We start from the raw sequence: 144,179 nt of genomic DNA on the forward strand, positions 1-144,179 counted from the left end.
AAAGCACTTAGATTGCACAGAGCTATATATTTTGTGAGTCAGGCGTGTGGTGTATTCAAAATGTACAATGTATTATTGCTTAAATATTCTGCTGTAGTTTGAGGGCTCAGTTGGACACGTCGCTTTTTTAAACGAATATAATGAATATACAGTATTGACAGGAATGTTTTGTGTATTGTGATTTGTTATATACACACCAAAATAAAAGAGAGAATATAAAGTACTTAGTGACTTACTCCCACTGTACCTTGCACCATCACTACCTGCAAAAGAAGCTGAATTTGTGACTCTATAATGGGATACATGGGCGGGGTTATTACACATATGAGGGAAAAAGTTAAAGCTCCACCCAATCATGGCAGAGTGCAGAGACAATGTAATAGAAAGGACAGTGAAGGCTTTCCTAACTATCCCCTGTAAAAACCAAACAATGACTTTGGAAGGTGACCATTGCCCTTACAGAAGGTGACATCCCACCCTAGTACAGGTCCCAATAGTTACAGAAATGACAAAAACACATTTTAATTGATTTTCTTTTAGAAACTTTATTGATGTCACACTGCAATGTTATATCTCTTTGTGAGCAGTGTCAGTGATTGCTAATAGCAAGACTCCCCCCTATTGTTACATTCTATAGATTAAACGCACATTTAGCAACGTCACTATAAAAATCAAAAATCAGTATAAATTGTTAAGAACCAAATTTGCATCTCATTAAAATTGAAAACCCACAAAATCAGAATTATTTACAATCTCGTTCACAGGATAGTTGTACAAATATAACAATTTGCCAAGTAAATAAATAAGTTTTATCGCTTGGGGGGGGTTAGAAATACAGAAGAGAGAAGGCCGTACAGAGCTCTCCATTCAGTTGACTTAGCTGCGGAAGTTTAATGGAATATATAACAGCTTGCTCTGCTCTTATTTTATTACTTCAGGTTTGAGGTTAATTTAAAAAACACCCTAAATAGTTTTTTAAATTAGTTAAAAAAAAAGTTTTTCGTCTTATTGCAGTATTATTACTTGCCCATCCATATATTTTATTCCAATTAACAATGTTTCACTATCATCCATTTTTATAAAGCCAGCTCCAGAGAGGGCGATATTAATCTTCACAAATTGTCAGTATAAGAACATTTTGTCTTTCTGCACCTTTAATTTTTTTAGTATTAAAATGATTTCTACCAGTATATTTAGCACATTTATCAGGGTTAAACTCTTATCAATCATTTCATGCCTACATTTTTGCTATTATATTACTTTTTTTTATCAATGCTAATGTTTAGTGCTTCTTTGTTTAAAGGTGAACTAGAAACACTCCACAGTTTAGGATCATTAACTTAATCCAGAGGTGCAAGTGCTAGAGCTCTAGGGGCACCCCTTATTGCTCATCTAGGAAGCACTTGCACCCCCAGGTCTCTTGCTCTCTGCACATATACATTGTCAATAGGCGCAGCAGCCTTTAAGGCAGACAGTAAGGACATGGTGTCCAATTAAAGAGGTGTGCTATACTGTAGGTCTCTGGAGTTCCAAAAAGGAGCACAGAGATCTGCAGCCAGTTACACAATGCAGGACACAGTTTAAAAGGAAAATAGCTGATTGCTGCCTATTTTTGCACAGGGTGTCCTGCATTGTAAATGAACCCTTATGTGTATAGCATCTTTTATAGCCCAAGGTGACCCGGATTCAGCCGACCCCCCGAAACCTCGGGGGGGGGGGGGGTGAGAGGAAAACTGTTTTTTACTTCCTTGTTTTGTGATGAAAAGTCACATGACTTTATGGATTCGGCCGAATACAAATCCTGCTGAAAAGGGCCAAATCCTGGCCGAATACCAAACTGAATCCTGGATTCAATGCCTACTCCAAAATGCCCCAGTACCTCCTCATCTTCTTTTATGCAGATTCACTGCACATGCTCTGTGCTGCCGTCAGATATTGAGCTTAGGGACCATAAAAATATACTGTGTTTATAGAATATAAAAGTCATAACAAGACAAACTCCTGTGCACAACTGTGAGGGGCCAAATCATTGCTGTTATAGGGCTGTGGAACGTATCGGCCGAGATAGGAAGTTCAGTTTATACTAAGGATGCTCTGAATCCACTATTTTGGATTCTGCCGAACCCCCGAATCCTTCGCAAAAGATTTGTCTGAATACCGAATCCTAATTTGCATATGGAAATTAGGGTAGGATGCTGAAAACATTTTTTACTTCCTTGTTTTGTGACAAAAAGTCATGCAATTTCCCTCCCGTCCCTAATTTGCATATGCAAATTAGGATTCGGTTCTGCCGGGCAGAAGCATTAGGCCATATCCTAATCCTGTTGAAAAAGGCCGAATCCCGAACCAAATCCTGGATTAAGTGCATCCCTATTATATACAATACAGCACTTCTAGCCATTCCCATTCTTTAAATATCCTATATGATTTGCCTTTTTCAGCCTATGTAATCTTTGGAACATTTTAGCATAACTACAATTGTAACAGATTGTATGTCATGTATGGAGGGCATAATACCTGTATAGATATGTTTGGCAATACACAACATGAATCCGTTTCATTGTGGAGCTGAATTTGATGCAGGGATGCATTACTGGGTATATACAGCAGCCCTAGGACATTGTTATATGACATCAGGCAGTCAGTTCTGGTATTAAATGTTTTGTGTGTAAAATTGACGGACAGAATTTGTTGTTTCCATGAGGAAGAAGGATGTGCAATCATCACCACTTTCAAGCAGAAACCAAATTAAAAATTCAATCCTGAAAAAATAAGGATCTATCTATAAAACCAGGGTTAGCAAAAATTGGAACAATCCTAAAATTTCATTAGAAAAATAAGTGTTTTTAAAGAAGCACGTGTGTAATGTGAAATCCAGTTATGCATTGGACTTGTTATTTTGTCTAATTAACATTGTTGTATTTGATAAAAGGTCCATGAAAGGTCTGTGAATTAGTCGCCTATCTCACGGCCCCACAGGAGCAGCACAGGAGCCAGAGCAGTGTGCAGGGGCTGCTAGGATTCCCATGCTGCTTTGGAAGCAAACGATGTTGAGATCCAGGGCTGGTTTTCATGTTTCATGTGCTCCATCTTTACTGACACATTTGTGCACTCATCTCTTTCTGTAAAAAACAAAATATAAATCAGGTTAAACATTTCAATATACCCTTAAGTTGGTCCTATACTAACAGCTTATTCAGCCACTACATGAGCATGAGCACTACAGGCAGCAAAAATGCCCCTAAGGGCTCATTCTCAAAGCATTTACACTAGGGATGTTTGGGATTTGGCTGAATCCTTCACAAAAGATTTGGCTGGATACCGAATCCAAATATGCATATGCAATTAGGGTCAAGTGGAAAAAACATTTTTACTTCCTTGTTTTGTGTTTTCCCTTTCTGCCCCTTATTTGCATATGCAAATTAGGATTCGATTTCAGTTCCCCAGGCACATGGATTTGGCTGAATCCTGCAGAAAAGGGCTGAATCCTGTATTGATGCATCCTAGTGATGTGCGGGTTGGGATTTCCCTGACTTTTGGTTTCGTTTTATAGACCCGCGCCACCTCGCCCATGACATCGCAAAAGGGGCGGGGTGAGCAGGCACATCGTATATAAAAGAAGTCGGAAGCCGGCATTTGACCGTGAAGAGTGTGAGGTTGGCCCGAACCCGCCCGACCTGCAGGTAAACCCGCTGGTATTGGGCTGGCCCGCACATCACTAGTGCATCCCTAATTTACACCCATTATTTCAATGTTGTACCCTTCCCTGTCAATGAGCCCTAATGTTTGTCTCCGCTTTAGCACTGCATTCTACGTTGTGACCACATGGTGGCAGCAAAAGACTTTAAAAAACAGATTACAAACGCTAAATGTAAACTTTTTATGACGTACAATAGGGAAATTTAATAAAAATAAAATTAATGAAAATAAAATGAAAAATCTTCATTAAGGCATTACAGTGGGAATTCTAATCACACATTGATAGGGTATCCTTTAAAAATAGTGATTTTTATTTCAAATGTAAATACATCTGCAGATTTAATGTATAAAGTAGTATTTTTTAGATATTAAAATGCTGTGGCATGTGTTTTTTTCAATGAACTTTTATTACATTTCTCCATCAGGGAACAATGTACTCCCTGTGTTAAAACATCCTGGAAGGATATTAAAGGTCACTAAATATTGCCATGGTTATATAACGGGGCAAATAATGGATTATTTTACCTTATAGTAAGGTGTACATCATTTCTATTCGTTAAAAGTCCTGGAGAGAACCATCAATGTAATTTAACCCAAGAAATAAACCCAAACAAGCTTATTATATGGGCAGGATGGCACTCGGATCGCTTTGTTTATCTCTCGAGGCAACTTCGGGCAACTTTGGAAATCAAATCGCACTGAGTGCCATCCCGCCATCGATTTAGATTCTAGCCGGCGGGAAGGCAGTTCAGGGAGATTAGTCGCCCGATGAAGAGGCAGTTTGTCACCGGGCGACTTAATCTCCCTAAATGTTCACGTGTGTCTCTGCCCTAAGGGTGAAGAAACACAGAGCGACTAGTAGCAGCTACTTGTCACCGCTACAAATAGACAATACTGAGAATTGCCTCTGTTAAAACACACGTAGGGGGTTATTTATCAAAGTCCGAATTTATCTCAATATTTTCTGCTACAAACGCAGATCAAATCCACTCTGGTTTTTTGTGCTTATTTATTATTAAATTTTCCCTAAAATTTGCTTTGCGGGAAAAAAATCATATTTTCACAATTTTTTCCGATTTTTCATCCGGTTTTCACGATTTTTTCTGGTTTTTTCACCCAAAAATTTGGGGTATTGCATGAAAATCAAAATATCATTGGGACTTCTCCCTTTGACTTATTTGCAACCTCGATAGGTCTGAGATGCCGGATTTTCTGATTCTGACTTTTCCATCCTCGGATTTAATAAATTCCGAAAAAATTTTGATTTTTTAAAAGTCCGATTTTATATAAAAAATAAATCAAGAATTTTTCGTGATTTTTGCATTTGGAGTTTAGTAAATAACCCCTGTAGTGTCTTAGCAAAGCCAATTATCACTATTGTCTATTTTGTAGCCGTGACATGTAGCTGCTATTAGTAGTTCTGTGTGTCTTCACCCTAAGTGACATCTTTATTGTGCTGTGTGAAAAACAGTGGGATAATACATCACACATCTCCAGGCTTTGCCATGTAAAAAATGGTATAAAAAATGGAGTAAAATCTGTACGTGTTTTTTTTCTTAGTGACTTCCTTCAGAAGCAATGTAAAATATTGGCGGCAAATCTGGCGTAAATTTACACACGCTTTGATAAATCCTCCACTTATTTTACACAGTTTTTTTTCCGGCAAATTTAGTTTTACACAGCATAATAAACAGGCCCCTAAGTGTTTAGCTTCCAGGTTATTCATGGCTTGTTTGAATGTATTTCTTGCATTTCTTGATGGTTCCCTCCAGGACTGTATAATGAATACTGCTCTCAGAAAACAGTTGTTTATTTGTAGCTTCCAGATCAACAGATACAAACTTTAAATGTAAAAAAAAATAAAAATAAAGTATTTTCATGCCGTTTTTGCCTTTACTGGTCCCTTAAGGTTTCCATGTGAAACAGGCGCCAGACAGAGAGTGGGGAGCGGGGGGAGTTGTTATGGCAGGTGGTGCTATTGTTAAGATCCTACTCCCACTCTGAAGCCTCCCAAGAGCTTTCTGGCACCCCATGGTTCAAAGCTGTTGTTTAGCAAATGTAAGCAACTCAGGTGGTTCTGCAGTCACAGAGCTGTTTTTATACAGAGCCTTCTTCCCAAAGTCATTATTTATTTTAATTATTGCCTTCATATTTTCGTTATTATTTCTCTCATACAGTGCAGCCTGGGAAGCCATCTGGCATGGAGTCTCACTGGATTCTGATAAGTGTAACCGAACATGCTGGCACTGGATGCTGGACTCACCATTTCTCCAACTATTGGAGGGGCTTTTAAGCTATAGCAAGTTTAGGAAAGAGGATCCAGTGTGTTCCGCTTCCATGTTTAGGATTTGTTAGAAAAGGGGTGCAGTGCATTCCAGTGAGATGGGCCAAGAGTTGTAGATTAGAAAATGAGATTAGGGAGTGAGTAGAACTGCAGGGGCCAGTTACTCTCTAATGTCAGCACACGACAGACGACGGGAGGTTCAGTATCATCCTGGGATATTACAAACCAAAGTATTTTATCATTGATAGTAACATAATGCAACTTGATATCAAATAACTTGATATGTAAATACTGTTTGCTCCACTAAACCATATCCACATGTGCAAGACTACAAATTGCAGCGTGCACCAACAATCGTTGAAGTGCGTGGGAGCTGTAGTTCAATAACATCAGGACTGGCCTAAGATTAAGGATCTACAGGTCGAAAACACATCAGTTGATGTCAATCCTGACCTTTGTTTGCTCCGATCCCATGTTTTTAAATGGGAACTCTGGCTTCAAAACCAAAATTTGATGAAGAGGCCCACATAACACAGGAACCCCTAATATACTCATCACATCTATTACCTGTTTCTTCAAAAAGTATGAATAAATGCCATTTTCTACGCTGAAATCCAGCTGGTTAACAGTTCTTCTCTTTCTGCATCATTTGAAATCCTGGCAGGGAAGGAGGGACTAAATACTGATGTTACAAATTGTAACAACTACTCCACAGCTTACAGACAGCATGCAGGAACTACATAACCCACAATGCATTGCACTGTGATGTTCCTTTCCTTATTGAAATCACATGTGCAGGGAATTGTGGGGTTTGGAGGATGCAGGCTAAGGACAGCTGGCTGTTGATACAAAGTAACAGTAGTCAGCGAGCTCAGCAAAGTAGTCAGACAGATCAGCAGGAGAGCAGGGGGTTAGGCTTAGGGAACTGTTAGAAACCATTAAAAATCATGAAAAGTCTGCATATTTTTTAATTGATGTACATAGCAAAGTTGCATGAAATTATATTTACTTTTCAAAAAGCTTAAGTTATGTTTCTGTGGAGTTCCCCTTTAATAGCCTGAATTCAAGATTGCTAATTTTTAGATGTGTGGCTTGCATTCTACATTACATAACATTAGGATTGTACGCTTAAAGGGTAAGCAAACTTTTAGGATAAGTGAATGTAAAATTGATGAGAGCTTTTCTAAGCACTTTTGCCATTTACATTCATTATTTCTTTAAAGATTCCAAGATATTAAGGGAAATATGCAGGATCGGACTGGGCCATCAGAAAACTGGGGAAAAAATCTGGTGGCCCCCACTGACCCAGACTTGCTGCCTGCCTGCCTCCTGACCTCCCACCCTTTGCCCTAATCGCAACCGCTAGGAGATAAGGTATCAATGTTCTCGGGGGTGCCATACAGTGGCTGTGGCTGGAGGGCCCTGATGCAGAAGCCCAGTGGGCCCCAGACCCCATTATTCCGACGCTGTAAATATATACTGTGAATATGAATGAATTTTGTTACAACAGTGCCACCTACTGGCTTTTTTGCCAATTATGATCCTGTCGAGCAACTTGTCAAAACAAATATGGCAGGTCTGACATTCTTCTGTTTAGGAAAGATGTTAAAACAGTTATCTGAAGTTTCTTATTCCTAACCAGATGATTATCAGACCAGCCCACATTCTTCTGACAAGTTCCTTAACTGGATCATGGTCCGAAACTGACCAGCAGGTGGCGCTGCTGTAACAAAACTCATTCGTATTTTCATATTAAAAATTAATTCCACATTAATATCTTGGAATCTTAAAAAAAGAATGATGAATGTAAATAGCAAGCGTGCTTAGCATCACTCTCTCGTCATTTTTACATTCAATTATTTAAAAGGTTTACTTATCTTTTAAAGCAATATCACACATGAAACTTTCCCCAACTTTCCAGAGCCTGCAGCCTCATTAAAATGCGAAAGAATTGACGATTTAACCATTTTTCCTTAACCAAACAACTAAACAGAACTATAGCCTTTTTCCTGATGTTCCATTATAATATCATTAAAAAAATAACACCATAATCTCCATATGGAAGAGAAGCGCAAGATGAGTGACTATGCAGGTACACAGCATTTTATTTAGTGAATTGTCATACAGCTGCTCTAATTCTCCTGAAAGGGTTTCTTTAACCAAAAGTTACTTTTATGACTTGAAAACAAATTGCTGAGGAAATATCACAGGCAGATGTTCCATTCACAAATCAATTTCATCTTCATAAATGATGTGGCAGAAACTATCCTTTGATCTTAGAAATGTGTGGAATGAAGAACAGGCCAATCATTCTCAAGCAATGCTGTTTATTTGCCAGGCGTGCACAGAAGAAAGACACCAATGTGCTGACCATCCCGTGAGTAAAGCTGGGAAGCCGAGCAAATGAATGGGACAGGCCGTACTACACATGCTATGGGGCCACACCAGCCAAATCTGTGCACAACATGAAACACAGGGATGGAGAGAAAATGGGATCTGGGAAAGATATTGTCTCCAACATTGCACTATAGGGGACCCATAACAGAACAGTAAAGGGGAGCTATAGCCTATAGTCTAATTTGTTATTCAGTAAAGTGAATGGGTCATGTACAGTGGCGTTACTATAGAGGAAACAGATCCAGCAGTCGCAGGGGGGCCCGGACTACAGGAGCTCTTTCCTCTATAGCTAACCCCCCCCCCTTCCCCATCAGATCTCTTACCTGCGGCTGGCGTATTGGAATGCAAGTCGGCACAGACCGGAGAAGTGGGCGGTAAGTGGGTGGGGTCAGGGCGGTGAGTGGGTGGGGTCAGTATTGAGTGGGCGGAGACAGGAAGTGGCAAAGAATGGGGATCAGAGTGTGCTGGGCCCCTCTGAAGATTGTTTTGCAGGGGGGCCTGGTGCACTCTAGTTACGCCACTGGTCTTGTATTGGTAAAGAAAGTAAGGGATGGAAGCCATGAAATTGCAATTGGCACTGGCATTACTGCAGATCTGTAGTGGTATCAAAGCCTCTACAAAAGCAAATCCTGTATTTGTGGTGTTACCCAGTGCTGAGCAGTTGTCCATAAGGCAGGGCCATTACTCTGTGGCTTAAGTGCTACTCTGAGCTGAGCTGAGCGGCTCAATATCACTCAGAGGATACGCAAGCAAATACTGTGCATTCCACAACAGGGTACATACCTCCTGCTTAAACACAAAAGGCCCTTTATTTATTGGAAAATGTACATTGTTCTGCACCTGTGCTAATGTCTGATCCTTCTCTGTTCTTTCATATCTACCAGTGGTTCTGGGAATATTCACATGGCCACAACAGGGATACTCTAACAGGGCTACCTTAAATATAAAGACATTAGAAATGTTTCGGGAGGTATTTGCATGAACAATTTATAGAAGTATTATTCTGAGTGCCAGACAACCATATAGGGCGATCATGAAAAAACTTAATTTTATTCTGTTTATTATATTACATTATATATATATATATATATATATATATATATATATATATATATATATATATACACACACACACACACACACACACACACACACAAACTACTGGTGCACTCAGAAAACAATGGAAATGCCTAGGTGCTGGAACATATATCAAAATCAATAGAGCAAAGAAATCCGTACTCATAGGTCTATTGTGAAGAAAAAAATGGGTTTTTCATATATTACATATGATATAAAGGAACAGCACATCTCTACCCTGTAGTGGTAGAATCCAGCTCTACTTCAGTACACCAAGATAGGACAACCACTGGTGCACAACTTTTATAGCAATCCTTAGGCAAATCATGACCATTCTTTAAGTTTCCCCTTGCAGTTGTGTATTTTGGCACATCGGACTGTGCCTAAAAGACACTGAAAATTTCTAGCTCAGTTGTGAAGTGTGCACACTGCTGAGCATGTTATGACACAATGACCACAAAGTCATTATGTGTATGACCACCTCACACCCTCAATTACACTGGAATTGTTTGAAAAACACTGCACTGTGGGTAAAAAAAAAAAAGCATGGTGACTTGGTCCTATCAGCAAGTGAACTGTGTGTAACATGCATGTGGCATGTAGAATAGAAATTATATAGTGAATAAAGTACCCCCTCTTGTAAAATATAAGGATATTATAAGTTACTGAGGAGTTTCATGACTATATAAAAACACGAGGCCGAAGGCCGAGTGTTTTTATACAGGTCATGAAACTCCGAGAGTAACTTCTAATATCCTCATATTTTACAACTGGGGGTACTTTATTTATTATAATACACACATTTCAGCAAGCCATGTGACAGAAATGACATCAGAACTCACCGTTTATAACTGATGACATCAGAACTCACCGTTTATAAGGATATAATTTACAGGATATTCATGGCTTTTGTGTATTATAAGCAATTATTAACAATTGCTTCTGCTAAATGAAATGACTGTAATGTAGTAAAAAGGAGCTAGGCCAAATATATTAGCATGTATTTCATTGTATGTTCCCTTGATATCTATTGTTGTAAATATTAAATGGAGGACAGTTACTTGGCACTATTGTTTGGCACAGACAGTGCTCCCATTCATGCGACTTGTCTCTGTATTAGTGTTACCTAAATACAAATTTACCCACTGTATGTAGTGCACCACAATGTGCATATGACACAGACCTTATTGTTTCTGGCTGCTTTCCCACCTCAGTAGTTGTAACTTGTACTTGTAACGGGTGCATTTACTGCATATGGGCCCAGGAGGCATTTCTAAGTGATTCTTTGCACTTACTTCCACATCAAAGCACACCAACAGTCATTCTGCATTTCCTATGATCCTGTTCCAGCAGGAGCCAATACACCAAGGGATTATCAGCAGACCAGACAACTCCAGTGCCTCAGGAACTACTTGCCGAACTGCCTCCAGGATCATCTATTGGTAGCAGGTAGATACTGATACAAACTGCCTAGATATTCTGATGTGGGTTTACAGGAATACATGGAGGAATTCATGGAAATACACTATGCAGAGATGGAATGATCCTTGCACATGTCATGTGGGTATATCTTATGATATTGTCAGGTGGAAGTAAAAAGAAAATAAACAGGATAAAAAGAAAATATTTTGCCTTTAAAATATCACAACTCCCTGAAAGCCAATCCCTTTATGCAACTCCACAAGCCTAATACAACCTGTGTCTCTTTTTCATTTGCATCTGTCCATGTTTGAAATGGGCAAATATACAGATTGTGCTTGAAAACTGCATACAGTAAACTATATTTACAAACATTCTGCCAAAACAGCCTTAGAGAACCTCAACCTGCAACTGTACTTTACTCAAACAAATCCAGCGTATAGGAAATCACATAACAGTGCTGAATGAACACAAGGCTGAAGCTCAAACGTGATGAGTCTGGCCATGCAAACACCTTTTGCACAAATGTCTTTAATGCTGTCTTTAACTGCTGTGTATGTTAGTGTGTCTAAAAGCAGCTGTTCATGACACCCTACCTCAGCTATTTACTAGTTCTACTTCAAACAGAAACAAATCATATTTTAAAGGGGATCAAACCATAGTTTAAAGCACAAGTCTCCCTAAACAGGAACAACTGCTATGCCTGTATTTACAGTGAGAGCTTGTCTGTGTTGTGCTATGCTGATTAATACAAGAATATATATATGGTACAGTTAGCTCCATAAATATTTGGACAGAGACAACTTTTTTCAAATTCTGGTTCTGTACATTAACACAATGAATTTTAAATGAAACAACTCAGATGCAGTTGAACTGCAGACTTTCATCTTTAATTCAGTAGGTTGAACAAAATGATTGCATAAAAATGTGAGGAACTAAAGCCTTTTTTTAACACAATCACTTCAGGGGCTCAAAACTAATTGGGCAATTGACTCAAAGGCTATTTCATGGGCAGGTGTGGGCAATTCCTTTGTTATGTCATTATCAATTAAGCAGGTAAAAGCCCTGGAGTTGATTTGAGGGGGGGGGGTTGCTTGTATGTGGAAGATTTTCCTGTGAACAGACAACATGTGGTCAAAGGAGCTCTCCATGCAATCTGCCACTGCTTCCTGTGCTGGGGAATTTGAGCAGCATTCAGGTACTGAAGAGAAACTGTTACAAGTTTGTGAGAGGGAGGGGGAGTGTGGGCTGTGTGCTGCAGAGACTTCAACTGTGCAGATGGGGGGATCAAGATGCTTGGGACCAGGAGTTTTCTGGATAATGGATCTTTCCATAATTTGGATCTTCATACCTTAAGTCTACTAGAAAATCATGTAAACATTAAATAAACCCAATAGGCTGGTTTTGCTTCCAATAAGGATTAATTATATCTTAGTTGGGATCAAGTACAAGCAGGCCCGGACTGGCAATCTGTGGGTTCTAGCAAGTGCCAGAGGGGCTGCTATAAGGTGCCATAGAAAGTCAGTATTTAGTGGGCTGGTGGGGACTGTTTGGGCCTCTGTGTGGGCTGATTGGGCCTCTGTGTACCTGAAATGCCAGGGCCTATCTTAATTCTCAGTCCGGACCTGAGTACAAGGTACAGGTATGGCATCTGTTATACAGAATGCTTGCGACCTGGGGTCTTCCGGATAGCAGATCTTTCTGTAATTTGGATCTTGGTACTAGAAAATGGTGTAAACACTAAATAAAGCCAATAGGCTGGTTTTGCTTCCAATAAGGATTAATTATATCTTAGTTGGGATCAAGTACAAGCTACTGTTTTATTATTACACAGAAAAAAGAAATCATTTTAAAAAATTTGAATTATTGGATTATAATGGCTACTATGGCACTTGTACTTTCCAGAAATATATATTTATTTTTTTTTGGGGGGGGGTCCATGTATTATTTTGTGTATTTACCTCATAAAAAAGGTAAAATATTTTTCTGGTATAGATCCCTATATCATGAAAAATATAACTTTTTAATTTTTTGGTATTTAGAGCTCTAAATCTTGTTCCAGAAGTGGAACACTTAAAAAAGGTATCGTTTTCCTAGGTAAATTACCGCCCCCCCCCCCCGGGAGAGCGCACAAAATGTTCAAAAAACCTACCTGCCCTCATCACTGCTCTGCCTGTCACTTAGGGCTGCCACCTCACCCCTTTAAAACCAAACACATATGAAATCCACAGCCTGCATGGCTAATTAGCAATTCATTTAGATGCATGATACATGGCTGCACAGAAATCAGTTCAGTCTGCAGCATCTAAATGAGTTGATAATTAGCCATGCAGCCTGTGGATTTCATATGTGTTTGGTTTTAAAAGGGTGAGGTGGAAACCCTACTGTCCCTGCTAGATGTGTAAGTTACATACGTTTCTAAGCAAGTCAGTGCTGGTTTTGTTGCAATTTTGTAAATAACTGACATTATGCTTAATGCCAAAGGTTGCCAAACAATGTTGCTCCTTCCTTTTCTGCAGTATTTGTCTGCATGGCTGTGTGATTGTTTGTTGCAAGGCAGGTTTGTTTATATGCTGCGTCTGTTAACTTCTGCCATTACAATTGAGTAATCAACCAATGACCATTCAAATTATGTGACTGGTTACAGTTCACAAGCACCCAATAAATTACTAGGAGGAGGGCAGTATCAACATCCAATAGGAAACAAGTAAGGGCAAAGCCTGGGCATGATGATGTCATCATATAGGAAGTTCTTGGTGTGTCTGGTTCAAAATAGGCCACTCCCATCACTTCAGAAAACTGGTCAGAGAGACAGGAGAAGGACTGAGTTAATAGGTATAAAAATTAGCTTTTACAATGGCATTTTTACTTTTTGTTATGGAAAATGGTTTTTCTAACACATTGAGAGCATTGTTAGTGGTTTCATAAGATTTGTACATTGAAGGTGAACAACCCCTTTAAAGCAAAGAAGTGGAATATTCTTGAAAGGCCAAGTCAGTCACCTGATCTGAACCCAATTGAGCATGCATTTCACTTGTTGAAGCAGTAAAGAATGACTGACGTTAATCAGAGCACAAGTCACATGACTGAGGGCACCTGGGAAACTAATAACATGTCTAGCCCAGTGATTTCAAAATTGAATATAAACAAAATCTATTTGCTCTTGAAAAACAGATATAAATGCAGGATTCTGCACTATTAACTGATGCATTTTGTAAAAAAAACAACAAAAAAAAATGCATCCCTTTAAGAAAACCTGCACTATAATTATTCCAGTATTTAGTTGCACCTTTGCACCAGGGTTTGCACCTTGCTTCTTTGCACCATCGGCACATACTTTCATTGTCTAACTCGAGTAATCAGCGCTACTTGCTTGTTTATTAATCAGTACCAATGACACTAAACAGCTTATGCAAATTATTTCTGCGCTATAAGGCAAGAGTATGGCACAAAGCCATGCAGTGCTTCCATTGTGTTGTATATATTATATGTGTGTGTGAGAATTTGCACATTTACAGCTGCATCAATGATACAACACAGAGTAAGTCTGATTCCCTGCACAGCTCAGCAACTGAATTTATCCTTATCCACGGTCTGTAAATCATCCACATTAACTTAAGCAAACAAGCTGCTACATATACCACTTGAAAGACTCCTTCACAATAATGATCTGAATCTGCAAGAAGGACAGAAGCCAGTTAGGGAAAATATTCCCCACTACAGCATATCACATTAATTTGATATATCAATGATCCATTATATATAGTGGCCTATTACACCTCTGTGAATACTGCAAGACCCTTGTTATGTTGTCTTATGAACTTAAGCCTCTCATATTCTGTTGCTGAGCTTGTTTACTTTCGCTCCAAGTTGCAATCAGAGGGAAGCTCTGGGAAAATCTCCAGTTAGCCTTCAATTCATCACAAGCCTATCCTCTGCTTCACACGGAGAGCCACATGAGATTGTGCTAATGAAGTGCTTGTGCGCAGGCAGAATCCTAAGCCCAGTCAACTGGTTAAAGATAAGAATTCAGCTGGACACTGCACACTACTAAGAAAATGCAGAAACCCAGCCTTTCTTAGCTAAATAATCCTCTCATTTGGAATAACCATTATAAAAAGATCCAATCAAATGCTTTTTCTTGTTACACGAACTGCATTAGACCAGTAAAACTAAACATTGATTCTTTGCTTTGGGAAAAGGGACAAACTCTGCCCAAACAATAAAAAGCTATTCTGGACTTTGGAATGTTAAATAGATTCCGTATGCTAAATGTCACACAGTGCTGTATGCTGGGAACTCCTCTGGTTGGGCTCTTCTCTGATGATATGAGAAGACATTTTGTGACATGTACAACCATCTGCCCCTTCTGCATTGCTGGTTCTGATACAATGGCCCTACATATGGGCTAATAAGCTGCCGACTCTATCTGTCGGCAGCTTATTAGCCCGTGTGTAGGGCCATCCTGTGGGCGTCCCTGATCGATATCTGGCTGAAAGTCGGGCAGATGCTGATCGGGCAGCGTAAAAAAATCCTGTCACATCGCAGCCGCATCTGTTCGTTGATGCGGTCCCGTGATCCGACCGCCCGTATCGCCTCCATTCTGATCAAATCGTTGGGCCCTAGGGACCTCAATGTGGGCATATTGGGGAGAGATCCACTCGTTTGGCAATCTCACTGTGTATGGCCACCTTTAAAAGAATGTAGCAGAAGCCAGCTGATAATCAGTCCTTGAAAAGAACAGAATTCTGTTACACTGTTTCAGGAGTCAGAACTGCTTTCAAATGGAATTTTGTTTTACAAATAACTTTAAAGGGGTGCCTTCACGTTAACTTTTATATAGAATGGCTATATCTATATATACAGTATATAAAAGCAACTGTTCAATTCTCCTTTTTTAAATAGTTTTTGAACTATTTGCTGTCTTCTGACTTCTTTTTCCAGCTTTCAAGTAATCTAAAAAACAAATGCTCTGTAAGGCTACAAATGTCTTGTTATTGCTATTTTTTGTTATTACTTATCTTTCTATTCAGGCCCTCTCCCATTCATATTCCAGTCTATCATTCAAATGAATGCATGGTTGCTAGGGCAATTTGTACCCTAGCAACCAAATTGCTGAAATTGCAAACTGGGGAGCTGTTGAATAAAAAGTCACATAAAAATCACAAATAATAAAAACCTAATGCAAAATGTCTCAGAATATCACTCTCTACATCATACTAAAAGTTAATTTAAGGGTGAACAACCCCTTTAAATCCACTGAACATTTTTAAATAATGTCTATTAAATTTTCTTTCATTATGCAGTTGTCGTGTGAAAAACCACTTTAACTCATATCTGTTACTGGCTGCAGAGATATCTCTCTAGCACAGACAGGTACATCACATTGCTGCAAATCTATTTCTATTGTCAGCTGGTACACTGGTAACATTATGCTTTCTGATTTGGAACACATTACACAGCCTTAATAACTGCTCCTTAAACACAAGCAAAGTAATACCTCTCGTGACACATATCTAAAGAAACTTCCATGCACCCTGACATCTGTTCAATAATGAAACTACTATCCTGGAGGGATCTCTCCTGGGTTGTGCACATGTCATTTGTTTGCTTGGGTTTGCTTCAGCGCAGCAAATTACTGGCCTATTAAATTGCCAAAACAGTTCACAGCACAGTTACTCCAAAGTCCAATCATGTGTAGTGTCTATTACTGCAATTCAGTGACTCTGCGAGGAAAGCAGCTGTAGGGAGAGTAAATAGCCTGCCACGCCTGCAAGAATCATACAGCTGGGTTCTCCAGATGTTATACATGAACTGAAGTGTCCCGCTGGCTAGCCAACACTTAATTATGGGTTTCAGGTCATAGGCTAGAAGTGCAGTCTAAGAAATGTCAAAATAAGAGGGTTTATTTACCACGCAGTTGCCTTGCGTCGCTTCGTGACCTTTCATATTCCAGATATTTGTGCTTAAAGTGATGCTGACACTAACAAAATATTATTCAAACTATTAATGTACATCGAAAATTCCCTATAGCTTATGTTGATCATCTTTCACTGATAGGGCTGCTTTTGTAAGTTATTGTTACTTGAAGTTCCTAAACCTGACTGTTTTGCCAACCTGACTGTCCCTTCTGTCAGTTTCTAATGCAAACAGACTACTGAAGCTCAAATATGACAGCCACTTCATAGTGGAACACGGGGAATCAGATAGGTAATGTAAAAGTGTCTGCAGATAATTTTATGGCAAAATTATAGATAGCATGCAAAGACAATATTATGATAGATATAAAAAAAAATAATTCTGATGTCAGCTGCTATTTGCACTTCAGCATAGCTGCACTGAGCACCCATGGTGTCTATATATGCAGGGGAAGCAAAACAAGCTTGTGATAGTTTCAGGGTTCCCATAGTGGCCTGAGGCAGTGCTGTCCAACTAGTGGCCCGTAAACCATGCCCCCTTTGTGTGGCCTTCTCCACACGAAAGTCTGACTGCTGTGACTGTTTACCTTGTGTAAACTTCAAAGGTATCAGTACTGAGATTAACTGAGATCCTGCATTGTTCACACATGTAACCCTATGCATTTCTCACACCTGTAACACCTCTATTGTTCATACCCCTAAAGCCTTGTACTGTTCTCAGACCCAGACTGAAACTGCCCATATTGTTCACACCTCATACAAACTGCTGGAGGGGCACCAGTGATCCTGTCTCCTGCTGTTGTCTGCCCGCCCTATGTGTGCCATATTCTGCCCACCCTGTGTGTGCCATACTCTGCCTGCCCTAAGATCCTTGTGTGTCATACTCTGCCATCCCTATGCGCCCTGTGTGTGCCATACTCTGTCTGCCCTACACTATCTGTGGGACGTTAGCCTGGTAGGGTTTGTTCTGGGGGTTTGTTAGCATTTGGAAATTGCTGTTAGGGGCACCTCTAGTGTTTTTATCATGTACTCAAGGGTGCTGTGTTATCCACAAGGGATAAGGCAGCATATGGATTTAAGGGTATGCATTAATATGACTTACATTTTTCACATATGAGTGATGAGTGATATCCCTGCAGTGAGCACCAACCATTTGGCTTTTTGGTGTGCCACCACAATTAATATGGGCATGGTTTTGTGGTAACATGGGTGTGGTTAAAAGTGGTGTGGTTTAAAAACAGGGAGTGGTCAACACCGGCTTCCATTATTGGCCCTCCACCACATAGGCCAGGAAAATCCTGGCCCGCAGAAGTTGGACAGCACTGGCCTATGGAATAGGACACAGACAATGGGGTATATTTATCAAAGAGTGGTTAGAGATCGCCACAGTCCTCTCCATTCATTTCAAAAGGTGTTTTTTATCAAAGGATGAATTTTCACTTTCACATATTGATAAATACTCTTTTAAAATCCCATAGAAATGAATGGAGAGTGGCGGAATTTCACTCTAGACGACTATGGCGATCTCTAACCACTCTTTGATAAATATAACCCAATGAATTAGATAGGTGCTCTGCCTTCAAGGCTCTATGCATCAGCCCCTAACAGATCAGAGCAGGAGGAGCACAGAATAGTCTAGATAACTTGAAATAAACTGTTTTATTAATGTGTCAGGCCCCCACACTTGATAAAGGGCAACCAGCAGGCAGCATCTAATGGGACAAGTATACATCTCATTAGTTGCTATAAGTTAACAAACATGAGCCAAGCCATGACCTTTATTAAATGACCCCTTTGTGTCACTGTAAATGTATTAATAGTGTTGGTGGCTATGTTCCTAGTGTTCCTTGTTGGAGAATGTCGGGAGGTTTAAATCTAAATTGTTTTCAACACATCATTTCTAGAATTAACACTGGCATAGCTGTGGCCAATGATTACAATTTACATTATATTTTAAAGTCTTGGTGTGTCCTTGGTAACCTAAACTATGGGTCTAGAAATGCCTGAAGAAAGATATCCCACGTTTTTAATTAGCTGCTTTCATCAATCCGGGGTGCACTTTTATCATGGACATTGTAAGGTAGTTTATGGATTGTAAGTCATATTTGCTGCAGTATTATTAAGTTTTTCTCTTGACCAAAATAATAAGAAACTTGGCAGCTAAAATGGATAGCATAAACTGTACAGATGTAGTTGTTATACCTGGAGAAATGACCAGACTGTTGCTAAAGAAAGCACTGTTTTAGTTGTATACTATTCATGAACTCTTACACTGGGCTAGTAATCATTGACATTTCTAATGTAATCACCTGGTCAGTGTAGATTTGAAAAAAACAGGCAAATATATGGTGAGGATAAGCACTAAGCCTGGATAAAACTCTTAACTAGGATGTTCTTGCTATTTTGAGACAACATCTTTAATATGACCAAAACATGTTTGAGAATAGGGCTTCCAATGAGTATGGCAAAGTCAACATCAAGACCTAACTGTCACCTCCTCACATTTCCAAACATTTTATCACAGTCCAAATTTAGAACAAAAATATGCAAAAAGCTACATAAGCAGTATCCTGCCAGAGGAGTTGTGACCACTTTAATTTGGCCAAACATGTAGATGACATCATTTTGTCAGTAAATGGTTTGATCCACTGTTTTGCCAGCCAACTGAATGACTAGACCCTTTAGCAGCCCTTTCAGCCTTTGATAGGTCTATCAAACCATTGCAATCATCTTACATGGAACAACAAGCAGGACTCTATCAGATTAATATGGACTTTTGGTCATTGGCAGAGGTCTTTCCAGTCTGGGTGAATTGAAAATACAGCATAGAATTTACCTGTCAAAAAATTGTATTGAATGACAAAAAATCATAAAAACAACCTAATAAATTTCAACCCCAAGAGGTGTATTTATTAGGCAGCCTGATTTTTGCTTGAGCTTTTCCCCTGGTGAAGACCCCTAATAGGGTTGAAACTGGTCATGGTATTTTTACGACTATTTTTTGTTGTACTTTGTATTAGTTCTAAAGGGCCAACTCCCTCAGCTTCATGTTTTGTGTTTTATTTTAATGAGTGTGCACTTCCTAACCTCTACCTAAATCTGAGTGAATGGGACTAGATCTGCAACATGAACCTGCACTGCTCCTTTGAACTCAGAAATGACTTAATATTCTTTGGCTACAAATGAAAGCACAACTTTGTCTGTGCATAATGGATCAAATCAATAAAATGTATGTTTTTAAAACTGCCATAGAAACAGCCACCTAGTATTATCAATCATTCTTGAAATGACTCCAGAAAGAAACCAGTAATGAGGAATATATACCTACTGGGGTAAATAAAAAACTTGACTGGTTGAAAAATAGTCTTTAAAAAAAATTAATAAGATACATTATTGGAACCTGGCAGTGAAATACAACAGATGAAAGGGTGGAATGAGGACAAAACCAATATCTAGGAGCACTGGTGATTTATAAAGGTTGAGTCTGCTTGTTACATCTGTTGCCCTTGTATGAGCTTAGTGATGATGTCATAACCAGCTCATGGATAAACTTCTTTCTAAACAAAAGCTGGTTGAAATCTATCTATCCTGCTCTTTCTTAGCACTTTCTCCCAGACCTTGGTGTTGTGTTTGCTGTGAATTTGTGTTATTTCGTTTATTTTACTTTTCATATCCAGGTCTTTTGCTATGCACCGCTTGCGTTACCTACAATAGTATTTCCATTTTTGTGTTACTCTGTCTGTGTTGCACAAAATAAAATCCCCATTAAATGCAGCCGTATGAAGTAAATGTTTGACTATGTGTTAGCTAATGGCATCATACAGTCCCATTTGCCTCTACTAGTGTTGCAGAAAAAAAAATGTGTGTTGAGCATTTTACTGTAATCTTCCCAGTGTATTCAACTGTTGCAAAGAAGTCTGCAAATAATCGTTGCTAGCAACAGATGAACTACTTTTATGGAAGTGTTTCATCAACTGTAAAATAAAGAAGCAGAAAATAAAGGTAATTGGAAAGCCAATGATTATGCAGTTATACACTAAGTACATTAAGCAAATGTTTTCCTTGCCAGCCATTAGCTACAGCAGTTTTCCACCATTTTCGTCTCTCTTCTCTTCCAGCCATTTTTGTCTCTCCTTCAGCCAGGCACTTTCCTGCCATAGCAAGTCATACAGATTGTGTTCCATTAATTCATACTGCAAACCACACTGTTTAAACTATGCATAATTCTTCTAAATAGGAGGAAAGATTTTGGTGGCCATGGAACAGCAGCAAAGGCTTTTGGGGGTGGGGGAGCAACAGAAGGCTACCTACTTACATGCCAAACAAATGCCTTTGGACTTTGCTCCAAATCCACTATTTTGGGATTTGGCCTAATCCTGAATCCTTTGTGAAAGATTTATCCAAATACCAAACTGAAACCTAAACCTAATTGGCATATGCAAATTATGGCAGGGAAGGGTGAAAGAGAACCATATGATTTTTAAGGATTCCTTTCAGCCAGACACAAGGATCCGGCCAAATCCTGATGAAAAAGGCCGAATCCTGGCTGAATACCAAACCAAATCCTGGATTCGGTTCATCCCTACTCTAAGGCATTGAGATAAGTAACAATATTTATTGTTAGCTTCCTATTTAGTATTGTAACCAGCACTGTAACAGTCAAATGCTGGAATCCATGAAATAGAAAAGTATATGATTCACCAAGATAATTCATGAGGGAGCAGAATGTTGTTTCTTGCTAAACTGCCAAGTTACACTTTGTTGGGGCTGAGAGAAGAATTGAACATCACTACATATTCCAAAAAAATAATAATAATAATTACTTCCAAAAACCATGATCAGTTCAATTTCCAGCTAGTGTAAACACAATTCTAATTGCAGTTTTTTTTTACCAAGAACAATGATATTAGTTGCAGTCAATTAACTGTCTAAATTAGGACTTAATATGTTCTTTAACATCACAATGCATATATTTCCATACAGTTTTTTGGGGCTCCTTGGGCTCTTCCAATGATGTTGCTGATCTTTCTCTGGCCAGCACTCTAACTTGTACACTAGGTGCCAAAAGACATGTATGTAACATGCCCGGTGCCATCAGAACAAGAGAATGGTGGATAGAGGATAATCTTAGTGTACCGCAGGCAGCATTCATAAAACATATGTTTTCGTGGCCTTTAATTCATCTGCTACTTACCAGAGGCTCCAGCTCCTTGCGGTCAACAAGGTTCAGTTCTGTTACAAAGTAGTAAAAGTGCTTGTAGCAGGTATTGACGTGGGCTTCTGCTCCCATCATGATGATGCGGTCAAAGTGATGAATGTAGACATGCACAAAGACCCGGAACAGCCTGCACAGGATTTTTTTGCAGATTTGAAGAAAGTTCTTTGGGAAAGGCACTCCTATGATTACAGAGAGAAAATAAAATCAAGCTTTCTTTTTGTGTGTGTTTTTTTATTGCTTACCATTATAGGCTTAAATTATTTAGCTGCCCCACTGTTAACACATACATCCTATATATATACTATATATATATATATATATATATATATATATATATATATATATATTATATATATATATATACATATTTTGGTTTTTTTTACAAAAATATTTATGATAGCTTCTACTATAGGTGGAGAAAGGACAGCCTTTAATCTTCATCAAGGCATTCATTGGGGCTGCTCGGTTTGGTCCCATTTTGCACTTTGCTTCTTGCCACCATTGTAAAAAAAAAGGCCCATTCACACAAAAGACATTGTGATTGCATTTAAGCTGGCTGTAGTTTAAATCAGATGCAAGTGCTTTATATAACGGTGCTTTACCCAAGGGTATAAGTGTAATACCATTATCAGTATGACTTTACAAATCTCCCTTTTATAAAGTAATTAAGTACAGTAGAATCAAAGCAGATGCTATGAAAGGTTTCGAGGCGTAAAAAAGGATTTGCAGGCATTAGGGGAACTTGCCAGAACATAAGAAGCAGCAATAGGTCTGATGAAAGTACTCTGCACTTTATACACTTGTGCCTGCAAAAAGAAAGAAGCAGGTTAATCTGTGATTAGAGCGTATGTACAGAGTCTTAGCATGCAGAGGAATGCAGCTTATGAGCAGGCAATCTTTCAAGGTGACCAGTGGCTGTGAATAATTAAATAGCCTCTCAATAAATGACCCTTAAATAATCTGATCATTAGAACAATTTCTCATCTTGCTCTTACATACACTTGATTAATGCATAGCTTGTGCAAACGGTGCCCTGCCACTCACTGACTTGTGGCTTAATACTCTGCTGCCTTTTCTTACACTTCAAATACAAAATGCTGCATTGTTAAACAAATTGAGAATGTGAGGCTAATCTCTTACAGAGAACTCATTGTAAGCCCTCATTGAACTGACAGCTCTGTCATCGCAAATACTGTACCTGGCAGATAACATAGCTGGCATCTAGCAATTTCTGAGCACATTCTTAGGTAAGTGCCTACTGTTGGCATACTGCTTTGCTTTAGAGTATATACAGTATGTAAGTAATATTTTTAGGTATATATCAACCACGTTTTATATAGTTCTGTGTACAATTAAACGGCAAAACTCCCTATAACTACTGGCAGCTGTACACCATTGTAGGGAGCAGGAATCACACTGCCTGTGGCACATATTAAGGAATTCATTAGTGAACCCAATTGTCCTTTTCTTTTTAGACACTCCTTCCTTCCGCGCGTACTCGGTTGCGCAGGGTTACGCGCGATCACACAAGCGCGTCTTTGGTTACGCACGCGCGTCCTCGGTTACGCATGGTTACGCACGGTTACGCACGCGCGTCCTCGATTGCGCGCCGTTGCGCACAGCTGCGGTGGGGACCTAAGTTGACAACGGCCAGCTGGGTTGCCTGGGGCAACTGACAGACCTGACCCGACATTGGTGGGAAGGCTGAAACTATGGAGTGTGACTAACCACATTTAAATGACAGGAGTATCTGTGCTATACACCTCATGATGCCAGGCACAAGGCAGGCAATAAGGACATGCTCCTTTGCACATTCTTTGTTATGAAAGTTGGGCTGCTGAGAGGGTGCCCAGATAAATTCGGGAAATTCTGGGAAAATGGATTGCATATATGAACTGCTCTTTTACTCGGTTATAGTGAATGTCCAATCCGACTACACATATCTTCTATTTCCTCTCTGATCTTTCCTTGGTACCGGTATATGTTGTATGTTAGACATAGAAAAAAGAAGAAGAAGAAAATTGATCAATGCACATTCCCTGGTCCCCTGTCATATCAGTAATCTATGCAGATGCATGTATTTACAAAGACAGGGGTTTTTTAGTTACAAAATTCTGATCATAAGATTGATAAGCCACCATACCACGTCAAGGTAAAACCCATATGGCGGTCCCGAACTATTTACCTCTGGTCATAATTTCAAATGCTAAAGCCTCCCGGCATAAGAGCATTACCTGAAAAATAAGGTCTCCCGACCTGGGCATTGGTTTTCATCATAGGGCTTAGTCCTCCCCCGCCATTAGCTTTCAAAGGGGAGAGATAACCTAGACCCCAGCATTGGTTCCATGAGATTAATCCTCCCCCGCTTGCGGCTTTTAAGAGAGAGAAACTGCCCAGACCAACACCCATTTCCAAAGGCATTGTTCCACCATTTAAAGAGACAGGTGTGGGGGTGCTACAACCACATGGAAGCCTGGCCTGCAGCATAGCTGCTGAACTTCCGAACAGAATAGATCTGCTACAATACAAAATGCATATGTTGTATGTTACTTTAAAATTAAAAAAACAATAAAGATAAAAATAAGTTAGGGGGCTGAAGAGGGGACACCTACTTGCCCCCCCCAACCTGCCCTGCAGCAAGCACTCTATTCATATGGAAAGTGCAGGCCATTTCACTCTGCATTCTGAAGCGCAATGTGCATGGTGGCAGGGTGCAAAGTTCAAAAAACACCAGGCTTGCCATGCTCCCTACCCCTTTTAGGATGTGACTCCATGTTCCCCCTATATAACATTACATTTTTTCCTACAACTGAACATGCTTATTAAATGAAGGTTCTAACCCAATGTGTTGGTCTTGAAGCTAACTCTCAAAATAATTTTGATGCCTTGAGTCTAAAAGGTTTTTAAACAAACGGTCTGTCTCTACAAGCACTCTGTGAGAGACGGTCACCAACAACAACCAACCATGGATCTGTTGAGACTTGCAGAATTAGAAAATATGCATAGCTCCCAACATTTGCCTCCACCTCTGATCTACCCAACCCATACCCATACACTGAAGACACGATTCTTGCTTTATTATTACCAGCTGTTTCAGGAACCAAACCCTCAGCACCAAACCCTGCCTCGTGCCTTATCCACCTGTGAACCTGGCCTGTCCCATTCAAGCTGGGCCCAATGTGGGACATGAAAATGTGACTCTGCCTTGGTTGCATACTGATATAAAGTCTATTTTTTAAGATATACACATTCCAATATTAAACAAACCTACTGTTGCTCCTCTGTGCCCACAATGCTTTGCAACCTAGTTCCAGCTGGCAGAAATGTCTTTAAGGAGCACAGAGAGGTTCCTGAAACAGCGGGTAATAATAAAGCAAGAATCGTCAGAAGCCAAAATTGAACAAACTGTTTGTCTTTCTGCTTATGCTTGTTGCACAGCGTGTTACTATTTTTCATCCTTCACTGAGCCAAACAATGTTTTTTTCCTATCATATTCTGCTTCATACATCCTCGATTATGCTTCTATAGCTTCTTCAGTCATGCATAACAGGGCCAGCTTGCTGCTTTGCCAGGAGGGTTTATATCAGGAGAAGAAAAAAATCCAAGCATGAAACAAGTTTATTTTCTAATATAAAACACATTCAGTTGAGCTCATGTCCCAGTATAGCTTTTTAATAAATAACATCGTCCACGTGTATTTTTTCTTCACTAATCTGATTAAACGGCCCATGAATAATGCCCAACTTCTACAACAGAATAACCAGAATTGTGTTTCTATTACATATTGAGAGAGACAAAAATAACTGAAATATGCTATTTGTATTTAATCCGAATACTCTAAATATATTCAAGGGACATTATGCAGCAATAGTAGCTTTAAATCTTTCAGGCTTAATATGAATGAGTCTTTCATACATCAGCTAAAATTAGCCACTCCAGACCAAAGCAAGTCGGTAGATTGTATGGTTAGTTTAACCTGTAATTAATCTCAGAAAGCCTTCATTTACTTACTGACATTGGATAACAGGCTATGTCACACTTAAAGAGACAGTTATCCAAACAGAGTAGCAGCATTCTGATTGCTGCAACAGTGGTTGCAAAAAGTAAATTTTAGCTGTTCCACCTAAAGATACATAAACCACATCCTCTTCAGGGTTTAGTGTGCCCAAAGCATGTAGTAACACCAACACAATCCCCATCCCCACCACGTGCACCTACCCATACACACATGCACCCTTGAGCCGCACACATGCCTCCAAGTGCAAAAGAGGGCACCATGGCTGTAGAGCTGTCCACATTTTATATTGAGCAACTAGGGGATTTGCAGCACTCTCTCAAAATGTTTCCAGGTCTTCGGTGTAAGCGGAAGTGACATCACTCACATGCGCAGAACCTCTCCTGAAGCCACAGAAACCGCACTGCACACAGGGCCGCCATTAGAAATCACGGGGCCCCGTACAACAAAATTTTTGGGGCCCCCTGGGCCCCGCCCACACTGACGACCAAGCTCCGCCCCATATCCCGCCCACATCGCAGTTAAAAGACCACACAGACATCAGCGCTAAAAAAGTAACCCCCCCCCCACACAAGTTGTAAAAAGCTATTGATGGTCAGGGCCCCCTTATAAAAAAAATTGGGGCCCCAAAAAAAAAAAATTTAATTTTTTTTTTTTAAAAAACATTGGTGGCAGGGGCCCCCTGTTAAAAAAAACTTGGGGCCCCAACAAAAAAAAATGTAAAAAAAACTAAAAAATAAACAAACATTGGTGGCAGGGGCCCCCTTCTAAGTTAAAAACAAATTGGGGCCCCAAAAAAAATTTGAAAAAAAATTAATTTTTTTTTGAAAAAAAAAAAAACATTGGCGGCAGGGGCCCCCTTATAAGTTAAAAACAAATTGGGGCCCCAAAAAAAAATTTGAAAATTTTTTTATTTTTTTTGAAAAAAAAAAAAAACATTGGCGGCAGGGGCCCCCTTATAAGTTAAAAACAAATTGGGGCCCCAAAAAAAAAATTTGGAGAAAAAAAAATTTTTTTGAAAAAAAAAAAATGGTGGCAGGGGCCCCCTTACAAGTTAAAAACAAATTGGGGCCCCAAAAAAAATTTAAAAAAATAATTTTTTTTTGAAAAAAAAAAAACTGGTGGCAGGGGCCCCCTTACAAGTTAAAAAAATTTGGGGCCACCAAAAAGAAAATTAATTTTTTTTTAAAAAAAAAAAACCCAAAAAAAAACAATGGTGGCAAGGGGCCCCTTACGAGTTAAAAAAAAAATTGGGGCCCCAAAAACAAAAGTTTTAAAAAAAAGATTGGTGGCAGGGGCCTATAGAATATTAAAATAATACATTGGTGGCCAGGGGATTAAAAAAAAAAAAACACAAACTGGTGTTCAGTAGAATTGAACTCATGGCTTCAGTACTTCAACTTCGCCTCCTTTCGTGACTTCGGGTCTTTTCACCGCTTCAGGACTTCGGCTTCGGCTGTTTTCGTGACTTCGGGTCTTTGCGCTGCTTCAGGACTTCGGCTTCGGCTGTTTTCGTGACTTCGGGTCTTTTCGGCGCTTCGTGACTTCGTGACTTCGGCTTTTTCCGTGACTTCGGGTCTTTTCGTCGCATCGGCTTCGGCTTTTCGGCACTTCCGCATTCGGCACTGAAGAGGCAAGACGTACGGCTCGGGCGCTCGTAAGGGGGGCCCGGATCTTCAAAAAAATGCAGCGCTGCCGGGCCCCCCTTCATGCCCGGGCCCGGTACGCTTGTCCCCCCTGTCCCCCCCTGATGGCGGCCCTGACTGCACACATTGGATGTATGCCTGCACAATGTGGAGAATCGTAAGAAATCGGGAGAATGAAAAAGAGTGATCGGAGACTGGTAACTGGCTTTACAGCTCTGTGACTGAGAGTTTTGCAAAGCAAAACCTTTTTGGTTCAATAGAAGCTTTGGTGTTGAGGTGGGTAAGAAAAGATGTGATTTAAGGCTTTCAAGTTAGCTGGGACAGCCAAATCATTTACTCACACATGAGTAAATTCAAAAGAGACTAGAACATGTTAAGATAAACAAAGGTCCGGGGGCCAGATGGTATTCGTCCCAGGGTACTTAGCGAGTTTAGCTCTGTGATTGCCAAACCTCTTTACTCAATTTTTCAGGATTCATTGAGATCTGGCATAGTGCCGAGAGACTGGGGAATTGCTAATGTGGTGCCTCTATTCAAAAAAGGATCCCGTTCTCAGCCTCAAAACTATAGGCCAGCTAGTCTGACGTCAGTGGTAGGAAAGCTTTTCAAAGGGTTAATAAAGGATAAGATACTGGACTTCATAGCAAATCATAATACTATGAGTTTGTGCCAGCATTGTTTTATGCGTAATAGATCTTGCCAGACTAACTTAATTTCTTTTTATGAGAAGGTAAGTAGACACCTCGATTCTAGGATGGCAGTGGATGTGATTTACTTATACTTTGCTAAAGCATTTGATACAGTGGCACACAAAAGGTTACTGGTTAAATTAAGGAATGTTGGCCTGGAACATAGTATTTGTACCTGGATAGAGAACTGGCTAAAAGATAGACTACAAAGAGTGGTGGTAAATGGAACATTTTATAATTGGACCAGTGTTGTTAGTGGAGTACCGCAGGGCTCTGTACTAGGTCCCTTGCTTTTCAATATGTTTATTAATGACCTGGAGGTGGGCATTAAAAGTACTGTTTCTATTTTTGCAGATGATACTAAATTGTGCAGAACTATAGGTTCCATGCAGGATGCTGCCACTTTGCAGAGTGATTTGTCTAAGTTGGAAAACTGGGCAGCAAACTGGAAAATGAGGTTCAATGTTGATAAATGCAAGGTTATGCACTTTGGCAAAAATAATATAAATGCAAGTTATACACTAAATGGCAGTGTGTTGGGAGTTTCCTTAAATGAGAAGGATCTAGGGGTTTTTGTAGATAACACGTTGTCTAATTCTGGGCAGTGTCATTCTGTGGCTACTAAAGCAAATAAAGTTCTGTCTTGCATAAAAAAAGGGCATTAACTCAAGGGATGAAAACATAATTATGCCTCTTTATAGGTCCCTGGTGAGGCCTCATCTGGAATATGCAGTGCAGTTTTGGACTCCAGTCCTTAAAGGAGAAGGAAACCTAGTCGGCACAAAAACCCTCCCCCCCCTCCCGTGTGTTGCCCACCCTCCGATGACGCCATCTTCTTCCAAGCGATCTTCTTCCTGCTTTGATCGGCGCATGCGCAGTAGGAGCATTTTGCCGGTACAATCTACTGCGCATGCGCCAAAAGTCACAAAGTGAAATCGGAAAACGTTGTGACTTTTGGCGCATGCGCAGTAGATCCGTACCGGCGAAATGCTCCTACTGCGCATGCGCCAAAACGCCAGTCAAAGCAGGAAGAAGATGGTGCCTGTGAACTCCGTGGACTGGACCTGCGCAGAAGGGTAAGTAACAAGTTAGGGGCATTTGCCCAGTGGGACAGGTAGGCCAGGGGGGAGGAGGGAGGGTGGGCAAAAAACGGGAGGGCGGGAGGGTTTTTGCGCCGACTGGGTTTCCTTCTCCTTTAAGAGGGAAATAAATGAGCTGGAGAGAGTGCAGAGACATGCAACCAAACTGGTAATAGGGATGGAAGACTTACATTATGAGGGTAGACTGTCAAGGTTGGGGTTGTTTTCTCTGGAAAAAAAGACGCTTATACTTTACAAGTACATTAGAGGACATTATGGACAAATAGCAGGGTTCTTCACAGTGAGGACAGTGAGGTTGTGGAATGCACTGCCGGGTGATGTTGTGATGGCTGATTCAGTTAATGCCTTTAAGAGTGGCTTGGATGATTTTTTGGACAGACATAATATCAAAGGCTATTGTGGCTATTGTTAGTTCAGGTATGGGTATATAGAATTTATGTGAAAGTAGGGAGGGGTGTGTGTATGGATGCTGGGTTTTCATTTGGAGGGGTTGAACTTGATGGACTTTGTCTTTTTACAACCCAATTTAACTATGTAACTAACTATGTAACTAGGGAAAGAAAGGCAGAGAGGTATGTGTCCGCACCCCCACCAGCACCACCGTTGCACCCTAGGCCCACAACTAAATGGATATGCCCACAAAGTGGCTACAGAATTAGATGGTGAGGGGGAGTGCAGTGGGAAGTGCAGAATGGAAAGTGAAAGTAGTTGCCTGCCCCATCTCTATGCTTGAGGCTATATGATTGACAACTAAGATTTTTAAGAACCTTTTATAACAGGTATGGATGTTTTAATAGACAAAGAATTTGGGTTTCATGTTTAATTTAAAAAGGGCTTTTATTATGCAGCTTTTTATGTCTGGGTGACAGGTCCCCTTTAAATAACCAGTTCAGTGTGATTAAAACAGATTTCCCTTTCCACATTTTACACAATTGGTTTTAACGGTATAGTCTGCGTATAATACTCAGGAAACAAATTAAACTGCTTATTAAATGAAACCGGTGACAAGACATTGGGGCTAATTAGGACAAACTTTCTTTTTTTGCTGATACTTTCATTAAATGTAGAGCCCCCTTACAGCATGCACATTGTAGAGAACTGAGCTTGGCTAAGGATTTATGAGACCCTGTTTTAAGAAGTTCCCTGAGGCCCGGAATATAAAACGTTATATGTGTAAGGACCCTATGGCTGGAAGAGCAGTGTGATTATAATTTGAAGAGTTCACTAGGACAGGCTGCATAGGTCTATAAGTAAGCAATAGCATAATATCTTGCTCATCAACAGAACTCCATTACATTTTTTGTAGTAGGTTTTCATTAATTTTTTTCCAAAAAAAAATATTGGCTGGGTATCTGTAATGTATATATGTAACATTTGTCCCTGTTCTGTGAACTTCAGGGCTGTAATTAGGTTTGGAGTCCAAGAAACCCTTTGCTTGTGGTTGGTGCAAGCGCCGGAGGCACTTGCACAGTGTCTTGAGATCTACTGATCACCAGCTAAAGGTCTACTGGTAGATCCCGATCTAGCTCTTGGGCACCCCTGGTTTAGAGTCTGCACCTGAATTACTGAGCTGCCAGACTGAAACACCAGAGACAGGAACATTCAACTTTAAACTTAGATTTTGGAAAAACAGTAAAAAATAAATAATGGAAAGTAATTGAAAAAAGTCTTTATTTCTGGGTACAATCTAAAAACAACTGATTTGAAAAAAGTGTTTGGAAGGTGAACAACCCATTCAATGCACTGGATCTTGAGCATCAGAATAAAGGGGAACTCCACAAAAACATAACTTAAGCTTTTTGAAAAGTAAACATAATCTCCAGCAACTTTGCAATATACATCAATTAAAAAATATGCAGACTTGATTTTTAATAGATTCTGACAGTTCCCAAAGCCTAGGCCCCTGCTCTTCTGCTGATCTTTCTGACTACTTTTCTGAGCTGGCTGACTACTGTTACATTGTATCAGCAGCCATCTGTCCTTAGCCTGCATCCTGCAAACCCCAGAATTCCCTGCCCACATGATTTCAATAAGGAAAGGAACATCACAGTGCAATGCATTGTGGGTTATGTAGTTCCTGCATGCTGTCTGTAAGCTGTGGAATCGTTGTTACAATTTGTAACATCTGTGTTTTAGTCCCTCCTTCCCTGCCAGGATTACAAATGATGTAGAAAGAGAAGAAATGTTAACCAGCTCATAGAAAATGGCACATTTTGAAGAAAAAGCTAACTGTGATGGGTATTTAAGAGTTTTCTGTGTTATGTGGGCCTCTTTATCAAATTTCGGTTTGGAACATAGTTCCAAACAGCATACAATTTACTGATAACACTGTAAGATTCCCCTTCTTATCACTATTATTAGAAATAAGTATCAAAGCAGGGTGTTTACATTAATTGTAAAAATTACGTACAAATTACTGATTGATACAGGAGGTATGGAGGGACTTGCTCATTGGAGCTAACAACCTTAAAGAGGAGAAGATGGCATTAGATATTATTAAAGGAAAACGGTACAGAATTTGTAATTAATATTCAGGACTGCAGCTGACTGTTGGTGGTCATTGACAAAAATTATTTTTAAACAATTAACTGATTTTATATCAAATCTGTGGCCATAACGTCAACTCCTGAATTTAACTGTTCCCATCTGGTAGTTAGCTTCATGACCACATGTTTGATTATTTAAGATTAAAATGGTTATATTACATATGATGTCGGTGGCAGTTTTCCCACCAGACCAGTACTATGGAACAGATTGAGATTTGTTTCTGTAGAACAATTTGTGCTGCTACTAAAGAACCAGTATTGACTTCTCTTGGAAATGGAAATTTACTTCTCTTGGAAAGAATGTTTGTCAGCTAAATGGGAAATATGTAGTGCAGAATAACGTCTTGGTGAAATGTTACAAATAAATCCAGCACTTGCCCCTGCTTGCAAAGTAATAAACTCAGAAGACAGGGAGAACCTAAACCCAGAGTATTGAATAATATATATAAAAATTACAATTACAAACTAAATATAATAATAATGGCTTTACAACTTAAGACTGGCACTGGTTAAATTTAATGAGGAAAAATGTATCTCCAAATTTAACTAATTTCACCGCAGACTCTAGTACAGGTATGGGACCTGTTATCTAGAATGCGCGGGACCTGGGGTTTTCTGGGTAATGGATCTTTCCATAATTTGGATCTTCATACCTTAAGTCTACTATAAAAAAATGTAAACATTAAATAAACCCAACAGGCTGGCTTTGCCTCCAATCAGGATTAATTAAATCTTAGTTGGGATCAAGTACAAGCTACTGTTTTATTATTACAGAGAAAAAATAAATCATTTAAAAAAATATGGATTATTTTAATAAAATGGGGAGGCCTTTCTGTAATTCTGAGCTTTCTAGATAAAGTGTTCAGGATAACGGATCCAATCACTGTAGCTATTCCATCAGATCAAATATAAACTTTACATTTTGTAAAATTCCACTGAATTGCGTGAAGCAGCTGCTTGGTGCAGGAATGAAACAGTTTGGTTGTTTTAATGACAAATTGAGGCTACTACCTGTTTGTTCATTTCAAAGAAACACACAAAAGTCTATTTCCAGAGATGTGTACAACGATGAAATTAGAAAGTATTAGCACAATACATCACACATGGCCACTTTAACTCCATGCTTCACTATATAAAATAATATGTATGGTGCAATGAATGTGTAGTCAGAAAGAACCACTTTGACTCAAGAATTTCTTCTCTGCCTGAACTTGTCTCAATGACTTTAATGTGAGGAGTAAATCACTACACACATCTTACTAATTATACCCTTTACAAAATGACACCACTCTTTTTATACCAATCTTTTCTCAAGTATTTCGCCTCGATTTCATAGGCCTTAATGGGCAGTATGTGCCCTGGGGGGCTGTGACATAATGGTGCACTTATCTTGAGCAAAGCAAAATACTTCATAAAGATCACAACTTTGTTATGGGTTCTGCTTGCTGATTTCAGTAATGGCGAGGAATAGTGTTAAACTATGGCTTCACAGAGATAGGTAGATAGACAGACATACTGACGGATTCATAGATAGATGGACACAGACAGACAGATAGACGATAGATATATATGTAGATAGATGGATGATAGATAAATAGATGGAGAGATAGGTTGACAAACTGTCAGATTTGTAGATAGACAGATAGATGGATAAATAATAGATAGATAGATAGATAGATGATATGTAAATAGATGATAGATAGATTGATAGATAGATAGATAGATAGATAGATAGATAGATAGATAGATAGACAGATAGATATGTAGATAGATGATAGATAGATAGATAGATAGATAGATAGATGCTATATAAATAGATGATAAATAGATAGATGGATAGATAGATAGATAGATAGATAGATGCTATGTAAATAGATGATAGATAGATCGATAGATAGATAGATAGTGGTTTTCCACCTCTGCCAATGTTTAATACCAGTCACTACTGGAGGAGAGGCAGGAGAGACAGAATGGGTGGATTAGGGTTGGATCTAGGGGGGGGGGGGCGGTTGTGGCGACATTGTAAATTGGATAGGATTCAAAACTTAAATGGCCAAATTGGGAGTGTAAGTGAGCAAGGAGAAAGTTTGGGGAATTACACCTGAATGACATTGCCGGTAAATTTGTAATACCAGCCATGGCCTTACTGGTAATTTAAAGGCTAGGTGAGTGAAATAGCTGCTGAGCAGGCATTTATCAGGGATAAAATAATCATCAACACACTAAGTACAAGTATTGGACCTAATATCCAGAATGCTTGGGATGGATCTTTCTGCAATTTGGATCTTCAAGTCTACTAGAAAATCATGTAAACATTATATAAACCCAATGGGCTGGTTGTGCTTCCAATAAGGATTAATGTCATCTTAATTGGGATCAAGTACAATGTACTGTTTTTTATTACAGAGAAAAAGAAAAATCACTTTGGATCAAATTGATAAAATCGAGTCTATGGGAGACGTCCTTTCCATAATTCGGAGCTTTCTGGAAAACGGGTTTCCAGATAACGGATCCCATACCTGTATTAGAGAAGTATATATACTTATTTGTCAGGTGACTTTTTCTAGCAGAACCAGGCAGACATTTCTGGCACAAAATAATATTTCAGACATGTCAATGCTCCCAATAAAAAAAAAAAAACAAGTTCCTAATCCCTGCCTGCTATCGGCTCTGCAGCTTCACAATCTCCAGGGAACCTGGGAGGTCAGAGAACATTTAATAGTCTAATTTAGCTTTACATGCTCATTTGCTCCTTGTGCTTCCTTATCTGATTGCTTCACCTTTACAGTGGGCATTTGGCTTTCAGCAGGGGTCAAGAGCACTGCAATCTCTGCCAGGCAATCTCTGTCTATACGTATAAAAGGAGAATATATGGGCAGAATTACCTTCTGGATGCCTGTTAGCCCTCTATATGTATTTTACACTTGCTAATATGTCAGAACAGAAACTTATAGGGAGTTTATTTATTAAGCTGGGCACTGCATTTCACAGTAGATATTTGCCATGAAGCAGAATCTTGTCACTTCACAATGGTATTACACAGTGTTTTATGAGTGCTATTTTTAATCAGTTTATTTTCCTTTGTCAGAGTGCACCCTTACAACGTGTGGCCTTGCCCAAGCTTATGCAATAGGACAAGCAATGGCACCAGTGCAGGGCCAGGTCTGTCAGCTGCCCCAGGCAACCCAGCTGGCCGTGCGCGTGCGTAATTGTGCGTAACCGTGCGCAAACGAGGACGCGTGTGCGTAATCGTGCGTAACCGAGGACGCGCACGCGTAATTGTGCGTAGTCGTGCGTAACCGAGGACGCGCACGCGTAATTGTGCGTAATCGTGCGTAACCGAGGACGCACATGCGTAATTGTGCGTAACCCTGCGCAACCAAGGACGCACGTGCGTAGTCGTGCGCAAAGCCGAGCGCACCCACTTATGGTAACACTTGCCGGACTAGGGGTAGGCTGCATGTAAGGTAAGTGCCTGGCGCCCCCTCTTGTGCCTACCCCTAGTTCCGGCACACACATCTCTTTCATTTAGTTTATTCAGTGACTTTATGCAGCAGAAGCCAAAAAAAGAATAATTTGTCCTGGAAAAACTGTTATTACACAAAAAGTGTAACCCTCTGTGGTTACAGGGCAGGCGCAAGTACAAAAGCATAGCTGTGAGTTTCTGCCTTCTGACAAATCCAGACAAATGAGCCCCAAGAGGAGACAAAAGGAAGTGTTTAGGAAGTGCTTTTAACCAGTAAAAGGGAGGCCAGTTGCAAAGCGCACGCACTTGAGTGACCACAGGCTGTCACACTGGCTATTATACCATCTGTCAGCCTTTGTCAGTCTAATCTGTCTTCATGTCTCTATACTTTTACCATTTTCCCTTCTTCTTCAATACAATAATGGCCACATGTGGTATCGTAATGAGGGGAAACAAAATGAGTAAAGCTTTTTTTCCAGGAAGGAACTCGGTGTTAATCTGCACAGCCTTGTTTACATGATTAGTATATAGGCTTCACTGAATTATAACTCCACTGTCGCTGCTTAGAACACGTTTCCCATTGTGAGAGATCACACTATACAATACCGACACTGTGAACCATTCACTCCATTATGTTTACCTTTATACCTCTAATTCAAAAGGCATCCTTGTTTTATTGTTATCATTATTATTATTTGTACCATATGTATTATGCTGTATTGATTAGGCCCCAGCATATTATACACACCCTATACATGAGAATTAGCCAAGTGCAACATAATGTAATGGATAATATAAACTTATCGTTTTACACTGCAATATATAGTACAGATTAAATGTCACTTGAATAATTATTTTATGAATATTTACTGAGCTTTCAGTAATACACATTACATCTTTTTTTACACATCTTTTTTTTTTATGATTGATAAGATTTCAAATTATAGAAAATGGTTATTGCAGCATGTAGTAAAGGAGAAATGCATTTGCAATGGACATTCATCTTCTATTTATTTTCCCATCAATCCAGTTTATGCAGCACTTGGTCTATAAGGATACCCTTGCCATTACTCTGCTAATCTGGCTATTGTAAAGCACTAACATATTCTGCAGGGCTATACACCTGGGATTAGAAAACACATAAACAATACATGCAAATACAGACATATAAAAAGCACAGAGAGCTCTGCAACCCCCTGGGATATATTTGTATCACGTATTCATATAGCAGCAACGTATGCTGTCCTCTGTTAACATAGAAGTGAATGACTGATATGACACACATCATATACACTGCACATAGATTATGCCCTGATCAAATCTGTGGCTGAACAGAATTCTTCCTTCAATACTCTGAGCAGAAAAACAACACAATACAAGATTGTTATTGTTAGCCAATATAGGTATCACTTCTACAATTCTCATGTATGTGTTTAGGGTTTCTTTGTTACTTTTAGCTACTGGCTAACATGGTGCCACATTTTTTGTTTCATGGTATTTTTTGGCATGCTTTTCTTCCCAGTATCAGGGTAATGACACATTGTGGAATCCCACATTGGAGGGAAATATTGCCCTATTGGCAGGGAAGTATTTTTTCAAAATTTTATTGTATAGGAGCATATATATAGGCACTGAAGGACATATGCCAACATTAGGGGAAGCTGTTAGGTGCTTCTATAGGAAAAATGTTTTCAAAATAAATAAAAAAGTTCCCCTAGCCTGCCACTGGATACTTGTGGCTAAATTTGAGACGGCAGCAGTGCTGAGAGGGTACACATTTTGTCTATGAACGACACATGCATAAAAACTATGCTTTTCATGCAGCAATGGTGGAAGGAAGGAGGCAGGTGGAGGGACCTCTGCTACCACCTCTTCGTGTCTCTTAATGGCAAAATTGTATATCTATGAAGGTTTTCATTCATCCAGGTCATGATATATCTAGTAGAAGTAAATCTAGAGCAACTGGACTTGCTGATTAAACACTGAAGAAGTTTCACTACTCATCCGAGAAGCTTCTTCAGTACAACTGAATGAAAACCTTCATAGACTAAATTGTATAGTTACACAGTAGATGAAACTGAAAAAGACACATGTCCAAGTGAAACTATCCCTTCTGTCTTTGTGGAAAAATAGGCCCCAAATTCGTCTCATGTTTGCCTCAGGGGTTGGAATTACAGTTTTTCTGAATTCAAAAGGGCAGTTGTAACGTTTAATGTGCTTAAAGGGAATCAAAATACGTTTTAGAAAGGTTCTGAGGATTCAGTCTCCTGAATCACTAGAGGTGATTAATTAGGAGGTCAGTCTGGCAGTGCAAAATCAAGGCAAATGGTTACCTACCCCCTGGAGATAAGGATGGAAAAATTAAGATGTGTTTTGTTAATGTTGGAAAAAGAATGAGCATCTGACCAGCTATCCAAGTGATGATCTGGCCTCAGCTACCCAGCTATATTCTATATACTATATTAGGGGCACTCTTTTCATAAATGCTTCATTCGAGATAAATAAACGTACATTTTTTATTGCTCTATAACCCCAACATAAAAGAAATATTGTGCACTGTAGGGTTTGAAGGTGCTGAATAGGCACAAGACCTTTTTAGCTTAGATTCTACTGTGGTATTTGCACAGAAGTCCTGGTATAGGGGGTGGTGATCATTCCCTTTGAAGTAGTTCTGGACTGATTTAAAAGCAGGCTTGTAATGTCCACAATTGCATCTGTGTAACAACAGGACAAATAAGTCAATTGAGGAACCAAAAGAATGAGCCCAACGGCATCTGCTTTATGGACTGGAAGCAACACATGCCCCCTATTTAGCAGGGCCTGTCATTTTATGACATAGTTTAGAAGACCAGCTGGATTTCTAAGAAACGGCTTTAAGGGGCTGAAAAGGCATTCAAATGGCATCCAGGGACAAGTTATATGCCTTGCCTCAGGACACTAAATTATATAACATCATTTTTAACTAAACAGACAGCTGCTAAGTAAACAGAAAATATATCCTATTTATAGCGTAACTAGGATTTAACTTCCATTTTAGTTCCCCTAAACAGACAGCTAACTGAATGCATAAAATGATGCTTATTTGCATTTATATATGAATGGGAGCTACAAATCCTCAGTAGACAAAAAACAACATGCTTTTAAATGAATGCACATGTACAGAGGAGGTTTTTATTTTGCACACCTCAGGTATTTTCTAACAAGGGAAATAATTGATGTTATAACTTACTTTACCTACCTTTGTCTCTTATGTTAGAGCTGCCATATACCCCCATTTTTTCCAGTCAGCAATTCTCCTGCTTAGTGTTCCTGCTCCGAGGCATCTGGGATGGTGCACTTGTGCGCTGCACTGTTATGGGGTGTAGGTAACCTGTGCTAATGCTCATCAAGCATCCACTACTGGTCATAATTTGACAGAGGCTCGGAGGAGAATCACAAACAGTAAGGTTTGGGGCCCTTACTTAAAAAGGGTTGTTAACCTTCTGAACACTTTTTTCAGCTTAGGTGTTTTCAGATTGTTCCTCAGAAATAAAGACTGTTTTAAATTACTTTGTTTGAGTTTTGCAACATTTAGTTGATACATTTCTCAGCAGCATCTCTTTAATATTAGCAACTATTGTATCAATTCTTACAGATGCCTGTAATGAAACCAATAGATTCTGCTCAGCGGGGACAAGGATATGAAATATATCAATTAAATGTATCAATTTAGAACAGTTTGCAGGGTCGGCGACCCCCCTCTCAGAGCTGCTTTATAAAGTGAAAAATGACACTTTACACTTCAATATTAGAAAAGAGTGACACAGAAAATAGAAAGTAATTGTAAAAAGTAGTTATTTCTGGTGATATCTGAAAACAACTAGTTGTTTGAAGGTGAACTACCCTTTTCACCTTTATAGAGTTGTTTATGATGATTATAATTAGAAATAGGGGTAATACATGTAAGGCCAAGTAAAAGTGCATAAAAAAGGGTGACAAAAAGCCCCATGCACAAAGCATCTGTGTGTAAAATTTCTAACAGGAGGGACGGGAAGTGCATGACACATGGATGTCCTTTGGGATTCTGTTTCAGTTATTCAGAATAGGCTAGCCAGGAGAGCCTGGGGTCACAAGGCGGTAACGAGCTGTTTTCTTTGGATTAATTAGCAACCAAAAATAGTGCTTGATCAGGGGCTTGGCCCCAAAACGTTTGCTGGGATCTCACTTTAATAAAAGGAAAAACGTGCAGTTTTTTGCAGAAGCATTGAATTGAGTGGACCTTTGTTCCTATTTTTGGTCGCTTATTACGAAAGCTCTTATTTGCAGCAGAGCCAACACTAAGCACCTCTCATTGTTCAATATACCTATATTTTGCATACATATAAGCAGAAACACGTTTTGGACTTTATATATATCCTTGGATTAATTGCCTATGGGGAGATTTGACACCCACACTAAATTTCCGTTACTGTCGGTGACAAATCTCTAGAAAATGCTGCTCCTTCAGAAACAACTGAAATCGCTAGTTTCCTTGCGAGGCAACTTCAAGCAACTTTGAAAAAATGAAGCAATGCATAGATTTTGCCTCAGTTATTGCCAGTGAAGAAGCATTTTTGGGAGTTTTCTCACCCACAGTAGCACCAATCACAGGTGACAAAATCTCCCCAACGGCGAGTTTTAAGTACAGAGTTCCCTTGGGCCTGATGGTTTAGAACAGGTTTTTAATTTAATCCAGGGCATAAAAGCTTGAGTAAATAAAGATCAGCAGGTAGTGTATGTAGGGTTTCCACACAAGCCCGGACTGGCAATCTGTGGGTTCTGGCAAATGCCAGAGGGTCTACTGTAATATGCATAGACATCCAACTATTCAGTGGGCTGGTGGGGGGCTGTTTGGGCCTCTGTGTACTTGACATGCCAGGGATTATTTTGAATCCCAGTCCAAGCCTGCTCTCACCTGGCTGATATTTCAGTGGCCTAGCAAGGAAAATACCAGCCAAGGCTGGGGCAGGTGTTAAAATTAAATTTACCAGAAATGTACTTTCCAGCAAACTTGTAGTAATCGACCCAGTCTCTACTCCCAGCCTCTACAGGCACCAGCCCTAATCACTAAACTGCCACTGATTTGACCGCTGACATCACAAACTCCACCACTTTACATCATGACTCTGCCCCTACACCAAAAAAATGCTGACCCACCCAGGGTCGATATTATCTGTGGCAAAATGTGGCAACCCTAACTATATACAGCATTGCAAATCTTGGCAGTGATGCAAATTTATGTTGCAAAACTTTTTTGCATTTTGTGCCTTGTTGATAAATAAGGTCTTGTGTTAAATGGGGGCTTTATAAGTACTTTGATATCACAAACACAGACAGGTTCATAAATGAATATATACTTAATATAGAAATGACTTAACCAACACAAAATAGAAAGATGTGCAAAGCAAGACATACGACTTATATAAATGTGCACCTTGATTAACTGCAGGATTTGCACTAAAAGCACTAAGACTGCAATAATATCCGTAACACGTTGTTATGATTCATTCCTAGAGCACTCTGGAACATGCAAAGTGCATTACAGAGAACGCTAAGGGTTAAAAGTGCTCATGAAAGCAAATTAAAAACATCCGTTAAGATGTACCTAGTGAAAGCTAAAGAGGCTGTAAAATACTTGCCCTCCTAAACAGGAATTGAGTATAAATGCATTTTATTGCATGCTAAGTAATTCTAAACATGTGAAGTTCATAATAATCTGCTTTATTGAATGAGTCAATAGAAACAGATGGCAAATAAAATTTTAAGTTTTACTTTGAAACTTAGTTTTAGCATTCATTAAGTCATGTGTTCTCCATACCTTATATATATCTTGTACCACTGTAATCTCCCATTTGAAATGGAAAACACATGCTGTTCCATCCAACATCAGAAATGTACTAAATCTTGTTCTGCTGTGGTTTATTTTAAGCCTAGTGAGTTCTTATGCTCTGCCCTTGATTCTTACAGTACTGCTCTACATTCCCCCCCCCCCCCACCATGTGCCTCGATGATATACTCCACCATAAACAGGGCCGGGTGCACCAATCACAGAGCTAATGGTGCCCTAAACCTGGACCTCAAAGGGCAAAGCTATGCTGAAGCTATGTAAAGGCTTTTCCCTGCAGGTTAGACTAAATCTTAGTGCATGAACCTTTTTATTCTGAATTTGCACAGACAGCTTAAAGGAGAACTAAACCCTAAAAATGGATATGGATAAAGCCATATTTTTTATATAATGACCTTATTGCACAAGTCTAAAGTTTCAGCTTCTCAAAAGCAGCAATGATCCAGCATTTCAAACATGTCACAGTCACCATCTTGGAAAATGTCTACGACACTCTGCTCAGTGGGTCCTGAACAGCTGTTGAGAAGCTAAGCTTAGGGGTTGTTGCAAATTATCAAGCAGAAAATTAGGTTGGTCTGTAATATAAGCTGATGCTACAAGGTTGCCATGTAGTAATATCTATTAATTACTAATCAGCCTTATAGTACAACATTTGTATTCTATGTGTACTGTATATTTTGTGTTGGTCCCCAAGCTCAGTAACTGGCAGCATTACAGAGCATATGCAGTGAATCAGCAGAAAAGCAGATAGGGAGCTACTGGGGCATCTTTGGAAACACAGATCCGTACTGCTAAAGGGCTTTGGTCGTCTTGGTACAGAAGCTCAAAACATAATGTACAACATTTCTAGCCTACTTCATTAATTAAGCTTTAGTTCAGATGAAATAAAGATCAACCTCTTCCAGAATGATGGCAAGAAAAAAGTATAGAGAAGGGGTGGAACAGCTCATGATCCAAAGCATACCACATCATCTGTAAAACATGGTGGGGGCAGTGTGATGGCTTGGGCGTGCATGGCTGCCAGTGGCACTGGGACACTAGTGTTTATCCATGATGTGACACAGGACAGAAGCAGCCGAATGAATTCTAAGGTGTTTAGAGACACTGTCTGCTCAAATGCAGCTGAATGCAGTCAAATTGATTGGGAGGCGTTTGATAATACAATGAAAAATTTTAGTGACTTCCGGAGCATGCACAGTGGTTCGGGACTGGAAATTTACTCTAACTGCACACGCAGTTAGATAACCAGATAAGAAGAAGATGGCTGCTGTGAACTCCGAGGCCAGAATCTGCACGGAGGGGTGAGTAAAAAATTAAGGGCATTTGCCTAGGGGGGTGCAGGTAGGCTGGAGGGAGGGGGTCTACCCAGGGTCAGGGGGAGGGTTTTTTTTATTACAGGTTGAATTCTCCTTGAATTAAAGCTGAAAGTCTGCAGTTCAACTGCATCTGAGTTGTTTCATTTAAAATTCATTGTGGTAATGTACAGAACCAAAATTAGAAAAAAAGTTGTCTGTCCAAATATTTATGGACCTAACTATATTATGCAGAATTTCCCCCCAGAATTTCAGCATAACATTTGGTATGTGCTAAGATGGGTCCATGGCAACCTGGATCAGATGTAGAGTTCAGTTTTGATCCGAACAGGCCTATTCGGGTCTCAACTATTCGGATCTCAACTTTCTGTTCCATTTCAAGTAGACGTCTCAGTTTTCGGAAATTTTTGTTACTTTCGGCGCATGGGCAGTTGTTCGGGACCAGAAATTTACTCTAACTGCGCATGCGTCGAAAATGCCGTCAAGACACGCCGTCAAGTTCAAAACTTTATGTCCAATTTAAAACATTGCGAAAACTGTACAGAAATCCAGCAAGTTGCATATAAGTGATGCAATAACCCTGACCTGTCATCATAACTCCACAACATCATCATCTCTGATGATGCCCACCCAAACATCACTGCTCAAACCCCAACACTATCTGCCCTGCCCATTTTGTTTGGGTTTAGCCATTGGCAAAGTTGGCAACGCGAACGCAAATTCGCCAAAAACATAAATTTTTATATGCATGCTGGTGTCACTTCCTGTGTGGCAATATACACCATGTTAATAACGCAGCACACTGCACTGCAGGATAGGAACCAATCAGCAGCCAGGCTGACCTGACAGGGAACTGAAAGTCTTTTCTTGCGTGACTGCAGGGCTTTGATTGGTTATCCCCCTCCTACTGTGTTTCTGGCAGGGACCCTTAGAACACGCCCACCCCATTTGAAACACGAACAGTGACCTTAGGAGATCTATAGGGAGCTCCAATAAAAACATTTTTTAAAGACAATTTTAATTTGTTGTCCAAAGTAAAACCAGCACCATATATTATTAATTATCGCCTACAATATTAGGGGGGTTTCGTGTATCCTATATGTTTCCTTTAAACACAATATGCTGGATGTTGCTATTCATCCACCTACTTATTATGCTTTATTTTTTTTCAATATAAACATTCAGGAGACCATTAGCCTTTCTGTATGTTTTAGGAGAAGGCTCACACAAATGAAGAGAACATACAAATTCCATGCAGTTTGCATGAATACTGTAGTAGCTGGAATCAAACCCAGAACCCCAGCACTGCAAAGCAGCAGTGGGAACCAGTCTACCAACCATGTTGAACTTTCAAAATACTTTTGATATAGCTATGAGCACTAGGAAATAAATTCTTATATGCATGCATAAAAAGTGACAACTTTTCTAAAGGTAAACAAAATATTTTCCCCTAAAACAATAATATATTAGTCACAAGCAAATGGATAAGATGGGAAGTCATGGACAAAAAAGGGAAAAAATACAATAAAAAGTATATTAAGAAATGTTTCTGTAAAAGCAACCACATTACTCTGTACTGTTAATTATCAATACTACCAAAATGGACTTTAGTTAATTAAATTACAATCTTAAATCCCAGGATTTCCCTAGAAGTACTAGGCAATGGAAACTGCCTGTCAGTATAACCAATGTAATTTTCTGGCACAGTGTTGTAATCTTAACACAGAATGTCTTTGGGAAAACGTTTGGCTCTGTTCCACAGAACTACTTGTCCCATAATCTGATTTTGTCATAAGGAGAGAAAGTGATTTGGGAAATGATGCAAGGTTCCTTTCTGTAGGGTTAAGGGGCTTTCCTGTTTAACTAAGGGTAATTATTTACGGGAATCAGGAAAAAAAAGTAATTGCTTTGTTTTCCTTGATAAGGGACAGTTCAATAAAATAAGGCTAGCCCATTAGATTTACTGCCTACATTCATGTGCACGTGTACATGCAGGCTTCTTATGCACATTCCAGTATGAGGCCTTTTTAACAAAATTGGCAATGGTTTCGTTGCTAATTTGATTCCAACCTGGGTCCTCTCTGTAAGGAGTATGTACAGTATGTTTTCCTGCATGGACTTGCGTTGCCATCAAGTGATGTCTACTGAAATAAGCAGCACCAGGAGAATAGTGTGGTGTTTACTTATTTCTGAGACTTGATTTACTTATGTAATACTGATCTAATGTGTAAATTCTGATTCATGGGAGACCAAAACAATGTATTATATTTATCATTATTTAAACTGAAATGTAACACACATTCTTATTAGAGCAATTTAAACTCACCCACACTAGTAGGAAAAATGTGTTCATTGTTGATTTGTACTTCAATCCAGTCCATAAGGAGATTCATATACTGTGGTGCTGGTAAGGCAGTGGGCTTCTTATACCTGTTATCATCTTGCCACCTGTACTCATATTTTGGGCCTCCAGACATAATAGGGCAGGTCCTTTCTGTACAAAAGTCACAAACCGTTCCATAGATGAGGTTAATCCTGTTGAAAAAGTCTACCACGTGAACAGCCACCCAGTCATTAAGATCTTCTCCGATGGGCAGCTGTACTGTGGCTTTTAGGTCGACGCCTGAGGTCAAAGAAGCCTGTGCTCGCTTATGAAGTTCAAATCTCTGGGTACCAGGATCAAATTTCCGTTTAGGCCTAAAAGTCTTGTCCTTGTTAAAAACCTGCTTTAGTCCTATGGACATCTCTTTTCTGTGTAATATCCTCGGAAAATGAACACAATAGAGTGCAAGCTGGAATGTGAAGATCTGGCCTTAGATTATGCAAGTCAACTGTCCATTGAAGGCACGAAAGGCTTCATGGTCTAAAAGAGAGAAAGCAATAAGGAAAAATGACTGCACTCTTCTATAGAAAAATTGATAAAACATTTGTGAGAAAACTCAAATTTTTCAAATAATATTGAACTGTTTTTAAGCTGAATAATACTACAACTAGCAGGCATACAATGACAACTTTTTAGATTTGTTTTGGCAGAAGTAATTTGATGGTTTGTGATATTTAGGGCTCAGGGATTCTAAATTGTTGTAAACTACGGCTGTCAGAATCGTTGGCCCCCAGTAGAACACACTGATTGTTTTCATGAGATTCCTAATTCATCTGAGGTTTTGCCTTAGGGCTCCATTCAACAGCTAAATTCCTGGCAACAGATGGCTCAGGAAGCGAAATTCCTAAGCATCTACCAGAATCAGCATTCATGTCTAGCCATTTAGGCCATATTTGGATATGCAGCCAATTAATCTAATATGTAGCTAAGTAAAATGGGCCTTATTGTTTATTCTAATTCAGCAGAATCCTACAGCAGAGGTTTGATGCCACCTGTATACTGCAGATTAGATGACTCAAGGTCACAAGACAGATAATAATTTTTGCAAGTTTAACTGTACTTAAATAGGAAATTTTCCATTGCCAAGATAACTTACTAAAGGCAAACTAGGAAGATCAAGGTCATCATTGATTTAAACAAGAATGGAAATGTATTTGTTCAGGAGGTGATAATGAAACCCATGCATTTGGAAGGAATGTGCACAGTCAGGATTCTACAACTGAAAAGCTGGACTTGTTAGTGTAAACAAAAATACATTCTCTACACATATGCCTTGCTAGTACTTCCAAAGGAGCTACAGAGACTGGGATTGAGTATTTCAGACAAGAAGTCGAGGTACAAGCGGTGTCTGTATCTGCAATATAAAAAAATAATCATTATAATCTGTGAGAAATGTTGATCCCTCAGCAGCAGGCAGCTTTTAAAGGCTTAGCCAAGGGTGTAAGTATTGTCAATATAGAAGCCAGAAGGGTGTTTATTGGGGAATGGCTGGTGGGCAAAGGAAGCATATAGGACCCAGGGGTGTACCAACTGTTAAAAATGTTTAATATATGTTTATTAAAAAAATCTTATTCATACTTTTTATGAGGGCTGTAAAAGTATTTTAGTGTGGGGTCCAGATGCTTCTAGTTATATCACTGTTAACAGTTATGTATACACTGCTAAAAAGCAGACTCATACCCACAGTAAAGTGGGATGCATACAATAGCTATCTGTCTGCAAAAAACATTCTTTTGTATATTCATGAAGTTATTCATAACTGTGCTGCCAGTATGTAAGCATATTGTTAGCACCAATAAGAAGTAAATGATCTTATATTTTAGGGAAAATTATGAAAAAGGGTACTTTTATAAATGCAGTAGATACAGGTAAGGTGGCCATCATAAGGCGTAAGGAGGCACAGGGGCCCCATGAGGCCCTAATTCATATACAATATCAATAAATATTAGTAAAACGTGTAAACCAGTAGACATCATTGTTGGAAAATAATTTACTATGGGGCCCAATAATATATAGTTACACCACTGGCGACCATACAAGGACGTATCAGGTATGGTCTCTGATCAATCAGTCCACAGGCTGAAAGGACGGAGAATTATGAGGGAGATATGACCACTTTTAAATTGTTCCAAGAATTTGGGCAACCAGTCTGAACAGAACTGTTCAAACTGCCGAAAGCACTGTCTCATCTGCTGATTGACCATGCTCTGGCCAACTATTTTAAAGTGGTAAGTTGTCTGTCATTACTTACTCTTTTTTATCTTTTAGATAAACATAAGCATTATGCCTCTGTGTACATTCTTGCCAACTTTATTAATGAGGAATATCTCTTCCTGTATATCAGTCCTCACCTATTTAAATCAATCATAAAATAGTTCTCTGGACACCATTAGCAATGTATTATTTGTATTAAGAATAATATTCTGTTTATGGTTTCATATGGGTAGAGGGTTTGTCCGAGGCAAAAAGGAAAGGGTATTATTTACTATATAGGCCCATGTCTAGGCCAGCTGTTTAAGTGGTTGGCATTGGGTGCTTATTTATAAAAAAAAATGCATTTAAAAAAAAATCCCCCCAGGCCACTGCTCAAAACTTTCATTCAAATTTGGCAATAGAGGTGAGGGGTAAGGGGGTACCTTATCCTGCATATGCACAAATCCTCAATGGGAAGGGGGTGGGGCTGAGGTCTTGCTCCTCTAACCTAAATACAGAGCTAGAACAATATTACTGTGAGATTGTTGCAAAGTGTTTTAGTCACTAGGAACATGCACAGTTCCCATCTGCATAAAAGTATGTATACACAGAAACCATTTTCATCCTTCAAAGGAAGTTAGTACTGCAATACAAATGCATCTAAACAGCACTGAAAATATTCTGGGGCTGATTTATGAACACAGGTGCTAAAGTGAACAAGGGCAGCTGCCAAGAGCAACCAATCAGGTCTTGGCATTTTTATTTTCCAATTTGTAGTAGACTGTTCAAACATGGCTGATTAATTGCTATTGACTGCAGCACTTATGCACTTTAGCCCTATGTTTGTAAATCAGCTCCCCCCTTTATTTTCTTCAAAGGAATTACTTGAGAATCTATGCACAAGTTGTATTACACAGTGCTTAAAGGGGTGCATCACCTTTAAATAAACTTTTAGTATGTAATAGAATGGCAAATTTTTCCATTGGTTTTCATTATTTATTTTTTATAGTTTTATAATTATTTGCCTTTTCCCTCTGACTCTCTATAGCTTTCAAATGGGTGTCGCTGACCCCATCTAAAAAGCAAATGCTCTCTAAGGCTACAAATGTATCATTATTGCTAATTTAAATCTTTCTAGTAAGGTCCTCTCCTATTCATATTCCAGTCTCTTTTTCAAATCAGTGCATGGTTGCTAGGGTAATTTGGACCATAGCAACCAGATTTGTTTATATGAGGTTTATAATGCAAATTGAAGAGCTGCTGTATAAAAAGCTAAATAACTCAAAAACCTTAAATAATAAAAAAATCAAAACCAAATTTAAATTGTTTCAGAACATTACTCTCTACACCATAACCCCTTTAAACATTATGGCACAAGCTTTATAGTCTCCATTAAAATCTTTATTAAATTTTATACTGAGATCTATAGCATGTAGCAACACTGAATCCAACTTTTTAGATAATGTAAATAGGACAATGGAAGGCAGGACAATGTAAAATGCTTTTTTGGTTTCCGACGTAGTACTTACATGGAAACCAGTCAGCCTTATAATACATTTCTTCTTTGATGTTTTCATGCCAAAGGCTGCTCCAAGCTATTAGTTACTACCACACTAAATGGCATTCAGTTGGCAAGTGCAGACCAGATAACAGCTGAATCATGTTTGTTAGACGAGTAAATACAGAAGCTTTCAACAGGTCTACCCTTCATCAGGTAAAAAGAAAACATTCAAGCTAGTCAAACCCAAGGGATATGATAGTTTAAAAAACAAATGGTCATAAGGTCAATGATTTGGATGAGAGATGATGAGAAGCTTGAGATGAAGGACATGCATCTTTATTTGTGTCTGGTACATGCAAAGAAAACCAGACAGGGACATCATCCTTTCAGGCTACTGTTCTATCCTCATCACTGGTTACAGCAGACATTGTCTTTTTTTTGAACCACATGCTTTGTTTAGTTTCATGTCAAGTCAATTCTTTTTTTTATCATACATTTTTATTCATTTTTTTGGATAGGAATGCAATGCACATACAACAACATAATATAATAACATTTTTGGGAAAATGTATTTGTCACTAAATTAGCTAACTGATCGCAATGGTAGTCCGTAAAGTGGAAAGGACTTTACTTTAAGAGCAGTGATCCTCGTCCAGTGGCTCATGAGCAATATGTTGTTCACCAACTCGATGGAGGTTGTTCCCAGTTACCACAAAGCCGGAGCTTATTTTTGCTTATTAATTCTTGGCTAGGAGGCAAGTTTTGGTTGCATAAAAAACAGCTGCCAGTCCAGAAAGGCGATACCAATAGCCAATGATAAAACTTATTTGGCACCCCTCACTACTATTTTAACAAATGAATGTGGCTCACGGGTAAAAAAAACTTTGAGGACCCGCGCACTAGAGTATCCGAACGCATTGGTCTCTTTTTTATTGCAAGTTTCAACTTAGCTTCACACAAAGGCAGAGTGCAAATCAATAACGAATATTTGAAATTGATTCATCATCAGTGAAACGTTGCAGAGAGAATGCTGAGAAATGGGACATACGGTATAACTATAAAAAAGAAAAAAAAAACAATATATTACAAACATTCAGTGCTTACAAGTGGTTATGGTTATAATGCTGAACTCATACAGAATTACATACAGAAATTAAACTCTGTTTTGTCCATGACCAACCTTTTTTATCCCTAAACTCATCATCTGACTGATTTGCGCTCTAATTCTGACCACTTTGTCACCTGTACAGCTGCATATTGACTGCTTTTAATTGCCTCTTGCTGCTGCTTCTGACTTTGAGTGTTAAAATAAAAATAACAAAACAAAAGATGGGCTTGGTCGCACACTTCGTGAGCTGGAAAGGCTCTACAGTCTTTTCACCAAATAGATGTGCCTTTGGCCAACCATTCTGAGCAATGGTGCATGACTGGACTGTATCAGTTAGGTGCTTGTGGCTGAAATTTCTGTAAGTCTATTACCCCTATAAAGTATGTGGGGATTTCACTGGCCAAACTAAGGGTGATGATCTCCATTCAATACGTTTCAATGAGAGACTGCAGTCAATTTCTTCTCAGCTACACGAATACCAATAAAAACGATTTCATTGAACTATAGCATTGAAGTGCTATGAAAAGAGTGCTAACAGTGCCGAGCCAGGCGCTATAGGAAACCCAGCCGCAGCAGTAAGCAACCAAGTACGTGTGTGCGTAACCGTGCGCACCCGAGGACGCGCGTGCGTAACCGTGCGCACCCGTGGACGCGCGTGCGCAACCGCGCACACTTGTGCGCAAAGCACTTTGACTTCAGAGAGCGCACCCACTTTTTACTGAGGTAACACTTGCCGGACTAGGGGTAGACTGCATGTGAGGCTTCCTACTCCTAGTTCCAGCCCTGCTAACAGTGTCTAGACTGACAGCATTCTACTGCTATGATGTAGAGTATTTGTGTTCTCTTGAGATGTAAGAGCAAATAGCATTATGATCTAACACCTATCCTTTGAGACCTGGAACTAAAATAATTATACAAACAAAATGATATGTACCTTTCCATCATATCATAAAGAAGAACACCCAAGGGCAGCGTGTACACGTTTAAAAAACAAACTGCCAGTATTTGTACTTCCTGGTTGCAGTTCTTATGTTCCATACACTTTATCAAGTTCATGAGTCACAGGTGAGCAATCATGTATCCCTTCTAAAGTCTCCAGACATGTAGATTTTCCATTAAACCATTGAGGAGAATGTATATTCATTAGGAACTTTGACGTGTTTGTACTTGAAACACCCCAACGTTTAAATCTTTTTATCAGGTTATCATTTTTGTTTATGTCCCACAGAAAACCCCCCACAAAAGAATACCAATATCAGCAGTTCATTATATGGCAACACTGTTTATCCTATGTTTATAAGAAGTTGCTTTTATATATCTGTCTTTCACACATTGTCAGTAGTAAAAATCAAAACGTTGTGGTTAGCTTGTCTCAGTTTTCCTGTATAAATGGATGCTGTTGTACATTTGTATAGATCTCTCCAAAAGTACCTGAATCAAACTCAAAAGATAAAAGAGGCTGCTTTTTTGCTCATTTCAGCTGCCAGAGAAAAGCATCTTACATTCATGCCGTGTGTGCCAGGGCTTGATCAGTTACCTCCACAAATTCTCATTCTCTAATGCGAGGAGTCAAGTACATGTACTAGTCCAGTATTAGCCGTGTCATTTGTTTTGATGTCTTAGTCATGAAGTTGTCACAAAGGGTCACAGGCAGACAGTGCCTGAAAATTCATTACATTTCAAAATCGAGGCCTGTAACAGCGCAGTCTTTTCTGGTTTGCTTTTCTTTCACCTATTCCCTTGTCCATTGTAGAAAAAAAGTCCAATTTTTCTTCCCAGCTATTAATGTTTTCTGTCACCTATGAAGCTCAGTAACTTCAAGGCGTAGTCCCCCTTTACAATACCTTTTAGTAAGATAGAGAATTCTTACCAACTTTTTTTTATTTCTCTTCATTTTTTTTTTTTTAGTTTTTTAAATTTGCCTTTCTCTTCTGAACTATAGTTCTGTGAGGTTACAATTGTATTGTAGTTTAACTATTTGTTTTCAAACCAGTAAAATACAGAGAGTACAGCCTAACGTCACGATTGGTGGCACTGTCCTATTGTTTCAGCCCGCTGGACTGAAGTTTATCAAAGGGCTTCTCAGATTATAGGTGTAACCATTGAGCCTACTATTGAATTGGCATTATTATGCTTATCTTATCCTAAACTTGCACTACAGCCATACAAACTTGTTTCTCAAATCCTGGCAGCAACCAGCTGGGTCATTGCTTTACATTGGCTAGTCCTTTCCTTTTCTTTCACTTTAGTCATTGACAGACTTTAATTTATTCAATCTATGCATTAACTTTCAGCCCTCCTTAATAATAAACGTGACCTTCAAATTGCCATCTGGTCACTATGGGATAATTTTATTTTCAACAAACCATAACAGCTGAAATGCCCATAATAAGATTGTTATCTATGTACTGTATGCCTCTGCATATGCCTTTTGACATGATTATTTTTATTTGCATGTAGGTATGCCTCACAAGGACATTTTGGGTGACTGGTCTGGCTTTTAGATTCCCACTGTAGTTTCAAAGGCAAAGATTAATAGGAGAGGGACTGAACATAAAGAGTAAAAATTTTGAAAATAATTAAATTCTAGCATAAGAACTAGGGTTGCCACCTTTGTCAGCATCAAAATGGGCAAAGCGATGGTGCTGGGGGTGGGCTGATGATGTAAGGGAGCAGCACAGTGACGTGTTATGAAGTCACATGTCTGTGATTGACTGCCATTTTGTCTGGTTTTAAAGCAACCCTAGTGAGAACTGGTTCCTGGCAGCAGGGCTGTATTTTGCTGCCGTACCACCCAAGGTACTGGACTTAGAGAGCTCATGTCCGCTCAGCCATTGGCATATGCACAGTAGGATTTCTGCACTGTACATACATCAACTATGAGTTCACATGATGGGCACCCGAGAGTCCCTTTAACTGGGTATAAAGACGTTAATATATCGAAAAATAACATCATTATTACATAAAGGTGAAATTACATCTATTACAGCATTGTTTTTTATTTGGGAATTTGTCCAAATCATTATGGCAGCTTTGGAAATGGAATAATCAATGTTCTGGGGATTGTCAGGATTAGCTGAGTCGCTTGCTGATTCTAATAAAAATGGGCTATAGTTTCTGAAATGTAATAAAGGGCAGTTCTAATCCTTTATCCAAATTATATGAAGGCAGGAAACTGCACTACTATACAGTACCGTTACATGCAGAAAAGCCCATTTAATTGTGCAGGTGCCAAACACAAAATTGCAACAATTCAAATACGAATCATAAAGATACACTTCCCCAGCTCGCCATGTAACCTGCAGAGAGATACTGCAAAACTATTCCAGAAAAGGTACTCACCTGTAAAAGTATAATGAATTCTTTAACATCCACTTTTTTCTCCTTTTATAAAAATGATATTTTGCTTTTTGTGTTTAAGTAGATAACTGATCAAAGTTAACTGGAGCAGCCCAGAGAGCTACATTCACTACATTCCTACAATTAAACTTAACAATGTATTTAGCAAGTAGATCTTTTAAAGATACATGACCTCCACACTTGAACAGTATTGTACTCATGTTCACATGCTACTGTATAAGGAATAGAGGCCTTTTGCTGCAATAAAGACATATTACAAAAGTACAGTCTTTCATCCTTGCAGGAAACTGAGCTGGGCTCTTGACCCATCCCTATAATTATAATCAAAAAGCAGTCTAAAGAAAGGCTTGTGGTTACTGAAATTCTAAGCTAGTCCCTTATTAGGAATTAAAACCTAGCCAGAAGTTTGAATTATTGGAAACATATATTTTTCATAAACAGCTAAAGAATTCTGGCTTACAACTACAATCTCTGGCCCCCGTGCATTTCATGGCACACTATGACCACCAAGCAGTGCATTACACCGTGGCCCCAAACATTTCATGGTGCACTGAGCCCCCAAATATTTAAAGATGAACACAGTGCATCATTCTGTGGGGGCCCCAATGGGCATGGGCAAGTTCAATCACCCTAAGGCCAGGCCTGCTTATGTCCTTATTGCTTATGGCAATATAATCCACAGGTTGTGCATTACTGTGCTATAACCTCAATTGTGTCTCCCTCTGCCCACCCCTCTTGATTTGAGCACTGTCTTACACAGGCAACGTCAATTTAAGGGGCATGCCACAGGTCTCTGCACTCTTAAGGTAGAAAACTAAGGGTGGTTGTGGTATAAATGGGGTGGATCAGTATGTAGGGAAGTAGGTATCCTTACATTGTTTGAGGGTTAACCGTCAAAACTGAGATTAGTAAATAATATTAGTTTTAATGAAAAGATAACAATGCCAATTACTCCTAACCCTTTAATAACCTAAAGAGAGTTCCCCTGAAATCATAATAGAAAAGCATCACATTTCAGTTGGAACAAAAAAACATGGTGGATTTTAAATGCTATTTACATAGGTACTTGAGTGCAATTTACCAATGTGGACACTATTTAATTTAGGATCCACATAAGTAAATGGTCTGCCAGTGCAGGCACATGCTTCTTACAATTTAACTGATGAAATAGATTTTCTGGAAAGCAGGGGGACTTCAAGTCCATCATCCTACACTTACAATGAAACTAGGTAAGGGAGAGGTTTCATTACACTTTGAGTTCTAGTGGGGCGAGGAACTGGTCCCTGCAAGCACAAAGACAAGACTAGCATGGTTTCCATTCAATCTGTAAAATATATATTTATATTTTTGGCAGTGCAGACAATGTTTATGCACCTTTTCTACATAAACCCAACTGAATGAGCCCGAAAACAAACTGCACTGATTATGGGTCATAAAGTAGCAAGTAATTGAAGCATATCACTTCTGTAAACAAACTGCTATAAATGAACTGATGAAATGAGGGGAACAGACGTTCTGCAAGTATAATAAACAAGTTAATTGGACCATCTTCCTCAAGGTTTAGAAAGGGATTGTTCTAAATAAGGTTAAAGTAACTTGAGGAGGCCATACACTGAAATATCCTCTCAGTTGGCAAATTTATTAAACAAGTGGATATTTCCCTGATATGTCCACCTTGAGGTTGACCAGTTGTTTCACCCTTTGGGGCAAATGATCGAATCAAAATGACGGGGATACATGCCAGGGGGACAAGGACCATGAATGAGCCGGTAGGCCCATCGGACGGCCCAATACAAGGCCTGTGTATTATTAACATGTATTTATATAGCGCCAACATATTGCGTAGCACTGTGTATGGTCACCTTTAGTAACTTAAAGTAACTAGTTATGTCAATGGACAAAATATATAATATTAAATGAAGAGAACAGGGAATGATACAGGCATTTTTCCTCCACCACTACAGCAACAGAATTATTTTGTATGTATCTAGAAGTCAAATAATTTTTATAAACCTCAAATGTAATAGGGTAAAAACTCGGCCAAGAGGCACCAAAACATGAATGCATGTCAGTTATAAACTGAGAAGTCCAGAATCTATATTTGAGATAAGTAATTCTTAAAAGCAGGGCTATCACATTCACACATAGATGTTGTAAATTGTTTCTTGGCTTGATTTATTTCTGTTTTACACCTGGATGATGGAAAACATCTATCAGGACTGCTGCCCTGGAATGTCAGGGCTGCCTTAGGCTACATAGCTTCCTGTTCAAACATCTGAACTTTATACAAACACCTATGACCTGCCCACCTTTGGTTAGAATTTAAAACATATCAGAAAACATTTCTCAAGAGTTGAAGTCTCTTTTGAAAGTCTTTTCAATGTGCATGTGCATATATATATATATATATATATATATATATATATATATACAAAACCAACATAATTGCATTGGGCAGAGATACTGAAAAGTATTTGCCTTATGCTTTTGCATTACTTTTGCATCCCCCATGTTCCTCTATGAGGGACCTTTCATAGTTGTACATCAGTAGTCTGCTAATATTAGCATCTCTATCTGACAGGTTGAGAAGGGAAAGTCAGGTTGGCAAAACAATCAGGTTAAGAAAATTCAAGTAACAATTACTTACAAAACAGCCCTATCAGGGAAAAATTATCAACATGACCTATAGGTAACTTGTAATGTACTTTAATATTTTGAAATTTAATTTTTTAGTGTCAGTATCACTTTTATCATTGGCCAGTGCTCACTTCTGTGTCTATAGCGAGAAGGCACTGCCACGGCCTTGGTACAAAGAAGACAGAATTTTGGCATGGAAATATCATATTAACAGGTTTCCGTACTGAGATCTGCTCTTGGTGCAGACACAGGAACAACTGGAAGCCAGTGTGGCAATATCCTTAAGCTGGTGGTCAGATGTTATTCCTTATACGACGAAGGTTCACATATCAATTGTTTGTTTCAATGCCACAATCTAAAACTAACCAGATTCATATTTAAATTGTAGGATTAAAGTAGGGAAAAATAACAAATCAGACAATGTTTTGTCCATTAAAGGGGAAGTAAAGTGTAAAATAGAATAAGGCTAGAAATGCTGTATTTTGTATACTAAACAAAAACATGAACTTACTGCACCACAAGCCTAATCAAACAAATGATTTATGCTTTCAAAGTTGGCCACAGTGGGTCACCAGAAGAGCCAAAACAATTGGAGTCCCTCCAAAAATCAGTCAAGTTAGTAGTCAAGGTAGTAAAAAAAATATATAATATTTATAAGGGCATAATAAACAGAGACCTGTCAGGGGGTCACCATTTTTTTAATTTGTTAAATATCTTTGGCTGCAGCAAAATAATCCTCCAAATAGAATCCCAGTTTATCTGTTTAAATCTTGCTGCATGATTCTTGTCCCTGCAGATGGAGTTGGAAACAGTAAAGGGGATGTAAAGGCAAAAATAAAATCCTATACAAATCTCTACACAGTCGCCGAGTGCTCTACAGGGAAACAAACAAAGCTGCTCGAGTTCTGCATGGCTGGGACGTAAGGTTAAGATAGGTTTTTTTTTTCATTAAAGAAAGTAAAAATGGGATTTTATTTTTTTGACTTTACATGCCCTTTAATTGACAGACAGCAATCGTACAAAAGTTATGTCTTGGAAATTGTAGATACATTCCCCCACGGATAGTGTCAGATAGGGAATACATGCAAAGACCCAACAGAAATTTTCTAACACGTTTGATCAACGAAACGACAGGTCGTCATGGTACAAAAATTGTCTGGATGATTATTTTGAGCCCACACACTGTCTGAAAATCGTACAAAAATTAGTTTTGTACTATTATATCTGTGCATGTATGGCCAGCTTTAGAGTTAGGAAAGGATTGTATAAACCTTTTTCTAACAGCACTTTAGTGTGCACAATTCTACATGCCATTGTGTACTTGCATTCAGAAACTATTTGTGAATTGCCTTTTTGATAAAGACAGCTCATAGGTTAAGGAAGTGCAACAAAGGACTTCCTGTGTGCTTTAAAATATATCAGCACCAAATATCTTGGAATGTGAAATCAAATGTGTCTTTCATCTGTGTGCCCTTTTAGCAGCCCAGATTGCATACCAAAAGTTAGGCCCCAGGGCCATCTGTGCAGGTAGGGGTGGAGCGGGAGCACCTTAGCATGGTCTAATTATTTATACAGTATTGAACTGTTCAACCGGTGGCCTTTGGCTGCAGGGGGGGGTGAAATAACAATGGGTCAAAGGTTTGGGAAACATTTGTCACTCATGCTATACCTGCTTTTGCATAGCCGCTATCCCTTCCCAGAGGCTATTTTTCCACTAATGCACACATCCACTGCTTGTCAAGCTTATGGGATGAATATGTGTTGTATTAATGATCTTTCCACCACTATTTCTTCCTGCAATGGATACTTTGTGGGACCTAATATGCTATATACCTGTAACCTAAAGCTGTTACTCCTACAGACATCTTGGGCTTGTATCTATATGAACATCACTAGTTACTGAAGGCTTTTCAAATTGTTGACAGTCAAAGTGTCTGCAATCTAACAATATGCTACTTCTGGGTGCAAGTTTAGTGAAGATGTATAGATGCATGAAAAAGGACCAGCATTCCAGTTAAGTGAATACGGTGATATAGTATGACTTTTGGGTAGTTTACAGCTAAATTTTAATATACTGAAGAAACCAGCAGCATTCGAACAAAAGGTTAATGTTTGTTTTTTCGTTGCTTTTAATACTCCTGGAATTAAAACTATTATCTGGTCGCTTCATCTTAATTATCCAAGCAACTCAGGCAGCAGAAGAGGAGAACAACAATAAGAGCTGCCTTTTTGTTTCTGGCACCAAAACAGTATTATCAGCTTCAGAACATTAAGGCAAATCATTAAAAAAAATATTAATAAAGATAAAAGAAAAATTTGCTTAGAATAAACATAACATATTAAGGAACATATATCAAAGAGATCACCAATGCTTGCCAGAGGGGAAATCTGTTGTTCTCTATTCACCTGTATAAAATTTTAGAGACATAGTTACTGAAGTGTAAAAACATGTTGATAAATAGATGCCTAAAGATGCTATACAAGTGAATAGAGAGCTACTGAATTTCCCTGAACCAGGACATTAAAAAATGGTAACTATGCAGTTCAATGTGTACCCTTTAAATGGATACTGAAACATTGTAACAGAAGCTTGCCAGTATGTCTTTAAAATTCTACTTTAAAAGTAACACCCTGCCTCCCACGCCACTCCTGTTCTTGTGTTGGACAGCAACACCCTTTCATTCAAAGTTGTCCCAATGTCTGATGTTGGGAGTGCCACTCTGTTCATTTTATATGATTAAATCAGTGACACTTAATTAAGGCATATTGGCATTGTCCTGTTAAAACCTGGTTAGTTATTTAGCACTTGTTTTACAATACAATTTTATTCAAAAAGATAAAACACATCAATTAAAAGAAGATCATTGATGCCAATAGAGCTAACTCCAAGAGTTAATACGGCTGGGCTTGATATTTACATAGGCACTTGTTTATGTTGTTCGTGAGCATTGATCTCTCGGTGGCCATTGACATTTTTCAATTACAGAGGAAGACAAGGATAGATACAGAGAGAAACATGAATAGTTTGAAAAGTGGGACGGCATAGTATGAAAAGTAACATTTAGTTTTATGTAATGAATTAACGCATACTATATGGAGACGATAATATGAATAAAAGATTATCCCTGTTCCTTGCAATTTCTTCTTTGCATTCTTGGCTAAGTTCAAGTCACGCAGAACAGCTGAGCTGGAACGTGGGCTTGAATTCCTAGCATAATCTGCCTCTGTTTTTCTCAGTACAATAGCCTGTCCCTGATCTGCCATCCGGACAAGACACTAGCATGGTCCCTCAGACATAATATATGTCAGGCCATATTCTCCCAACAGCTGCTGACTGTGGCCTCTATGCAAAATAAGAATCAGATGATTATTTTCAAGCCCACTCCACCCACTGCTGGTATCCACCATCTCTTGACAGCTGTCATTATTCCTCCCTATTAGCACAGATTAGGTCTCAGGACACAAAGCTTAAGACAGGCCATCAAGCACTAGTTCTAAAGAGGCCTCTATGCATGCAGCCAGTTCAGTTAGGGTGAGGATTCAGTGGTGAATGTTAGAATACATATACAGCAGCCTCTAACAGTGAATTACTATAGACTTACACCAGAAAGATAAATTATTTATAACAAAGTCTATTATATATATAAAAATATATTTATTATATACAGCTATATATGCAAGAAATATTGATATAATTCAGTGCCCAGTCAGGCCAGAAACTCATTGTTTTCAAAGTCTCTGAATTTGTGAAAAATAAACAGCTATTTAAGACTACATACACACAGAGTACATACATGTATTTGCAGATTTGAATGCACGCGTAAACCAAATGCACAGTGTCTTTTTATGTTTTATAAAACATTTCAGTTTACTGTATTATACAATTTTTATGAGTTTATAATGGGTTCAAGTAAAAAATGAATCTATATTGTGCCTGTGTGTATAAGCAGTAAAATGTAGTGGGAACTACAGAGATGTACTAAAAGAATATTAAGGAGGTTATGGGACCACACGATTACACCGCTTCATGACCCCTAAAACTGGTCCTAGTGGACAGATTGATACTCTGAGCTACATTCTGCCTTGCACTGATGCAGATTTCCTCTATTACAACTGTGACATTTGGGTTCATTCTTATTGATTTGCTTTGTTTACAACTGTCTTGTTCTAGTAAATTGCTCAGATAAAAGTCTCACTTTACAGCTGTAAATGGAAGATACTTGGATCTCTCTAGTTTATACATGGCATGCAGTTGTTACCTTGGAATGGATGGGGTAACAATATAATCCAAGATACCCCAGCAAACTACTGATCACTCTAATGTGTTCTATATATCTACTAAATAAAGATGAAGAAGATTGTAGTGTAGCCATGGGATCCCAATAGAGGGCCTCCATGATGCCCTTTAGTACAGTCCTTTGTGACTATTTCAGACAACAGAATTTAAAATAAGGTGCATCATTAATTCTAAACATGTTTTCAGTTGTAAAGAATGAATCTGTAAGGAATCTTGCTATAATGCAGCAATTCAGTTGTAAGAATACATCTAGATGATAAAGGGATAGAAGTAAGTGAAAGGTGTTTCTCAGGAACAGAAGCTCTTTCGATGGCATGTGGATGGTGTAGTTCTATCTATCTATAGACTAACACTATGACTTTATTCTGTACTCCATATTTATTTTATTATTAGACACTTGTTTGCTATACAGTTATTGCAAAACCATGTTTAAGCTTACAATCAATTATTATACTAAAACATTGCAAGAGACATTTAATATAGGCAGAGAAAAGTACAAAAAACACAGTGTAAACTCATCAGGGTACAGTGGGCACAGTGTATCAAAAAAATATATTGATGTGGTGAGCTACACCAAATCTGTGCTTCTTCCTGGATTTCACTTTGTAATTCTGGAAACCTTACTAAGCACCCATTTGTTAATGCACACATTTTTATTGCTGCTTTAATATACTGGGCAATAGAATGATGCCAATATCACCATCACGAATCTCTTTGACACGATTTTCAAAATGTATAAAAATATTACTTTATTAAATACAAATAAGATTTGTCAGCTTGGGTACAGTGCACGATGCTCACCACTGACGTGTTTCGTGCCCCATGGCACTTCCTCAGAGTGTAACATATTCTTTTACAAAACACAACTTTATAGGCTATAAAGTTGTGTTTTGTAAAAGAATATGTTACACTCTAAAGAAGTGCCATGGGGTACGAAACGCGTGCCCCATGGCACTTAGGATGTCAATAGGATGATGCTCCCTTCTGTCCCAAGATCAAATACCACAGGTTGAAAAACTCGGCTGTAGGTGACTTTGATAATTATATCAAGGCTTTCTTGTTGGCTTTCTTTTCACAACCATGAGCAGAATGTTAGTTAGATCTTCATCTTTATTCTAGGAAACAAAAGGATTGCTGGAATGTCTGGAATATACCAAACCAGCCATAAAACATAAACTATTCTTTCACACGCAAATTAAATTAGCAAACAAAGCTCAAGATACCTTTGGCTCATTCAGGGGGCTTTGCTTTACTTTTGGACAGAACAGTAAAGGCAATACCAACAAGAGCAAACTGGTGCTCCATCAGGCACAGGTTCCATTACATCTTTGCTGGGTTTTCATTTGGAGGGGTTGAACTTGATGGACTTTGTCTTTTTTCAACCCAATTTAACTATGTAACTATGTAACTATCTCAGTTGTCCACTGCTGCCATCCTAGTACTCAGTGCCGGGCCAGGTCAGCCGCAGCAGTGTGCAACCAAGTACGCGCGTGCGTAACCATGCGCACCCGAGGACGCTCGTGTGTAACCGAGGACGCACGTGCAGAGTGCGCTTCTGCGCAAAGCACTTTCACGTCAGAGAGCGCACCCACTTTTTACTGAGGTAACACTTGCCGGACTAGGGGTAGGCCCCTAGTTCCAGCCCTAGTACTTTGTCCCCGCCAGGAATGTTAGAAAAAATAGATAAATGTTGGGAATAAAGGGTTTAGGGGGGAAAAAGAACAAATTCCTTAACTTGTTGGAATGCACCAGATATTGAATAAATCCCTTAGGTTTGATTTTTTGTTGCCAAAAATCCTTTAAGGATGGTTATAATGTTGAGAAACAATGTTCCTTTTCTGCCAGTAGAATTTGGCTACACTTCATATTTAAAGTGACAGTATACACCCCTTTTCAATATGAGTACAAAGAATAGGGCTTATTCTGAAAATATTTTTTTGGCTATTGTTTTGGGCACAGAAAGAAGACGAGATTGGAACCAGTTTCACTCTAGCGCTTCCTGGTTCTGACAAGCTAAGGAGTATCTGATACGATTAATTGCCAATCCACTGAGAAGCACTTTGATTACTGCTGGGCCTACGGCTGAGGGTGCCCAAGGCTAACCCCTGTGCCTGATCACACCCCCTGTGTGCAAGCGTTCACACCACTGCTCCTCCTTGGCACAAAGTGTGGCTTGCCTGTTCTCATGCACAGAATTCCCCTGCAGCAGCTGCAATGGCAAGCAGGGAGGTTAGGTACATACTCTGTAAGGAGGAACTCAAAAGGTGGGGGAGGGGTGTATTTGTTCATAGGCAGATACAATGCCAAAGATTTGAAATGGTCTAGTTTATAATAATAATAATTCCAATTAGTGCTTTATAATTTTAGCAAAGGTGTTTTAGGGTAAGGGGAAGATCACTTAAACCTCAAGTTTTAGCACTGACTGTAATGTGAGGTACGTTCCTGGTGCCCCCCAAGCTTTGCGCCCTAGGCACATGCCTCTTATGCCTACCCCTAGTTCCACTCCTGCTAGTACGTTGTCCCCGCCAGGAATGTTGACTGTAATAATATAAGCACCTCTGGTGCTTTTCCATGGCTTTTGAATTATTTCTTTATTTGTTGCAAGCTAACAGTTTCCATAACTGTGGATCTGCTGAGCAAAAGTTCAATACTTTTTTTTAAAATAAATTAGAAATTTTAATAATTCACCGTCTACATTACACACAATAGTTATTACTCGGTTGAGTTCCCAGTTAATCATGGCACTACTAGTAAGCCATCTGACTAATAATGTGGAAAATGTGGCATTTCTAAGTGGTTGTCAGCTCCAAGAGTGCTTTGGACAGCATGTTTCCCTTATATCTATTCTGGTGAAATGTTTGTCTATACATGTAAAAAGTTATGTCTTGTATTTTATCCCTTTACTCTGAAAAGCACTGCGGGACACCATAGCACTATATAAATAATAATAATAATAATCTCTATGGGATGTGATGACAGGCAGAGAGGGTTGTTCTGCTTCCCTACTGTATTTCCCACTTGAGCACAGCAGCAGTAAAATGCACTGTTTGCAGTTATAGTAAGAACATGAGTTCATGTTTATTCCTGACAAATATTTGCAAGGGCCAGTGTCTCTAAGATTTCACACAGCCCTTATCTGCACAGAGCTAAAAGCCAAAATGAACAGAGGCCATGCTCACCCAATACAGATGTGCAACCTGTTATCCAGAATGCTGGGAACTAGAGGTTTTCCGCATAAGAAATTTATTTTTGAATCTTCATACTTAATACCTTAAGTCTACATGAAAATCATGTAAACATTAAATAATCCCAAAAGGCTGATTTTGCTTCCAACAAGGATTAATTGTATCTCAGTTTGGATCAAGTACAAGGTACTGTTTTATAATTACTGAGAAAAAAGAAATCATTTTTACAAATTTTGATTATTTGGATAAAATTGAGTCTATGGAAGATGGCTTTTCTGTAATCTGGATACCAGGTTTCAGGATAACAGATCCCATACCTATACCCGCATGTTTGCAGTGTAAACCGGCAGTTCAAGTCTCCGTCGCATTTTTATAAAAACACTTGCAAATTCCGGGTTCCCACTCAACATGTTCCTACAAAGATACGTTTCAGTAGACATTTAATAGTGATTCATGTTTCGCATAGTTGCTGGATGAATGTGCTACAGAATAAAAACTGCAAGTGTTAGAAACCTGAATGTGTTTTACAAATGCTTGAGGCTAAAGCAAAGAAATATGCCAGCGTGGGCTGAAACACAGAATTCACTTTCGTTTTGCAGTGCCATATATGAAGGCTTTTTTATCACTATGATCTAAATGAGCTGTGATACACAGTAAGTGGTTGGAAAAAACTATACCAATACCAAGGACATCAGATGCAGCAGGAACAAAAGAGAGGATCACCTGTCTGGTCCAGAATTGCTCATATTTGCGATGTAACTAACGGGGGGGGGGGGTGTACTTACATCACCATTACTTATGCGTTTCTATACTGAGTTTATATACACTAATTTGAAAGATCTGCTTGTTTAAAATTACCCAATTGAATGCTATTTTAGAAAACCTAGTGGCTGGTTAGGTGGTGTGAAACCTGGGTGCTTTTGATGCCCGAATTGTACATCCTTTAGGTACATGACCCCTGGCACTTTGTTCCTTCATCCCCAAAAGGGAAAACGTCTTACCATCAGACATCATATCACCTGTACAACTACCCACGTGGTATATTTAATCACATGCCCGTGTGGATTATCTTATGTGGGTAAAACTGATCAAACACCGCGGCTACGGATGGACGGGCCTTTTGGATACGTAAACTTAATATCCTTGCTCTATCTGGTTTGAATGAGTATTGCTCCTACTTATGTTTTCTGAATCAACGCTAAGCAGTGCTTCCTGACATTGCATAATATGTTGCCATATATCATTACTAGTTTACTGCATATCTGTACTTATCAACTGTTACCAATTTTTTTATACATACTTGCAACAATATATACTTTTCTGCTCTTTTGGTGCAGGGTTTTCTTCCAGTCACATGATTATGTGGGCGAGCACGATGTGGCGAGTGTCATGTTTTTAGCTATTTAAACATGGTTGTTTTACAGTGAACATGGTCTTGATAAAGGTCTTAGAGTTAGACCAAACATTGGCCAGTTCTTTTTAACCTACACCTAAAATGGGATTTTAACTTTTTTGAAAATCCTGGTGTGCACCTTTTTCATTGATCTTTGGATAATACAGCCCTTCAAGGTAGCACCCAGGTATTTATTACACACTCCATGTGGATGATGGACGGTGTGCGTTAGGATTTTGGACTGTGTGTGTGTGTATATATATATATATATATATATATATATATATATATATATACATATATATATATATATATATATATATATTATTATACATATACAGACCAATCTGTACACTCACATATAAAACTATATATACTTGAAATCACCACAGCCTTGAATATTATACTTGCCCAATAAGTTATCCAAGCCAGTCTTTAAGGCATTAACAGAATCTGCAATATCTCCAGGCAGGGCATTCTAAGCCTACATGGCTTTTGTTCTTTCCTCTTTTGTATGGGAAAAAAGATCCCTCGCTATCCGTCTATAATGACCTCTAATGTATGTGTAAGAAGTAATCATGTCCCCTCGCCTTTTCTCCAAAGAAAATGATTCTAACCTTGACAGTCTCTATTAATTTTTTAATTATCTTTAACAGTTTATTTAAAAGGCCATAGCCTTCATTCGCTTTTGTAGCCACAGAGTGGCTGTCTAGAGTTACACAGTTTGTTACCCACAAAATCCCCAAATCTTTCTCAATTAAGAAGGCCGCCAATGCACCCCAGCAGGAGGGAAAAGCTTCGACCTTAGCACTAAAGGCAAGATCTGCAAATAAACAGGAATGTTGAGAGAACAAAATGCCAATCACGGGCTCACAAACTGTCATGTCTGAAGAGAACAATACTATACAAGAAAAACATAAACTACTTAATTCTACAGCTCTATTAACCTGCCACATACATTTTTTCTTACAAATCAGCACAGTTCTGCAATGGCATCCAAAATGCACAGAATGTTCCACAACTTCAGTCAAGTATTGCCTTCTATAGCGAGTGGGTACATTTAGTAGAGAAGACAATGCATTACTGAAATTGGTTCAATAATGTTTTCTGGCATTTAAATAGCACAGAAATATTTCTGCAAGACTTTACAGAGATTGTGCATTATTCTCTATCCCAGTGGAGCTGACAATCCAAGGTTCTTATCACATTCACATATCCTAGGAACAAAGTTATTGGAGTGTGGGAGGAAATCGGAGTACCTGGAATTAAGACCTGCAGAAACGGAGAGAAAATACTAACTCCTTGCAGGTAGTGCCCTGGCTGGAATTGAATTTGGGACCAAATATACATAATGCTGAAATAATAAAGAATCCTGAAATCTCACTAACTTTTAAGGTTTCCACGTTCTCCCCATCAATCCCTCCCACTGGCTATTAGAAAACAGGAAAAGTCACTTTTTAAGTCCCATGTCCTTTGCAAAGGTGCCCCCTTGAAATGTGGTAAGAACAAGGCTATTGTTTGCTACACAAATTTTGCCTAATAAATAAAGTGTCCTTCTAAGCACATTTCAAATGTTACAAGTTTTCTAAAGTTATTTGTAAATATGACTGCTATTGAAAATAGTATCTGTCCCTACTATTCTCTTCAGTATAGTACTGCTTTCAATTCCAATTACATTTATAAAACAATGTAAAAACCACTGAAAATGGTTTCATAAATACTTTTTCTAGGGATGCACTGAATCTGGGATTTTGCCAAATCCAAGCCTTTGCCAGCAGGTTTCGGGTGAATCCAAGTCCCTGGCCGAACCAAATCCGAACTCCTGCAGGGTCTCCCAGGAGGAATAGGGCCCCATTAGGCCCTATATATATTGTATTCATATACATTTTCAATAAATATTGATAAAACAAGTTAATCTCTAGACATTTTGGGGGCCTGAAAAATAATTTGCTGTGGGGGCCCAGTAACGTCTAGGGGCCCATTTACTAAGGGTCGAAGTAAATTTGCGAATTCAAAAACTCGAATAGGCCAAAATTCAATTTGAATTGAAAAAACTTTGACTTCGAAAATCGAATTACTGTCTCCTTAAAAAACTTTGACCATTTTCGATCGAAAAAATACTTAGACTATCGAAGTATCAAATTCGAATTTCGACGTTTTTTAACTTCGGAATTCGACCCTTAGTAAATGTGCTCCCTAGTTACGCCAATCGTACACATAGCCAATTTCCACCCATATGCCATCAATTTCTGGGCACAAGGAGGATTTGTATTTGGAATCTGGAGAAGAGCATTTGGTGGAACCCTGATTAGCAGGGCTCAGTGCACCCCTAGAAAGTTGCTTTTTAAATTATATTTTGTTTCGTAAGGCAACATTTTATTTTTGAGTTTACATACCCTTTAAAGGGGTGGTTCTCCTTTGAGGTAACATTTAGTATGTTATAGAATGTCCAATTCCTAGCAACTTTGCAATGGGTCTTTATTATTTATATTTTATACTTTTTGAGTTAGTGCCTTTTTCTTCTGACCCTTTCCAGCTTTGAAATGGGGGTCACTGACCCCATCTAAAAAACAAATGCTCTGCAAGGTACAACATTTATTGTTAATGTTACTTTTTACTACTCACCTTTCTATTCAGGCTTCTCCCAGATTCTTGTACACATCAGTGCATGGTTGCTAGGGTAATTTGGAGCCTAGCAACCAGATTGCCTAAATAGCAATCTGGAGAGTTGTTGAATAAAAAGCTAAATAACTCAAAAAACACAAATAATAAAAAATGACAACCAATTGCAAATCGACATAGAATATCACTCTCTACAATCATACTAAAAGTTAATGTAAAGGTCATCAACCCCTTGAATGAGAAACCTCCTATTTACTTGTGGCTTATGCTTTGTCTATCTATGCATTTTGCTATAGAGACAGGCAAAGATCTGGATTCAGCCAGAAATATATTGTCCGTGTATAAAGTAACAATGTGTAGTGTAACCTGCAGAGCAACTTGCAGCCTAGAAAGCAAATGTGATGAGTAAGCAAAAGTGCAGACACTCTCCATTTCCCCAGTGCAGATGAGATAAACAGCAAGCCTCCTGGACAAGCTGCCACCCCTTCACTGACACTCCCAAGCCCAGCTGAGCAATGTCTAATAGTGTTGGCAGTGTATGCTGTGCTGTCTGTCCTCTCAGCAGCCCCAGGAACCGGCTGCAACTATCTCTGGTGGTGGGGCCCTAAAATCTGCTATTTAATATTGTTCTTAGTATGACACAAGGGGCCCGATATATTGCAATTGCCCCAATGTGTACATGGCTTTCCGATGGCAGCCGCTGTCTCTCAGGAAGGATACAGACACTGCCATAAGCTTGTATACAAAGAAGTTATTTCCCTGCCTGAAACTTCCACACAAGGATTCCCCAGCCCACGTGTGTGTGTTGGCATCATGTAGCAGAGTGCCAGTGTGCTCCCCTCTCAGATGCCAGCTTGCCTGCTACTACAACCCGTGAGAATGAGCAGCCCATAGAGCCCCGCGCTCGCAGCTGCCAGTCAGTCGCTAGACACATCCCAATGGCCCGAGCGACATCTGCACTTTGTGAAACTTTCCCAGCCCTGTGCCAAACTGCCCGCCGCCACCGTCATTACCTTCTGTCCGGGAACCCCGCTCTCCCAAGGTGTCAGCGATTCCTTTTGCCTCAGCTCAGTGTTACGGCGGGGGCAGGAGAGAGGTCCGGCACTAGATCCTGTGTGTGAGCAGCTCCAGCGTGAACAGCCGCTGGGAATTTCATTCACACAGCCCACTGAGCAGGCAGCCACGCTTGGGATAGGCCGGGCTCCCCCTGCTGGTGACTATACGTGTTGCACACCTTCTGGGAATGGAGGAACAGATGCCAGTGCGACTTAACCCCTGCACTGCCGGAAAGAATGCAAAGCCACTTCAGAACTGATCCCACTGATTTGGGATCGCCAGGGGCAAAAGTATTATATCATGGGGTTTAACGTTGAATTTGTCAGTGAGGTTTAAAATTTTCCCTGTTGCGTGGTTGCAGTAATTCCTGTTAGGATATCAATTAAAAGTGTAAAGTGTACCTCAGACAATAATACATGTGACTACATGTATCATTTATACACCAAAAAGCCGATTGTGGGAGCACTCCACCAAGGCTAAGTAAAATATACCAGGGTTGCCACTTTTTCTGGAAAAAATTACCGGCCTTCCTATATATTTGTGTTTTTCCCTATTAATAACATTGGGATCAACCATCATTTTTACGGGCCAGGCCGGCAAAATACCAGCCAGGTGGCCAACCCTAATACCAGTACAATGGAAGTGCGACTGATCTCTACTTGTATATTTTACTTAGCCTTGGAGTGCCCCCAAACCTCCATGTGGTTGCAGCAATTCCACAGTCACACCCGAGCTTTAATTGTGGTCTTATGCCTTTAAAAATGGGTGTTGGTCTGGGCTGTCTCTCTCCTTTAAAAGACATAAGCAGGGGAGGAAGCATTAAGACCACAGTTGGACTGGACATCGGGGGGCCCACCAGGTTACTACCCTCCAGTGCCCCCCGCGCATTCGTGAATATCGGCACACACGCCAGTGTGTGGGCCCTTGTCTAAGGTTTTTTGGTGGGCCCTTGGTGTCCCAGTCCGACACTGTAATGCTACCATGCAGGAACGTGCCAGAATATGAAAATATGACCAGAACTAAGAAGTTTAGGGACCACCATATAGGGTTTACTTTAATATAGTGGCTTACCAGGGGTGCTTCACCAATGAGGCAATGAGGCAAGTTGAGCTACTCGCCTCAGGCGGCAGCACCCCCCTGGTTGCCAGGGGCGGCCTGGTAACTAAAACACGAATTTTCGGTTTTCAACCCGGAAATCTCTTCTAGTGCATAGAGCGTAATTGGCTCTAAGCAACATGGACCGACTCTGCCCATTCTGGCGCTCTAAAGGTGAGTGCTGTGGGGAGGGGCGGGGGCGGCAAAAGAAGGCCACCTCAGGCGGCATAATGGCTAGAATCTCCCCTGTGGCTTACCAATTTTATGATCATAACTTTGTAACTAAAATCCCCGTTTTGGTAAATACATGCACTTGCATTGATACTAAATTACTCAGGGGACCAGGGAATGTGCATTGATCAATCTCCTCTCTTTTGTTTGCTTGTATAATTTGTAGTCTATTGTCTTTGATGTGATTGTATATGGGAAAATATATCCAGCTACACTACCACAATTTGCATTATAAACATCATTCAACTATAAGTCAGCGGATGCAAGTTCTGAGCGAATCTTCCAGCCCTCATTTGCAACATTATATACAAGCTGTCCTGAGGCCTTAATAAGAGGCAGCAAGGGTTAATAGGGAGCAGCAGCGTAGCCAAGAGGGGGCTGGTAGGCATAGCAGAAGGGTTCATGAAATTGACCCAGGTCAAGACTTCAACTTAGAGTATGTGTACTGTGCTGTGGTGCAATTGAATGTGCAGTTATTGCAAAGCAGCTGCAGTAATATCAAGCAGTTAATAATGTGGCCGTTGGCATGTGCATTAGGGATGCAACAATGGAACCAGGCACATGTATTTGCTTCTGATCAGTCACACCAGTGCTCATGATTCTTATTAGCTGTGCATGTAACTTAGTGTATATAGGCAGTGTGCCAGCTGTGCACTGAATGTACCTTCCCACCACAGCAGACCCTGAAATGCTCCTCTGTACATGATGTTAATCCTTAAACCTTAAAGCAGGAAAAAATCCTTAAGGGTCAGGGCACATGCTCAGATTCGGGGTGAGCGGTGAGATGGCACTCGGATCGCTTCGTTTTCCGAAGTCGCCCGAAGTTGCCTCACGAGGAAACTTCGGGCGACTTCGGAAAATGAAGCGCTCCAAGTGCCATCCTGATGGTGATTTACATTCTAGCCAGCGGGAGCTAGTTCTGGGAGATTAGTTGCCCCGAAGAAGAGGGGATTTGTCACTGGGCGACTAATCTCCCCGAATCTGAACGTGTGCCCTGACCCTAATAGTGGTAGCAAAGTTATGTACTGGTGTGACACCTCAGGGCTTTCCACATGATGATACAGTGGAGGTCATATCAGCAGGTCTCCTTTAGGTCACAGAAAGAATCTTCTTGTCCTTACATACTAGCACATTTTTGCAGATCTGTTGCAACACCTTTTTTCTTTACATAGGAACAAAACAAACACAGGTCTATGGTGGCTGTCAATGAATTAAAATGTGACCTTCCCCCAGCAGTGGGTGGCTTGTAGCTATAGGATCCTGCGAGACTCAGTTTAAATCATTTAATCTTGAGGTTAAAGGAACAGTAACATCAAAAAATGCACTGGTAAAACTGCTGTGTTTACTTCAGGAACACTACTATAGTTTATATAAAAGATACATGATATTTTCATTACTTTAAAACACTTTAATTTTTTTGGTGTTACTGTTCCTTTAAGATCATTTGTGTACCCCAATGATTAATAAATCCGTTATATTTATTTCCTTTTCACACTATATTCAGCACAATCTTAACATAATGGTTGCATCTCTAGAGTAGTGTTTTTAAGCTGTGAGGCATGCTTGTCATTCTGTTGAGGCCCAGTAGGAATCCTTGCTTCCAAATATTATAATAGCTGCTGCTTTTTCAACATAGATGTGCCCGTCTTGCTTTTCCTTTTACACTACAATGTGAATCCAGAAGGGTTTCTTTAGTAACTTCAAGATACAACCCTGCATTACATTTGTTCTTGTTTCTTTGGAAAAAGTAAAGAACACACATATAACAACAATTCTTACAGCTACTCATGAGGATAATAGGTGCCTTTAGTAGTTTGATATTTGTTCTGAGTGTTCCTCGTGGAGAAACTGTTCAGTAGGAATGACCATAGGAACTGGTAGATACAGGAATGGGATCTATTACGCAGAATGCTTGGGATCAAGGATTTTTCCTTAATTTAGATCATCATACCTTAAAGGGGTTGTTCAGCTTTAAATAAACTTCTAGCGTGATGAAGAGAGTCTGTTTGCAGTTGGTTTTAATTTTTTTTAATTATTTGTGGTTTTTAAGTTATTTAGCATTTTTGCAGCAGCTTTTCAGTTTGCAATTTCAGCATTCTGGTTGCTAGAGTCCAAATTACCCTAACAACCCTCGCATTGATTTGAATAAGAGACTGGAATATGAATAGCCGAGGGCCTGAATAGAAAGAAGAGTAATAAAATTTAGCAATAACAATACATTTGTACATTACAGAGCATTTGTTTTGAGATAGTGTCAGTGACCCCTACAAAAGAGACAGAAGGCAAATAGTTCAAAAACCATAAAAAATAAAAAACTAAGGCCATCTGAAAAGTTGCTTAGAATTAGTCATTCTATAACATACTAAAAGTATGTAAAGGTGAACCACCCCTTTAAATATACGAAAATTGAAAGTCGATTAAATATTTAAACATGAAATAAACCCAATAGGATTGTTTTGCCACCAATATGGGTTTATGCAGCTTAGTTAGGATCAGATAGAAGCCAGGCACGTACCTCAAAAACCAAAAAAAATGTGTTTTATTTACATATAACAATTTTCTAATTAGTTATAAGCACAACAATCATAGCTGCTTTTGTGCTGTAAAGGAGGTAGACAGAGCTGTCAACCTCAAAGTAGGTCGGCAAGCACTCTGTACACTACTTGTTGGAAAAAAAAACGTTGAAGTTTATTTCTGGAAATTAAAATCATCAGTATCCCCAGCAGGGCTGGAAGTAGGGGTAAGCAGAAGAAGAGGCACTTGCCCAGGGCGCAAAGCTTAAGGGGCGCCAGGCAAATACGGCAGCCTACCCCTAGTCCGGCAACTGTTACCTCAGAAAAAGTGGGTGCGCTCTCTGACATCTAAGTGCTTTGCGCACAACTACACACGGCTGCGCACGCGCGTCCTCGGGTGCGCACGATTACGCACGCGCGTCCTTGGTTGCGCACGGTTACGCACGCGCGCCCTCGATTGCGCACGGTTACGCACGCGCGCCCTCGTTTGCGCACGGTTACGCACGCGCGTTCTCGGGTGCGCACGGTTACGCACGCGCGTCCTCAGGTGCGCACGGTTACGCACGCGCGTACTTGGTTGCGAATTGCTGCGGCTGGGTTGCCTAGAGCGGCTGGCAGATCGTCATAGCTGTTTACCTCCCCTATTGTCTCGGGAGTTACCAGATTTTGGCCTCTGTCTCCCATTAGTTTTTTTTAAACATTCCCCCCATTTCTGATGCCGCTTCATCCTGCGTTACTTCCGGTTATGGAAAATGGTGTGCAGCGCACGCAGCATATCCCTCTAGAAACAAGCAGTAAAAGTTGACCGCTCTGGGTAGATCACGATGAGACGTGGCCTCTGTATTAGATAAGGGTCATTTTAAAAAAAGCAATTTTCCACTCTGCGCCCTGACTCTGCTCTCTGTTGTGGCAGCCCCTATTAATTTTGAATTGCCTGCTTTAAAGAGTGGGCATCTCTCCTGCTGGAAGGGGCAATGGGGCCTATGACAGACAGTAAGGCCAGGAATACTACATCTGAAGATGCTGTGCTTAAAAATACCCCCAATGTGCAGATTCAGAACCCAGACAAACCCTGGGCATATCAACCATAAGTATTCTACCCAGGTGGCTTAAAAACCACCTATCATAGCAAAATTGGGTTTCCCCACTGGAGGTATGGGGCTGGGCTAATACAGCCTGCAGTCAGAATGGGGAAAACTGTATTATTTTGGCCAGAAAATGCCCCTAGCAATCACTATGGCGTACGCACAAGGAGCAACTGGTGCAGGTGGCCATGCTTGGTCACACACGCAAAGTTCCCAAGTTCCCAAGTTCCCCTGGTTGTAGTCAACTGATCCTACACAACCTTACATTGGTGCATTGTACCAGGGTGGAAGTGACTTGTAACTGGAGACAGCGATGTCCTCAGTCTGATCTGCACCCAACCCTAACAAGCAATGGTTGGTCAATTTCCTAAACCCACCCAACTGGCAGCAAACCTGCAGGTCAACCCGCACATCACTACTCACTAGGACAACAGAAATGTTTCTACTACAGTTTAGAATTGCATGCTCTACAAACTTGCACCTCATATAAGGGAAACAATGTTGCTAGATCAGGATGCTGCCTATCTGGACAAGTTGGATTCCTTAGCACTTTCTCCTTTGCATCCAAATCACTTTATCATTCCACTCTGCCTGTGTCACATGAATTAGAGATCTATCTATTTGCAAAGCCTCTGCATTGCATAAGGTAAACTAACTTATTCAATGCCTTGTCGCTATGAAACTTGTGGTTTGACTAGGCTAGAAAAAGCAGAGGCTTATTGGAACTGTAGCAATAAACCCAAGTAGCAGTGACAGACCGTTCATTTATATTAGGCTGGCCATTCCCATCTACCTTAATCTCACAGGCCAGTTGCTAAACAGGGGGATACACTCTCTGTTCTGGTACAAATACAGTTTTATGTGTGAAAACGCCAATAATCACTAATCACTCTGTCCATACAAATACAATTGTAGCCCATAATTGTCAGCAAAGATACTGTAAACACCTACAGAATGGATTTCTGACACTTAATGCACTTTGGAGCACTGCCAAATAAAGAGAATTTCTTCCCTTGCTATATAGCCCATCATTTTATAGAACTGAGATGAAATATTTTTATCTCCATAGAAACACTACTAGCATACTAAATTAGAGTGCAGACTCTAGCACAAGAGAGGGGAGAAAGCACCATTTATCTTTTTTTAAACACAAAAGTTGTACATTAGGCATTGAATTGAACATGCAACATATTCCTCTTTGCCTTTGTATGCACTTTATTTTTTTTAACTAGTCAGAAAACAATATTGTGATAGACTTTACACTGAGCCTTTTTATCAGCCATTTATGTTTGCTAGAAATACTAATAAATACTTTGTAATAGGGCACCGGTGTAACCCTTTGCAGTATGGCAATGGTGCCCATCCTTGGGTTTCCACAAAATGTTTAACCTAATTGTTTGCTACTTTTTCAATCAGCGTGGGAAAACAAATGCTCCCAGGTTAAGTGGTATGTTGTGGGAGGGTTGGCTTGGGGTGTGCTGTGTAATTATGTAGATTTGGAGAAGCACACATCTATAGCAGTGATCCCCAGCCAGTGGCTCATGAGCAACATGTTGCTCACCAACCCCTTGGATGTTGCTTTCAGTGGTCTCAAAGCAGGTGCTTATCTTTAAATTCCAGGCTTGGAGACAAGTTAACTGTATAACAACTAGAACAAACAGAGCAGCCTGTAGGCTGCCAGTTCACATAGGGGCTAACAAATAGCCAATCAAAGCCCTCATTTGGCATTCCCAGGGACTTTTTTTCTCATGCTGGTATTGCTGCCTGTCTCTTTTTACATTTGAATGGGGCTCCTGGGTAAAAAAGGTAGGGGACCCCTGATCCATAGGATGCGGGGCCGTGGGGTTAGCAATATAATTTATATAACTGGTGGCAGCCAAGATTGTGATATTGCTTGCCAAATTATCATGAGAAATGGCAGAATGCTTGCTTGGAATTATGAAAAGGAATAGATTATTACCACTCTAAGTTTTTCTTTACATGATTTTGCCACGCAAGTAGAAAACAACTTGTTTTTCATCTGAACATTTGGCCCCTTGGCCACATCTTTATACTTGTATTTATTGTATTGGAGCCTTAAGTGTTCTCTGCAATTTGTGGTCTGCAGGCTGTGGGGTTACTCTGCTGCCTAGAGGGGCCCGTAGCAGTGGATGTAGGGTTTAACCCGAACAGACTCCAGGTCTTAGATAGTTATCAGATGATTTACTTCTACCCCTTCCTCACCTTTCTGTAAAACAGGAAACCACTAGTTATAGTAGGAACTCTGTCAAATATGAATATCAAGGCAAGGAATTTTGCCCATCACCATGGACTTTTCTCATGCTGGTATTGCTCCCTGTCTCTTTTTACATTTGAATGTGTCTCACGGGTAAAAAAGGTAGAGGACCCCTGATCTATAGCAATAGTAGGATGTGGGGCCTCGGAGTTAGTGCTTCCGGGCTTATCAATATTATTTCTATAGCTGATGGCAGCCAAGATTGTGATATTGCTGGCCAAATTATCATGGGAAATGACAGAATGCTTGCTTGGAATTATGAAAAGGAATAGATGATGATACGACTCTAAGCTTTTCTGTACCTGATTTGGATTTAGACTGTTCTCTGCAAGTGTGGTCTGCAGGCTGTGGAGTTACCCTGCTGCCTAGAGGGGCCCATAGCAGAGGATGTAGTTTTTAACCTAAATAGCCTCCAGGTCTTAGATAGTTATCAGATGATTTACTTCTACCCTTCCTCACCTCTCTGTAAAACAGAGAACCCCTCAGGGTCGGACTGGCCTGCCGGGGCACCGGGAAATAACCCGGTGGGCCCCGGCATTGGTGGGCCCCTAGGCCTTAGTTACCTTGCCATCACATAGTAATAATTAATTTTGAAATGTACGGTCCGTGAGTGACAAGGGCGGTGGGCCCCACTAAAATCTGAAGCAATCCGGTAAACGATTGGCAGTGGGCCCACTGCCCACGTCCATCACTTTGCTTCACGGATCCCATCCCGTGGCCCACCACCTGCCTGCAATTCAACGTAGCTCTCTCACAAGGCTGCGTAAGAAGAAAACAAGCAGGCAGCTCGAAGAACAGCAAAACAGCTGCAGCGTCACATTACAAAGTGAATTATGGGTCCTGTAGATAAGGTGCAAGTAGGTCTTTACGCTGGGCTTATCTACACTTGAGAAAGTTGCTGGCAGCTTTCCAGATTCCACCCCCCATCACAGCAGCAAGAAAACTAGTAAGAACTCAAGCTTTATTTATTGCTCATTCTGCCTGGTGGTATTTATCTAGGGTTTAACCCTTTCCTTCTTGTCATTTACCATTACCTCTGCTAAAATTATTTTATAAAAAAAAAAAAAATAACAGTGTTCAGGGGTATCATTTGTAAATCTGCCACTGTCATCCTGTTTTGAGCTCTGGGAGGTATTACATATACCTGCTAGTGTGTTCATGCAGCTGTGAGTTCTAGCAATATTATACATTAAATTGCCACCTCGCCATCCTTCTGTGAATTCTGCTGTGCCATGCTGTTATGAATTCTGGGGTTATTTATACATGAAATTCCCACTATGCCATGCTGCTATGAATTCTGGGAGTGTTCTACAAGAAATTGCCATTTAAAATTGTAATTTTTTTATTCTGTATAGTTTTCAAATTATTTCCCCTACTTCTGACTTAAACCACTGCCTGGTTGCTAGGGTAATTTAGACCCTAGCAACCCGATTGGTGCTGACATTTCAAACTGGAGAGTTGAACAAGATTTTTTTTTTTTTTAAATAATTTTGATATTTATTTGTGGGCACTATTTTTTTACTGGGGAGGGGTGTGGGCCCTTGAGATGAGGTTTCCTGGTGGGCCCCAGGCACCCCAGTCCGACACTGGAACCCCTAGTTATAGTAAGAACTCTCTCACACATGAATATCAAGGCAATACATATTTTTGCCTATTTCATCTTTAAAATTATTGCCTGAATAAAGCCTATACCACAGTCAACTATATTTCAAAGTACGAATAAAAATGAAACCTATCCTTAGGCCACCGTGAAGTAGGAGATCCACAGGGAGAGCCTTTTTTTCATACAAAAACAGCACAACTATTAACTGGGCTTTAGCGGGAGTATTTTATGTACAGTATATTGAAAGATTATTGGTGGAACATGAGCTAAACATAAGCTTCTGTGAGGATACATGGCCAAAGCGGATGACACAGAGCACTAATTTAATTTCTATTACTTGACACTTTCTGCTTCATTACAGTGAATGTGTTTGCTGACAGCCTGTCTCTTGAGAAGACAAACCAGCAAACTACAAATCTTAGTAAAAATACATTTTGAACATGTTTCCTAAATAATGCAGGCACCCAGCTGCTCTGACCGTTCAGGGGATAAAGTGGCTTTGTTGTCTGGGCTCTTACATAATGTTGATCCTAACCAAAACCTATTATCTGCTTCAGTAATTTGGAAAGGCAGCTTTTACTCGCTGCTGTTTTCAGGGTTAATTACGGCTTGCACCGCAATGGTGCATTTAGACTGGCTGGCTCTTGCTCAGTCTACCATTAAACTCCCAGCCCAACAATTTATGTGGTCCTTATGGGCCACTGCGACTTGTACAGTATGGATAACATTATTTTAAGGCCTCTGTGTATTCAATAGGACTTAAGCACATATTAGGTCTAGACATCAAAAAGATTTTATTTGAGATTTGTAACTCAATTATGATGGGTAGCAGTTGCAAGCACCAGGAATCAAGAGTGCTGAAGGCAAAGTTTCACATAACCCACGCAAGTCTAAATTTGATCATTTAACTTTCCTAAGTGAGAGAGGAATCCAGACTACCCAGAGAAATACCACACAGAGATGTGAAGAGCATACAAAATCCTTGCAGATAGTGCCCAGGCTGGAGTTGAACTCAGGACCTAGCCTCCTAGTTCCTCCATCCCTGGCGCTGATCACTGAGCTGATCATACACAACGAATACAAATGCATTGGGGGGGAGGAGGTTAGTTTAACAATTCTAATGCACCAAATCCATACATTTTGAATATGAAAAAATAATGAACTGAAATTAATTTGCACATACACATATTGGCAAAATGTGCAAAATCACATTGAAAATCAAATGGTCACCTTCAGTTGGGTGGGACTTAAAATTCTCATAATATTGTGGGTGTGAGATGTGTGTAAACACCAGATTGATGGAAACCATGAAACGATAAATAGGGTTTTTAAAATCACATGAAACCACAACAGCTAATTTAAGAATAGTGACCAAAGAGCAATGCACATTGCTCCCTTTGATTACACAATGTTAGGTGAAACTTTTTGGTATGGATCTAGATTGCTCATAACACATCTCTTCCTTGCGCTTCATTAAACTGGTGCAGGAAGGGGCACCAGGAGATTCAAGGCTCCATCACAGTTCTGTTCTTACTACCTGGTTAAGAATCCTCAGAATTGCTTGCTCTGGGCCAGTGGTAGACATCGACTGGAGGCTGATCACTGTATAATTGGGTTGGGTTTTAGTTTTTGTTTATATTTGGTATATTTGTTATTGTCACTTTTACAATTCCTTATTTTCCTGGAGCCTAAAAGCCTATGGTGTAAAACCATTAACTCATAATGCTGTTTCCCTGACTGCTTTTATCATTTTGTTAGTCTTACAGCTTTCTGCTGCTTTTTCTTACTAGAATATTTATGTTTGCAGAGAGCTGCCTAGGCCTGTCTGATCTGCATGAATGAATTGTACTAGAGCTGGACAAAGACAGGAGGATCAAAGGTTAATCTCCTTGCTGCATATTCAGTCCCAGCACAGATTGTTCATGCAGGTCAGACAAACAAGGGAGTGCTTTGCAAACATAAATATTCTTTTATGGACAAACAACAGAAATAGATGTAAATCTAAGGATTATCGGTAAAAATTACATGGAACAAGTGGAAATCTGCACTAACCAAAGCTTCAACTGGACACTTATTTTGTAATGTTTCATTATGGTTTTATTAGTGAGTCTGCTGCATGAATGAATATATGGCGATTAGCACAAAAAAATGAATATGGAAAACCGTTCAAAAAGGTTAATTGACTTGCAATAAAATTGACCAATATGCATTGTAAGCAACAATGATGCAGGGATTGGTGTATAATCTCCTGCTATGGAATATACTGGAGCTAAATACAGTAAATAACAATACTGTATGTTAGGAGTAGTTAATGTAAATCACACACTATCTACATACACAGAACGAATGCTGCATTTAAAAAGGGAATCATTGTGCAAATGTAAAATTATGGTAATTTTCAGAAAGAGATTTAATGAATTAGGTAGACTTTATTATACAATGCTGTGGAATTATTTGATGCTTTGTGAACATGTTGATGATTATAGATGTCAAGTCAATCTTTACTGTCCCCCTCTAAGCAATATGTCTCTACATGCAGGATTCGGATTTTGATGAACAGTTGGATTAAATACCTTGGTGTGTGCGCTCCCTTTGCCTAGACAGTGTAGATTGTTGTCCTTTTTTGTGTGTTTTAAACAGCTGTTACTTAAAGGGGTTGTTCACCTTTAAATGAACTTTTAGTATTATGTAGAGCGATATTCTGAGACAATTTGCAATTGATTTTCATTTTTTATCTTGTGATTTTCGAGTTATTTAGTTTTTATTCCGTAGCTATTCAGCTTGCAATTGGGCAATCTGGTTGCTAGGATCCAAATTCCCCTAGCAACCATGCATTGATTTAAAAAGGGGGCTGGAATACAAATAGGGGAGGCCTGAATAGAAAGACGAGTAATAAAAAGTAGCAATAACAATACATTTGTAGCCTTACAGAGGATTTGTTTATTTGTTTATAGATGGTGGTCAGTGAGCCCCATTTGAAAGCTGGAAAGAGTCAGAAAAAGAAGGCAAAAAATTCAAAAAAGAGGGCCAAATGAAAAGTTGCTTAGAATTAGCCATGCTTTAACATACTTACATAGTTACATAGTTAAATTGGGTTGAAAAAAGACAAAGTCCATCAAGTTCAACCCCTCCCCTTAGTTAACTTAAGGGTGAACCACGCCTTTAAAGCAGCTTACCACATAACTCACTTACTGGGGAGTAGTGTTTGTAGTTTGCTTCTTCACCTCCTAAATGAATGTGTGATGCATAAATACTATGCATAAAAACATTCCTATATTATATGGGCCTTACTGGAACATTCAGGAAGGGTATAGCCTTGAAGAGGGGTTTATCCATAATTACTCAGCTCAGTTCTCTCCAAAGCAATATCAATTTCCCACCAATGCAGAGATGGTCCTCAACACCTGTCTGGGACTACACAAGTCATGCGTGGGTCCATTTTTTAAACCTGTACCAGACAGTCGCAACTCAAACCCGGATATTACCGATACCCGACCCGCAATAGGCCAACTAACCTTCCGACTCGGAAGTGATGTCACTCCTGTGCCAAATGTTCCCAAAAAAAATTAAAAACTGGATGGGTGGATGGGAGGGATCAAGCCCACACCTTTGTTGGGTACCCAGCCAGCTTACCTGCAGAGTGACCACATGGCAAGAAATCAGGGATATTCTGCGGGTAGCCGACCTGATGCAGGACTCTGCTACATGGGCATGTAAATAAAGTTATTTGTGCATAGTTGATATGTGATGCATTCAGACAGTGATCAGATAACCAGTGCACTATGTGGTGTAACTATAATGGGACCAGAAAGTTTTGTAACTAATATTGCATCTGACAAAGTGATCTGTGAGTCCACCAGAGAACTGGACAGCCAGGGCCCACTTCCATATCAATTAGATAAGTCATAAATATTAGAGGTTTTAAGCCTAGGTTATATTCAGGGCTAGACTAAGAGGGACCAGGGCTCCACTGGAGATCTCGTGGCAGGTCAGCTCCACCCCATTAAACCCAGTATTTCCATGCAGACTATGAATGCAGCTGGAAAGCACTATCAAAGTCAATGGGCAACATGGGGCCAGCTTGGAGATGAATTAGAATATTCAAAGAGAACTTCTCCCTCAGCCAAGATTATGTCACTGATGTAGTCACAGTGGGCATATAAGATAGCACAGGATGCTTACTACCTATTATTAAAGAAAAGGAGCAATACTTTCTACTTACATACGTAAAATACCCAGGAATATGTGCATTAAGGGGAATAACAGATGGAGTGTTTGCCGCCCGGATAAAATTCTTGGCATTAAAACTGCCATGTCATTGTAACTGCAATGGAAATCAATGTGGGTAGATTACTCAAATAACTGCAAAAATACCTCCTTTTTTTGTATGATTTGACAGATTTACCTACAGTCATTTCCTCTGTATAATACAGCATTTCGGCATCTGTGATTTACCAGGGGCGTTTGTCATTGCCCCAAAAAACAAACAAACCAGAGCATCATTTTAAATAAGACATTTCTGCAACCAATGCCTTGGAACTGTACTATGGATTTTTCCAAGGGACAATGAACATGTATACTTAATATTGTAGAGATACTGTAAATGCACAGGGCTTCTAAATCTTTTTATTGCTCATAATATATCAGCAGTAGATTTGGCCAAGGTAAGCACAGGATACATTAGCATGTGTTTGGTATTAGTTAACAGGATTCAAAGGAGCTTTAGGGTAGGGACACACTGGGCGATTTGGGGAGATTTAGTCGCCTGCGCTAATCACACGCGGCGATTTGTTTTCCGAAGTCGCCCGAAGTTTCCTCGTGAGGCAACTTCGGCGATTTCGGAAAACGAATCGCCGTGTGTGATTAGCGCCGGCGACTTTTCATTTTATTCAGGCGCAGAGTGAGGGGAGGCATTCGGGGAGAAAAGTCGCTGCGATTAGTCGCCAGGCGACTAAATCTCCCCAAATCGCCCAGTGTGTCCCTACCCTCAAGTATAATGGTATAATGATGTCTTGTGGCATTTATTAATAGCTGTACAACACCTCCCAGTCAGGTCAGTTGTAACAGTTTTGGGTGCCTTAGTCATATATGTTAGGGGTGCTTAAAAACAAGCGTGCAAAGCTCCTGAGATTGCCCTGTGTCCTAGCCATGAATGTCATTATGTTTTGTATGATTTGTTCACAAAAGTAAAGTATTTACACAATCACACCTTTGTTTTATTAGTCATAATAAATTTACAGTACATCATAGCAGTATTATCATTACTTATTACATTATAAATAGCATATATTAATTATAAAGCATATGTGCATCTTACTGGCTGACCAAGCATGGTTTCTATTACACTGCTGTTTTTTTGGCCAGTGATTAATTTTAGCTGCCTGTATTATACAGACTGACTTGGAAAATGACTTCACACAAAGGTTGGTCACTTGGTATCTACAAGTTCAGTTGTGGGTGATCACATCTGATCCAGTGCAGAGACATACAGTATGATCACTTGGAGGCTGGTCATGCAGAAAGATGCTCAGTCGTTTAGATTTGATATTAACAAAACATGCTGTGTATTCACTGATAATACACAGAGAGATGGAGGTTGGACAGCTGCCTATTTCCATTTCACTTACTGTTACAGAGGAAACGCTTCACGTAGAAACAAGACCAAGCAATTCTGAATCCAAATAAACAAGTGATGGTGGGGGCTGAGCATAGAAATGTTGTCATTTCGGTATTAAAATGTCATCAGTACATCTCTCTCTTGCATGCTTGTGTGAAACGGCCTGCCAAAAATGAACGAATGAAGCCCTGGCTTAATCTTTTCAGCCAAGGCCATGATTATGTAAAGATCGCCCTCTGCTGCTAGGTCCAGGTCTGTTTTCAGGCTACGCAGAGATTTGAATGGTTTCTTGCCTTTTTGTCTGGAAAAAAAAAAGTTAGCATCTGTAAAAGCTTTGAAATCTGATAAGGAAGTATACAATCTCCTCAGCTTTAATGTTATCTTGCTTTAAAGGGGTTGTTCACCTTTGAGGTAACTTTTAGTATGTTATAGAATGTCCAATTCCTAGCTACTTTGCAATTCATTATTTATATGTTATACTTTTTGAGTTATTTGCCTTTTTCTTCTGATCCTTTCCAGCTTTCACATGGGGGTCACTGACCCCATCTAAAAACAAATGCTCTGTAAGACTACAGATTTATTGTTATTGCATGTTTTTATGACTCTTCTTTCTATTCAGGCCTCTACTATTCACATTACAGTCTCTTATTCAAATCAGTGCATGCTTGACTTAGACCCTAGCAACCAGATTGCTAAAATCGCAAACCTTAGAACTGCTGAATAAAAAGCTAAATAACTCAAAAACACAAATAATAAAAAAATTAAAACCAATTGCAAATCGTCTCAGAATATCACTACTACGAACAACCCCTTTAAATAAACAATGAATTTTTTTTAGCAACCTAATGTAACACCCAGGCCAGCTCTGAAAAACCTATTAAAGTTTCTGCATACTTGCATTGTTTATGCCTGCCTCTTCTGTCCTACTGTTCATGTGAACACTTCAATGTCCTTCATTCATATCCTGAGGTCACAGAAGCCACTAAGGATAGGTGCCTGAGGCAATGTGAGTACAATTAGCTTATGTGGGATTTGAACTGAAAGCTGGTATATGCAATTCATCTACATACAGTTCCCCCTATCTCACCCCTGATTAAGCATCACTTCATTGCTCCATAACTAGGGAGACATTTGAAGGCAACACTTACACTGGCTTGAAACATTCCAATCAGGGCATTTGGAGAAATGCAGACAGACACTAAAGCTGGCCATAGATGTAAAGATTTTTAAAAGATCTTTTCGTTATCGTGAGACCAAGATTATCTTCAAACAATTGCCTAAATGTACGATTTGTCCATCAACTAAAAAAAGACCATTTCAAGCGATATTGTCTAGTTGAAGACAGGAAAACTTAGGGGAGCTGCCTGCTTGGCCCTGCAAACATAGATAGATTTCACTGGGACGATGAAAATTTTTTAACCTGGCCGATCAATTTTCTGACAGATGTCGGACGTACGTTTGTTCGATTCCCACTAACCTCACAATAATTTGACGGATTGGTAGATTTAATTAAAATCGGTTGTTCACCAAAGAAAAATCTTTGCATCTATGGGGACCTTTAAGGCACATGCATTATGCCTAAATCTTCAAAGCACCAGCAACTTTCCTCCATTATGGAAGAACAATAAAGCTAAAGGTAATCATACACAAGATGATTTTGTGCATTTTGTCCACTGTTTTAGGGTGGTGACACGCTGCTGTTCAGGGAGATTAGTTGGCCAGCAACAAATCACCTCTTCTTCAGGCAACTAATCTTCCCAAAATGCCTTCCCGCCGGGTAGAATGTGAATTGCCAGCAGGATGGCACTCGGATTGCTTCCGCTTTTGGAATTTGCCCAAAGTTTCCTCCTGTGGCAACTTCAGAAAACTAAGCGATCCGAGTGGCATCCTGCCAGCAATTTACATTCTAGTTGGCGGGAAGGCATTTTGGGGAGTCGCTCGAGAAGAGGAGATTTGTCACTGGTCGACTAATCTCCCCAGAGCGTGTACCACCACCCTTAAAAGGTGGAAGTGAGACATAGTAAAAAAATGGCCTGCCCACAGATTTCTACATTAAAGTACAAGTATGGGATCTATTATCCGGAAACCTTTTATCCAGAAAGCTCAGAATTAAGGGAAGGCCATTTCACATAGACTCAATTTTATCAAAATATTTAAAATGTATTTCCTTTTTCTCTGTAATAATAAAACAGTACTTTGTACTGATCCAATTTAGATAGAATTAATCCTTATTGGAAGGAAAACCAGCCTATTGGGTTTATTTAAAGGAACCGTTCAGTGTGAAACTAAAAACTGGGTAAATAGATAGGCTGTGAAAAATAAAAAATGTTTCTAATATAGTTAGTTAGCCAAAAATGTAATATATAAAGGCTGGAGTGAACAGATGTCTAATAAAACAGCCAGAATCCAACTTCCTGCTTTTCAGCTCTATAACTCTGAGTTAGTCAGCGACTTGAAGGGGGGCCACATGGTACATTTCTGTTCAGTGAGTTTGTAATTGACCCTCAGCATTCAGCTCAGATTCAAAAGCAACAGATATGACCCATGTGGCCCCCCCTCAAGTCTCTGATTGGTCACTGCCTGGTAACCAGGGTAACCAGTCAGTGTAAACCAAGAGAGCTGAAAAGCAGGAAGTAGTTTCTGACTGACTTGTTATACATCAAATCACTCCAACCTTTATACATTACATTTTTGGCTAACTAACTATATTAGAAACATTTTTTATTTTGCACAGCCTATCTATTTACCCAGTTTTTATTTTTACACTGAACAATTCCTTTAAAGGGAAACTATTGAAATGAAATAAGAAACTTTATAAATATACAATCAATTAAATATTCTGCATCACTTCTGAAATAATCAAGTTTATGTTCACTATTCCTCCCTCAGCATCTGTTTCTCTTCATTCTGTCTTCTTGCAGCAGTTGGGTGTCAGATATTCATGGACAGTTAGATCCAATATATCTTATAGGGGGGGGGGGCTTCATTCCTAGCAGATGAATTAGAGCTCATTCAATTAACTGATTCCAGTACAAACAAAATCTAACAAAATAACTGCCTTTTGCACAAATCCAGCATGTAGAGAGACAGGATTTCTGGTGATTTTAATAGAGTGAGCTCTAATACATGGCCTACAGAACAAGGAAAGTGCATTTAAAAATCAAATACATGTATGGAACGTGTTAAGTCTACTAGAAAATAACTATTGTAACTATTAAATAAACCCAATAGGTTAATTTTGCTTCCAATAAGGATTAAGTATATCTTAGTTTGGATCAAGTACAAGTTACTGTTTTATTATTACAGTGAAAAAGGAAATCCCTTTTAAAAATTTGGATTTGAATTTCTGGATAAAGTGAAGTCTATGGGAAATGCCTTTGTGTAATTCAGAGCTTTCTGGATAACTGATCCCATACTTGTGCAGAATGCTCAGTTTGAGTTTGAATACCCCAAATCTAAAGCACAGTGAGTTGACAAGTAAGATAAAACACATTATACTGAATTTTGTTGAATTGTAAAGCAGTTAGTATAGAATGGTCTTTTCTGTCATTTCTCTCGTAATAAATGTCCCTTTTGAGTAATGTTCAGAGGATTTTTGAAGAAATATTGACTTTTACCCTTTGACAAATCTGCCCTAATAATAATTTAAGATGAAATACTGCTAGCTTGTATAACTTAAGCTTAAATAACAGTAGAAGCGAAAGGAAGGTTATTTTGAATAACATTTCAGAATTCCAGAACACATTGCTGCACTTGCCAGAAATAATCTATTAAAAGCTTTGAACCTACGTGTCATCCTCAATGTATTTGATCAAGGTTAGAGCCTTTCTGTGAAGCACGAGCAAAAACTGTGCCAGAAATGTGCTTCGCAAGGATAAGTTTGGTTTCAATTGGAAGACCTGAAAAGTAAAAACATGAAAGTTGTCTTTTTATACATATTTTCCCAGCAACTAACTGCTTGTTGGGAAAAAGACCTGTAAAAAAAAGTTATTGGGTTGGATTTGTATGAATTTTCCTTTTGAAAACCCTAGGTGTCCTCCAGAGGCCTAAATAGATAGGTCTATATAAGAGTGTAAAAGGGACACTATTGGGCATCCAGAGAATTGATGTTCAGGAGGGGTGTGGGAGATCTCTGGAGGGGGATTAAAGTTTTTAAAGGCTTTTGCTCATGGCAAAATAACAAAAGCAAATATGATATAAAAGGAGTGGTTCACCTTTATGTTAAATTTTAGTATTTTATAGAATGGGTAATTCTAAGCAACTTTTCACTTGGCTTTCATTTTTTCTTTTTTTATTGTTTTGAGTTATTTGCCTTCAACTTCTGACTCTTTCCAGCTTTCAAAGTAGTTATTGCTACTTTTTCTTACTTATAATCATATGAAAAAGTTTGGGAACCCCATTCAGCCTACCTCTTTCAGCTGTGTAGTGGGGTTCTGGCTGCCATGTTTGCCTGTGCCACTTCCCATGACAGGGCCAAGTATGCGTCAACCAGCCGCAGTAGAAGCCAGGATGAGTGGCTTTAACTGCGCATGCTCTTATTTGCTGATCAACTGTCCTAATATACAGTTAGCAAGAATATTGCTGTTTGTCATGTAGCTGAGTGTGCCAGCCTCTCTCATCCCTACTATAAGGTGGGGGCCCGGCTCCCTTACATTAAGCCACTGTATCAATGTAATATGCTTCATCCACTTAAAACGCACATGCTGCCACCCATCACTGCTTAAGCCCATCAGCCCGACTGGGCAAATGCTTATTAATACAACAAAAAAAATGAAAGGGCTAGCATTGGTCAAATGCAGAAGAATATAGTAACATTGGCTATCATTATTTGTTCTCTTATTCCAAGTTAAGCAATAACACTTGCATTATATCCCTCTCCTTAAAGGAACAGTTCAGTGTGAAAATAAAAACTGTGCAAAATAAAAAATGTTTCTAATATAGTTAGTTAGCCAAATATGTAATATATAAAGGCTGGAGTGAAAAGACGTCTAATAAAACAGCCAGAATCCAACTTCCTGCCTCTCAGCTCTATAACTCTGAGTTAGTCAGTGACTTGAAGGGGGGCCACATGGTAAATTTCTGTTCACTGAGTTTGTCATTGATCCTCAGCATTCAGCTCAGATTCAAAAGCAACAGATATAACCCATGTGCCCTCCACCTCATGTCTCTGATTGGTTACTGTCTGGTAACCAGGGTAACCAGTCAGTGTAAACCAAGAGAGCTGAAAAGCAGGAAGTAGTGTTCTGACTGACATGTTATACATGAAACCACTCCAGCCTTTATACATTACATATTTAGCTAACTAACTATATTAGAAACATTTTTTATTTTGCACAGCCTATTTACCCAGTTTTTATTTTTACACTGAACAATTCCTTTAGGCTTAAGGCACACAGGACCCTGCCCACCTGTCATCACTCGTGTTATTAAATGGTTCATATACACGGAGCAGGGACAGGCAGGCCTCCCCGCAAATGAGGTGCTTCCCATTAAATAACATTACAAGAGGTCACAGGCTTATAGTGGCATGCCTCTTCTTCTTTTTTTTTTGCCTGATAACTGTGTACCGTTAGCCTTAGTGTTAGACAAGCATGGCATCATAAATAAAACAACAATGGCAACATTTAAGAAAATATTGTTTGGAATACACTGCTGTTCAGGATTCCCTGCAATCCTATGAGTAATGCCACAAATAAACTTGTTTTTTTTTTAATAGACTATGGTTGCTCTTATACAGCATTCTAGAGAAAATACCTTTTTATACATAATACAACTGAAATCTTATTTTTCTCATTTGAAGAGCTATATTCTAAAGCTAAAGCTACAGAATATAACATTAACTTGCAAGTACTACAGAAGCAAAAAAAAAATACAAACCTGCTCTAAAAAGTTTTTCACAAATGTGTCTCTGTGCAGGATATCTTGAAATATATTTCTAAAAAAAAAAAGAAAAGAAAAAGGAAACATAATGCTTTAAACGGATTAACATTTGAGTCTTAAAAGTCTGTGTGTGTGTGGAGGAGGGGGGTTATGTAATAAAAAGGTTTGCCTAGAAGCAGTAACCCATACCAACCAATTAGCAGAAAGCATTTACTGGTCACCTGTTTAAAAGTAAACATCTTATTGGTTGCTATGGGTTACTGCTCCTGGGCAAAATTGGTGCCTTTTATTACAGATAGTGGTAGTGCATATGATACTTATGATCTTATGATACATATGATCATACATATGATACATATGATACTTATGATACATATGATCCTTACTCACACATGTACATATAAATAGTAGCCTTTTAAAGCAATTTAAGATCAAAAGTGACTACACTAAACTAACATTTAAATGGCCAGCATACACCTATCTGAAGTACCTCTGTTTGAAAATAGGAAAAATTATTATTTTTGTTCATAATAAAGCACTACTACCAAATAGGGTAATGAGTTCAAATTGGGATGAGCTCTGCATAAAGAAACCTCTTACTTTCCTAAGATACAGCCTTTGTTATGCTTTGGAACAAAGAGCTTCTCATTATACAGAGAGCTTATCTGTTTACTGGATGTTATACTGTCCAGAAAAATGACTTTTTTTTCTCCCCAGGCATGAGTCTTTTTTTTTACATTTGGCTTGAAATGAGTTTGGTATCCTGCATGACACAAAACCAGCTAACTGAGAATTTAGTTAGTTGTTCACTTTTTCTAAAAATGTGTAAATTAATTGTATTCTGGCTCATTACTTACAGATTAGGTGTGAAAGTCTCATCACTGTGAATGACTGAATCCATTCCAATCTCCTCATCTGAAGTAGCTTTCCACAAAGCACCCAGCTCTGCTCTCATATAGCGCCTTTGATTATAAGTGTGTTCGTGACATGGAGGCATTTGCTTCACGGTGAATATATCCACATCAATGTGAGTGGTGGGATAAGGCGCATACATAACCTGGCGGAATGGAAGCACAAAACTTCCTGTTGCATCCTGTGGAGAGGAATTGAAGCTATTTTGTAATAGTGTTGTATGGGTAATATCCTCCAAATTGCAACAGATTTTCCTTAATACTTTACCTTTAGCAGTCCTTGCACAAAGAGGCCAGATTCATACTGGAAAGAAGATTCAGAGCGACATAATCTGGAACATTTCCTTTCTGTTGGAGACAGAAAGAGACACAGTGTCCTCACCATCTAAAACATTAGAAAAGGAAAATTAGCAGGATGCATCAGTACAGATTTTCCTTAATTAACAAGTAATTCTAAATACTGAGGAACTTTTGCATTGGCATGAAGACAGAACTCTGTATCACTACAAATAAAGGAAAAAGGAGAATTTTGTTTTTGGTTATAAGAAACAACACACACAAAATTAAATTAAAGTCAATCTATAGTTGTATCAAAACGCAGCACTGAATTGCTGACTAATGAAAGGTGGAATTAGGTGCATTGTAGGGTTTTTTCTCATCCAACAAAAGAACAAAGTGAAAAAAGCAATACAAATAAGAAAATGAGGAAGACAATACTTCTGGATCAAAGGCAAAGGCAGCAGATTTTGCAATAGTTATTCACCCTGACTGATCTGTGCACCACATGTACCAAGGCAGTCTCAAAGCAGTTCCCCCAGGGCTCTGACTGTCTGCCATTGCTCAGGGCAAAAAGTACATAGCTGGTCATACAGAAAGGAAAGCCTGAGGGTTCTGATATTTTTCAGTTTGAATTCTGAGTACCAGAACCAGGCATTTGATATTGCATGATGTTAGCTAATATTTAGAAGAAGTAAGCAGAACAGTATCTTTTCAGCAAGACAAATTTTTTTTCTTGCTTCCTTCTCACCTCAGCCTTTGGTAACCATATGAGGCAGTAACTCTTTCAGCCTAATACTGATGCTGTGTCTCTCTTATTTAATTCACAAGAGGTACTGAGTAAAGAGTAAAGTCTTTAAGATGAGGGAAAGGTACAATCCAGAATTAGGCATAATTAGGGGTTAAAGAAAACATTAAATTATCATACATCATAGTGAGGAATTTACAAAATGTGTATATAAATAAACACTCAATTGGGATTGTAAAGGATCAGGGTTTCAAATTGGGTCATTTACTGTTTTTGGCATGGATAAACTTAAAAGAAAAGAAAATACCAAGCACTATAGACAGGTATGCCAGCTAAAAGAAGAATGGGGGTGGCTCGATCCACAACATTTTAACAGTAATTTCCAGTCTAAGTTTCACCCCGCCCCATAGTTTAGCATATAAAGTGTTTACAGGTATGAGATCTATCATTCGGAATGCTTGGAATCTGGGGTTTTCCAGATAACGGCTTTTTTTTTTTTTTTTTTTTTTTTTTTTACAATTCAGAACTTAATTCTACTGAAAACATTTAAACATCAAATAACATCAAATAAACCCACTAAGATTGCCTGGCCACCAGTATGGATGTAGGATAGATAGCATAGTTACCAAAGGTACATGTTAATTTTTCAGAGAAAAAGCAAATAATTAAAAATAACGAAATTTGCTTAAATTAGGCTTGATAGCCTTCCAGTAATTTTGAGTTTTCTGGATAACAGAATTTCAAATCCCATACCTACACTTATATGTAGTATAGCCAGAAAACATTTATAATGCTACCCATTCCAATTACCTTGTTTACTTTCTCTGCACTGCTGCCTACCACCACAGAGCAGCCACAGGTCTGCATGTGTGAACTGATAGCACTATGAAGGGAAAAAGTACAAATATTACATTTCATGTGAATAATATTTCAATAATTACACAAAACAATAATCAGATTTAAATGTTTGTAAAAAGGCATGATGCATTTGTACTTTGTACTTGTGGCAGATTAGCACCAAAGCAGTAGATTACAGGTGTAAAAAGAATTTAAAACAATGGAAGAAGTAGTAGCTGTCTGTACTATGGGAATGATTTTGGGCAATCAGTACAGCATGAGATTCTGTTATACTAAAATGGGTGCTAAACTACACATCTAGTGTACAAAACTTTACTTTAATTTTGAAATCTGCCATGGGGCTAGACATGTCAGTTTCCCAGGTGCCCTCAGTCATGTGACTTCTGCTCTGCTAGACTTCAGTCACTCACTGCTGCACTGCAAGTTGGAGTGATATCACTCCCCTCCAACAGCCCATCAACAGAACAATGGGAAGGCATTCAGATAACAGAACCCTGACACAAGATAAGGCCTCCTTGGTACATATGAGAATAACACTCAATAGTACAAATCCAAGTCCCACTGTGACTCCTTCAGTTACATCAGTAGAAGAATATATAGTCTGAAAGCAGTTCCATCATGAAGTGCTGGCTCTTTTTGAAAGCACATTACCAGGCAATACTACAAGAGATGGCTGCCTAAACACCAATATTACAAAAAAAAAAATATACTTGTTAGTTCAGGAATAACATTTTATATTGTAGAATAAATTATTTGCTGTGTAAACAATGTAATTTAGAAATAAAAACTACACTATAAAAATCATAACAGAATCCCTTTAAGCAGCATTTCTACAGTTCACACTAAACACCCAGCTTCCCTCAGCAGTTGAATATTATTAGAATTATAATTCTTCAGTAGTATTCCATGGCTAGTTGAAGATCTCAGCAAATCCATGTAGAGTTCAAGCACAAATAAGGAGAAAATGCTGATTATGTGGGTTTGTAATAGCAGTAAATAGTAGAAGAATAGCATAGAGGCCTGAAGGGAAGAGAGGTAATAAACCATGTCTCTGCACAGAATTATGCAGCCTTCCTCCTTGCAGATATGAAAAAAGTAGAATAACATTTATTATACCCTCATAACGTGGGAACTGTTGTTTGAAAGTAATATAAGTGGTATAAGTGGCTTGACGTGGAACAAATTTTGCCCCTGCCATTACAACCCTACATGGTGCTACTGTTACATAGTTAAATCGGGTTGAAAAAAGACAAAGTCCATCAAGTTCAACCCCTCCAAATGAAAACCCAGCATCCATACACACACCTCTCCATACTTTCACATAAATTCGATATACCCATATCTATACTAACTATAGAGTTTAGTATCACAATAGCCTTTGATATTATGTCTGTCCAAAAAGTCATCCAAGCCACTCTTAAAGGCATTAACTGAATCAGCCATCACAACATCACCCGGCAGTGCATTCCACAACCTCACTGTCCTGACTGTAAAGATCCACCTACGTTGCTTCAAATGAAAGTTCTTTTCTTCTAGTCTAAAGAGGTGGCCTCTGGTACGGTGATCCACTTTATGGGTAAAAAGGTCCCCTGCTACTTGTCTATAATGTCCTCTAATGTACTTGTAAAGTGTAATCATGTCCCCTCTCAAGTGCCTTTTTCCAGAGAAAACAACCCCAACCTTGCCAGTCTACCCTCATAATTTAAGTCTTCCCTCCCTCTAACCAATTTAGTTGCACCTCTCTGCACTCTCTCCAGCTCATTTATATCCCTCTTAAGGACTGGAGTCCAAAACTGCACTGCATACTCCAGATGAGGCCTTACCAGAGACCTATAAAGAGGCATAATTGTGTTTTCACAATTTTTTTTACTATTTTTTTATATTTAAAAATAGCTTTTTTTCTGTGTTTCAGGGAATTTACTAGGGAGAGAACAGATTTACATTTCTGCATCAAATACTTCATATGAGTGCTTGCAGCAGCAATAGGGAATTTTTGAAGGGGAATAACCAGAACCGAGAGTGAATTGCCCACGTATAGGATTCACCAATAGATATTTGTAGAAACTGTAAGTGGAAGCTCTAATCCAAGGTACAAGTATGGGATCCATTACATAGAAACCCGTTATCCAGAAAGCTATGAATTACGGGATGGCCGTCTCCAATAGAGACCTTTTTTTTCCAAATAATTAACATTTTTAAAAATGATTTCCTTTTTCTCTGTAATAATAAACACTACCTTGTACTTGATCCAAACTAAGATATAATTAATCCTTATTGGAACAAAACCAGCCTATTGGGTGTTTTTAATGTTTACATGATTTTCTAATAGACAAGGTATGAAGATCCAAATTATTGAAAGATCAGTTATCCAGAAAACCCCAGGTCTCAAGGATTCTGGATAACAGGTCCCATACCTGTACAACATTGGTATATCGACATAAAAAAAAAAAAAAGACAATCCAACACCAAATAAAGGTAAATGTCCTCCCCCTTCCTTGCTTTTGGTTTGCTAGCTATTTTATAGTGTAGAGACAGTTGGCAGCTCCCTTACTGCAGTGGACATTACTATGTTTAAATGAAACAAACAGGAAAAATAAAGTCTGGTGAATGAGAATTTGCTGAGCAAACTGTTATTGGCAACCATGAACAATAAATATATTCGATGTGATTTAGTTATCAAAGATTGCAGACTGAGACAAGTGACCATGCTGTGCAGAGAAGCTCTCAAGCTGAGTCTGCTTCCATTCTATACTGAGAACCATCAAGGAAACTGCAGGAGCCCAAAACAGGCTAAGTGAGAATATAAGGGTAATCATGGCACCATAAGCTTTTTAAAACAATAGCGTTATGCTTATTTCAGCTGTTTACTACATGTTATGATTGCATTAATTTGCTGATAAAACAATTATTTATACATTTGTTTAGCGAATATATAAAGAATTTGCAGTTCTTGATTTTTGATACTGGCAAAAGACACAGCAGGCAGCATATACATTTATAGATAATAGAATATGAGAAACAAAACAAGGTAAACAGACCTAGAAATTTGGTGCTGCTCACATAAGACCCAGGACCACTGGTGTGGGACCACAATCTGCCCCTATTTAAAGCAGAGGTGCTACATTCACTTGGGCATTACAAGAACTGTGGATTCATGATTGAGACTGGGATACATCATATCAGTAGGGTCTGATATAGGGCTACTCTGCTGCTGTGAATTTCTCTTCTCCAGCGCCGGTTCTCCTATGGAGCGCGCGGCCTCACGCTTTCGGGTTTATGCGACGGCGTGATGACGTCATTGGCGCGAAATTCAAAGGTATTTAAAGGGGCTTTTGAATTTAATAAATTGCCCGTTGTTAGGTTCTATTCTTTAGGTTCCTGGGTGTTTATTCCTAGTGAATCCTGCTTGATCTATTGATATTGACCCTTGCCTGCCTGCTGACTATTCTGAACTCTGTATTCTGATCTTTGCCTGTCTGACCATTCTACGCTCTCCAATCCTGATTCCAGCCTGACTGACTATTCTACTCTGCTTGTGCTGGCCCAGTCTGCCTGTTACATGCTGTATTGTCTGGCCTGCCTTCCAAGTTGTGTTGTCTTCCATCCAGTATCTTTGGTGAAACGATTGTGCCCCTTTGCTCGTCCAGAACCTGTAGCTTTGCTCCACTGTTAAGACCTGACGGCATCCAATTAGCCCAAAGGCTCCTCCTGAGGTGAAAGGCAGCTGTTAAAGGCAGAAGCAAGAGCAGAGACCAGGGAGCCTAGCACTGGTTCTGGATTTAGGGTGCTGAACGTGACAAGTAGAGAGCAGCAGGCCCGGACTGACAATCTGTGGATTCGGGCAATTGCCCGAAGGGCTGCTTTAAATTTCATTCAAGTGGGCCGGCCCGCTCTCACGCTCCTAATCAGAAACTGTGCTGCAGTGTCTCCGGCTGTTTCCGGAGCCATGTGACACGCCCCTTGTGCCTGCCTTCTCTGCTGAAACCAGCAGCAACATCAATATTCCCAGCTGCCGAGGAAATACACAGGGAGCCAAAGTAACGGCTGGAAAGTAGTTAAAACATGGTGGCGACATCTAGAGGATGTGCAGCAGCATGGGCGGGCCGTGCCGGCTCAGACCCACTGCACAGAACAGACGCTTCTCACCTCCCCTCCCCTGCCTGATCGCATGGAGAAGATTGTGCGAAGTAAGTACAGTATGTGCGAGCAGCAGGGGTGGGGGAGGATTACAGAGGGGGGCCCTTGGGGGCCTAATGTGGCAGCCCTGGTGGGCCCTGCCCCCCCCCCCCCAGTCGGACATTAATGTGCAGGATATGTCAGTGTTGGAGCTGGCTGCACTGAATCCAGTCAGACTGAAAAGTAAATGGAGGAGCTAAATACTTTGTACAAAATTGGGGGGTTATGATCATAACTTTGTAACTAAAAACCCCCTGTCTTTGTAAACACATGCACTTGCATTTATACTGAATTGCTTATGAGACAGGGGCCCAGGGAAGTGCATTGTAAGTAGCACTTCCATTATACTTAAATATACTTTGATTTAGCCTTAGGAGTGCTTCCACAACCCCCCAATTTTGAGCTAAATACTTTGCATGGTCAGAAAAAACAATGTTTCCTGAAAATGCATAAAAAAAATATATGAAGGCCAGTACACTCCTGTATTATAAGGAATAATCTACCCCCTACTGTAAATGATAAGGATATTAGAAGTCACTGAGGGGTTGTTCTGTGACCATATAAGGGCACAAGGCTGCAGGCTGAGTTATACAGGGAACTCTGAGTATCACTCATGTATTATAAGGGATAATGTACCCCCTACTGTAAATGATAAGGATATTCGAAGTCACTGAGGGGTTCCGTGGCCATATAAAGGCACAAGGCTGCAGAATCTTTAACATATTTTACATTACATAACCTTGTTTAATATCCATCATAACATTATCTTTGAATGCTATTTATAATTTGGCATCAAAGCATTTGCCTGATGCTTTTACATTACTTTTCTTGCCCCCATGTTCCTCTATGAGGGGGCTGCCATATTTGTGCAGCAGGAGTCCGTTAGCATTAGAGACTCTGACAGGCTGAGATGGGACAGTCAGATTGGCAACTCAGTCAGGTTTAGGAACTTCAAGTAATAATTAATTACAAAAGAAGAACTACTGTATCAGCAAAAAACGATCAACTTGACCTATATGTAATTTTTATTGTAGATTAATATTTTGAAATGAAAACTTTTAATGTCAGTATCACTTTAAATGAGAGAGGCAGCTCTTTATGCACATAATTTTTTGCAGTTTTACCCCAAAATATAAGTGGATGAGTACAAGACCATCGAGTGTTTACATGTGGGCTGCTGTGATTTTTTTTGCCCGGGCTGCTTTTTAGTCCCAGTCTGGCCCTGGAGAGCAGCACCACCACTATACAACTGAGAAAACAAGGAGCAACCCTGACCACCCAATGGCGTATGCTTATGTGTGCATGCAGAATTGATGACAACAATATGAAACATTTCCCTAAACAGGGTGGAATTATTTTGGTAAATAAAAGTATAATGATTGCAGCAGCCCAGCCCAAGGGTAGAGAAAGCAGTGAAGTAGGATAAACTCAAACAACACATGAATGGATTTTGTATTAGAAAATATAGTCACGGAGGAGGAGATCAAAAACCTGTCAACTTTATTTTGTTGTTGGGAGAAAATAAAATAATGCTAAAAATAAAAAACTTTTTTGTAACACTACGGAAACTATACTTACTTGCTGAGGAAACCACCATGACAACTGTCGCCAATGTCATCATCATTAAGTACAGTTGAAGTGATCTGAAAAGAACAATAGAAAGTGATCATATTCAATACAGCATCTGTTTAAACAAGTCCCCGATGTTTAATGAGTGATAAGTCTCTATTTATCATGGTGCACATGGAGGAAAAACACAACATTTGAGGGTCCTCTTCCTATTGTCCATAACACTAAGCAAACTATACAGTGTGCATGTGCTTTAGTAACAGGTAGTTGCATTTGTAGTTGTAAATAATTGTATTTCATATTTGTCATTTTTGAGTGATTGTGCGATTTGAGTGGCCGGAGCTAGATGCAGAGAGAGTTCTCCAGTTGGTATAAGATTAAATGCACGGTGTATAGAATCATATTTAGCAAACTGACTTTGTAATGCCTTTCACATACAATAAGCATTCAACTGCAGACATAAGCAGAGGAGGTGGTGAGAGAGAAAGAAAGCACTTCATAAAATGACAGCCCTACATAGGATGAAAGACGTTTTAGCAGACACCTGACTACCCGAGGCTTTCTGCTGGCAGGTTACAGGCAAAGAGAATTTTAGACTGCATCTTCAAATAGGTAAGGTTTAAGGCTTACATCAATCTCTTCTGGGACACCATGCGACTTTATTGAAGAAAGTAGTTCCATTATGGGGATAACTTCTCCAGTCAACATATGAGTTATACTCTGGCCCTGTTTAAAGGAAAGCATAAAATAGTTATTTTGAAAAAAGGAATAACATTATTTGTAAAAACCGTCCGAGGCAGGCAAATGCAAACAAAAGGGAGCTGTGTATAAGTGCAAACAGTATATAATGGTTTAACTACATTACTAGCTATCTATCACGACTACTTCCGATGATGTCACTTCCGGTTTACAATGACAGCACTTCCTGATTCTTGATGGTCTGTGGGTCGCAGGTCCGGGATGTGGATAAGGTACTTGCGGGTCGGGTAGCAGGTCCAAGCGGGTAAGAATGCCGGTTGCGGATTGCAGGTTGCGGGTCACAAAAAATGGACCCGCACAGGACTCTAACTGGGCAGACAGCTCCTCTTTCAATTCCAATGCATGCAAGTTAATGTTTGACATATATGTGGGTTATTGTGTGATGGTGTTGCAGCTAAAAACTTTCAACAGAAGGTTATTGCACTTAAACGTTCATATATGTTGACTTCATATAGGTAATAGCATAACCCCATTGTAAAATATAAGGACATTACAAGTAACAAAGGCTTTACCTTTATAAAGGTCATAGAACTCCCAAAGTGACTTCTACTATATTCATATATTCACAACAGGTTGTACATTCTTTTGTAATGCACAAATTTCAACACATATCACACAAGTAGTAGACCCCGTAACTAAATGGTCTGGCTATGTCACACAGAATTACGATAGGGGAGTGAGTGTGTTAGCTTAGCTGGAGATGGAAAAGGCTCTCGGCTCAAACATGGTCATTTATAATTACTTTGTTGGGTGCATGTGGGCTGTACTTTATACTCTCTTACATACCTTATAACTAAGTTGACACACAATCATCTACTGATATATACCAAAGACGGAGATGCTACACCCCAAATGCAAATTTCCAAACTAGAATTCACAGTCAAGCAATCAGTTTTTATGCACCTTTACTCATTATTAGGACGGTTCTGGTGCTCATGCCCCGAATCTCTCTCTTGAAATCACCCTTCAATAAGTCAGCTTTTTGTTGTAAGTCAGTCACTGCTCCAGGTTGGTGGTCCAGGCGCAGCATCCCAAACCCACAGCAAAGGGAGACCAAACACTCTTCCGAAAGAAAAGCACGCACTGCACGGACTCCAGGACAGCCATGAAAGTTAGAACAGCATTATTTCACCTATACATTTCCTGACACGTTTAGTTTGCCCCCACAGTGATAGGTATAGATACAAAATGCACATTACTCAGTTTAAAAAGCATTTGGAACTCACGTCACGACATACACGTTTCCTTTTAAATCCACTAACCCTTTCCTAATTCAAAACATTATCAGAGATACAAAGCGGATTACTCTTAACCAATAGTGTCCTTTCCATAAGCTATACATTCCGAAACATGTGTAACCTTTCATGTAACATTAGCTACTATTTCCCTTCCACAGCAAAAACACCTGTAGTATTTCACATCAAAAGAAACAGATCGGACTTGGCACTTCTCGTTGTCGTGGCTTGCTGTGCGCTGACATATTTACATTCAAAATTCATTACAAACAACTAAAATCTCATTTCTAATTAGACATTTCATATAATTTAATTTAAATACATTTAATTTTTCGAAAAATAATTCATGATTCTAACACCTAAATATGCCAGCTAACATCCCATTTCAAATTTAGTCCATCTTCAGTACATTTCAGATCGCCCATTCGTGTCCATTCACAGTTCCACAGTGCAGTTTAATACATTCTATGGAGGGTTTTTGCTTATTGTGCATACTCGACCACTTAGTTTTATATACATATACAATATATACTGCATGCATTGGAGCAAACACATTTAAAAATTGACAAGCAGAAGGCACAACTGGGAAAGGATAAACAATGCAAAATTTTGACCCAACATATGTTTGAAAACCTTTACAAGAATAAATATTTAGCAAATGTCTTTAAGGTGTGACCAATTACTGTAAAGCTATGTTTCCACCAGCTAAAATTGAAATTCCCCCAGCAGGTTCTATGAGGACCTAATATGCTGCCAGGCATGCACAATCTACCAGTTTTAAAGTATTTTAGGCCTAGTTTAGTAAGAAAGCCTAGTGTGACAATGCTAAGGTGGCCTGAGCAGGCAATAAAGGAATTGCCAGCTATAGTGCTTCGACAGTGGGGAACTATTCATGTTTAAAAATAATGGTTGTCTTTTAGTTATAATTGACATTTAATATCATAATTGTATATCAACTATAACAATATTATTTCCTGAATATACAATGGAAAACCAGTATGCTCTGAGAATTAAACACCAATTGATTAAACATATTTAAAAGGATGGTTCATCTTTAACATCTATAGTATGTTATAGAATGGACAGTTCTAAGCAACTTTTCTACTGGTCATTATTTTTTTTTATAGTTTTTAAATTATTTGCTTTCTTCTTCTGACTCTCTCCAACTTTCAAATCATGGTCACTGACTCCATCTTAAAACAAATGCTCTGCAAGGATACAGATGTGTTGTAATTGCTACTTTTTATTACTTATCTTTCTATTCAGACCCTTTCCTGTTCATATTCCAGTCTCTTAATCAAATCAATGCATGGTTGATGTACTAGGGTAATCTGGACCCTAGCCACCAGATTGCTGAAATTGCAAACTGGCGAGCTGTCGAATAAAAAGCTAAAAAACTCAAAAACACAAATAATAAAAAATGAAAACCATTGGCAAATTTTCTCAGAATATCGCTCTCTATATCAAACTAAAAGTTAACCCAAAATGTGAACAACCCTTTTAAGGACATGAAAATGCCCTTAAAGAACAAGTAAAGGTGATGAAGTCATCAAGAGATGAAATGTGATCTTAGCAGCAAGGGCACAATAAAAGCCTATGCAGTGTCCCCAGATTGTGCAATTACACCACATCACTTATGATCAGAGGCGGGCCAAACCGGCTGGGGGCCCAAGGCATACCAGTCGGCAAGCTGACTTTCCTCCTTCCCCTGTCACTCTCATGCACAGTGACGTCGCTCACGTATATTCTGGTAGAGGAACGCGCAAGCTGAGTAGCAGGTGGGTCTTGGGGTAGGCAGAAGAGGTAGCTGCCCAGTGCCCCCCAAATGTTGTGCCCTAGGCAGCTGCCTCTTCTGCCTACCCCTAGTTCCAGCCCTGCTTCTGATATACAGCAAGAAACCCTGGGTTGGAGCTCCTATCAAAAGAAAACTGCACTGGACTGGGGTTACTCTAGTGAGCACCATGGAGCAATCCTTTTCCAGCTTCTTCTTTCTTCTCGCGGCTGCGCATTAGAGTGAAAAAGACGAACTTTAACTAAAAACCCGGCAATTTCATTTTACTGCGCATGTGTCTGCCCCAGGAAATTTGAAGAAAGAGGAAACCGGAAGAGGATCGCTCCGTGGTGCTCGCTGGAATAACCCCGGGTTGGTGCAGTTTTCTGCTGATAGGAGCACCAGCTCGGGGGTTTCAGGTAAGTAAATACATTCACTTGGGGGTGCCTAACATTTGGCACCCCCAAGTGTGAAACAAATTTCCTTCTCTCCCTTCATAAGGAATAGGACTTGGGCTGAACATACTTTTTACCTATGGTTTTAATCACAAAAAATATATATTTTTTTAAACTGAAGCTACTCCATGTTTGGTCCTTGCTAGGTAAACTATTAGTTTAACCAGCATACAACCATTCCCTTACCACTCGGTGACGGTTTTGTAAGGATAAGTCTATTTTTCAGGGGGAATGATCTGTGCACTGTTAATCTAATGATCTACTTTGCAAGGACCAAGCATGGATTAGCTTCCATTGCTCTGGCACAAGAACGAACAAAAACCATAATTTTGTCATAATTAAAACAATAGACAAAAAATATGTTCAGAGGAAGACCTATTCCTTACATTCATGAGCAAGGGGGTTCACTGCCCCTATAAGATCTTATATGTAGCCCCCACCACGAATAGAATATCTTTGGGTGATGTTTGGTCATGAAACTTTTTCTTATTAAAGCAAGGTATATGTATTGTGAGCAGAAAAACTGTTTAAATGGTCTAATTTAGCATAAAAATGCAAACAGGCTCTTAAAAGAATTCAGATACTATAGCAATAACTATAGTTCATTAATAAATGCAGTATCATACTTTGTGCATCCATATCCGTCCTTTTCTGATGATGTGTGTGAGACGAGCCACGCAGACCTTGTGCAGAGGAAGGTAAAATCCCAGCTCAGACTGCGGTAAGATTATGGATAGTCCATACGTGCTTCTATCACCATTCCAGTTCCCATCAAAGATAAGCGATACAATTATAACTCCTTTCTCCGACAGCACAAAGAACTTGACATCAATGGCACCACTTTCAGCGTTACGTAAAATCTCGCCATTTAGCGTATGGTTGGCGAGGAAGGTAATCTCCCCATCACTGAGTAACACATGATCAGACTTTGGGGACCATATATGCCTCACTCTTGGTCCCAGAATATTGTCCCAGTATGCAAAAGTAGCAGCCAAGAGAGGAGAGTAGCCATCAATACTAATTAATGTTTTAGCGACTGCAGGAGATGGGGGAGGGCACAGGTTGGCCATCTCTGCAAATCAATAAAACAGGTATTTGACGAGATTTTTTTTTCTTAAAAAAAAAAAAGAGAAGCCGAATGAAAATATAAACAAGAGAAGATGCGGTGGGTCCAAGATGGCTGCGCCCGTAGCCGCCGGGTCACTTCCGCGCGACCTCGCAACCTGGACTTCCGGCGCCAGGGTATGGCGTAGCGTCATCGTGTTGCATTTTGCAAAAAAGGACACTGGTTTATAGGGGCTGTATGACTGTAGTTCTTTTAACTGGCCATAAATATTTGACTTTGTTTCTACGGCAGCGTCCAGGGCTGGAACTAGGGGTAGGCAGAAGAGGAACGTGCCTGGGGCGCAAAGTTTGGGTGGCGCCAGGCACGTACCTCACATGTAGCCTACCCCTAGTCCCCTGAAGTGTTACCTCAGTGAAGAGTGGGTGCGCTCTCTGAAGTCAAAGTGCTTTGCGCACGACTGCACTCGGTTACGCGCGGTTACGCACCCGCGTACTTGTTTGCGCACTGCTGCGTCTGGGTTGCCTAGAGTGCCTGGCCCGGCACTGGCAGCATCATTTAGAGTTTGTTTAAAACTCTGTTGCTGTGTCCTTTTGCTGTACCTTTATCAGTTGATGACAAAATGCTAATATTTCTGTTTAAAATTCTCTTAATTTCTTCAAATTGACGACTATGTTTGGTACAAAAAACGGGTGAATTAATCGTGTCCCACTGTTTAGATGTCTGTATCACTGATTCTATTACCTTCTCATGTGTTTTGTTTTCAATGAATAGTGTTTTAGAGTTCAAAGCCCTATTAAAGGTGTTTTTAAATGAGCTTCCATGTAACCCTTATTCCTAAACCTTTTAAGGACCTCAGATTCAATATCATCTGTACACTCACGTAATCTCATGAACTGGCCAACAGGAATGGCTCTAATAACATTTTTAAGATGACACAAGGTTGCCTGAAGTAGTGATTTACCTCAATAATGTTTTCTATTAGTGGTGGAGGCTATCCCATCATTATTAAAAAGAAAGTTCGATCTTAAAAGTTTATAGATTCTTGGTCAAAAGAATGTGTGAAGTTTAGGCCCATCTTATAGCTGTTGGTATAGTGTACAAATCTATTGGTCCCTTGCCTTGCCATACAAAGTCACTTGCCTTGCCATACAACAATGAGGTCATCTATATAGCGACCATAATATACTTAAAAGTCTTTGAAAGGATTGTACAAATTGTAGATTAAATGTCTCCCACCATCATATGATTGGCATACGAGGGGGCTAATTTCTTTCCTATAGCCATACCTTGTTTTTGTAGGCATAATTTGTTATTGTATAGAAAATAGTTATGCTGTAGAAGAAAGTCAATAACTTCTAATATAAATGTTTGTAGTCGCATGGAGTAATTGCTATACTTCTTCAGATGTAGTCTACAGCTAATAAACCCATATGGTGGGAGATACTAGTGTACAGGGAAACAACATCCACGGAAGCCCAAGCAAAAGATCTTTCCATTTTAAAACAGATAAATGATCTTTAAAGGGCAACTAAAGTCTAAAATAGAATAATGTTAGAAATGCTGTATTATGTATACTAAATATAAACATGAACTTACTGCACCAGCAGCCTAATAAAACAAATGATTTATGCTTTCAAAGTTGGCACAGGGGGCTGTCATCTTGTAACTTTGTTAGACATTTCTGCAATATCAAGACTCGCACATGCTCAGTGTGGTCTGGGCTTCAGTTGGGAGGTTAAGCTTAGGGATCGTCATAAATTATCAAAACAGCACAAGTCAAATAATATCTGCCATAGAAGCCAATACAGCAAGACTGATTAATAATCATAATATAGAGACTGCACTGGGTCTCTGGATACAAATCTCTACAGGGAATCCAACAATGCTGCTCGAGTTCTGGGAAGTAAGGTGGGGGGGCGCCATTTGAAAGTATGATTGTTTACCTGCACAGCAGTTGGGGACCATCTGACAATTCCTATCAACAGCAGTAAAAGAAGGGGGAATTGCACTGCATACAGTCAGGTTTATGATAAAAACTGTAGACATCTTTAAACTTAAGTATATTGGAGAAAGATTTCTTTTTCATTAAAGAAAGTAAAAATGGGATTTTATATTTTTGCCTTTACATGCCCTTTAATGTGTTTGCTATCCCGAATATAACTGGGTAGACGAAACACAAGAGGTTGTAGATAAATATCCACTAATTGAACTAGTGGTTCCCCCAAGGAGCCAATCCCTGATATTATGGGGCGTCCTACCTGGGGATGTGTATCCTTATGCACCTTGGGTAAATGATAAAAAATTGGAATAGTCAGATGTTGTAATTTTAGAAATTCAAATTGTCTATCATTAAGAAGATTATATGCTCTTGCTTTGTCTACTAGTGCAAACAATTGATTTTAAAACTGCTGAGTAGGATTATAGGGCAGGCATTAATAAGATTTAGGGGTTCATTTATCAAAGTCCGAATTTATCTCAATATTTTCTGCTACAAACTCCGATCAAATCCGTTCTGTTTTTTTACGCTTATTTATTATTACATTTTAGTGAAAATTTGTTTTGGGGGAAAAAAAAACAGATTTTCACGATTTTTTGGGATTCTTTCATGAATTTCAAAATTTTTTGCGAATTTTCACCCGAAAACTTGGTAAACTTCGGGGTATTGCATGAAACCCAGCACACATCAAAAAATCATTGGGACTTCTCCCATTGACTTATATGCATCCTCGATAGGCCTGAGATGCCGGATTTTCAGATTCAGACTTTTCCATCCTCAGGGTTTAATAAATTCTGAAAAATTTGTGAATTTTTAAAAGTCTGATTTTTGCATTTGGAGTTTAGTAAATAACCCCCATAGTGTCGAAGAGTTGGCGTATGGCTTCCTTACGGTAGTCCTCAAAATTGAATATTACACCCATTCCCCCCTTTTCAGGGGATCCAACCACAATAGATGTATTATTTTCAATGTTTTTAAGGCCTGCTTTTCTTTAAATGTTACATTTTGGGTATGCTGATTTGATGGTGTCTTTGCATATAAACACCTCAAATCTTTATCTAGGCTTCTTTGGTAAACAGAATAAAAATCTGACCTAGTTAGTAAAGTTGGGAGGGAGGAACCGGTATGCCAACTCTAACCACTAGGTCATTTTGTTCACATTGTAATGATTCTAAGATTTTTAGCATGCAAACATCAGAAAAATCAGTTAGTGTGCTTTCAGTTCTTTTTATATTAACAGTGACACCCTCACTCTCTGAGTGGTTGAGAAAATGTTTCTTCAGCAAAAATTTATGAAGAAGAATTGACATCTGTTATAGTGTCTAAAAAGTCAAAGTCCTTGGTGGGGCAAAAAGACCAACCCTTTGAGATTACCTTAAGTTCATCTTCACTAACAGTTCATCTTGACAAATTTAATATTTCTCTTAGGCAGTATCTCTTGGTGGTTCGTGGAGGCTCCTCCTCCATTTTCTGACTTCCAATGGGATGTTGGTGACTGTGTTTCCAACTGTTGTATGATGTTCTTCGGTTCCTTCCGATGTTGCTTAAAAATGTTCCTGTGTGGATGGAAAAGGATTCTTCCCTGGAAAACAACTTCATTCATTTGGAAGATACATCTTGTCTGAGGAGAGACAGAAGAGGAAGAGGAGCACTACTCTGAACTATAGTCAGCACCTAAGTCACAAGAATCCGCTTCCATGCTAGAGAAGCTCATCTTTTTTGTTTGAAATTTGTTAGTTGTTTTTAGTATGGACCTAACCGGGGTACGGGTGGATCTTATAGCCCTTCTTTTATAATGAATGTCTGGAGATTTAGGACAGATATAAACTATGTCCGTGTCATAATCTGTTTTATCAGTAGTGTCTTATTGGATATATTTTCTGCCTCAAAACTTTTAATTCTTTTACTTAGGTTATGCATCTAATTGTGAGTATTCAATATGTGAAGTAAAGGAAAGTGCTTGCATCTGAAGTTGTATCAGGTCATGCTTAATTGTGTTATAAGTGCTTTTTGTATTTTCTAAGATCAGTATCATTAATCTAAGTAAACATTCTGTGAGAACTACATTCCATTCTACAATAAACTCTTTATCATTACGAGCATGAGTAGAAATGGGAGAAATGGGAAATTTCTTTATTCTAAGTCCCAGTGGAATCCTATAATTTGCTAGGTATTTCTCAAATGTTGCAATTTCACACACCATGTTTTAACCTCTTTATATGACAATTTTTCTAGGTGATTCAATAGCGTCTAAATGCTGCCATCTTATTTTTTAGAAGTATATGTAAAGACATTTTCAAGTTTTCGTGTCTTATCAATTATATTGGCTTCCAACCTATCTATAGGTGTGGAAGAAGGTGAAGAGTCTGACATAATTAAAGTTAATCAATTGACCACAAAATAACTATGTAAAAAGAGTTCACAAGCATCTTAGGCCTATATTCTGATATGTGTCACCATGAATCACAGTAAATATAAAAAAAATATATAAATAGAAAAGCTACTGTATTGAACTGACCAACAATAACTCAACTATAAAAAAATGAAATGAAAAAATTCAAACTGAATTTAAATACACATTTGGACCATTCCACTGCTTTTTGGGGTACTTAAAATGTATGTACGATACCATGGATGTTAGCTATATGTTAATCAGGTATTGCACATGGATTTTGTGTGTGTACCATATCATAGATGTTGGCTAACTAAGTGTTTCACATGAATGTGACTTATAGGTTATGTTTAACTTAGACAATAAAGAGCATTTTACACCTGTGCAAATCACCTGATTAAACAAGTGTCCAGCAGAGACCTTTTCAATTAAGGATACTCCTAACACACTACCATTTATATTATTTCTGCCAGAGTGCATAATCTTTATCAACATTGAACCTCATTTTCCAGTTTTCTGCCTAGTTTTACAATTTAGTCAAATTGTAAGTGGCAGCATCCTGCATGGAACTTATCGTTCTGCACATTTTAGTATCATCAGCAAAAATAGAAACTATACTTTCAACTAATAAACTAGTTAAAAAGCAAAGGATAGTGGACAGACCCCTGCTGTATTCTACCAACTAAACTGGTTCAATTTACCACCACTCTTTGTAATCTATCCTTCGGCCAGTTCTCTGGTCAAGCACAAATACTATGTTTCAGGCCATTATTACTTAATTCAACCTACTGTGTGGTGCCATAGCATATGCTTTAGCAAGTCTAAGTAGATCACATCCACTGCAATCCCAGAGTTGAGGTTCCTGCTCACCTTCTTATAAAAAGCAATTGAATTATTCTGGCAACTTGATTACGTTACCTTGGGTATTAATGCTTTACTTATGCGCTGTAATTATCTCAATGTCTTAAATTCACACGTGTAAACATGCTTTGTACAGTATTCTGTGACATTGTTCACTTTTATGCTGGTATGCTAATAAAAATGCCAGAATTTTTAAAAAAAGATCTGTTATGCATAAAACCATGCTGGCACACACTCATAGAATTGTAATTTGAAATGTAGTCAAATATTTTAACCCTTATTACCCGTTCCAAAAGCTTTCCCTACATCTGATGTCAGACTAACAGGCTTATAGTTTTGAGGCTGAGAACAGGATCCCTTTTTGTATAGCACCACATCTGTAATTTGCCGTTCTCTTGGCACCATGCCAGACCGCAATAAATCCTGAAAAATTAAGCTAAGCTCATTTAGTACCCTGGTATGAAATTTACATGTTCAAGTCTCTTTTGAATTACCTCTTGAGTGACCCATGCATCGGTGGTTATATTACTAGACCTTTTAAAACAGAAACCTTCATTAGCAGGTTTCTCCGTTGTAAAGATGAAAATAACATTTCAGAATCTCTGCTTTGTCCCCGTTGTCATTGACTGGCCCCCCTCTGATAAATGGGGTCCCACCCCATCCAGCTTAAATTTTTCAGCTTTAATTTTTTACTATTTACATATTTAAGAAATAATTTGGATTCATTTTATTCTTCACTGTATTACCCTTTTCCATCTATATATCTGTCTACAATTTTTGTTATTCTCTGAAATGTGATCTCAAAGGAGACCATTTTACGATCACTATTCCTTAAATGCTCAGTCACGCAAATGCTAGAGATGAGTTCGGTATTATAAGTTATTACCAGGTCCAAAAGAGAATCATTTTTAGTAGGTTCTTGAACTAGCTGAATAAAAAGGCTGTCATTTAGCTTAACAACCCCATTACTCTATTCAATGTCTGGAGTAATGTCCATATGTAATAGTAGCTGGGCTTCATTTCCGTCACTTAGCATACACCAATGATAATTTTCTGTGTATCCTATTGCCCAGCAAGAATCTCTACCCAAAGGAATTCTACACATTCCCCAGTGCCATCCTTGGTAATTCTTTAGAAAATGGCACTAATTCAGCCTTTACTAAAGACCCTCAGGTGTATAATGTTTTTATCTGCAAGGTCACTCCACGAAATGTGATAAAACTGCTGGCTTTGTTTGAATGACATGTAGGGGCATATTTAGGACAGCATGGTTTTGGGGGCCTATTTTTCCCGTCTTTTGTTTTTGTTTTTTTTTTTTTGTTTAGAACAGAAAATATGTACTGGCAAACAGAAGGAAGCTATTAGAAGAGGCAACATGTAACTGGTGCCACATAAAATTGGTCATGATGTGCTATAGTGTAACCGTTCCATTTTAGCTATGGCTGTAGCATACATTCCTTCTTCCGGCTACTGCAGAACTGCTGGTAATTTCATCCCAGATTTAGAAAATTAACCAGTAATCATCACAGTTGCTGAGCGGGCCAGTTATACATGTCTGTGAAGACAGATAACAGGCAGTCAGACACGTGCTATGTTCTCTTATTCACTTGCCACACAGCCCACATTTTACTGTGTATTGACAAAAAGGGGTATATTTATTATGCTGTGCAAAACTAAATTTGCAAAAAAAGCTATGTAATTTTACACCATGCAAACACCAGATTTACCGCCGTTATTTTACATTGTTTCCGGCTGAAGAAACTCTTAAGATAAAACACATACAAATTTTAAATTTTTTACATGGCCTGGCATTGTGTGTTGTATTATCCCACTGATTTTTTAAACACAGCATAATAAATATGCCACAAAGGGCTATGTTGCTCATAGCAGCCAATCAGATCTTTGCTTTTGTTTTCTAACTGTTGAAATCTAATAGGTTGCTCTAGGCAACATCACCGGTAATGCTTCACTTGACTTTTTACATAGCATAATAATTAGGCCTTCAATTGTTGGCTGCTGCTCATACAGTCCCCCACATGCCTGTTACAGAAAGACTACTATTTGCATCCTTCCCCCTAGGAGAACTGGAAAATTCTGAGGGATTTTAAACCCTCAGAAAGAAATGTAAAACATTAACAATCTATGCCATGTTCCAGGATGCTTTAAAAGCCCAGTTTCCTTACTGCTGGCTGTGGGTGCATTAGATTTTTAAACTGACATCCCCCCTGTATTAGCTAGGATTGGTTCTTTACTCCATATGGATAGTTCTTGATGGACCCATAAATAATTATCTTTATAGTTGTATTTTTCTCAAATCTTTCTAAAAAATTATACTTTAGAAACAATAGTAAGACAGACCCTTTGAATGAACCAACTGAAAGGACAGCAACGTTTTCAAAATCTGCCAAAACTAAATTTTTTGCAGTGATTATATAAATATTCGGTTAAAATAAATCTTGAGCAGTTACTTGTCCCTAATAATGAATTTGAAGTACATAAAATAACGACATTGAAAAATCTCAGACAACAGTTTCAGGGGCAGATTTATTAAGGTTCGAATGGTGAATTCAAAATTTTCATATTTTTGTGTCAAAACTCACAAATTCGAATTTAAAAGCACCAATTCGAATGTAAATTCAAATGTGAGATTTATCACATCTCGACCATGGAAACAGTTCTAATTTGACCACCTAAAACCTGCCGAATTAATTTACAAGTCAATGTCAGAAGTCCATTGAACCATTTAAATACGTTAATAGCCTTCCTGACATTCAAGTTTTTTTCTGAGGAAAATTAGAGTTTCGTTCATATTCAATTCTAATACAAAACAAATTTTCCCATTAGATCGAATTTTAGACGTTTATATTTTTTCATAAATAATCTTCTATTCGAGTTGTGAGTACAATCGAATTTATAAGAGTAAAAAAAAAATTCACATCAATTCAAAATTCAACCTTTGATATATAGCCACCTTGCTGTAGGCTTTACTTTGAAGTCTTCAAATATCCATACCCTTATTCTTTGCCCAGCATTTAAGAATAAGATACAAAAACAGATGATGTTGGGACGATGGGATATCTCTGATATGAGGCACTGTAAGCAACAACTAGAATTACTGCATGCCATCAGTACTTTTGATTCTCTTACTCTTCATTTTTAGGGGTTAATTATCAAAAGTCGAGTTGTGTTTTCCATGAGAAATTTTCGAGGTTATTTTTTGGTAAAAAATTGAATTGAAAATTGAATATGAATTAGAGCTCACTCAAATAACCGATTTCAGCACAAACAAAATCTAACAATATAACTGCCCTTTGCACAAATTCTACATGTAGAGAGACATCATGTCTGGTGATCTTAATAGAATGAGCTCTAATACATCGTCTAGGCAAAAGGAGCCCCCCTATAAGATATATTGGATCTAACTTTCAATTAATATCTGGAAACCAACTCCTGCATGAAGAGAGAATGAGGAGAAACAGATGCTGAGAAAGGGATAGTGAAGATAAACTTCTTATTTCAGTATGCTGAAGCTTATATTAACTTTTTATTTTTTGTTATAGTTCCCTTTTAAATTAGAAACCATCCGAGTTGTGAGTTCATGAGGTTTAAAAAGCACACATAGCTCTAAAATTCTACCTTTGATAAATAACCTCCTTAAAGAGCAACAATGATATATAAGAGCTACTCATTGCTTCTACTTATCTCTACTCTGTTCCTGTTTACACACGTATATTTTTGACAATTCATTTTACATTTGTACATGCAAATGATTGGTTAAATAGATTGGTTGAAAAAACAGTGGGCAATACTTATTCTTCCGGGTGAATCACATTTTCTGTGTAATCATGCAACTTCAACACTTCATTCGCATTATCATTCATTTGTAATGGATGCTAGAATATATTTAATTTCCACTGTATTTGTTTAAATTTGTTAAAATGCTGCAACAATAAATGCATTATAATCAGAGCACATTCATTTTATATTCAGAATGTGAAATGTAGAATCTGTAAATCACAGAAAAAAAGGCTGGTTACCTGAATGACAAGAATCCATCCTTAAGGTCAGAGTGATATTGTCCTAAGCCTTAGTATATTTTTATCATTCTGTAGTATACACTTACCTGTCTATAGTTTTAAGCAATATTAGAATCCCTGGTGTAATTGATTAGGGGTCTGTGCTATAGAAACCCAGCTATTTTCCTTTTAAATCCTATAATACAGCTCTTAAATCCTGTAATTCACCAATAAATCCTATAATTCACACTCCATGTGCTGTGATTGAAATGGAACAACCTATACTATAAATACACCTCTCTGTTTCAGCAAAGATAACAAATTAAATCGCAAAAGATAACAAATTACAAATTCTTTAACATAAATATGCCTACTGTTTGTATATTCTAACTCATATAATACATACATCTTCCCATTGCTATAAAGACTGTTTCCTCTCATGCTTCTGTCATCCCAGTCAGTGTGTGCTCTCAGTTTTATTCAGGGGGATAATATCAGTAATTGAGATTTACACATAGGGGTTGCATTTTACCTTTAGATTAAAAGGACAGCACCAAGTGGAGAACTATAAGGAGATTTTAAAATCTTCACGTGGCAAACAATTTCATTTTACAGAATGACATTGTGAAGGACAAATTCACAGTGATATATTTAAGATATATTTATATATAAGTCTGAAATAACAAGGTCAGTTTTTCTTCTATTCAGTTTGTTAAATACACATCAGAATCAATGTCAGTACAAAACAAAATGAAATACCCCAAAGAGCTGCTCCTGTGACATTACAATAAAAACAAAAACAAAAAAGAACAATGTTTTCTAAAGGTATACTGTGACTTTTTTTTATTAAGTAAAGGTTATCACAGGGGCTCTTCTGGGTCTAAGACAGCAGATTATCACAGTGGTAGACGGTACAGTTTCACTCTCTCTGACTTTAACTTTTAATCACTTCTAAAAATCCAATATGAATGAATAGAAAGTGTGTGAGTTTTTCTATAGTATTTAATCTTTCTTTCTTTCTTTCTTTCTTTCTTTCTTTCTTTCTTTCTTTCTTTCTTTCTCTTTCTTTCTTTCTCTTTCTTTAGTGACCCTTTGCTTTCTCTTTTCCTGTGGAACAGCAATAATACTGACATGCCCAAATCAGACTGTTAAACCAAAGTTGCTAAAAGAACAGTGATTAAGATAAGAAAGCTATTGCAGGATCATTAAAACAATGCTGAACCATGAAAATCTGGCGGATATCATTCCACTCTAGGGAAGCAGGGTTGCACATTTAATACAGAGTGTCAGCTCAAACATCAGTTTGAGATGCATTTGGATTTAAATGGGGCATCTCTCCTAAGATCAAAGTGTGCTAAAAGAACAAGAATTTTTAATAGGTTAAATACAGGTGACTGACTAAATTGTTAATCGAATCAGACAAGCTTAAGTGGTTTTAAAGATTTTTTTTTTATACTTTTAATGTTTCTATGGTAACCAAAAGCTTTATCCAGTTTCTTTCATGGAATGGCTGTTCTGTGATGCACATGTCCTCAAGGACTTCAAATATGCTAAGATTTCTGAATTTGCAATTGATACTAAATTAGCATTACATTTGATAACACATTTAAGCAAGACTGTTTCTTTGGTAAGAGATGCACTGAAATAAATCTAGGGACACTGTTTTGATGTTTCCAGTTTATAACAGTGCATAATGAAAGCAACCATATTTAGATAGAGACTGTAAACTAGATACCGGTGTGGGATCCCTTATTCGGAAACCCATTATCCATAAAGCTCCGGATGACTGGAAGGCCATCTCCCATAGAGTCCATTTTAATCATATCATTCATTTTAAAAACATGATTTGCTTTTTCTCTGTTATAATAACACAGTACCATGTACTTGATCCCATCTAATATATAATTAAACCTTAATAGAGGCACCTCCTTTATTATCTATTTCATGCTTTTATTACCTTCTCTTGTGTCTTTCAGCATTGTCCTTTTCTGGATGGGGCCTAAGGCTAAAACACACAGGTTGTATTCTCAGCTGGCATGTTGCTGCCTTACAACCTCTGTTATGTATGTGCACAGGATCAGCTTGTGTGTGCTGATGCCTTTCAGTGTACACACACATACCATTGGTTCCATTAGTCTTATAGGGTAAGCTATACCCATTATATACAGCACTGTATATTATACAGCACTGGCATGCTAAACAGTGCTTTACATAGAGACCCTGTTCCTTCGAAGCTTACAGTCATCTTGCAGTAGAGAGCTAGAGGATGCAGTAGCATAGTTTTACAGAAGGGTTCAAATCCCTTTGAAATGTGATTAGCTTTAAGGTATGTTACAGTATGTCACAATACCAACCATCCCTTATCGGTAAATCCCCAGGTCCCAAGCATCTTAGATAAAGATTGTATATCACAAATAAGATTTTTTTACAAACATCTGAACCATAACTGTGATTATGGTCATGATAGGTCTGATTTGTGAGGCTTGATTGCTGTGATATGAATGACCACATCTAAATACATTTTAAAATTATTTTGTTAGTGGGATAGCTCCCGGCTGCAGAGAAACAAGCTTTTGCTGTTGTACCAGGCTGCCACCTGGATTGAACAGCAGAGGGCGCTCTTGGGACATTTCATGATGCTAGAACTGCTAATATCAGGAAATCTTAAAACAAATGTAAGGTTCAGAAGCAGTCATACTTTAGGCTATATGTCCTATATTCAAAGGTGCAAATAATTTGCAGGTTGATTAAATCCACAGTAACCAGTGAGAACTGAGTAGCAGTTACTTGTCAATACTACTCCACTGCATATAGCTAACCTCCCCAGGCAAATGCTTACCTGGCATAGCAGTACTTTAGAAAGAAATAAGAGGCAATAAGGGAAAGCACTATAACAATAGATGCAGGCAAAGGGGTACCGTTTTAAAAAGTACAGCATTTACTCCAGTTCTAGTAATCTGTTACAGCCAATCAGCAGGTAGAATTTAATGATTGGATACAAGCAGAGGGTTACAAGATCTGATGCAAATTTTACATTATGCTTCAAGAGAGTAAGAGCTGTAGAAGACTTGTGGGGTTGACATTGGCACTGACTGACTTGGGGCCTATTCATTTGATATAATCTCCCCCCAATATAGATCAGCCTTAAAAAGAATATAAAAAAGCACTCTTAAAGCAATTCTTTCTGACACAAAAGATCTTAATGTCAGAATAGACATGAGACATGTTCATTAAAATGCTATCATTACTAATCTCCTAGCAACGCCAGGCCAGCTTCCCCACAACGTCTTTGGGTTTTCTCGACTCGCACATCACTAGTGTATACATATTTTATTATTGATACTTAGCTACAATGGCATATAAAGTAATAGAAATAGAAATAATTTTCTAGGTTACAGGAAAGGTTGCAGGTTCATGTGTATTGCATGGCACAAGGAGCTTTGATGTTTATATACCATGTAATATCAGCTGCACCGTGTGGCATATCAGAAAAAAGAAGAAGAAAGAAGAAAAATGATAATTCAGGATATCAGGATTATTACCCAAGGCCACACATTTTTTTTGTAGTTCTGAGTTGCTTTCATACATAAACCCTACAACTGTCTGAACGTGTAAATTCTTGTGCACATTTAGATCATCATAGAGATTAAAAATTATACAGATGAACAATACTCAAAATCTGTTGATCACATTATGACAAACTGCACATTTGGGGGGAGTATTTTCTAAGACTCTAATCTATCAAAAAATCTGATAGAAAAAGTCGTTGCGGGAAAAAGTTGTGACAGAATAGTTTTTAATTTGATGCTCAAAAAACAAGTCTTTTTTGGATTATCGAAGGAAAACCAGCCTGAAGATCATGAGGCTAGAAACAGCTTCAGATTATAAAAGGGACATCTGCCACTGACTTTTTACATTACTTATGGGGTTATTTACTAAACTCCTAATGCAAAAATCACGAAAAATGATTTTTTTTTATAATGTTTTTTTAAAAAATCACGAATTTATCGGAATTTATTAAACCCAGAGGATGGAAAAGACAGAACCGGAAAATCCGGCATTTCAGTCCTGTCAAGGTTGCATATAAGTCAGTGAGAGAAGTCCCAAAGATTTTTTGGTGTTCGCTGGGTTTCTGGCAATACCCAACATTTTTGGAACTTTCGGGCAAAATTCGGAGTTTCCGGGTGAAAAAATCGTGAAAATCAGATGAAAGATCCGAAAAAATTGTGAAAATCTGATTTTTCATGATTTTTTCTCGCAAACAAAATTTTTGGGAAAGTGTATTAATAAATATGCCCAAAAAACCTGTGCAGATTTGGTCAGAGTTTTTTTAAGAAAATATTGAGATAAATTCGGACTTTGATAAATAACCCCCATAGAGTATTTTTGCATTTTCAGCAGCTTTGGAAAAAGAGAGTTGGATTTATTAATAATACAAGTAACTTTTTGCTGAGACTTTTTGTATTGTGATATTTAACCATAATTTCTCAAGATACAGGAGTAAGGAATTAACTCACCAGCAGTGAAATATGATCTGGGTGATGATGCCCCAAACCCTTAACTTAGGGAAACCATCCAAACAATGCACAGCTGGCATAGGAGCTAAAATAAAATGCAACACACATCGTAAAATTCAAAATGGCAGACCATATCATACGTAAAAGTACATTAGCTATGAAGGCTTTTATTCATTGTAGCTTTTTGGCTGATTTGTCAATGTTATAATATTTTTCTAACACTATACCATTTAGAAGCTGTCAAGGCCATGTAGAATCAATGGGAGCTGTCCAATATTGTACAATATTTAGTTACTTCAAGATTTTACTGTTTTTTGGATTTTAAGCATTTATTTTCACACAAAAATAATAATAATTATAATAAAGCAATTCAAATTGGTCAGCTTAGTCAGGTGTCTAAATCATTTGCTGCTATGGCCTTACTATGAAAGTACCAGCTGTAAATTGACTTATAATATGAATCAAACTAGACCCTTTGAATACTGGTAGCATCTGGAGTAATTTGGTGGTGTAAGCTGATAGTATGGCATGATCTGGTGATGAACCCTGGGACAGCACTTTAAGACTGTATTTTTAATTTATAAAGAATAATAAAGGGCTGCCATTATGTTACTTATGTTATAGTAGATGGAACAAGTAGAAAGACTTTACTATTTCTCTACTTTCATACTGACTACTATCAACAAAAGTGTGTGACCTATATTCAAGGAGAAAGACTGTAAAAGCTACGCTGGTGAAGAGGGTACATATATAAACGCAGTATGTATGTATATGCTAACTGCAGGAAAATACACAGAAGGGTTGAACTTGATGGACATTAAGTACCAGGCACTGATTAATTATTATAGAGCAAAAGGAAATCATTTAAATAAAAATGTATTATTTGCCTGAAAGGGTCTTTATGGGAGACGGCCTTCTGTAATTCTGGATAACTGGTTTCCAGATAAGTGATTCCATATCTGTATCTTTCTTTTTCCATTGCGGTCTATGGAAGCAAATACAGCCATTCATTTCCAGAGATAATGGATGAACTGGGAATGCAGAGTAGTGCTTTAGATAAAGCTATTGAACTAAGGGGCCAGAAAAGACCACAAAACTACTGTCACAGCACAATTTTAAATGCATCGCTACATTTTCAGTACCGGGTAAAAAGAAGTTCTGGATGTATGTATGCATCAGCAGCAAGCCAGCACATATATATTTATAGCCTGACACTTGTTACTCATTAATTGCACTGCAAAACTCCAGTCCATTGAAAATGGAAAGGGTAAGACAGAACATATGTTCATCTTTATGTTTTCTTCGAATGACTCTGATTAGCCATTTAAACATGCAATTTATGTTGCTTGTTGTTGCTTAAAGCTTTAAAATGGTTATATTCTTTTTATGTATGCTAAAATATTTAATTTATTATTAAGACCATGTGGAAATGGGCATCCGAGTAAACCATGTGTTGATTTAAAGCAGGTTGGGTTACATTAAAAGAAAAAAGGATTTCACTGTAAGAGGAAAGAGAAAAATAGAGTCATAAATGAGATGCCTATGTGTATGTCCATGGTTTCTTAGAGTTAATTGCCAGCATATGTTTTATCTGTAAAATAGCTTTTAATAAAAGCTTTTTAACAATATCTTCCTTCAGATTTTCTTCTACGAGGACAGGAACTTCCAAGGCCGCTGCTATGAGTGCAGCTCAGAATGTTCTGACCTGTCCTCTTACTTCAATCGCTGCAACTCTATCAGGGTGGAGAATGGCAACTGGATCCTGTATGAGCAGCCCAGTTACAGGGGACACCAGTATTATCTGTGGAAAGGAGAATATCCAGACTTTCAGAGATGGATGGGCTTCAATGACTACATCAAGTCCTGTCGCTTTATTCCCAATGTAAGTATTTTCATAATTGTGTTTTAACATTGCAAGTATTGCTGGTGTATAAGTAATACTTTTATATGTTTAGTACAAGGAGATCTCCAATGTAACATGAAGAAAAGTATATATATATAATGCATTATCTAATGTGTTAGTAGTACTGAAGTCTATTTTGCAAGAGCACAGGGGTATGTATTTAGAGTAAAATCTCCCTAAACCAATCCACTGCCATATTTACTTTACTATTTTTACTTATTTACATATTTAACTTTGTTTAAAGCACCATGGCCAATATAAAATGAGAATCTATGAAAGAGGAGATTTCCAAGGGAAGATGATGGAGTTCTCTGATGACTGCCCCAATACTTATGATCGATTCAGTTTCCGTGACATTCACTCCTGCAATGTGTCTGATGGCCACTGGATGTTCTATGAGGAACCCAACTACAGGGGACGTCAGTACTACCTGAGACCTGGAGAATACAGGAGATTCAGTGACTGGGGAGCCTCAACTGCCAGAATTGGATCCTTCCGAAGAGTCCATCATATGTTTTAAATAAATGACACAAATGAATAAAATGGAAATATGCTGGTTTGTTGTTTATTTACTGTTCTTTAGCATATTCTGGACATGCTGGGGTTATGAGCAAAGCCATGAATCCTTGTTTTTTTATAATAGGGAGTACATTAGTCACCATATATTCCCCACTCGCTTTGACTCTACTCAATATACTCAGTTTTCAGTGTTCCTAGAAAACATCATTTCATATTGTCCTCCCTATTTTGCTTTGCCTTATTGCTGAAAGATTTGTTTTTACAAGTCTGGAATTGTATGATAGAAGAAGAAATGGTTAGACAAATATTCTTATTCTTGCTGAGTATTTCTATTTATTTACAGGTATTATTGTCCATCTTTTGTTGCCAGTGATTTCCTAAGGAGGAATCATATTGCACATAAAAGTTTGTCTATTTGGTTACTTATGGTAAACCTGAGGTATTACTAACTACCAAAAGTCTGCATAATAGCTAGCTTCATTGCTGTAGAGATGGCCCAAGAAAATGGGTTTGCATTCTCATAAAACTTATAAGAACCCATGGTACTGAAATTGATTATTTGGAACTTTATTTATTGAGTTTTCGTTATGGCAGAGCACAGACAGCCAGCATTTGATTTCTTGATATTGGACAATCATTGACAAGAGGTAAAAATAACTTTTTTGTGCACTAGCTAAATTCTGTACATGGTATCCCACTGATAGGGTAAGCTATCAGACCCCTTCTTTAAAGCCTGCTTACGTCACTACCCTGCCCCTCACTCTAAACCACCAATCTGCCACCAGCAACTAGGAGGGGCTTGGCTACCTCCGGCTCTGTCATGCCCTTACTTCCCTATGCTACACAGCGTGTCATCGGGTTACTTGACAGAGGCAACGTCGGTGCTTGCCTATCCCTTGTTAAATAAACCACCCCGCCCCATTTCCCAACAACCCCCCTTTAATAACTTACACCACACTTTGGATGAAAAGGCCGCAAAACATTTTATTAAAACAATTGACAATTTTAGTGCTAACACACTATAAGAATATTATCATGTCATAAACATAGCAAATCTTAACAAGTAAATTTGTGTAACAAACAATTAACTCCTTAACAACATCTACAGTAACAATAGTATAACTGTGCAACACATCAGCACTGCCAGCTGTCATACTAGCCTGGAACCGACCTACTACAAAACCAAATTCACGACCTGGGTTATTTAGTTACCCCTGAGGTGCCAGGCCTTCCAGCCACCCAATTAACCCTGCAACTCCCGTACTAACCAGCTCTTGGTTCCTGTACTCAGCCACCTGCTTCAGTAAATGTAAAAGTTCTACAGGGGACGGTGGGTGGGCATTTTCTTGTGCTGCAAAATGACGTGGGAAGCGGGAAGCTATCAGACACCCTCTTTAAAGCCTGCTTACATCACTACCCTGCCCCTCATTCTAAACCATCAATCCGCCACCAGCAACTAGGAGGGGCTTGGCTACCTCCGTCTCTGTCATGCCCCTACTTCCCTATGCTACGCAGCGTGTCATCGGGTTACTTTCCCCTTCCTGATTGTGGATTTATGCCTTGATATCCAAGATTTTTATCTGTAGTGTGGTCTCCCCAGTAATATGTTCTAAAAAACCCTCTTTAGGTACAATATTGGTTACAGAATTAGCAGGGAAACATGCCCTTGATCTTCTACCAATGTAAGTTTGTGTCAGCTTAAGGGGTTCTCGGTTGTCACCAAAGTCCATCCCTATGGTATGATTGATGATATTCTTTAATATTCTTAACAAGGATATAGGACTATTCCAATGTTTTTGCAGGACACTGACCACATTATGACTTTCACCACTGTACTATGTAACAAATGGCATACGTGAATCACCCTCATTACATCTGGGTCTGACTTTCCTAATCCATTTTCCTTTTACCTGTCCAGAACATGCCTAGAATATCCCTGTACCAACAATCTACTATACATAACAAATAATAAAAAGTACAAATGTAGAATACATATAATATAACTGTTGTTTATGTCTCTCTGGTGGAATTACTAGTCTCATAATACAGGAAAACTGACTTATAGAATAGAATCTCTCATATGCACCAGATGGTAACTCTTGTAATGTAACAGCTGGGGGCCGATTCACTAAATTCGAGTGAAGGATTCGAAGTAAAAAAACTTCGAATTTCAAAGTATTTTTTGGGCTACTTCGACCATCAAATGGGCTACTTCGACCTTCGACTACGACTTCGAATCGAAGGATTCGAACTAAAAATCGTTCGACTATTCGACCATTCGACCATTCGATAGTCGAAGTACTGTCTCTTTAAAAAAAACTTCGACCCCCTACTTCGGCAGTTAAAAGCTACCAAAGTCAATGTTAGCCTATGGGGAAGGTCCCCATAGGCTTTCCTAAATTTTTTTGATCGAAGGATATTCCTTCGATCTTGGATTAAAATCCTTCGAATCGTTCGATTCTAAGGATTTAATCGTTCGATCAAAGGAATAATCCTTTGATCGTACGATCGCAGTTTTTGCGCTAAATCCTTCGACTTCGATATTCGAAGTCGAAGGATTTTAATTCCTAGTCGAATATCGAGGGTTAATTAACCCTCGATATTTGACCCATAGTGAATCAGCCCCTTAGTGATGGGTGAATCTGACCCGTTTCACTTTGCCAAAAACTTACAAAATGGCAAAAGAATTGCCAAATGCATTGAAGCTAATGGGCATTTTTTTGTGCAACAATTTTTCAAACCACACAACATTTTTAAAAACTATCCATTAGAGTCTATGAATCAGCCCCTTAGTGATGGGTGAATCTGACCCATTTCACTTTGCCAAAAATTTACAAAATGGCAAAAGAATTGCCAAATGCATTGAAGCTAATGGGCATTTTTTTGTGCAACAATTTTTCAAACCACACAACATTTTTAAAAACTATCCATTAGAGTCTATGGGCATTTTTTTAATTTAGCTCATCCCTAGTAACAACTGATTTCTATAAATTGGTTTGGAGTACAGTTCTGTGGTGAAGCCCCGTTTCTGTTTAATTACCTTCACATTCAGAAATTGTATGGACAAAGAAGCCATATATAAAGTATAATAAATATTACGGTGCGCCTCATTAATTCATTGCATGAAAGGGAATCCATGTCACTCCTCCATACCATGAACACATCATCAATGTTCTGCACTAAACCACATAGTGATGGTTATGAAGGGGCAACATTAGAGCCCATTTTGTACCCTAAGTTGTAATTAATATTTGTCTCTGAATCTGAAATAGGTTTATCTCTAATAATTTCCAGAAAAATGTAATTTAATTCTCGCTATAGAGCTTACTTGCCCTTGTGGCACAGGCCTGGATACTATCCTTATGTGGAATGGACATATATAGTGAGGACACATCAAAGTGCCAAAACACGAGATTCCTCCAATTCATCCACATAGACTGAATGTAACACAAGGTGGCACAAGGATCCTGTCCAACATTCCTGTTACATAGTTAGACAACTCCTTTCTGCATGACACATGCATTCCTGTAATGATCTGCAGAGCACATGTGAAGGAAATTATATACAACGGTGGACTTCCTCCACTTTAAATTTGTTTGGCCTGCTGCCCTATCACAGACGAAACAAGAGCACTATAGTACATAATAATAGTATAGAATAATAAATCATATTTTATCATAGATTTACTAAAGGACGAAGTTACTAACCCTAGTGACAATTTGCTAGCATTACCGCCCGCAGGGACATCACCAATTTACTGACGGGCGTAGGTGCCAATTCGATAGCGAAAGAGACAAGTGCTAGTGGTCATTCGCACTCTATCGCCAGACGACTTTTCGCTCTGGCGAATGGACTTACTTCGCAAATTCACTAAAATGCTGATTTTCATGAACGTTACCTATTTTGCCAGACTTGCCTTCGCCAGCTCATACCAGGCGAACTACAATGGAGTGCATAGATTTTCCTCATTCACTTACATCATATTCAGTGAATAGAAAATGCATCAAAGTTCAAAAAAACGCTGGCTGCAAAAGTCCTTAAAAATATTTTTTTTGTAACCAGTTTTCTCCATACATTTTCTAACATATGGAACATTAAATCACAGTGGGCTCATGTGTAGGGCATTATAACAACTCTGTTGTCTTTATTAATGTTCCCTGGTCATGTGTAATAAACAGTGTAAATATTTGCTGCAACATATAGCATAAAGAAGTTCATACAACTTATAATTTCCTGCCATGTGCAAATTAACCTGAGCGCAAGATCTTTAGCGAATTGCTTTGAAATGCTCACATTACCGAAGTCTCGCTATCGAAAAGTCGCCAGCATTCGACGCCCAGTACCAAACTCCGCATTTTAGTGAATTGCCATTGTCTGAGCGAATTTTCGCCTGGCAAAGTGTTGCGCTGGGTGCGAAGTGGACGCTGGCGACTTTTCCCGTTAGTAAATCTGCCCCTATGGGCGATGGCCATCCCGTAATCCACAGCTTTCTGGATAAGGGGTTTCCATATAATAGATACCATAGCTGTAACTTTTATTTGATGGTAACTAAGCTAATATCAATAATCCATGTTATTGTTAAAACACAATACAATCGTAGCTTTAGAAATTGCACACTAAAGACACAATATGGATAAACTGAATTAAATATTTTTTTTTAAAAAAAAAAGTGTACTTACTTGTTAAGAATGTGCTCTATGATCCACAGCAAACATATAAGCAAACAACTGCAGTTCTATCACACCCTAATTTAAGGGATAAATGTACAGTAAGTGTGTATTAAGGGAATACAGCACTGGGGCTAAACTATGCTGTAGTGTTAACCAGCTGCTAGAAGTACCCATGCTCAGTCTAACCTACATTTTAGAGTTGACCAGTTGCTAGAAATGATTTACAGCCATTGTCTACACACAGGGATTTTTTTTTCAAAACCCCCAAAAACTCTTGAATGTGATCTTAGTTATGAAAAAAGCAAAGACTTGATAGCTTAAAAATGGGAGGGGGGAACATCACATCTTATCCTACTCAAATAATTTGTTGATTAACTTTCAATATTTTCTTTCCAAAATTTATCAAAAAGTGGAAATCCAAACAATTGTTATGATAGATCCAGAACACGGTGGTTATTTGCTTTCTGCCTCTTTACAATGCTAGATGATGTGAATTGGTCACCCCTTTGTTCCTATTATAGGAATAATGGACACCATTCACATATTATGAATGACCTGGGAATGCTGGGTAGCAACTGAGGTAAAAGTTTGGAATACTAGTGTGAGTAAGCAAAGAAAAACAACTGTAACAGCAAACAATAAACAATACAAGACAAAGGGTCTTTAAATTCTCTTTAAAACTGTATACACATGTCAGCAATATAGGACATATATAAAGTCAGCCCCTCCATCCCTTCTACTGTACTGACATTTCCATCCATTCAAAATGGGAAAGGTAAGTCTGAATCGCAAAGTTATCAGGTAGCTTTGGATATTAGTGGAACTCTATCTTGAACCTTAGCCTTGTGTTGTAAACTTGCAAAGAGTCCAACGTAAAATAACAGAGATCAATAGAGGTACAGTATATTGAAGTATATGTTATGTTCGTATGCATGTACAGTATTTCTGTTGTTGTTTTCTTCCTGATTGCTAGGCTTTCAAAAGATATATGGTCATATTTCTATACTAGTAGTAACGCTGAATTCCTGACTTAAAAAATCTTTAATATATATATCAGAAATCCAATGTTGCTATAACAGATGCTAACAAATGACCAAAAACAAAAATATGGTACTGATACTGAGACTGGTCATATATAAATATATACAATATCTGAACAACACAATTAAAAATGGCACAAATCCTCTGACTGTATGTTTTTGTACCTGAACAACCACAGCAGAGAACAATATAAAATAAAAAATACCAAATTCTAGCACAATAATCTATTTAACCTTGTGTACATGGTTGGGATAGGCTGTAGTCCAGCTGATACTGTATGTTCATCTACATATATTTTATCTGCAAAAGACATTTTAACCTATAATATGTTCCTTCAGATTTTCTTCTACGAGGACAGGAACTTCCAAGGCCGCTGCTATGAGTGCAGCTCAGAATGTTCTGACCTGTCCTCTTACTTCAATCGCTGCAACTCTATCAGGGTGGAGAATGGCAACTGGATCCTGTATGAGCAGCCCAGTTACAGGGGACACCAGTATTATCTCTGGAAAGGAGAATATCCAGACTTTCAGAGATGGATGGGCTTCAATGACTACATCAAGTCCTGCCGTATGATTCCACATGTAAGTGTTTTTTAATTTTTTTTTTTCTGAATAGTTATATCCATTGACTGAATTGAAATGTTGTGTATTACTAATGGGATGGATATAATTGTGTAAGTCAATTTATCTCATAATAATGTTGGATAATGTTATTCTGAATACTGAGGATTTAAGTGCAAGGCACACTAATGTTATGATCCAGTAATTGTATTGTATTTTTTTTTTTTTTGGTATTTTCTTATTTGCAAACAAAGCAAGCTTAGTGAAAGGATTTGGATATACTGTAGACACTCCCATACAGGTTTTTCAGATGCTGGTGTGCTTCATCTTTAGCAAAGAGTGGTAGTTGTCAGGTGCTTCACATTACTAGCATTGTAAAATTATTACATTACTAGCAAATGTAAAATTGAATTAACTAACAGTGAGGAAATGAAAATCACGACTGACTTGGCATACATTATTGTCAGCTAATCTGAATCCTTAGACTTGAACTGGAAATACACAATTAAAATAATGCCTTCATCTTCAGTAAGTGCAATGTCATTACAATAATTAACTAAAACTAATTTATGGATACTGCTTTACTCTCTCAATATAAACCAAAACTCTATTAACTTATATCCTTGGTTGCTTATCTACTATCTCATCTTAGAGTTCTTGGAGTATATATGTAAACATTGTGAGTGCCCATTAATAATAAACAGTGCATAACCAAATGATTACTGTTATATCCAAAGTACTTAAATGTTGATCAGTTCCTCAAGGTTTTTACTTTGTTAGAGAACAAAGTCTGCTGAAATTATTAATGATAGCTGGTCACAACTGACAGCCAGATCTTTTATTGTACACCATGTATTGTATGTGCTTTTAATGCAGCAAGGTAATAAAGAAATCATTTTATTTATCTAAAAAATGAACCTAAATGAAAAAGAAGCTACGGTATTTTCCCTAGGCACGTGCCTACTCTGCCTACCCCTAGTTCCGGCCCTGCCCCCTTTGCTCATGTTTGTGTTTGTGATTACCTTTAAATATGCCCTCGGTTTCATACTGCACATCATATTGCTGCATATGACACATGGCTTTCACTTATGGAACATTTCTTAATATGACCACTTGTTGCACACAATGCCTGTTAACATATTACTATATTATCGTTTTGTAAAATGGCTGACCACTATGTGAAGGAAGAGGCTGGATCGTGGGTGTTTTCTGTCAGTAATGTGTTGCTGTTAGGGTTACCACCTTTTCTGGAAAAAAATACCGGCCTTCCTATATTTTTTTGGTTTTTACCTATAAATAACATTGCCTTCAAGCAACGTTTTTACCGGCCAGGCCAGTAAAAGACCGGACAGGTGGCAACCATAGTTGCTGTGCAGTGTATATACTACAGTTAGTATTAAATAAAGCATGTAAAGCAAATAAACATATACAGTATTAATATATTTCTTATATTCATTCACATTTGATTTTTTATTTTATCTTATGAAAATGTTATCTTTAAATATATCTCTTTATGTTCTGTGTAATGATTCTTGTTATATTTAATATATGCTATGTTGTTTCAAGCATCATGGTCAATATAAAATGAGAATCTATGAAAAAGGAGACTTCCAAGGGCAGATGATGGAGTTCTCTGATGACTGCCCCAATACTTATGATCGATTCAGTTTCCGTGACATTCACTCCTGCAATGTGTCTGATGGCCACTGGATGTTCTATGAGGAACCCAACTACAGGGGGCGTCAGTACTACCTGAGACCTGGAGAATACAGGAGATTCAGTGACTGGGGAGCCTCAAGTGCCAGAATTGGATCTTTCAGAAGAGTTTATCACAGATTTTAAATGATTTGAGGAAAATAACAATTAATATATGTTGCAATAAAAGTGGTAAACCATTAGTTGCTGGTGTGTTTTCTGTGGCTGTTCTAAAATACAAATTGGGGTATTTATTTGCACAATTTTGTTGAATCTACTGTGACTGATCAGCTTTGCTTTAAATGGAGTTTGCATATAAACAACAGGCTGCCCCTTTAAGGCTTGCATAAAACAAAATAAAATCCTACTAAAATCCTACTCCTGTCTGGCGACTAAGTAAACATAAGATTTAGCCTGTCAGCTATTCTGAACCTGACATAAAATAACACAAAGGTATTCACCTGTTTAGCAAACTGTGGCTTTCTGAACAGTCACCTGTTTAGCAAACTGTGGCTTTATGAACAGAGCAGTTTCACTGAGGAGCTCCCATCTCCTGTAACAGGCAGCCCGGTAAGCTGGAGGCCAAGCTTTTTAAAATACAGCAGCTAGGTTAATTGGAAACTCATGCACATGCTTGCCTGACAAGATCAACTCTAGAACTGCCAGCAGAAATATTGCTTCCTTTGCCCACAGAATCCCTCACTCTGCCACACATCCCTCTCCCCAGTGTAACATTGTACTGTGGAGCGACTCTTGCCACATTACTGTTACATGGACTCTGGATAGGGCATCAGCAGGGCCAGAACTAGGGGTAGTCAGAGTAGTACCCCAGTCTGGTCTGAAGCGTCCTGCTCTCTGTGCGCATGCCCGCGCTTTAGTGAGTGGAGAGGGACATGCGTGGTGCTGCAGCCATTCAGCACGCATGCGCGCACGCTCATATACGTGCACGCATGGTGGATGGGGCGACACGGCCGGCCCGATTGCCTTGGGTGTCCGGCTGGTCTGGCCCAGCCCTGGGCAGCAGCATTTGGATGCAGTAAGCATGTTCTTTGTTTTACATAGAATTTAAATGGCTTATTACTATGCATCCACTATAATGGAGCATGGTCAGTAGCCAGAGTAAATGTCCTACCCATCAAATAGTATTTTAAGGCTTCTGTAGCCCACTTTATTGCCAAGCATTCTTTCTCCACTGTGGCATATTTTTGCTCCCTTGGCAGTAACTTCCGGCTTAAATACATCACAGGGTGCTCCTCTTCCCTAAAACTGTGAGAGTACTGCACCAAGACCTACATGTGAGGCGTCTGTTTAAAGAAAAATAAGTTTTGAAAAATAAGGTGAGACAAGCAAAGGGCAATTACAAAGAGCAGTTTGTAAATCCCTTCAAGTTATTTGCTCCATCTAACATTTTCAGGTGTATTTTTTGCAATTAAATCTGTCAGTGGGGCAAATAAAGTGGTAGTGATGAACTTCAATAATACGCAGTGGGTTGCTGCAAAAAGGTGCTGTTTATTTAAACACTACATGTTTCGAGTGTAGCTCTTTATCAAGTGTCAGTGGGGCAGCTTGGGAAGCAAAATGCTATGAACTGTCTATAGTACCCCACTAACCCAAGAAAGGCTCTGACCTACTTTTTTAGTAAAGGGTGAGGCCAGTTTTCAATGGCCTGTATTTTGTTTATCTGGGTCTTAACTGTTTCCCTTCCTACTGTATAACCAAGATACTTTGCTCCAGATTGGCCCAAACAACGCTTGGCAGGATTAGCCGTGAGTCCTGTCTCTCTAAGTGGCTTTATCACTTTCTAGATGAGTATCTCAATCCTCACTGAAAACTACTACGTCATCAAGATAAGCGGAGGCATATTGGGCATGAGGCCTTAGCAGCATGTTCATCATTCTTTGATACATTGCTGGGGCACCATGTAGGCCAAATTGCAACACTGAATATTAGAAAAGGCCATCTGGTGTTGCAAAAGCAGTTTGTCCACCAGAGGAATTTGCTAGTACTCTTTAGTGAGGTCTAATTTAGTAAGGAACCTTGGCTTTGATAACCTTTCAATTAATTTGTTAAACTTCAGCATGGGATAGGCATCAAACTTTGATATATCACTGCGCTACAGTATCTGAAGTCATCACAAAAGCGAATGGAACCATCTGGTTTCATTACAAGCACAATGGGGCTTAACCACTATGTGATTCCTCTATCACTTCCACTTTTAGCATTCTATCAATTTCTTGATGTATATTGTCCCTCTTAGCCTCTGGGATTCTATAGGGTTTAAGCTTGACAGTATATATAAATTCAGTGCGCTCTGGAACAATACGTATATATTTCAGCACCTAGATGTAAAGATAAAAAGTATATAATGCAGTATGTTCTTTTTGGAGTGTGCTCCACAATAAATAGATCTACTCACTTGTGCAGATGCAAAAAGCCGAAGAACAGTTATCTGCAAGATAAAACTTTATAGGGCAGTAACGCCGGAACTTGTGCTATGCACTGCGGGCAATTGCACTTACCGAACGGATAAAACTTTGGGGACTTTGTTTAGTGATCGCTGTCGGTAGTTCTTTTCTCCACGCTGGTAGGTAGGATCCGCTGAAATGGAAAGAAGGCCGAGGGAGCGTTCCTGCTTTCTGTCAGTGAAGCGATCTGTTCAATTCGATTCCTCGGCAGTCCGGAAATTGGATGTGCTGGGTTTACGTATAGAATCCAATCAATATGAAATGTTGATTATAAAGTATTTTATTAGAAAAGCCTTTTCCTACCTACCTACCAGCGTGGAGAAAATAACTACCGACAGCAATCACTAAACAAAGTCCCCAAAGTTTTATCCGTTCGGTAAGTGCAATTGCCCGCAGTGCATAGCACAAGTTCCGGCGTTACAGCCCTATAAAGAAGTCTTAAGGGTTTTGATTTTTAAAAGCTCACAGAGCCCCTCCATAAACCTAGATACCTAGATACAAAAGGGGTGCCTTTATCTGTCAATATTTCTTTGGGAATTCCACTTCTAGAAAATGGTTTTTCAGTGTTTCGGTGTAGTCTACTATTACTAGTAGGTGTTGTTTCTCCTTAGCATATTGCATGTGCTCAAGTGGGGTAGCAATTATAGGCATTAGGGACTAGTGGTGCTCTGAGGTGAGGCTTTGGAGCAGCTATATTACAAAGAGATTTTATGGTTGAACCAGTGTTGTTAATAGTGCCTCAGTGGACCCTGATTCTTGATTTTTAATTTGTTCTGAAATAACCTTGGGGTTGGCATAGCAAATACTCTATTTTGACTGATTATACGAAATTGTGCAAAATTGTAAGTTGCATAGAGGACATTAAAAAATTAGAGAAATGGGCTTGGGCAAAAATATTATAAATGCTAGTTATAAACTTGTAACTGTGTTGTTGCCTCCTTAAAGCAATACTGTCATAGGAAAACATGTTTTTTTTCAAAATACATCAGATAATAGTGCTGCTCCAGCAGACTTCTGCACTGAAATCTATTTTTCAGAAGAGCAAACATATTTTTTATATTTAATTTTGAAATCTGACATGGGGCTAGACATATTGTAAGTTTTCCATGTGCCCACAGTCATGTGACATGTACTCTGATAAACTTCAGTCACTCTTTACTGCTGCACTGTAAGTTAGAGTGATATCACCCCTCCCTCCCCAGCCCAGCAGCCCATCAGCAGAACAATGGGAAAGTAACTTGATAACAGCTCCCTGGTACACAACCCATGTCCCACTGCAATACCCCATTAAGTTACATTGAGTAGGAGAAACAACAGTCTGTCAGAAAGCAGTTCCATAGTGCAGCTCTGGCTCATTCTGAAAGCACATGACCAGGCAAAATGACCTGAGATGGCTGCCTACACCAATATTACAACTAAAAAAATAAATACTTGTTGGTTCAGGAATTATTTTTTACATGGTAGAGAGAATTGTTTGCAGTGTCAGCAGTGTAATTTAGAAATAAAAACTAAACCTAAAAAATTAAGACAGAATCCCTTTAATTCAGAAAGACTTTGGGTTTTGCATCTCTATATAGAATGTATGATGTGGAAGAGAATAAATAAACTATGAAAAAAGACATGAATACTCTTTCATACAGTATGGGGCAGATTTACTTAATTAACCCTCGATATTCGACTGTCGAATTTAAATCCTTCGACTTCGAATATCGAAGTCGAAGGATTTAGCGCTATTCGTTCGATCAAATGAAAAATCGTTCGATCGAATGATTAAATCCTTCGAATCGTTCGATTCGAAGGATTTGAATCCATCGATCGAAAGTTTTTTGTTCGACCAAGAAATACTTAGGAAGCCTATGGGGACCTTCCCCATAGGCTAACATTGACCTCGGTAGCTTTTAGGTGGTGTACTAGGGGGTTGAATTTTTTCTTAAAGAGACAGTACTTCGACTATCAAATGGTCGAATAGTCGAACGATTTTTAGTTCGAATCGTTTGATTCGAAGTCGAAGTCATAGTCGAAGGTCGAAGTAGTCCATTCGATGGTCGAAGTAGCCAAAAAAACACTTTGAAATTCGAAGTTTTTTTTCCTCTATTCCTTCACTCGAGCTAAGTAAACGGGCCCCTATGTTATTGGACATTATAGATCGATAGCATGGAATCTTTTTTTCACATAGAAAAGAACATAGTACAAGACGACACCTCTTCAGACTTTTCCCTGTGAGGGTAGGGAAGATATGTAATACCCTGCCGGGTAATGTTTTCAGATAAACAAACATAGTTGAAGCATTTACTAATTCATAATACAATGAGGCTAGATTCATCAGTGTTGACAGTAAGTCCTGGTTCACAAGCCTTTATCATAGGGAATGGATACACCTCTGAAAATAGATAGGTTGTCACGCAAACTACGGCCACCGAAAAAAAAATCCTACTCTTTAGACTTGAGGAACTAAGTTTTCACAGGAAGCACTGCAATGGTTCTTCCCTGTGAGGGTGATAAGTATGTGGAATGCTTACTGGGCAATGTTTTTTTTATGGCCAAAACATAGTTACTAATTCGTAGTAACATAGTAAGTTAGGTTGAAAAAAGACACACGTCCATCAAGTTCAACCTTCTAACTTTTTTATAACCTGCCTGACTGCAAGTTGATCCATAGGAAGGCAAAAAAAAACATCTACAGCCTCTCCAATTTGCCTCAAAGGGGGAAAAAATTCCTTCCTGACTCCAAAATGGCAATCGGACTAGTCCCTGGATCAACTTGTACTATGAGCTATCTTCCATAGCTCTGTATTCCCTCACTTGCTAAAAAGCCATCCAACCCCTTCTTAAAGTTATCTAATGTATTAGCCACTCCGTTCTGTCTGAGTGTTCCTTTAAACGAATGCAACTAATGATTGATGAAAATGGAAAGAACATAATAAAAATTAATAAACAGTTAGAGGAGAAAAAAAGACATCTGGAGGAAGAAAAAAAAGGATGCCAAGTTCAGTGCTCTAAATTATAGTATAATAAAAGAATTGATGAAAATACAACAAGAGATACAAATTAGGAAAAAGAAAACATTTTCACGGGATACAGAAGATTATAGGAGAGTTCAAGTATACTTCAGGAGGAAGTTGAAATAGACCAATTGCAGGTTGTGAAACAAGCCTAGAATTAAAAGAATCTCATCTTTCTTTATTAAAAAAAGGACTAAGTTTTTGTCCAAAAAAAAGGTTTGATAGATTCACTGCAATTAAAGTTTTACATCTATTCGCCCATCGATTAGCCCTAAAAAAGATTTACTAACAGACCCCAGAAAAAATGATTCTAACTACTAATAATAATGTGGGAGTTGACATCTTAGAATCATTGTTATGTGAATCTGACACTTTGGGGGAGGGGAACCTTAGTGAAGCAGTGGGATTCTCCTCGAAATCAACGTATATGCCAGCTCTAACACAAGTTCCCAATTTTAAGGCATTCGTCCAGAGAGTTGAGAAAGAGATTTTCACACTTCCAGAGAAATCAATTAGTTTAGCTAACTTAACTTAACAGGAATGCCATACTCTAACAGAATTATGCAGTAAGAAAGGCTTGGTAATAAAAGTAACAGATAAGGGAGGAAATGAAGTGCTCATGGATGAGACTAAAGGTCCCCATAGACGCAAAGATTCTTCTTTGGTAAACGACTGATTTTAGTGCAGTCCGACCAATCCGTCAAATTATCGCGCGGTAAGTGGGATTCGAACGATTGTACATCTTATGATTTTTTCGCCCGAAAATTGATCGGCCAGGTTTAAAAATCTTCATAGGTCCCAGTGCAATCTATCTATGTTTGCAGGGCAAAGCAGGCAGCTACTCTTCAGTTTTGCTGGCAATATCACCTGAAATGGTCTTTTTAAGTTGATGGACACATCGTACATTTAAACGATCATTTCGAGATAATCGTGGTCTCACGATAATGATTGGATCTTTTAAAAATCTTTACATCTATGGCCAGCTTTAGTATAAACAGGAAGTTAAAAGACAATTAAATGATAGACATCAGTATGAAAGACTCCAGTCTGATCCAAAAGTAGAAATTAGAAAAAGATTCCTCCTAGAAGCTAAGGATGATGGTATTATATCGAAGAGGGAATTTGAATATTTAAATGTAAAAGATCCAGTAACTCCAACCTTTTATGTAATACCAAAAATTCATAAAAAATGATGGAGTTTATTCTCAACAACAATATTATTGTCTTTGATGACAGATTTTATCGACAGATTAGGGGTACAGAAATGGGGGCCACGTGCGCCCTGACCTATGCATGCCTACATCAGGGACAATGGGAAGATACTGATGTTCAGGCATCATGGATGCATGGGCCAGGGAACATGTGATCTTGTGGCTTTGATATGTGGATAATGTCTTGATGCTATGGGAAGGTAAGCTTTCTTTGTTGACCAAATTTTTTGAGGAATTAAATATTAATAACAAAAATATAAAATTAACATTAAGCTATCATAACCAAGAAATTGCATTTTTAGACTTAATGATTTTTAAAAGCAAGGGGCTCCTATGCACCAGGACATATCGTAAGTCCATGACCACAAATACTCTGCTACTTGCTGAAAGTCATCACCCATTGTCGCTTATAAAGGGTATCTCCATAGGTCAATTTCTGTGATTGCGGAGAAATTGTAATCAAGATGATGATTTCGATACCCAAGCTGATGAACTTTCACAGAGATTGACAAATCGGAGATATGACCAAGGAATAATCAAGAGAGGATATGTAAGGGCAAAAGAATCAGCTCATTCCAAACTGATAAACAAGAAAAAGATGATAATAAAGTTTTGAGATTAATTACAGAATTTAATAACCAGTGGGGAGATATACAACATATTTTGAAAAACAACTGGGACCTTCTACTGGTTGACCCAGATCTACAGGATTTGGTAAGCCTTTTTCTGAGAATGACAGCCAGAAGAGCTCCCTCTTTTAAAAGACAAACTAATGCGCAGTCAGTTTGTTGGTACAAAGTGTGAGTCTGTCGAAACTTGGTTGCCAAAAAATGAAAAAGGAATGTATAAATATTGGCACTGTAAAGGTTGCAAGTATGTCCAAAAAAGTTCCAGTTTTACACAATTGCAAAACAATACGAAATATACCATCAATAGTTTCATAAATTGCAAAACAACAGCGGTGATATATGTGATTGACTCTGATTGTCCAATGTGGTATGTAGGAAAAACAAAAAGAGCATTAGGTACGAGATTACATGAACATGTTGGGGATATTAGACGCAAGTCAAAAAAAGCTCAGCTGCACGACATTATAATTCAACTCATGAGGTAAACATTAAAAATGTTGGAATTGAACATGTGTCCCTAGGAATTCAACGAGGGGACATTGATAAAGCATTATTGTAAAAGGACTGAGATGGATTTATAAATAAATATAACAACTTTATTTTATTTTATTAAGGTTTCCCGGGCTTGTGTAGTGTAATGTATTTGCTGCAACATATACGTCCATTCAACTTTAACTTGCCGTCGTATGCAAATTAGCCAACGCTATCGCAACTTTGCTTCGTTTGGTGCAGTAATGCTAGCGCAACTTTGCCAGCGTTTGGCACCCTGGACGCAACTTCGGATTTTAGTGAATTAGCGTTGTGGACTAAATGAAAATTCCAAGTTTGGTGTTTTTTTTTTTTAGAAAAATGATCCATTTTTTTTTATTTATTATAAGTTATTGTAATGAGTACTTTCTTCATTAGTGAATGATCATTCGTTTTTCTTAGGGTGATTTCCAATTACAAATGTGGATCAGGAGCCAGTGTCCCAGCTGTGTTTCACTCCTCTCTCTGCTAACAACCCGCTCTTAGTACATGCTCCCTAACTTACTCTTTGTATTTCTCCACTTGTGTCCTTAGAAACAGAATTCTATTTCATCACTTTGGGCCCTATGGGTAAATGGGGGAAGTAACAGACATGTTATGGACAGAAAATACAGCAGGGGGTGTAGATCCTATATCAAAAGATGATAGATTCATCAGACAGAATGATACCATATTGCAAGCTTACTATCCCAATAACAAAATAATTGAATCCTTTGGGGCAAATTCACTAACCTCCGAAAAAGCGACGGCTTTACTCACAGCACAACACTTCGTCAGTCATAGATTCACCAGGACAACGCTAATTCACTAAAATCCGAAGTTGCGTCCAGGGTGCCAAACGCTGGCAAAGTTGCGCTAGCATTACTGCACCAAACGAAGCAAAGTTGCGATAGCGTTGGCTAATTTGCATACGACGGCAAGTTAAAGTTGAATGGACGTATATGTTGCAGCAAATACATTACACTACACAAGCCCGGGAAACCTTAATAAAATAAAATAAAGTTGTTATATTGCCCTACACATGAGCCCAGTGTATAGTTTATGTGCCATATGTTAGGTAATGCAGGGGGGAAGTGGGTTACCCCAAAAAAAATTTACGCTCTTTTTCAGCCTATCACCCTGAAAAATTAAAAGACGCTGGCGTTTTTGGGACTTAAACTCCTCCAATCTACTCAATTGCACTTCGCCTGGTCTGAGGTGGCGAAGGGAAGTCTGGCGCAAGAAGTAACGTTCGTGAATTTGTGTAGTTACGTCCATTCGTCAGAGCGCAAATTCAGGCGTTAGAGAGCGAAGTACCGCTAGAGTCTATCTCCTTCGCAAGTGAAGTTACGTCACGCCAGCGAATTTTTGCCCGTGTTAGTCACTTCGCCCTTTAACATAATACACTGACCCCCCACATGAAATAAACTTTTACTGTGAATGCAAGATAACTAGGAATAGTGGGTGAGCATTGCAACACTGCATACATCAAAGGAATGCACAGGGACACCCCTAGCATGCTGTTTACTTGCACATTATTCAGTATCCATAAGTTATAGCCTGCTTATGGCAAGTGTTAAGTACAGTGCTCCCTTGCATCTGTCAGATGTTCACTCTATGCAAGGGGTAGACACAAGTACTTTGTGTATGGGGCTTTAATTTTAGCTTTCCAGCACTTGATCCTAAGTCCAACTGTATTCTCCCTAGAATCAGGTGGGATCTCTCAAATCTAACTCTGGCAGAGTGAACTGTATAATATCTGTTATGGCATCGAAAACACCATCTTATTACCAAATGTATGTAAACATATTTTTCCATATGTGAATTACAAAACAAGTTAAGAGCAGTATAATTAATGTTGTTGTAGGTGGTATGTCTAGTTAAAAAAAACTGTTTTGGAAATAATGTAGACTGCACAATTCCTTTTACGTTCAGTGCTTTCAGTTTATATCTTATATTAAAAATGTAAAAAGAAAAAGTCCCCCTCCTGATAAATTCCTTACACATAGCTGGTAAGTCATTATTAATGAACCTGCTGTTTGAAATCAAACTTCTAATGCTATAGGTTACGGCCACCTGACAGTTATTAAAATAGGTCATTAAGGGCAATGGCACACAGGGCTACTTTGGTCTCTGTAAGCACTATGGTTTTTATCATAATACTTACACTGTGGTGCCAAAGTACCCGAAATAGCCCCACTCATACCCTTGAACGTAAATCACCTGACAAACACTAGTTTCAGTGCTTCTGAGATGACAATAGCCTAAAAATGCATAACTATGATTTTGCTGGCTACTATTGCCTGACAAGCACTGAGACTATCGATTTTCAGGCAATATACATTGTAGTCTATTGGGGGCTGTTTTGTGTAGCTTTTTAGGAAAAGTAAAGCTATGGGACCTAGGTGCCACTAACACACACACAAAAACCTGTATCAGCACGGAAAACAAAATAATAAAACAAAAGCTCTTTACATTTTACTTACTGAACAAAAAAAAAGCTGTTGACTCAATGTATGTAGACAGCAGCAATACAGGACATACAGTATATAAAGGCTGCCTCTTTGCACCCTTCATTTGTACTGAAACTTCCATTCATCCAAAATGGGAAAGGTAAGTCAGAACCTTCAAATTTTTTATTCTTTCTAATGCTATAGATGTCAAAATGCTAAATAATGGACCTCAATGTATAGCTAGCTAAGGCACACAGGGTAATGAGATTAGATTCTGATTTTTCAGAAAATGTTTTTTCCACTGGTTAAAATAGCATTAATGAAGCTTATTCTGAGATATTATATTGACCTGCTGTGGAAAAAACTGTAAATGAAAGCATTTCATTGAAATAGAGTAACTGCCATTGTAGTGGTAATTTGGCTGAGGAAACCTTTCAAATAAAATGATTACAAACATTTCCATAATGCTTCCTCTGCAAAACAATAACCTATGCTGATATCTTTAACTGAATTCACACAGAAAAATAAAGTTACTTACAATTATAGTATTCTTTACGTTAATATTAATAAGAGAGAGGTTACCAAACTGTAAGAAGAGCTTTCCCCAGGGGCATGGGAATATGTATGAGGGGGCACAGCATTTCTTAGAAAAGATCACTGAAGTCCTGTTGATTTGAAAGTGCAAAAATGACGAGACACACTGAGTTATTGGCTATGTGGCAGCAGAATTACGAACTGGTCACATCCTCCAGCAAGCACTTTGCTGTAATTCGTTTACGCAATCACATTCATATTTGTGGCGCTTATTAGAAAATTTACATTTATCTGCTGCTTATAACTCCTGCAGTCAGTATGCAACTCTTTCTTTGCACACTGTTGGCAGTTATATCTAGAAAGCTACCATATGAATTCTTCATGTGGGCATTTTCAGATAAGCTTGTTATGGGCTCTACTCCCCCACCCACCCGTGCCATCATAAAAGAGACAGAAAGGACATATAGCAAATATAAAATGGGATAGAAAAAACAAATTGAAGAGTGGAAAAAGTAATGGAGGATGGAGTAGTAGAGAATATAATGTAAAGGTTGCTTTGGAAAATGGAGGGTGATCAGAGTGAAGGAAAAAGGGGAAAGAAGGGGGAGGAATAGAAATGAAAAATTAAATCAACACAGCATAGCAAAATAGGAAAAGGGCAGGGAAAGTGCAGAATGGAATAGAAAGAAAGTGGCATAACAGCATTGATGAATGGAGAGAAAGGGGATAAAAACAAAAATTTAAAAATGGATATTAATAAAAAAAAGTATGATAGAGACAAAAGAATGGAATAATGACTACATCTGCTGCTATAGGATATTTCCTTTAGGTCGATGTTGCACAAGAATAAATGTCTGTTAAAATTCACAACAATCTTCAGAAATGTAACAGTAACAAACCAGGGGCAAATTATTCCTTTGGCGTGTTTAAAATATTAAGCATTTGTTCTGTGGCTCTCCAGTTTGGTATTCAAACTCGGGTTGCCAGGGTGCCTTAAACACTAGCAAACAGGCAGTGTGTTGTGTGCCAGACTGGAAGAAAACAGCGAAAAGTTCTCGATATAAAAATCATTAATCTGGTTTCTGAGGTCAGAATAGGCACTGTGGAATATGACAGTGCTGTATTTTGACACTTACTGAATACTGGTCAACAGATATGTTGACCATAAAAAAACAAATAAACAGAATATATATATATATATATATATATACATACAACATGTTGTCATGGAGAATAAAAACAATACAGTACAATAAAGAATGTAAACTAAATTAATGCCATATCTTCCTTCAGATCTTCTTCTACGAGGAAAGGAACTTCCAAGGCCGCTGCTATGAGTGCAGCTCAGAATGTTCTGACCTGTCCTCTTACTTCAATCGCTGCAACTCTATCAGGGTGGAGAATGGCAACTGGATCCTGTATGAGCAGCCCAGTTACAGGGGACACCAGTATTATCTCTGGAAAGGAGAATATCCAGACTTTCAGAGATGGATGGGCTACAATGACTACATCAAGTCCTGTCGCTTTATTCCCAGTGTAAGTTGCAATAGTAGCCACATCTATTTCTTATATATTATAATAATCATTTAAAGCACCTCAAATTCAGAGTTTTAAAGTGGGTGGCTAGACAGCCTGCAGTATTAAAAAACTGAGGCTAATATAACACCAGCTGCAATTTAATATCAAAAACAAAGACTAAAATATCAGTAAATTAATATAAAACTATCATAGTGAATAGTGAATAAAAATTATCAGCAACGTGGCATCTTGGCAAATTTTATTCTTAATACTTACTTACTTACATACAACTGTTATGTTGTCTTGACACTCATATTAAGGACGGAGTGTAATGAAAAGTTACAAATATCAGAAATATAAAGTTACTCAGTTTCGATGGATGATTACTGCACAACAAAATATTTGTAATTACACTTATTTTGATTTTTTTTTAGCACCAGGGTCAATATAAAATGAGAATCTATGAAAAAGGAGACTTCCAAGGGCAAATGATGGAGTTCTTTGATGACTGCCCCAATACTTATGATCGATTCAGTTTCCGTGACATTCACTCCTGCAATGTGTCTGATGGCCACTGGATGTTCTATGAGGAACCCAACTACAGAGGACGTCAGTACTACCTGAGACATGGAGAATACAGGAGATTCAGTGACTGGGGAGCATCAACTGCCAGAATTGGCTCTTTCAGAAGAGTTCATCATATGGTTTAAATAATTAAAGTATATAACAAATCAAACATGTTGCAATAAACGTTGAAAATGATATGATACTAACGTACAGAGTATTTACTTATTTTGTGTATAACTGTTTTTTTCTGGAAATTCTTCAAAAATGTATTCAAAATCTATTCATAAAAAGGAAAGGCAACAGCCTAAAGCCTAGTCATACATGCATAGGAAACAATAATATATGAATCATAAGATTTTGTGCATTTGTAGTGACATGCCGATCCCAACCAAAATCCATGTGCAGAGATCAGTCCTGCTTGAGAATATGGTGGTTTGCTCTACCTGGTTCAGCTGTGTCATTACTGACATCCCACAGTTCTTGCAGCTCTCTGCTGAAAACCAGTTCTTTTGTCTGCTTGTTTGCACCCTGGACTCGGGGAACTGAATTTATACACACAAACATACACACTTTTTACACTAACACACATTTACATGTTTATATTTATATAAAATAAACATAAATATCTTGTAGTATCTTGTCGGCACTATATAAATAAATGATGATGATGATGATGATAAATCATAATACTTTTTTGGGGGTTAGGGTGCTTTGCACACTTATAGCACTAACATATGCACACACAGTGCAAGTAGAGACACGCATCTAACACATGCATAAAAGCTGGTGAAGGACTGAGGCAAGGAATGTCCGCATCCTTCATCCAACCTCTATACAGATGAGGCAGATGCAAGCAGCTCTGTATACTTAGATAGATGAAAGCAGCAGCACACCCAGGTAAAATAATTTAAGATTTAAAAATTGCTGTACTTAGGGGCCTATTTATTAAACCTCAATTTTTTTCTGGTCAAGTTTTTAAAAGGTTAAACTCAAATTTTTAGAGGAAAAAAAACCTAAAATGCTTAGAGATTTGTTATACCCCAAAACTGCTATAATTTCAGAATCTGAAAATACTCCCGCTAAAACCTGTCAAGGTCACGTAGAAGTAAATGGCAGATGTCCCTGAAGATGTTTCTTGATATCGTGATCTGCTCTGACATCAATATTACGTATACTTTTTTTTACATACAGTATGTGTGATGAGTGATTTCACTGCAGGGAGCACCATCTCTGTTGTTTTTTTTTTGTGTTCTATCACCATTAATGTGAGTATTGTCTTAATGGCACGCACACATAGAGTAGAACAGGTAGAGTATAGCACACACAGGCAGAGTATGGTAGGCAGAGTATCACACACAGAGGCATCAAAGGGCAGGCAGAGTATGACACACAGGCAGCATAGGGCAGGCAGAGTATGGCATACAGGCAGAGTATGGTACACACACAAGGGTAGAGCAGGGTAGGAGACATGAAACCTATCACTCGAAGATGAACAGTATGCATTGTACTATGTACAATGACATAATGCCAGTCCTGCTCTTAAATCTGTATGAGGTGTGAACAGGTTAGGGTAGAGAGTTAGTGGATTTTTTGTCAAAATCAGTAACTCCCAAGAGGCCTTAATTAAGAACTGGGCTTCACTGGCTTCTTGGTAGAGTAAAGAGGTTTTCCATTACTGAGTGTTGATGTTTGTTCAGTCGTTTAATATATGTTTTGTTTTATTTTCTTTCAGATGTTCTTTCTCAAAATAATCGGAGGATGGTTTGGAGATACTGAGGCATTATTTATACCTGAGTTTTGAGTTAAGAGCATTCCCAGTTTAAGATTTAGTAAATGGAGGGAATTTTGTGCACAATTTGGGTGTACTGAGATAGCACTGACATGCACCAATACAGGGGACTTCTGTGCTGTGGAACGCAGAATAAAGGATTTCCCCTTTAATGACTAGTCCCGAGATGCAGTACGGTGTCACAGTGGACTTCCTTTTTGTGGAACGTAAAGAAAAGGGCATTTCCCTCCAGGTTGCTTTTTGAGACACCAAATTTGACAGAGGGTTCAGATTTGCAAGCCTGGCCCTTTAGCATAGGAAATTATGCTATGAATATTCACAAACACTAAAACAGCTAATTTACAGAAACCTAATTAAAAAGCCTTTTATTTTCATGAGATTTTTGTAAGTCATTTTTTTTCAATACTCCACATTTTTTTTGGGTTACTTGTTTCCCCAGTGGCATAAACCATTTATTTACAGAGATATCAGATCCACTTAAAGGTTTTAAAAGGGACTTGAATGGACTTGGAAATTATATTTCCAAACGATTCCTCAGTTATTTTTTTATACTTGGAGGGGTTAAACATGATGGACAGAAATCATAACTCATATTCAAAAGCATATGCAGCTGCAGTCTTATAAGGGGCTAGCGGATTTTAGCCTCTCAGTTTTTCAAGCAGACAGACTAGCCTTTGGTTTAAAAAACATAATGTACACAACAATACTGATGGGACTTTTTATTTTGCATTTTAGTATTGGCATGATTTAATTCCATAAAACAATGTTCATATTACATTGCACCATGTAAAACAGGCAATCATAACCCATAAACCATAATGCAGTATATTTATCAGGCAAGAGAACTTATTGTTCCAAGCCTTTATCCTGTGTGTCGGCCCAAGATAACTTAAATATCAGGGATAGGATTTTCAAGTACCTTAATTAGTAATTAGCATTAGCAGACAGAATGATACCATATTGCAAGCTTACTATCCCAATCACAAAATAATTTAACCCTTTATATCCTGTTACACAATACACTGACCCCCCCACATGAAATAAACATATTAATACAAGATAACTAGGAATAGTGTGTGGGCATTGCAACACTGCATACATCAAAAGAATGCACAGACTGCCCCTAGCGTTCTCTTTGCCTGCACATCATTCAGTATCCATAGATTATAGCCTGCTTATGGCACCTGTTAAGTACAGTGCTCCCTTGAATCTGGCATATGCTCACTCTATGCAAAGGGTAGACACAAGAAGTTTGTGTTTGGGGGCGTTAATTTTTAGCTTTCCAGCAATTGATCCCGTCGGACTGGCCCGCCGGGCCCAGGTCCGTACCCACATGTGGTTCTTAATGCCGCAACCCCCTTTGTTGGAGGTCGTAGAAGAAAACTTTGTGCATGCACATGTGCACAACTACGGCGCCACACGCCAGCACTGCAGGGGGGCTCGGAGGGGGGCCCTGAGGCAGCAGCCCCGGTGGGCCCCGGGTCCCCCAGTCCGAACCTGATTGATCCTAACTCTGTGTGCGCCTTAGAATAAAGTGGGATCTCTCAAATTTAACTCCAAAAGAATAAACTGGATAATATCTATTATGGAATTGAAAACACCATCTTTTTCCCAAATGTATGTATACATATTTTTCCTAATGTGAATTTCAAAACAAGTTAAGAGCAGTATAATTAATGTTGTTGTAGGTGGTATGTGTAGTTAATAAAACAATTTTGGAAATAATATAGACTGCTCAATTCTTTTTACTTGCATTGCTTTCAATGCGTATCTTATATTAAAAATGTAAAAAAGTCCCCTCCTCATAAATTACTTACACATAGGGGCCAATTCACTAACTTCGAGTGAAGGATTCGAAGTAAAAAAACTTCAAATTTCGAAGTTTTTTTTGGGCTACTTCGACCATCGAATGGGCTACTTCGACCTTCGACTACGACTTCGAATCGAAGGATTCGAAGTAAAAATCGTTCGACTATTTGACCATTCGATAGTCGAAGTACTGTCTCTTTAAAAAAAACTTCGACCCCCTAGTTCGCCACCTAAAAGCTACCGAACTCAATGTTAGCCTATGGGGAAGGTTCCCATAGGCTTGCCTAACTTTTTTTGATCGAAGGATATTCCTTCGATCGTTGGATTTAAATCCTTCAAATCATTTGATTCGAAGGATTTAATCGTTCGAACCAAGGAATCCAAACTATCTGCGCTAAATCGATATTCGAAGTTGAAGGATTTCAATTCCAAGTCCAATATCGAGGGTTAATTAACCCTCGATATTCGACCCTTAGTGAATCAGCCCCATACTGTAGCTGGTAAGTCATTATTAATGAACCCCTGCTCAGTTCTGGACTGAGAATTAAATTAGGCCCTGGCATTTCAGGTACACAGAGGTCCAAACAACCCACATAGAGGCCCAAACAGCCCCCACCAGCCCACTAAATACTGACTTTCTATGGGACCTTATATCAGCCCTTCTGGCATTTGCCAGAAACCACAGATTGCCAGTCCGGACCTGCTGTTTGAAAGCAAACTTTAAATGCTATAGGCTACTGCCACCTGCCAGTTATTAAAATACCTCATTAGGGACAATGGCACACAAGACTACTTTGGTCTCTTTAAGCACTATGGTTTTTAGTATGACCAACACTGTGGTGCCAAAGTACCTGAAACAGCCCCACCCATACCCTTGAATGTAAATCACCTGACAAACACTAGTCTAAGTGCTTCTGAGATGACAGTATCATAAAAATAAATAACTAAGATTTTGCTGGCTACTATTGCCTGACAAGCACTGACACTATCGATTTTCAGGCAATATACGTTGTAGTC

General features: G+C 38.7%; 5 protein-coding genes across 6 annotated transcripts; 3 read left to right on the forward strand and 2 right to left on the reverse strand.

Moving 5' to 3' along the window:
* Positions 1-2,276: 2,276 nt before the first annotated feature.
* Positions 2,277-68,695, reverse strand: mob3b.L (MOB kinase activator 3B L homeolog). Its single transcript, XM_018257728.2, has 4 exons — positions 68,343-68,695; positions 44,977-45,513; positions 21,989-22,191; positions 2,277-3,122 (listed from the first exon to the last, which is right to left on the reverse strand). The coding sequence occupies exons 2-4, from the start codon at positions 45,392-45,394 to the stop codon at positions 3,093-3,095; spliced, it is 651 nt and encodes a 216-aa protein (XP_018113217.1). The 5' UTR covers positions 45,395-45,513; positions 68,343-68,695; the 3' UTR covers positions 2,277-3,092.
* Positions 68,696-82,381: 13,686 nt separating this feature from the next.
* Positions 82,382-102,602, reverse strand: c9orf72.L (C9orf72-SMCR8 complex subunit L homeolog). 2 transcript variants are annotated; one of them, NM_001095450.1, is made up of 9 exons: positions 102,069-102,602; positions 97,853-97,948; positions 97,232-97,296; positions 91,430-91,502; positions 89,864-89,980; positions 89,542-89,777; positions 88,682-88,739; positions 86,594-86,703; positions 82,382-83,105 (listed from the first exon to the last, which is right to left on the reverse strand). In NM_001095450.1, exons 1-9 carry the CDS (start codon positions 102,510-102,512, stop codon positions 82,919-82,921), a joined length of 1,386 nt encoding a protein of 461 aa, NP_001088919.1. In that variant the 5' UTR covers positions 102,513-102,602; the 3' UTR covers positions 82,382-82,918. The 2 variants fall into 2 exon arrangements, with proteins under 2 accessions (NP_001088919.1, XP_041438364.1); XM_041582430.1 differs by lacking the exon at positions 102,069-102,602 and adding an exon at positions 98,885-100,232.
* A 10,672-nt stretch (positions 102,603-113,274) lies between these two features.
* Positions 113,275-118,718, forward strand: LOC108695421 (gamma-crystallin-2). Its single transcript, XM_041584579.1, has 4 exons — positions 113,275-113,400; positions 114,314-114,448; positions 117,906-118,172; positions 118,438-118,718. Exons 1-4 carry the CDS (start codon positions 113,275-113,277, stop codon positions 118,711-118,713), a joined length of 804 nt encoding a protein of 267 aa, XP_041440513.1. The 3' UTR covers positions 118,714-118,718.
* A 6,031-nt stretch (positions 118,719-124,749) lies between these two features.
* On the forward strand, positions 124,750-126,840 carry LOC108695428 (gamma-crystallin-2). The gene is made up of 2 exons (XM_018223928.2): positions 124,750-125,004; positions 126,550-126,840. The coding sequence occupies exons 1-2, from the start codon at positions 124,750-124,752 to the stop codon at positions 126,823-126,825; spliced, it is 531 nt and encodes a 176-aa protein (XP_018079417.2). The 3' UTR covers positions 126,826-126,840.
* Positions 126,841-139,368: 12,528 nt separating this feature from the next.
* Positions 139,369-139,719, forward strand: LOC108696866 (gamma-crystallin-4). The gene has a single exon (XM_018226560.2). It carries the CDS (start codon positions 139,450-139,452, stop codon positions 139,705-139,707), a length of 258 nt encoding a protein of 85 aa, XP_018082049.2. The 5' UTR covers positions 139,369-139,449; the 3' UTR covers positions 139,708-139,719.
* Positions 139,720-144,179: the final 4,460 nt, after the last annotated feature.

This window comes from Xenopus laevis, chromosome 1L (assembly GCF_017654675.1).
Source record: "Xenopus laevis strain J_2021 chromosome 1L, Xenopus_laevis_v10.1, whole genome shotgun sequence".
NCBI classification, from domain to species: domain Eukaryota; kingdom Metazoa; phylum Chordata; class Amphibia; order Anura; family Pipidae; genus Xenopus; species Xenopus laevis.

Bases quoted from the DNA above. Each gene is read 5' to 3' on its own strand.
- LOC108696866 (XM_018226560.2), top strand. From the start codon at position 139,450: ATGAGAATCTATGAAAAAGGAGACTTCCAAGGGCAAATGATGGAGTTC.
- mob3b.L (XM_018257728.2), bottom strand. From the start codon at position 45,394: ATGTCCATAGGACTAAAGCAGGTTTTTAACAAGGACAAGACTTTTAGG. The intron at 22,192-44,976 runs GTGAGTTTAAAT...CTGTAATCATAG, and splicing joins CATTTTTCCTACTAGTGTGG to GAGTGCCTTTCCCAAAGAAC. The intron at 3,123-21,988 runs GTAAGTAGCAGA...TGTTTTTTACAG, and splicing joins GCAAGGAGCTGGAGCCTCTG to AAAGAGATGAGTGCACAAAT.
- LOC108695421 (XM_041584579.1), top strand. From the start codon at position 113,275: ATGGAATGGCTGTTCTGTGATGCACATGTCCTCAAGGACTTCAAATAT. The intron at 113,401-114,313 runs GTAAGAGATGCA...TTATTTTGTTAG, and splicing joins TAAGCAAGACTGTTTCTTTG to TGGGATAGCTCCCGGCTGCA. The intron at 118,173-118,437 runs GTAAGTATTTTC...CTTTGTTTAAAG, and splicing joins CCTGTCGCTTTATTCCCAAT to CACCATGGCCAATATAAAAT.
- c9orf72.L (NM_001095450.1), bottom strand. From the start codon at position 102,512: ATGGCCAACCTGTGCCCTCCCCCATCTCCTGCAGTCGCTAAAACATTA. The intron at 91,503-97,231 runs GTAAGTATAGTT...TTCCCTTCATAG, and splicing joins CATGGTGGTTTCCTCAGCAA to TGCTATCAGTTCACACATGC. The intron at 88,740-89,541 runs GTAAGTAATGAG...TTTTTTTTTTAG, and splicing joins GAGACTTTCACACCTAATCT to AAATATATTTCAAGATATCC.
- LOC108695428 (XM_018223928.2), top strand. From the start codon at position 124,750: ATGTTCCTTCAGATTTTCTTCTACGAGGACAGGAACTTCCAAGGCCGC. The intron at 125,005-126,549 runs GTAAGTGTTTTT...TGTTGTTTCAAG, and splicing joins CCTGCCGTATGATTCCACAT to CATCATGGTCAATATAAAAT.